Source organism: Neopelma chrysocephalum, unplaced genomic scaffold (genome assembly GCF_003984885.1).
Source record: "Neopelma chrysocephalum unplaced genomic scaffold, ASM398488v2 Primary Assembly neopelma1_26b, whole genome shotgun sequence".
Lineage (NCBI taxonomy): Eukaryota > Metazoa > Chordata > Aves > Passeriformes > Pipridae > Neopelma > Neopelma chrysocephalum.
The window spans coordinates 2,734,889-2,879,067 of record NW_020897696.1 but is presented as its reverse complement, the minus strand read 5'-3'; the positions used below and the strand labels follow the sequence as shown (position 1 = coordinate 2,879,067).

Below are 144,179 nucleotides of genomic sequence, written 5' to 3'. Positions count from 1 at the left end.
ACCTCACCGGGTTGGCACCTCCTCTACTGCCCCTGCAGTTTTCCAGATCGCTGCTATTAAGTGTATAAGCATGAAGCATGCCCTTTGTGCCATTTGGGGTTGCTCTAAGCTGTCAAAAGTGTGTTTTATAGAGGCTGATTTTAATTTTGCCACCCAGGAGAGTAATAGTCCCAAGGAAATGAAGCGTCCTTCTGCTATTGTTATATATCTGAAAGAAAAATCCTAGCACATAATTGGCTAAAAAATAGTAGTGTGATGAGTCAATAAATTTCTATTGTGTAGCTTTCTCTGAGTGAACAATGCTATGTTCTAGGGTAGTGTTAAACAATTAGTTCACATATCATGCAAATAAGCACATCCTAGATGGATACATGTGGGGGTAGTAGAAAATATTCATCTTTGGCCAATCAGACAGCAGTTTTTATTTATTTCAGTGTTTAACAGAATACCTCTCTGAGCTCTGGGAGACCTTGCTAGCAATTGAAAATACAATAACTTTACAAGGAGAGCCAGCAGTTTTTCCTCGCTCTCGATCCAGAATAATAATATATGACAAAATACCCCATTCCCACAACGATTAGCCTTTCTCTCCCAATGTGTGTAAATAGATAGCTGTGCAGGGTTGACAAATGTCTTCACAGTGTATGTCCTGCCATTGGAGCTCCCTACTCTCTTTCTCTAGTGGAAGAATTTTTGGCATTAAAATTTCTACCGGTGCAAGGCAGAAAGAGACATGAGTCTGTCCAGGGGTCCATCAGAAATTAGTAATAAGGACAGAACCTTAGCTTGTGTAAATGCAGCTGGCTGGATTGAAGAAAGTAGGATGGAGCAGAATGAAAACTGGCCATGTTGTTTCTTCTGAATTTCAACCTTCAGTTCCCTCCATAGTTCTATTTAAAGGCATAATATTGTATCTTTGACTATATGCAGTGAAAACATTTACAGGGAATGCACCTTCATCTTTGAATGGTACTTACCATTTCGCTTGAGTTGTTTGGAGTTCTGTGTAAATTCCTGCAGTTGTTTTTATTGTTTAGTGTTACAATAGTGCCTAGAAATCTGAACTGTGTTTGCTAGATGCTGTTCAAATATGTACTAAAGGACAATCCCTTCCCAGAAGGTTAGCAAGCTAGCTCTCTACCCTGAGAATAGAATTTAATTCCTGGATTTCATTTCTTGGTACATTTGAGTTCTTGCATCTCAAGAAAATTTTTCTCTGGTCTCATTTAATCCCAGTTACTGACTAATTAGAAGTTAATGTTTTTTTGAAGGGGGACTACCAAGAGAGTTTTCAAGAAATGTGAAGCATGTAGGATTCTGAACTAAGTCTCTACAGATGGTGCATGCCTGCAGACTCCACTAGATCTCTCTAAGGCATTAAGGAAAAGTTTAATATTTTTCATTTTGTGCAGGGAGATTAGTGGTTCCCAGCTGTGCCTCAGACCATCCATTCTGCACAGCTGGTCATTCTTATTAATCCTCAGGAAATAGCCTATGTTCTAATTTGTTGATTTTTTAAAATACAAACTAAGCAAAAATAATTTACACATAATACTGTAAAAATTGAAATCATACTTTTTGGTGGATCACATTCATGAAGAAGTAACTTTTGTGGGGGGAAAGAAGTAATACCCTAGGTTCATTTCTCTGTAATGGGAGAACATAAGCATCCCAGGCACACTTCTTAATGAACCTAAGTGCATTTTTAGTCCGCCTGTTGTATTTTCATTTTACATGGGGAGAGAGATGTCACCATAGAAAAGCACCAAGCATTATGACAACTGGGATTAACAGGCCTGTTAATGTTAATGATACCATAAACCAGGAAACTGATGTTTTCTTTTCACTGATATTCAAAACTTTAAAGTGGATTGCTCTAGCTGTGTTTCTTGAAAATGTGAAGTTTCCTAGGACCATCAACCCTGACAGTAAATGGTCGGCAGATATCTATAGAGAGAGCTCATTATGGGTTTTCTGTGCTTTCAGTCAGGTAAGTCTGACTAAAACCCAGTTCTAGCTCCCCTGTTGCTCAAGTGCATATGCTCCAATTGTTGGGACTGTGCCTGGCTGTTTGCATTGCGATGGAGGTCCTCTTAGTTTGCCTGTCTGAGGCCTTAAAGCAGATACTAAATTTCACTTAGTCCATTGCCAGACAGTGCTTGGTTTTTCCAGACTTCTAATTACTTGAGCACTCTAATTTATCATCCTGCTGGTCAAGAACGAATCACAGTTAAAGTAGAAAATGCATGCTTTGCAAAAGAATTTGCTAAAAGTGTAGGCTTTTCTCATAAGCCACGTAAAACAGTTAAACCGAGTGACTTCCAGCGAAATATTGTCTCCCAGCCCTCACCTTACACCTTCAGAGGCTTCTGAGGGCTTTGGTCACTATATGCTCGAAGAAAATATGCAGAGCTGTTCTTGCTCCTGCTTCTCCAGATGCAGCATTTCTTTCCAGCCTCAGGCCAGCTCTCATTCTTAGGTTACATCTGTACTTAAAGGTGTTCATTTGTGAATACAATGCCTATTCTGGCTTTCCACTGCGGAGTTTTTACTGTACCAGCTCTTCTTTAGGGATAGCTAGGCAGAGAGTTGGGTTCTAGCTGTGTTGAATCCCTGTCTTCCACTGTGGCAGAGCCATTCTCCTGGCACTTGCCAACAATGGCTCAGTTTTACTTTGACAGTGTTAGCTGTCAATGGAATGCTTTAACACACAGTGAAGGGTTTTTGTCCAAGAATCAAAAAATGAAAGAATTAATCTCTGAACAGTGCGGAACTAATTTCTTCTTCTTCTTTTTTCTTCCACTCCCAAAGCAATTGAAATTTGGATTTTTCAGTATTAAAAAAACCCTCTCTGATCTCTCCATTACTGAAGATGCTAAAGTTGTGCACTAGAAAATAAAATGGCCTGAGTGAGGTGGAGTTTTTTTACATCTCTACTCTCTCCTTGCCCTCCCTAAAATGTGATTACACAAATGAGTAACTGAACATGATTTGCATCTATTTAAGGCAAAAATTTCTCAATCCTCTATGTTTTCCAACATCTGGATGAAAACAGGCATGTGAAAAGCTTAGGTTGTGAAATATTCAACATAGGTCCACTTATATATTAAAATTAAAATTGAGGCTAGGTGAAACATTTTTAAATGCCATACTGTGTTTCTTTGGTGTTTGCTGTAAAATGCACTTTTTATTGGTTTTGACTGGTAAGTTTTATTTTTGTTCTCTTTAAAGATGCAGAGCATCATGTTAATCAGAAAATTCAGTATCTGAGCCTCACCCATTGTAAAACAGCGTGGCTTCCTTCATTTTCTCCCACAAAGAGTCTAACCTGGAAATTATTTTAATTATAGTGATTGGGGAACTATATGTCTTCTGAGAGTGTTCATTGTCCTTGCATGGAGGCATACCTTATATGGCATGGCAGAAAACTAGTGATTTGTTCTGTTTCATGCTAGGATGTCTGTGAGGGTGAAACATAGGCTGCATCTCAAATAGCAAATTACTTTGGAGCAGGGGTGTATTTCTGAAACCCAGGTCTTGAATGTCCTCTCTTCCTGTGCTTACTCTCATGTCTACAAATTACAAGGTTGCTTCCACATGACATTGAACTGGAAGATGCACTATGAAAGTTATGCATAAGGACTACATAGTTAAATATGCATAATATCTACACCTTGGAGTATCAAATGTTGATTATTAGCCTTGTAAATATGATGAATAAAAATTGAGGAATTAATTTTTATATGGTGAATTTTCAATAAACTTTAGTAAATACAAATTAAATGAGTGGAACTCACTTGGTGTTTCAGGACTGTAGAAGTCTAAATCCAATTTTCCTTGTTATTTTTGAGAGAAAACAACTGTTTTATTGGAGTGGAGGATCAAAACACCCAACCTAGCATTATAGTTCTAAATTTGGAGATGGCCAGCCTTTTGTGAACTGGTATTCTCCAGTGAAGTTCATTTTGCTAAATTTAGTGACTCAAATGAAAAAGCAAATGAAAACTTGAATCTATCTTTACTTTGGTTTATACTGAAAGATAATGTAGCCAACTGTATAATGGCTTATCACCTGGTAACTGCAGCTACAAATGCCCTGCTGGTTGCAACCTGCTGGGATCTTAGCTTTTCTAGGATTTTCATTTGAATTAAATCATATATGTGGCAGTATAGTGCCTAGCAAGGAACACACTTGTGATGTAGGTCCTAGAATCACAGAATATGCTGAGTTGGAATGGACCTATTAGGATCAAGTCCAACTCCTGGCCCTGCACAGGACACCCCAAGGGTCACAACATGTGCCTGAGAATGTTGTCCAAACACTTCTCAAACTCTGTCAGGCTTGGTGCCATGACCATTTCCCTGGGGAGCCTGTTCCAGTGTCCAATTCCCCTCTGTGTGAAAAACTTTTTCCTGATATCCAACCTAAACCTCCCCTGATTCAGCTTAATGCCGTTTCCTTGAATCCTGTCACTGGTCATGAGAGTGAAGAGACCAGCGCTTGCCCCTCTCCTTCCCCCCACGAGGAAGTTGTAGACTGCAATGAGGTCTCCTCTCAGTCTCCTCTTCTTCAGACTGAACAGACCAAGTGACCTCAGCCACTCTTCATATGGCTTCCCCTCAAGGTTCTTCCCCATCCTCGTTGCTCTCCTTTGGACACTCTCTAACAGCTTAATATCTTTCTTATATTGTGATGCCCAAAACTGCCGCAATATTCAAGGTGAGGCTGCCCCAGGGCAGAGCAGAGTGGGACAATCCCCCCCCCCCCCCATTGATCGGATGATGATGCTTTGCCTGATGCCCCGCAGGACACGGTTGACCCTCCTGGCTGCCAGGGCACTGCTCACTCATATTCAGCTTGCTGTTGACCAGGACCCCCAGGTCCCTTTCCACAGTGCTTCTCTCCAGCCTCTCGTTCCCCAGTCTGTCTGTACATCCAGGGTCACCCCATCCCAGGTGCAGAATCCAACACTTGCCCTTGTTAAATTTCATATGGTTGGTGATTGCCCATGTCTCTAATTTTTTGAGGTCTCTCTGCAGGGCCTTTCTGCTCTTGAGGGAGTTGACAGCTCCTCCCAATTTAGTGTGTAGGCAAACTCAGTATTCCTTCAAGTCCTGTGTCCAAGTTGCTAACGAAGATGTTAAAGAGACCTGAGGTGAGGATGGAGCCCAGCAGAACTCCACCTGTGACTGGATGCCAGCCTGATATCACCCTATTCACTATAACTCTTTGTGCCCAACTTGTGAGGCAGTTGCTCACCCATCATGTAACATGGTTATTCAGCCGTATGCTGGACGTTTTGTCCAGAAGGATACAATGAAAGACAATATAAAAAACTTTGCTGAAGTCCAAAAAGATTACATCTACTGGCTTTCCTGGGTCAACTAGGTGGGTCATCCACCATGTCATCCTACTTCTCTAAGACACCAGCCTTTGGATTTGTCATTTCATGAGTGTCAGAGGAGAAAGTGTGGAGCTTCAGGAAGAATAGCTACCCTCACAGCCCTGAAATTGTTCTGTTCCTTCAGTTCAAGAAAAATATGCTGGGCCAAATATCTATAGAAAATATCTCCATTTACCTCCATAGAGTAATAGAGTCTACGAATTTAGCTGTAGTCTTCTGCTCTCGTGTCTCATGGTTTCTGTAGTGTCATTCACAATATCTTTTTTGTTTCCTGCAAAGATAGCTAACCCCAAAACCTTGAAAAACACAGACATTCCTGTCATTCAGAATGACATCATATTATCTGAGAAAAAATATGTGTTCCTGATGTTACCAGTTGCTTGTGAAAAGATAATTCACAAGATTGTTTGTTTATGTTTTGTTCTATGAGGAACTCTTTCTTGGGTTTTGGAGTGCCTAAGCTGATGGCATCCTTACACAGTCTGACATCAACAAATGCAAAATTGCTCCACTTGCACTTTGAACTGGTCAACATGACCTTTTGGCTCAGGCAGTACTGTTGTCTGTATGCCTTTGGGAGAGCTGGTGGCATTCTTGGAGTGAGGTAGAGAAAGCCTTTAACTGTTTGCAGTGTCTAAATGAGCATTGCCCGAGATACCTTACAGAAGTATAACACAAGAAGTACTGACTACCTAATCATAGAAGAGTCAAAATCTTTCTAGAATACCTCAACTTGAACATTCTGTAACCAAAACACTGGGAATGGCAAGTAGTTTTTGAAAACTTCATCCTGATATTCACTCACTTCTTTTCCCTCAGTTTCTAAGCTATTGTTTATTCTATCTTACAGAACTTATGACATGATAACAATGCTAATACGTTAGTACATATTACACAGTCAAAAGGAAAAGAGGAAAACACTGGTATTGCATGTTCTACAAATTTATGAAATTTGTTGTAACAAACCTTAAAAAAAAAAAGGAAAAGGTGGGAAAAAAAGAGAGACTTGTGTGTGATTTACAGCTTTGTTTTCTTGGGGCATATATGTGAATTATATATAGGACACAAAAGATCTAAAGTGAGCAAATGTATTAAACTTTTCATTCTGTGTATCCATCCTTAAAATGCAGGGCACATGGCAGTTATATGCCTGCTGTCTCCCTCTATATTTTGTTATATGCACAGCCTTGAGAAATGCATACCATCCTCCCTTGTCCAAAATGCTCAGATTCCATCACTTGCCTAACCTCCCTTTGGGCGCCTCTTCATCTTGGCATTAGTCATTGCAAGGCTTGCTTTGGCTCTATGCTTGTTCTCTTTTCAATGTCTTTGTGGAATCTGGAATCTCTTCAGGGCATAATCAGTCAGGGTGCAAGAAAAGACCACAGGAGAGATTAACAAAAAAATCACTCCAATGCTGATAACTTGCTGATAGGCAAGAATCTCCACCATCAGCAGAGAAAGCATCTCATTTCATTTAATTGTTGTGTTTGCTTTTTGTGAAGTAATGTCTTAATCACAGTGAGTGCATGCTATACCTCTGAGTCTTGTCACAGTGGTGATGGTTGAAGCACTGAGACAGTTGGCGACTTCTCTGCCTTTCATGGAGCTGTGGTTTTTCCATGGATGTTCCAGAGTGACTATCATTTCTACTCACTACTTCCTTAGCAGGAACTTCTGGCAGTGAAACTGTGTAATTCAGGTGTTCCATATGGTGGACACAGACCCTTTGGGTCTTAGAGAGCCTGTCCTGTGGGTTTATACAGGATGCAAACTGGGAGTTAAAAGTTTTGCCAGTACACTCCTGGCTCCACAGACATCCTGGAGAGGTTGAGTTTCATAGTTCTTCCAACTCTCTCATTGTTGTTGGTCTGAAGCAGGGAGAAAATTCCTTCTTTCATGCCACTCTTGAGTGGGAATTTGTTCTTTAAAATCCATTTCTGGAGTCCTGCACATGCATATATCCATGAACAAATAATTTGGGCCTGCCTCTGTGTCCTCGGACATTACCCACAGTTTTTGGATGGGTGTGATAAAAACAGCTTTATGCCAGTAAACTGTGAATTCTATGGTGTTAAATGTAGATCTGAACTCTCAAAAACAGAGGTGAGGAGTACACCACAAAGAACTGCCTTTGCCTCTCATTCACAAAGTATGTCGTCTCGGATGACCGCTAAGTTTGTTGGCCAAAACACTTTAGACCTCCTTTGGTACTTTACATTGTTCTTCCCAGTTCAGACAACTGGGTTTAATTTTCAACACATAATTATTCTACACTTCTTTGTGCATTCCCTGTTCATCTCCCCAAAGTAAATGCATTTTGACAGTTACCAGCAAGAAACAAAAAATGTTATATTCCATGGTTCATTGGATGCAGTACTGGAAAGCGAATCATTCCTTTCCTGCGTATGTCTATATATGTCCTGCTGTATATGTGTGTGTGTATATATATATATATATATGTATATATATATATATATATAAACCTGTGTGTTTTGCCTAATCCTGTATGTGCCTAGGAATCTTAAAAAGTTTAAAGACCCTGGCTAGGACATGCATTTGAACGTTATTAGGTCTGGTCCACAGTGAGTGCCTTTATAGCCCTAGAGTCTACTTAGATATAGTAATTTAAAAAACCTGTTTAACTGCAACCCTGTTATGTGGCTTATGGTCACAGATTTCCTCCTCTTGAGCAGTAGTTCTTGAAGACTCTTTCAGTCAGAATATGCATTATTTATTCTTTTTTTTCCCCCCTATTTTATCCCCTTTTTTAGATTTCTACACCCCATATTTTCTTTACCTCATTCCTACTGTAAACTTGAATAAAAAGTTAATTTTATATCAACATCTCTTTGCCATTCGGAGGTGAAAAAAGTCTCGGTTATCTTTTAATCTGTTTTCAATTTGGAATGCAGGTAAGTGTTTAGGTTTATACAGCTGTTGCTGACTCTAGCAACATGTTAATGAAGTGCTCCTTTTTAATGTCTTACAAAAAGAAGTTTCATGAGAGATTTGCATATGCATTTATTAATCTGACACAGAACTGGGAAGAACTCATATGCTGAGATATTTTTCTCTTCTATTGAGTATGTTTTTGAACTCTATTTTGACCATCTCAGGGATAAAGAATCAGCATAGCTTGTTTACATATGTTTTTCCACTTTCAATATAAGGGCCTTTTCCTATGCTCAGGGGAATACATCCTTGCTTTTCAGAACGTGCCCAAGGAAAGTTCAGAAGATAATGCCAATGTGTGAATTTATTCTTAACATATTGGCAGGCAAACCAGCTCATTAGAAGTCAACAAACTGTGTTTCCAGGAGAATTCCTGTCCTGGAGCAGAACATCCCTTATTGTTCATTATGGGGCGACATGACTTTGCATCGCTCATGGTGCTTGAAAGCAAAATCTCTTTCATCTTCTCTTCTTGATGTCATACATACAGTGGCAATGCTTCGACCTCAGTCTATGCTTGTTCTTTAAATTTATTTTAACAGATTGAATCAGTTGTTTCTATCCTTGTTTGCAACCCAGCTTTAGATGGCCCCATAAGATAATAGCACTTTTCAGCAGGCATTCATTCTTTGTGGGTTCTTTCAGCTTTCCTTTATGCATTCATATCTAGAAAGGGTGCTTTTTTCCTCAAGGGAAGACAAAATACTCTCTTCTCTCACTGCAATACTTTACCATAGGGGAAGTAGCTGAGCAATAGGGATCCCAGCAAAGAGGAAGAACACCATTTATCTGTGAACGAAGTTTGGATGGGTTTAACATTCCCTGGAGATATATAGGCTTTTCCATCCGTCATCCATCCATGCATTGTTGAGATCATGTATTCTGACCTGTCTGCTTGCAAAGCAGTGGGTCAGATGTCCTGTTGGTATACCTTGGTCCACCTCTGTATTAGAAGAGATATACTGATTGCTGCCAGAGCAGGGCCTTGCACAAAACTTTTGTTAGCCCCATGGCTAGAGCTGTTTGCTCAGGATGAAGGCAGCGGTGTTAATTTAAAAGTTTAGGAGTGGTGATTCATGATTCCTGTAGCAGGTGCTGAGGTATGTGCATATCCAACAAAAAAGTCCCACAGGAAGTAGCGAACATCTGGCAAATCCACATTAGGGAAGAAGCTAGTCTCCTCATTGCTGCCTTGGGTTTAAGAGCACTAAAATAAGGACTAGAAAGACGAACTATTGGGCTATGAAAGAGAGGAATTAAGGCTGCCTGTACAGCTTTCTCCTCTACCCTCTTGTATATCCGTTAGTGCTTAGAACTTGCTTCATTACTTCTCACTAGTTCTCCAACAAGCTATTTAAAAAAAAATCTAAGACAAACATGTAGTATACTGCAGTCTTAAGGAAATAGATGTTATTGAGCATGTAGTGCTGTTAGTGTTCTGCTCAGAATATCCTATGACTTTTCCCTGCAGTCTTGAGATATATCATACTTTTGTAAGGATCTTTCAATTTCCATGGTGGTGAAAACAGTCATTAATGTAAGTAAGAATCGAGTACTTTGTCTTCTCTTGCTTATATTTCGTACAGCTGACAGAGGGAGCTGTATTAGAACTGTCACTTCCCATTTAAATATCTCTAATTTATGAGTTAGATTTCCAGACAGTTTGGATTAGTGTAATCTCAATGATATGTCAAAGAAACTACTCCAGTCTACTGGCCCTATATCTTGAAACACGACTTATTTATATGGCTCAAAGCCCTGATGAATTTTATACTTCGACTAATATCTAAATTAAACTAAAGCACTTGAAAGCAAGATATATGATTAGCATACACTTGAGAACATGTTTCTAGCTATTATGCTTTTGCCTATGTTTGAACAGTTCTATCAAAAGCTATAATTCATTATGAAATGCTGTAGTCTGAGCTAAGATCAGTTTCACAAGTGAAGTAGCTGCTATTAATCCCTTCTGCATAGAGGCAAATAACTGGGGAAAGTGCTTAGCAGGGCTCAGTTGCAAATGATGGACAGGGACCATGCTGAGGCTTTGACAGCCATGGATCAGAAAGCATGGGAGTATCAACCTGGTGTCACTCAGGGTTAAGGCTGCTCCACTGAGACACAGCTGCTGCTCTTACATGGCTTGGGTAATGTATTTGCAGATTTTTAAAATTGGGACAGTTTGACTCATTATGAATTAAACATTATGTTTTATTATAGACAATAGATATTATTGCATTTTTTCTATTAATTTGTTTTGAAAATAATGCCTTCCTAGCTCTGTGCTGCAGACAATGAATAAGTTGAAAAAAAGTGATGATTGCCTAAGATTTATATGCAGTATTTTCTAATCCAAATCTGTTCCTTTAAATGTTCATACTTTTTTTTTTCTCCCCCAAATTCTGAATTTTGCAATCAGGGCACATAAATATCCAAGTAAAAGCAAACAGTGTCCTTTCAGCCTACTCAAAACAGTTCTGGGACAAACTCTGAGGGGAAAAAAATGTTATTAGTACTTAAAGCTGCACTGACCCCAAAATGAAATCTTCCCAGGTTTGCTGCTGCAATCTCACTTTTCTGCAGTGTTTCATAGGAGATAATTTCTGTGCTGGTTATGATTTGAAAGGCCTGGCCTGCAAGCCAACCTCAATCAAATTGGAACAACATGTCACCAAAGGTCCTGGTCCCATGGTATGTGCTTGGAAATACAACTCCCTAGTGTGGAGAGATTTCTGGCAAGTCAGTGAAACTAAACTCAATTTTCATGGTTAGAAATTGCTGCAGGAGCATTTAATTGTGCTGCAGTTGCCATGCTCTGTATGTTTGTGTGTGTGTGAAAACGGGGGGTGCAGGCTTGCATATGTGTGTGTGTGTCACTGGTTTACTGCAAACAGTTAGGGCAACTCTAAAAGCTGGATCTGTGGACAGAAATGACAAATTTCTGTTAAGTTATTGACACAGAAGGAAAAATACTTTTCTCCTTTGAAGTTAACTAAAACCAAATGGGATTGTTTCCTCAAGGGAAAAGTGGGAGTTTAGTTATGATGCATCCCCTCCCAGAAATCTTTCAAATTATACATACTGTACCCTCTGTTTATATAAATATGAATTACATGATTGTGTGTACAGGGTCACTTGTAGTTCAAATGGAAATGCAATGCTGCTAAGCAGAGGCTGTGGTGAGATCGAGGGGATTTTAGGATCTGCCATTTAACCCTTTTCAAATGTGATATGTTAAGTGGCTTTGAGTAGATCTTCAAGAAAGTTTTGGCCTGGTGTTAAAAGGAGACATCCTGGTTTTGCTGATAAATCCAGATTTCTATGCAGCTTTAAATGGAGAGAAGCCGATAGTCTCTCATTTTTGTGGGGTGCTCTGATTGTACGTTGCTGTGAATGGTGACAACCAACAGTTTATGCTCTGCATTAAATTTGCTTATGTGTTCTCATCCAGCTGTGAGGTTTACATTTTGCAAGGGATGTTTTCCCATATGCAGGAAAACAAATTTGTCAGATTGATCTAAGGGTTGTTCTTTTCCAATTTGCCAGTGATTTCTTTTTCATTTAAGCTAACTTAATAATAGCTGGTTTAAATGTCATTAAGCTGTAAATAAATTGTCTTCTGAAACCTTTTTTTTTTCCTCTGTCATGCAATCGTGTTTCTATGTGTCAGTGGAAAGACATATTTCTGGCTAGGTGTCTTCCTGTCTTTTAAGCTTTTTATCAAATTTATTTTCACCACAGGACATTCAGTCATGTTTTGCTCTTTTTATTTACATCCTTGGACTTCACTTTCTACTGCCTTATGTCTTCTTGCAAATACTTTGAGGAAACTTAGACAAAACTGATAGACTTCCCTAATTTAGAAGCTCTGGGCAGTCCAAATATGACGCTTATAAAATAGGAATATCATGACTATTGCCTAATGGACAAAAAGTTTTGTTCCCAATCTGTGTCATGTCATCTGTGTCATGCCGTGTGTGTCGTGTCTGTCTACTCCCCCTCCCCAAATTTCATATGTTTTCCCGAAGGCCCTACAAGCTTTGGGTAGCCTGTGGCTTATTTCATCTTTAAGAATACTTCCTCTGCACAAAATTTCCCACTTAGATGAACTTTTCCACTGCAAATGTGAAGTAATTACCATTGGCTATGTATGGTGTTGCCTAAAGATTGTAAGGATGAGGCTAATGTATATGTTTTGTCTTCCTGAGACCAAGACTTAGACTGAAGCCCAGAAAACTGGTTGACATTGATCTGGAGATACTTCTTAGCATGGGCATGCAGCTAGAGCTCCTGAGCCATTTCTTCAGATGACCTTTTGTTTTTGCAGTGTTGATGGCAAGCAGGGTACAAGGCAGTGGAAGGACTTCTGTTTTAACAAAGAGGCTTGGGAAAAACTAGCCTGTTACTGACAGGGAATGTTGGGCAAGTGAGTTTTACACTGCTTCTAACCTCTTCACTGGCACATGTCCCATTATTGTTTTCTGTTCTCTATAAATCATTTTAGACAGTATCAAGGGACATGTCTACATTTCCATTAGCAGCAAATTCGCCAGAGGCACATTCATAATGGCCTGTTAATAAAAAGCAATGCAGGTAGATACAGTTTCAGAAAGCAAACAGTTGAATTAGATACACAGGTATCAGTATTGGATTCGCAGGTATCAGTATCTATTGACCCAACACTGTATCTCTTCTGGTCTCACCTCAGGTAATGTTAGAGCCAGCAAGGTCAGTAGGCTTTTCCAGTTGAAATGGAAACAGGGCAGATATATGAAATTAGTAGCAGCTTCTCTTATTTGGAGATCAGTTCTGGTTTTTGACAGACAAAGCTATGTAACTAATACAAAGGAGTGGCTTTCATGCTATCCCAAGAATTCTAGCCTCAACATATTTCCACTGAGCAAAGTATCTGGGCTGTTCAAAGGTGTGCAAGGATCATTGCAAACAGCATCACACTTCTGTTTCTTCCCTCTTTTGACAAATGCAGTAAGAACTCTGCTACAGGCTTCTAAACCATTTTGAGGTTGCTTAACACAAGGTATAGACTAAGAGCTCTACATGATTTTTAAAGTATTGGTCTGGTCTGTTGAGAAGATGAGTTGCATTTCGTGACTCTTCACTCTTCATCTGCAGAGTCTGCAGCATCAAATAAGAAACAGGAGCATAAATTGGGCATTAATAACTTTAGGCTGGAAATAAGAAGGTTCCCAGTATCAGAGCTCTGGGCTTCTAGAACAGCTTTCCAATAGGAGTAATAGGGGCAAGAACAAACTAACTAAATACTTGGAAAATGAATCAAGATGTTCTAATGAGCAGACAGTACGAAATGAGTATGGCAGAAGTGTCAAACTCAGTGGACTGGCCATGGGACACAGTGACATGAGTTATTTCCCTACTAAGTGATCAGTGATGCTTGGTGCTCAGCATTGTCCATTTATGTCTAGTTATTGCAGAGATATTACAATGTGAAAATGGAGCACAACAGGAGAAATCAAGCCAAGCTGTTAAATGAGATTATATTCTATTAGTTACTGCTGTCTTTCCTTATTGTAGCAACACAGTTATAGGGCTGTGATATCTAGCCAAAACCATAATGCAGAAAAGAACTTGATTATGTGAACGCAGTCAGTGCTATGCAGCAGTTTTAGATTGCCACCCTATTCTAGCCTTCCTATTTTCTATAATGGCATTGAGCTCCCTCTGCAGCCTAATATTCGGCCCCCTCTAACACTCTCAGCTCAAGCCCATACTATTCACATATTCTTGCACTCTGAGCTCAGCTAGACTAGACATGGTGGTGTTCAGCTCAAGTCCTCTGAAATCCATTGCTCCTCCTACCCTTTGTTATCTCCCTATAACACTTTGTCGCCTGCCTGGTTCCTTCCAGCTCCAGACAGGCAAAAATGACAAGATTCTTTTCATCGGTAAGGAGATATTAGGAAGAACTAAAGTAGGTTGTAAATAGGGAGAAAGATCCAGCCTTTTAAAAGTACAATCTGAGCATTTTACTAGCACTTTCACATTTGCGCAGTAGCTCGCTGAACCTTAACTCTCTCATCTCTGTCATTATTTAACTCTACAGCTTTAATGGAACAGCTTCTTAATGAGCCACAATAGAAGAAGTAATTAAGTTTGGCTGGGTATTTCTCAATGGTAATTTAAATGTTGTTTTGTCTTTTGTCAGATTTCTGCATTAATTCAAAGACCAGTTTGGTTCTGAAGAGTAAATCAATGGAAAAGATAGCAAGAAAAGCTTCATGTTCATGGGATTTCTTGCTCCTTTACTTTGCTTTTACAAGTAAAAAGATCAGGGTTTTTCTAGCTTCTAGGTCATAATATCTTAACCTAATCTGCTACATGACAACCAGTAACATTGTCCAAATTGCAGTTTGGGCAGCTGAATTGTCCAAAGAGAGACTTTCAGTTTGTGACGCTTTGATCTTAGGGATACCACAGAGGGCTTTTAAGCCTCTGTGAAAAATAGCTAAGAAAAGTGTGTTTGACAGTGGGCTTAAATTTACTTTCTGCACTTCTACTGGTCAAAAAACACAACAATCAACTCTATCAACCTGGAAATTAAAATAAAATAAAAAAGAAAATAATTTATCTAAAGTTTATCCAACAGTCACATGGATATTAACAGCCAAAAGGCTAATAGAACATACACAGCTGTCACTAGGGAGAGGTGTGGGGTTGTGCAGTTGAACAGAGGATGTATTTGGGCTTGCAGATGTATTTAGCCAGTGTAGAGAAGCTTTTGTTTTGGAGATTAGAATTACATGTGTTAACTCTTGCTTAACCGTAAGTAAAATCCTTGTCATTGAGTGGATTACCTTTTCTCTCATATAGGTCTGATTAAATGGGAGTTGCTGTCGTTCAGTTTTATTGCACTGATAGGTGTTTGGGATGTATCACACTACAGCAGACTCCAATAAGCTAAACAAACTGTACAAATAAAAATAGAAACTGGTCAAAGCAAATCCATGATCAGTATGCACATTAGCTGCAAATAGAATTTCTGCAAAGCACAAGTTTGAGAGTACTCCAGGCCAGGCACAGATCTGTGGTCTTGGATGAAATCTTTGCATCCTCTACTCTATTTATCCACTCAAGTGTGTTTCTGTAGAATTAAATTCTTATATACTATGCCAAAACAGTATGTATGTATCTTTCTCTCCCTCTCTCTCTCTCTCTCTCTCTGTCTCTCTCTTTATATCTAAGGGTGGTTTTTTTTAACATTTCAATGGCATTCTTCATCATGAAAATTTTCCTAAGCATGGGGCTGCTGAAAGAGGCAGGTATGCAATGCCTCTGGACCGAAAGTATCTCTTCTAGCTGACCAACATGTTTGGGAGAAAAGAGCCATTTGGAGTCCTCTGTGTCAGCTCAGTGCACTTTTGAGAAAGTGTCTGTAGAAAAGGCAAATGCTAAATATCTGAAAATGCTGTTAGGTTCTTCACAGTCTCTTCTATGTACATATGCACATGCACAGATTTTACATAGGCAAAACCTCTGTCTTGCTGCAAATTGCATTCTTAAAACTACAGGTGTGTAGTTTACATGTAGTTCAAGTTTGCAAGCTTAAGTTTGGAAAATCATTTGAGAATAAGACCTAAACCCTCATGATTTGCCACCCTTACTTTTTCTTTTGTCAGCTTTTTTAATTGTCATCTTCTTAAGCTAGGCTTGAAAAATAAGACAGCTTAAAATGACTTCTGTTACTATAGTGATAAGTGCAAAGAGGCTGAATTTGAATGGACCTTGAATATATGCAAGGGGCTTTGTTAATATATAGTAATCCAAAGTGGCTGTAAATTATAATCAGTCAGAGTTATCAGCGGGGAAAGAAAGAGATATTTTACAAATGCTGTTATGCTGGGTTTGGGACGGGATGTGAGAAAAAACTATCATCAGGTCCTCTCTGCAGTGGACTGAATGGATCCACAATGCTGCTGGAAAGGACAATAAATTAAAAGTGAAAATTGATTATTAGGTCAGTTAAATACTTTAAGCAATTAGTTTGAATATAATAATAAAAGTATCTTTTCAAGTTTGTGGTTTGAACATACCAATTTGCAGTGTCAATGAGTAAAAAGAAACCTTTTTAAAGATAATAAAGTGCTTGTTGCATGGAGACATGCTCATATGTGTGGGATTTCCTGAAGCTCTTAGATTTCCCTATTGCTATTTAAATTGATGGGAATGCCTGATATGATTTTGAAAATTCTTCTAGTGCCTCACAGCACGTTTGGTCCTTAAATACGTTTAAAAATCCAGTCTAAATGACTGAAGTAATATTATTTCACTCACTTTTTTCCTACCTGAGGGGAATAACTGATAACTTTCCTTTTTCTGTTAGGGATAATATTCACAGAGGACGCAGTCACAATACAGTGAGGCTACCAGGACAGTTATCCTGGTGAAGGAACAGTGTTCTCAGGGTGATTTGGCCACGGGATCTAAGGCAGAAGAGTTAGGAGGTGCTGGCTTCCTATATGTGATGAGTGGGGACTTCTGCATCCACTCCTCAGTAGACAGGAAAAAAAAACCAAGCAGCCCAAGACAGAAACAACAGGGCTTTTGGGTGAATGGCAATAGCAGAGGGAACCTGTGGAAGCAATTTTTCAGATCTATTTTGAGACAAGACATGATTTCAGTAGCTGGTTTTGTTGAACCAGCTCTAATACCCCCCCAAGCATCTCTGGTGATACCCACACTCAGTTTTTCCTCCTGCTCCAATCCCTCCAGCTCTTGCATTCATTGTATCTTATTCTTCCCATTCTCTCTACACTGGAAAAGATTCAAAAGCTTTTGAAAAGCAAATAGGTCACTTACAGTGCTACCATAACTTGGGATGTTTCAATCATGCAGTTATTGTTAATTTAAATCTATCAACTATTAATTCGAATTCCTCTAAAGGCATGCCTAGCAATTGTAGCTACAACTAACAGATATTCTGCAACTAAAACCTTGTCAAGGTTTTTTTCAACAAAAATAGTTTGTGCACAGACAATGAAAATGGAAATTAAAAATGTTGAATATGTTTAATTAAGGGTAAGGCACAAAGGACTATGATAGCTTATTCACAACTGAACCCAAAAGTAACTTGCCATTTTAATAAACAAATGAAGCAAATGCCTAGTCCAGTATTTTCCTTATCGCACCCTTGAAGGACAGAGATATCTAGGAAATCTTGTGGAAGAAGAGCGTGTGAAAGCATATTATTGATGTATTTTCTTTTGTTGTCCTTGTGGGAAATATGTTATGGAAGGGGTGGAGTTTTAAGGTTATGGAGTCTCAGGTAGGATTTACAAAAACAAAGGTAATTTGGGGAACAGGGTGCTGGGAAGAGGTAAGGTTCAGGGAAGAGGTCAGAAAGTCTCAGTCCTGCAGACTTGTGGGGCAATACTCAGTTCTGTTTGCTCTGGTATTTTGAGCAGTAAAGCCCATGTCATTCTTGGAAGGAATTTGGAATGAGAAATGAGTAGCTGGACAACAACTGCTGGAAATTACTTGGGAGCTGGGAAGTGTTGGGTCTCTGTCTTTTAATTTCCTGATTCTTTTCTTTGGAGAGTGGCATTTCCATGGCTTATTGCCTGTTCTTGGGTTTCCCACTGGATCACACATCCAGAGCTCACACTGCCTCCCATGGAAGCATGCTCACCAACAAATGGACAGCACTGTCATTGTCAGAGGAGCTAATAGCTTCTAACTAAACATGTATTTATTTGTTCCTCATTTACCAGAAAACTTTATAGAGTCCGCCACTTTGAGTTGCTGTAAGAAAAAAAATTCCTTGAGAGCAAGAAGGGGATAACTGTAAGCTGTCTCTTATGGAAATCCCCCTGACATTTGGGAAGTCCTTTTGTGGGAGATAAAGGGAAGTTTTGGTTAGCTGCTGTTACCGCTATTTGCTTAGTGTATCTTAGCTGAATTTTTTTAAAATCACATATGATTTGAACCAAAAACCCCACCTTTGTGAAGAGTTGTGTTGTTGTAACTGTACTTCACAGCACAGAGTTGTACTCTCTGCCTTAAAAAAGCCAAAGATTTTATTGATGGCACTGTAGTATAGTAAGCATACGGGCATCTATGAAAGTAAATAGTTGATCAAGGAGATATCTAATTATTCATTTGTTGGCAGCCTAGTTTGTTCCAATACCTTCTTGGATCTGACTCAGGGTCAGATATTAAAGACGATGACGACTGTAGGATGCCTGGGAATACAAAGCACTTTCACCACACTGGCTTCAATATGTTGTCATGCTATAATGATTACAGTTTATTCATTGTCACTAACCTGTTTAAATATTTGAGAACAAAGTGGTGTGGTTATATAAAACTTTGTGCAAGAAAACGCAACTCTCAAGATCTCTTTTAAGCACTGCTGTTGTCATCTGCATTACCCTTTGATCCCAACCACATATCCACATAGTAGCTCTGAGGATCTGTGAACCATTTCTCCCTTTCTCCCTGTTTTGGGTTGCAGCTGCTCATTAGAACACTTCAGAACATCTCTTTGAAGAAACATGGTGGTGACAGTGGCTGATCAAACCCCAAATGCTCAAAAACCTTGGGGTGGGGGAAAGAAATCCATATGTCAGAATCCTGTCACATCTTGAATCTGTTATTGGAGGAAAAACAAGCTAATGTTTAGGGGGCTGTTTGGGAATCAGAAAAACAGGATTCAGCTCTTAGTTTCCAATCTAACCATGGGAGGACTGTTTCATTCTCCTTGTTCCTTAGTCCTCCAGGTGAAAATAGGTCTCTTCTTTCCTGCAAAACCTTGTAAGAATTCCTTCATTAAGTGCTGGGACAGCTGGATGCTCTGACGATGGCAGGAGCTCAGATGGGTGCAACTGGACACGTGAGATGGGGTTATCCTCTGATGTAGGAGTGATTTAACCCCAAATGATATATGTTGGTAGGACAGAGATGTGTGTTTTAAGCTGTATGCTTGCTGCTTCTAACTCCTGAGAACTTTGATGTCAGAGCAAAGAGCACAGTAATTTAGCAAGCCATGGAGTTGCCACATGGAAGTCTACATTTACCCTTTGAAGTTATTCTCAACAGCATCTCATCTCAGTGTGTAATTCTCATATAACTCTAATCTGGAGAGTTTTTATGGAAAAGCTGGTCCTATTCCATGGATTGTAGAGATTTACAGCAAGTCTCTGTGTTTTACTTCTGACAGTTTTGTAGAGCCAACAAGGTAGAGAGGATGTGAGCTGGAAACTCCTAATCTGCAGCGTTGGTCTCATGTTTTACTAATTTACAGCTTTGGTAAAATTATGTTGATGGCATCAAGTCTGCAAAATTACGTTTCAGGGCATAATATGGACCAATGATAAATTTTTAGTAATGAAAGACTGTGAAGGAAAGGGCACTGTCTGAGTCTAGAAGTCCAGGCTGAGCTCACACGACAAACAAATTACATGGAAATGAGTGTGAGATATCACCGGTGGGAGGAAAACACAGACATTAACACTGTCCTTTTCAGAGTTGTTTCTATAACATGAACCTGCAATTGACATTATACCTTTTGCCTCTTCAGTGTAAAACTGAAAGGCCAATACTAAAAAAGCTTTATAATGATAGTGCTTAATTGTGCAGAGTATTCCTGGCAACTTTGCAACAAACACGGGTAGAGCCTTTCCCAAATCTTCGTTTGCGAAGCCTAGCCATGATTCCTGGCAATAATCTAATTCAAAGTCTGTAATACATGTACGCTTTTCTTTTTGGAAAGGGTTCCTCTGATTTCCAGTGGCACTGTCTGACTGCCCAAATGAAGTGATCCCCCAGGAGCTTTAGATTTCAGGCAGCCAACCTGGAGTCATCACCTTGCCAAGTAGTGCTCCTCACAGCCAAGCTTACTGCTGAATGACCTGCACAGGGAAATAAATGGGTTTCATGTGACTATTTTGATGATGCCACCTTTAAGGATGCTCTATGAATACCAGGCTATGCAAAAATATTGATATACATGATAAAAAAACTTGTCATTTCTATTTTTAGGAAAGGGTGTGCTGGTTTTGGCTGTCATAGAGTAATTTTTTTTCACAGTAATTTGTATGGGGCTGTATTTTGAATTTGTGCTGGAAACAGTGTTGATAATATAGAGGGTTTCATTATTGTTGAGCAGTGCTTGTAGAGAGTCAAGACCTTTCTTGCTTCTCAACCCCACCCTGCCAAGAAGTAGGCTGTGGGTGCACAAGAAGTTGTGAAGGGACACAGCTGGGAAAACTGACCCCATATGACCAAAGGGATGTCTCAGACCACAGGGTATTGTGCTCAGTATATAAAATCTCAGGGAAGGAAGAGGAAGGGGAAGGGGGCTGGAAATATTTGGAGTTATGATATTTGTCTTCCTGAGTAACTGCTACACATGATGGAGTCCTGCTTTTCAGGAGATGGTCAAACACTTGCCAGAAAATGAGAAGCAGCAAATTAATTCCTTGTTTTGCTTTGCTTAATAAATCGTGTTTATCTCAATCTATGAGTTTTCTCACTTTTACCCTTCTGATTCTCTTCCCCATCCGACAAGGGGAGGGTGAGCGAGTGACTGTGTGGGGCTTGGTTGCAGGCTGGGGTTAAACCATGTCAAAGGGATTGCATACTTGTTTGCAGAGTTCATCCTTGTGGGGCCCTGAATCCTAAACTGAGGCCTCTTGGCCCTTTTGTGATGCAAACAGTAATTTAAAATATACATCTGGCACAGTGCAAAGAGAGAACATCCAACATCTGTCACATTCCATTATATTGCCTTGCTGCCATTAGGCTATTATTAGTCTTTAAACTAAATATATCTTCCCACAGGCTGCTAACCATAATACCTCATTCAAGTACCCATTCCTTTTATTGCCACAAACTGTTCTGAACATCACATAAATGAAACTGGAACATCACTTGATGGACTGTTATCATATTTTTCTGCTTTATTTTATTTTAAATGAGAGGAAACAAAACTTGCCAAGTCTTGTTGTACGGTTTGAAGAAAATTAAATGGATTTCCCTATCGTTTTGGTGAGGGAAATGAAGAGAGGCTTCTCTAATGGAGATCAGCTGCAGGCATTTGGTTCCACAGTAGCAAGGGCCCATATGCTCTTGCTGGTGTATCAGTTTTGTCTTGGGTCTGTAAGACTCTAGAATGACTGGTTATTTTTTTTTTTAACTGTCTTTTATTATTAATTATCTGACTCCTCTATCTTTTCAAAGCCGAGTGAAATAAAGACATCGTAAGAGAATAGAATTACTCTGAGCAAGAAGTTAGCTTGGAAGTGTTTCCTTCCAAAGTTGAATGCTCTGTTTCTACTGGGAGCTCTGCTCAGCAGTTTGGAAAAAACTGCCCAAAACCTCAGGTAGAATTTTGAAATGAGTTGTGTTTTTAATTCACATCAGCACAAATCACAGCTGCTTGCACAGGGACAAGAACAGTGCCCTTCCCTAGGCTGCTAGGAAGGATGCTCAGGAAGCTTCCAGCCTGCATCAGAGTTTGGCAGCACTTACACTACATCTGTTCCCATATATCAAGCAGTGCCCACTTACGTTGCTAGGTCCTGGAACAGGATCATCCACATGGTTAAACACAGTGGTCTCGGCATTATTTCAGCCTGGGCCAGGTAATGCCATCTCAAATGGTTCCTGAGGTGGGTGGATGATAGTGCATGCCAGCAACAGACCTGGGGAGTAAGGGAGCAGTGTTGTGGACATGAGCCTCCCCTGTCTGGGGTCTCAGTCCTAGAGAGCACTCCTGACAACATTTAATTTCAAAGCAGGGAAAGTGAGAGTCCTGCAGGCATGGGTGCGTCCCCACCCCTTCTCAGTGAGCTAGCGGGTGGCCACAATGCTCCATCTAGAAAGTCTGAGCAGAGTATCATGCCAGTGCAACTGTGCAGCTTCTGGTGTCTGACCTGGAGCATTCCAAGTTACATTAAATATCTGAACATGCCTGGAAATGACTTTTTAATTGCTTGTTTCTGAGGATGTTGAGTTTTTGCTAGAAGAATTCACTGGCACAGAGTAGAACAAGCTATTTGAAGTTGGCCATGTGTCAGTCTGACTGCAAAGGGTGAGTAAGGTGCAGACCTTGTTCTGAACATGACCATCTGCATGGTGCAAAACAGGGGATTTGGCTGCAGAGGTTCCATAGCAGCTTTCCCCTCTCTCCAAAACTCCTCTGAGCTGAGCTGCCTTCTCAGTGCAGGCAAGGTACTCCTACACACTGGAGGCACTTGGTTTAAGCTAATCCTATCTTCTAGTTAACATTATTTATTTATTGTTTTACATTATTTATTATAGGACTTTACTTGTTAAATATGAAAACAGTAACAGTCCATTAGGGGTTACTCTTTCCACCCCATGCAAGTCATCCTTTTACATAGAAGTGAAGACCCACACGGACCCTGAGCAGATCAGCTGCCCAAGTCCCTTCTGAATAGCTTGTAGGGGCTGGGACTGGCAAGGAAAGGTTTTATCTGCTTTTCAGTGCCATGACTGCAAGCCTGCACCCACAGTCGTGCTGACCTGTGTGGATGTGCTAGCCCAAAGGAGCAGTCCTGCTGTGTTACAGCCCAATGACACCAAGTTGCCATGTCCCAATTGGCCTTCCCACCTTGAGCTGTGGCAGCCATGGCTTCTCAGCCTGCACCACCTGGGGGCTAAGCAAGGTCTGGGCTGCTGACACACTGCAGGAGGGATAGAGGCTTCAGAGCTTGTGCAAATTGGCTGAGACAGAAAATTTGAGCTCTTCTTTGGGCCAACAGTGCAGCAAAGACAAGCCTTGCATTACAGGCATGCTGTTGCTCTGGAAACTTGAAGCCTCCCATAAGCAATGCAATTACTAGCTGCTTATCACTTTTTCTTCACCAAAGAGGAGATTTTATTAATTCAGAGAACACTAAGAGCACAGAAAATATGGGTTTTTTTACAAGGTTTCCTCCTAACAGACTTTAAAGAAACCATATTTCTTTCTCTGTGGTTTCCACCTAACTTCAGAAGGCGAATGTATAAAATCTCTTCTATCAGCCTGTAAACATTTCTTGTAGAAATAAAAAAGATGACTCTCTTTTCTGAGTTACCTCATCTTGAGCTGACATGGAAGTTTGTTCAATGCACGGTAGCTGCTGCATCTCTTCAGCCAAAGTAGATATACGGCTGCCGCTTACCTCAGCTCTTCTCTTGACTTGTTAACAAAATGATTATTGCAATGTGCACATCTTAAATCTAAATGTTAAATGGCAGCTCATGTCCTCTTTCATTCTAGCTGAATTAGTTCCCTTAAGGAAATAATCTGTAAGGCTATTAGCTGTCACAGTAAGTACAGGTATTGAAAAATATTCTCTTTAGGGGATGAGGCAGTGTTTGAAAGAAAAGTGTATGAAAGAAAAGGCTCGGCTATAAGAGAACAGGGTTTTACAAGTTTTTTAAGCCACTACAGTTCTTGATGTCTAAAAATGCCTTTGTAGACTTGCTGCCCTGTGCAGTGTCTTCTGGGACCCTGCTTTTTCCTAAAATACTGTGTTTGGGTTGGCACTGTATGAGGTACTTTTTAAAGCAAAAGTGAATGAAAGCGAGTGGTGTCTACTGAGTGCTCGTAAGTGGCCAAGAACTGTAGGAAATGTGTTTTATTCCTCATAGCCTGAGGAGGCCACAAGGCAGAAAACCCCTTGGTGGGAGCCCTGCTGTAAGAAGGGGTAATGGTGGCAGTGGGGAAGCCTCAGAGATGGCTGAGAATGGGATGCCTGCCACACTTCCTGCAGCTGCCCTACCCAGGAAGGAGATGTCTGCTGGATTCGGGGTGGGATGGGTACAAGGTCGCTTGGCTTTCTGGTACAAACCAGCAACTGAGCCTAACGCAGCAGGGAACTGTCTCCGACATTTGTTTTTGGAGGGTGTTTAGGACCCATTGTCTTTGAAAACTTGCCTCTGTGTGCAAACAGGTAAGGGAAAGGCAGTTTGAGTACAGTGGCCTCTATAATGGGATGCTGCTGGGAACAGCATTTATATTTTCAAACTTTAATAATCTGGCAGTCCCCACTGCGGCCTTTTGCTATTTGGGTCTATCCCAATTTTATTGAAAAGTGTTGTTGAAAAGACATATTTTGCATGCTAGTAAGAGCAGACCTCATCAGAGTTACTTTAAATAAGATTTCAGAACCTTTTTTTCCTCCCCAGGATATTTTACAGTCCCATTCTGCAATATTTTGAGCAACCTTAACAACTATTCTTTCCTTAATCGGTATCATTGGTCTTGCTTCTTTTTTTCTTTTTTCTTTTCTTTTCTATTCTTTTTTCCCTTGATTTTTTCTTTTTTTCTTTTTTCTTTTTTTTTTTTTTTAATATTCCAAAGCACAAGGTGATGCCCAGACCTTCGTATTTCAAACGTACAGTTTCTTTTGTCTGTGTAGAAACCTGCACCTCTGCAGGTGAGTGAATCTGGGTGTTCAGCCCTGGGAAGTGGTTCTGTGTGGTGCTCTTTAGCACACCAGTCACAAAGAGGTGTATGTACTCACAGCTCACGGCAGGATGAGGCTGAAGAGGAAGAGAATTGTTTCAGCAAAGTATGCTACTCAATCCTCCTCTTCTGTTGACAGGGAGCTGGATAGTCAGCAGGCTGAACAGTGAATACCCCAGGCAGCATGGCATGGGAGATACACCTGAATCCCCTCCTTACCACCTTGAGATAGACATTATGCACTAATTCAGTGTAACTGGCTAATACAGAGTGCTGCAGAGTGCTACCTGCTAAAACCAGAGTCTTCCAGTTAATCCTCACATTATGAGCTACCATAAGCAGTGTTCATTTTTTCTACTCAGTACACCAGACAATGCACATGGAAGGACACTGGCTGATGGCTCACCAGCTAACATCAGCAGAGGATGGAATGAGGACTTCTCCTCCTTCTGTCATCTCTTTTTGCAGCATTCACACACTCACAGTCAGGTACCTCTCTACTTTTCATTGTTCAGAAGAAATTCTCTGACACCCCACTGAAGGACACAAACTCCAGCATGGACCCATGTCCACAGTGAAGCCACCTACACAGGCTGGACATGGTGCTGTGTCTTTTGTATGGGTGTAATTGTTACATAACAGATGAGGCCATATCTGCAGAGTGGCAGAAGGTCTGATGACAACACAGGTACGCCTGCAACCCATCTTATATGGATTACAAGTCACAACTTGGCTACTGTTGTTACCTATGACAGCAATAATAACAGACACCTATTCTTACTCAAATCATATCTTCACTGCATGCAGGTGAAAGGTAGACTCTTACCTTGTGCTGGCCAATGTATTTCTACATTTACTGACCTTCCACTTACATCTCAATTCTGCACATGAAAAGTAACCACCTTTCTAGTTTACTAAATCTAATTTTCAGCCTGCCCAGAGCAGATTTTGCTCTTTCTCTTTTATAGTCAATGGTTTACTTTCCTAATTTTAAACAGAAAAAGATTTACTAACAAAAAATAAAATGAAAAGCAAATACCATGAAAATACTCAGAGAAATTATATCAGCAATACAATATATTAAAATTTATTTAATTGCTGCCATTTCAGGTCAGTTTCCCTTAATACTGGATATTGTTGACTTCAAATAAACTTTAAGCTATAATTGTTCACACATAAATACATCCTTGATAGGGTGGAGATGGTGGCCAGGGTTGGAACAGAGTTGGAATTGTTTGTGAACTGCATACTGGGACTTACTTCACTTTTAACTGTTTGCTTTTGCAAGGATAGCAGTCCAGTTGTGTTACTGAATTAATATTTATAACCATTTTTTAAAGTGTGCTGATCTGGGAAATCATCATTGCATATTTTTAGATCAGATTTCTGAGTAAAGAAAGTAGTGGTTTGCTATGTGCAAATAAGATGATGTTACTATTTTTCAACTGCCCCTACTTGCAGTGGAGAAAGTTCGTTCAGCAAGCAAAAGGAAAAATTTGAGCTTTCATAGCAAATGCTGTTTTTAGCCTGCTTCGATCTTTAAACTAAGATTATACTCAACCACTCTTTCTCATTGCACAAGCAGACCTTGGAAACCCGTACACTAAAATTAGGAGGCATGTTTGCATTTTCAACCTCTCCAAGCGCAGCACTGCAAATAGTTCCTTCCAGCTATGTCATTATTGTACAACATAGGGTTTGGGTTTTTTTAGAAAGCAAATGTCATTACTTACATCTCTTCCACATTGCTTAAAAAAAGTACCTGCTTTGTTTGGCAAAACGAGGGTGAGGACTAAAGCTGCCCTTACTGCAGTATCCTTGCTGACCCCGTAAGCATTGGAGTCTGGATTTGTTGCAGGCACTTTGGCAGCCAATGGTTCATCTCAAGGGAAGGTGTGAATGCAAAGTTGTGACTTTTCTGTTTTCAGGAGATGGAGAAGGGGTCACTAGAATAGTAAGTTCTGTGCTCTATTCAACAGTATATTATTAGTCCAGAAAAAAAATGAAATTCAAGGTTTATCGTTCTCTAGAGTCATGTAATCCTGGTACCTGGGAAGCTGTACACCTAAGAGAAATGATGAAGATTTTGTGTAGACCTCCTCATGAGCACAGATGAGATGGTGTATTTTAAGGCATAATGATAGAAATTCTGGATTTTTTTAAAATTATTTTGTTGTTTGGTTCTTTTCATTCTGAAAGCTTCTAACTAAAGTTAATTACCTATCTACCATTTCAGTGCTTCATATGTCTGGAATTGCTCCTCTCAACTTTTGCACATAACAACCAAGAAACCAAATTTGCTTACATAAGAGCAAGGAATGATTTGATAAATGCAGACAACTGAAACCCCAGATGTTACAGTCCAAAATTTGGATACCAACAGAAAAGGAACTGCTAGGATTAAACAGGAAACCTTGGGCCACAGGGGCTGGGGAAAGACCCACCATCTAAAGGACCAGACAAGATCCACTGACATTCATTTCGTGTGGATTGTCCCGATCTCCCCCAGCAGGATGTGGAGAGACTTTGCATGATGCTATCGGTCCCTGCAGATACCCCTTTGTTTTCTCCTCTCCCTGTGTAATCCTTACTTCAGGAAAAGCTGACCACCCTTCCCCAGTGTAATCTTGCACACTGGAAATATCAAATCCTTTTTCCCCCCACATGTAAATACTGGATCTGAGAAATGTAAATTCCTTTTTTCCCTTATGTCACCCCTCCTACTGGAAATGCTAATAGATTGTGGAATCCCCTATTTGGCATAACCCTGCCTCCTTATTAGCATGTTAAGCCCCCAAGACTCATAAATAAGCACTTAGCGTGTTCAATAAAGATTCCAGTTTTTACTCCCACATCTGGGATCATGTTAGCTTTATTGGACCCTTACACCCAGCGAATCCTTCTTGACTGGAATTAGGTAGTCCAGCCTTTAATTGCATACAACCTAAACACTGTCACTGCTGAAAAACTTAACTGCTGCAGTTAATCCTTGCTAGCACTACACCACACCTGGAATGGGTGTCCTGTGGGGTACAGGCTCTGTTTAGGGTCACGTGTATACAAGACATTCTTCACAAAGCACTTAGCAGGTGCGGCGTTTTGAATACAGACTAAAGGTTGGCTTAGGAGCAGAAAATTAAATAAGGATTGTTCCGGGTGAGGTAGGAGACCTGTTTGCATTATATAGGGGGGTTTTTGTTTATTTTTGGTTTGGGGTGGAGGTTTTTGTTTGTTTGTTTTCTTTTTAAATTGTTTGTTTGTTTGTTTTGAGAGAGAGAGAGAGAAAGAAAAAAAATGTCTTATTGCTAACTTGCCAATGAGGGAAACTTCTAGGAACAGACCCCAGTTTCTCCACTTTGCCACCAGATGTCCGTCATGAGCAGGGAAAACTGATGACCTGAGCGATATCCAGAAGCCTGTATTCGCAGCATTTTTGAAGATATGACAGTGAAAGAAAGTTCGAGGGAAATTACATGTTACCACTGAGTTTTGGATGGCAGATACGCTATGGAGGCTTCTTGACAAGCAAAAAATCCTACCAGTAGCGCTATAATATGTGTGTAACTAACTCTTAAAACGTGTCTCAGCCTGCAGCAGTTGTCAAATACACATCCTTTTTTGCTCTCCTCCAGAGAATTAGGCATCCAGCTCTCATCCAAAGTCTTAAAATCCTTTGGAGAAACTTGTCCTTTCAGATGGCAGGAATATCCAAAAGCTGTTACTGCAGGTGATCTCTGTAAAAAGACTTAGTTCTTTTCACCCTCAGTGAGCTGCTGAGTTGATGCTATAACTTTCCTAGGTCTGATAGCACTAGCTGAATCCCACAGTGAAGCATTCACATCTACAGGCAAGAGGCATTTCCAAGCATAAGTAAGGTACAACTCTGTGAAGCACTGCTAAAAAAAATAAATGTGAAAGACTTAAATTAAACTTAACAAAAGGTGCAATGACTTCACAAGGAGGGTATTAGCTTCCTAATTACACAAGGGAACTTACCTCAAGAATAAGGTAACTTAACAGGGAAGTACTGGAAGGTTTGCTGTGTGTCCCTGTATGCAGACAGCATCAAAATTAGGTGCCCGAATGCTGCCAACTGTTATCACAGCTGCTGTTTATTGCAGTAATCCCTATGCAAGTGGCAATATTTCAAATATTTTTCTTTCAGATTAAAAATGTAAGGGTGATACACACTTGAGCATCAGAGAAGCAGGAACACCCAAGAGCTGCCCTGGAGTTTAACACTGTCTATTGCTAGATGTGCATCATCTCTTCCTGACTTCAAGAGGGACACTTCAGATGGAAGGCTTCAATCCTCAGCGATAACTGTACAATGGGGCACTTCCCTCTCTTGTTGTCCAAACAGAAAGTGGAGGCTACAAAGCTCTTCTAGAGACAGCAACGTGAACTACAGCCTAACAGGCTCAGAGACTAGGAAGTGAATGACTGTGGGAAGTGGCTGCTCTCCTCCCTCACCACCTGCAGGGTAATTACCTGCCTGGGAAATAACCCTCACTGTCAGGGCTCCTGCACTTCCTCCCAGCCTCCAAATGTCCCTCCTAAGGGGCTACAAACTGTCCTTCATCCCTCTCAGCCCACCAAGGGGACAGCTTGTGCACCAGGCTCTCCTCCTGGGAGCCCGGGTTTTCCCAGCAGGATCCCACACTGTCTTGCAGAAGGAGAGGTGTGTTGCTCACCTCCTCTCCGGGAGTGAGCCCTCATCTCCTCATTTAATAAAACCAACCCCATTGCCTTATGCTGAGCAAAGTGGATAAATGAATCACCAGTGAGAAGGTTTCCCTAGACATTGCCTTCCTGAGTCCCCGGTGGGTGACACAGACCTCTTTCACGAAGGTAATAGGATCCACTATAGTAAAAGGATCATGTTGAGTCTGTGCTGTCACATACACCCGCATTTTCAAATTCTGAGTGTCTTCACAAACTGAAAAAAAAAGAACAGTTGCAAAAGTAACTTCCATACTCTTTCCTCCCACTCCATCCCCTTTAAGATGCCTTTTTCCCTTCCAAAACAAGCTTTAAAATACCCAGTATTACAGTGTTCCTTGACTGGTGCAGTTAAAACAAACATCTGTAACCTTGCTTTCACAGAACTGAACACTCAGTGTAACCTCCACTTCTGAAAATAACATATTCTGTCTTGAATATTCTCAGCTGTGTCTCTGGGAAGCTGAATATGAGCTTATTGCCAGATTCTGATTCTAATAAATTTAATGGAAATTTTGCCAGTGACTTCAAATGGTCCAGATATTATTCTCAGGGCCAACTCCTCTGAAATTATCTCAGTTCAAACCTAGAGCAATTGCACTGATTTCAGCGAGACTAGCCTGGATTTAGTCATCCAACCTGAGCGAGATCCATGAAGTCAGAGATCAGGATATGGAAGAGCTGCTTCTTGCTCAACAAACTGCTCTTATTATAGTGTTGGGTGGCAGGTTTGTTCCCCACCCCCCACCCCTTTGATTAAAGTGATGATATCACAGTTGCAACCTTACTGTGGGAACGGGTATGTTCTTTTATGGCAGTATAACCTGCCCCACAGTATGCAGACAGGTACTCCATCGATAAGGGCTGTCAGGGGGTACCCGTACCTAGCCATTTACCAATATTCCGTGATCAGTTCTGCAAGATAGTCCAGAAAAAGCTGTGTGGGATGCTGTAACCTGTTAAAGAGAACCGTAACGCTTCTTCAGATTTAAAACAGGTAGCACTCCACCTATTTTCAGGACAAATAGCCAACACCCGCTATATACATATAGCCAACACCCTGGGGCCAGGAGGGATGGCCGAAATCCTCCCTTTAACAAGAAACAAGTCGCCAGAGTAGCACGGCAGAGGCGGCTGGTGCCGCTGTTCGGCGGAGCGCCGCTCCAGCCCAGCAAACCGATGACAACCGACGGCGCCGGCACTTCTGAACCTGCTCCGCCGCCACCCGCCCCGCCCGGCCGCCCCCGCGGGGCCGCGCTACCTGCGGCCGCCCCCCGCCCCGGAGGAGCGGCCGCCCGCCCCGCCGAGAGGCGGGCGCGCTGGTGATTTGCTTTCGCCGCCAGCAGCCGCGCTCCGGCCAGCCCGCGGGGACCGGGGCTGCAGCCGCAGGAGCCGCTCGCTCGCTCTGCTCCCTGGCAGCGGGAAAAGTTTGCAGCTCTTCACCCTGCTCCTTCTCCCCCTACACGCAGCGCCCGCGGCCCGGCGCGGATCCCCCGGGCAGGGGCATGGCGAACTGAGCGCCCGGACCGGGCCGGGGGCGGCCCCGCCGCACCTGAGCGGCGGCGGCAGCGGCGGCGGGGGGGTCCGCACCGCGGTGCCCCGCGGGCGGCCATGCACGGCGGGGGCGAGCGCTGAGCCCCCTTGGCCTGGCCGCCCCCCGCCGGCCCGGGCGATCCCCGCTGCCGCGGGGGGGCAGGGCTGGAGGGCGCTGGGCAGCCCCCGGGGAGAGCGGGGAGCGGGGACCTTGGCTGCCTGCGCCCGGCCGAGCGCCATGCCGCGGCGGCTGGCCTGGCTGTGCTGCTGCTGGGCGCTGCTGAGCGGCGCCTGCCGCCCCGCCGAACCCGCGCTGCCTGCGGAGGGCGGGGAGCCACCGCCGCCCGCCGCCGCCTCGGGCTTCCTCTACCGGCGGCTGAAGTCGCATGAGAAGCGGGAGATGCAGCGGGAGATCCTCTCGGTGCTGGGGCTGCCCCACCGCCCCCGGCCGCTGCCGCGGGAGCCGCCGGCCCCGCCGCCGGGACGGCTGACGGCGGCACCGCGCTTCATGCTGGACCTCTACCACTCCTTGGCCGAGGGCGCGGAGGGCAGCGCGGGCACCGAGCGGGGCGGCCGTCCGCCGCCCCCCGCCCCGCCGTCGCTGCCCAGCCCGCAGGACAGCGCCTTCCTCAACGACGCCGACATGGTCATGAGCTTCGTCAACCTGGGTGAGTGAGTGAGTAAGTGCCGGGCTGCGTGGAGCCCACCCAGCCAGCCACCCGCCCGACCGCCCGTCCCGCGGACACCCCTGTCCCGGCGAGAGGGGGCAGGCGGCTGTTCCCTGGTGGGGCGCGGCGGGGTCGGGGATTTGCTGGTCAGGCAAACCCCACCTTATGCTGCACGGGTTTCGGCCAGGAGGGCAGCTCATTCGGGGAAGGGCAAAACCTCTCGCAAACAGTTAAAAAAAAAAAAAAAGCCCCAGCATACAAAACCTTGAAGGGAGGGGGAGAGGAAGAGAAAATAATAATTATTTTTTTAATAGTCTCTTTGACCCTGTTCTGATGGTAGTGGTCAGAGTCCATCGTTCAGAATTAAACTCACCTTGCTCTGGTTCCTGGGCAGCAGAGCTGGGGTCATGCCAGAGCGCAGGTTGGGCTCGCTCTGCGCAAAGTCCAGTAGCGCAGAGATGCCTTTGTGGCTTGAACAATGTACATGTACCTTACTCCACGGTGTCCTCATCTTCTCTTTTTTGTTTTCTTTTTAAGAGGTTTAGAGCTAGTGTGGTGATGAATATGTGACTCGGTGTAGGTTATTCTGGTGAGTGAGCCCAGGAACATGATAAAATTTGTATCATGTGGAAATCTTGAAATAAGTTCTGTTAGACGTCACCCTGCTCTTCAAAACATCCTGTCAGCGAGATACTGATGTGAAGAGCTCCAGGGTGGGCATTTCAGTATGAGAGCCATTAAGCTTTTTACTTAAAGGGGCCCTTAATACTATGCAATTGTAAGGAAACAGTGTAATTAGATTCAGCCTAATGTGGAGAATGAAAATATTTCAGTTGGCAAATTGCAGTTCTTTTTTTTAGGGAATTCCTGTGAAGCTCAAATGTCTTAGCTGGTCAGCTGAAAACTGCCTTTTCACCAGTGCTGGCACAGCTGTGTGCCAGAATGACACCACCTGTGAACAGCTTGTCTCGTTTTAAAAAAAAATACAATTTGTTGTGTGTTTACTCATTTTGAGCAGGGATATGGTACTGTAGCAGGAAATTTCTTTGAGCTCCCAGCATGGGTACATGTGTTCAATAACTTTGTGAGTGCTATATGTATCTAGAACGAGCTGGTTGATTTTTTTACCTGATGGAAAGTAGGTCAGAAGTGCTACAAATAGTTATTGAGGGATTTGTCTACATTGAAACCGAGGTGACTGCAACTCGTGTGGGCACAGCTGAACTGTCTTAGGTGCTCAGCCCTTACAGGAGTGCAAAGCCCTGCTGGCACCACATAATGTGGGTGTGTACCTGTCACGGTCTCAGTTGCCTTGTTTAAAGTTAGCTTGGGTATGTTTAGGTGGTGCTGACATCTCAGAGCTCTGGTGCTTTTGAAAGAGACATCCTGAAATCATCCATCAATGAAACCAGCGTGGTCTGTGTCTAGCTCAGAACCTGAGAATATTGTACAGGTTTTGAGTCCAAAGGACACCTGCCTCTATTCTTCTCCTCTCCCAACCTCACCAAACCTCTCTGTCCTTTGAATACACAGAGCTGTTGCTGCTGTCTCTGTTCTTTGCCTTGGGGACTTTTAGTACCTATACTTGGAGCTGTGAATTTAAGAAGTGTGGTGCTGGCTGTAGCTGTCTGTAAGCAAACCCCACAGCATGTTTTATTTGAGGGATGTGAAACAAGGTGCTTGCAAGGGGCTAGGCAGTTCCCAGAAGAGCTGATTTCAGGGAGAAGTGTGAGCACGTGGTGTTTCACAAGGTATTTAGCTGTCTATAAAGTGCCAGGAGAGTAGTATTAGATAGTAGACCTGAAAGTATGTGTTTCTTTTGAAAATACAACCCCTCATAGATTCAAATCAGTTCTGATAATTTGGATCTAGACGCTTAAGTAACAACAAGGAAAATTTTTCATGTAATGTAGTAAAATAGTGTAATTGAAATGCTAGTTATGAGTCTCAGGAAGCATGAATCAACTGCAGAAATTTCTCATCAACTTCCAAATTCCAAGTCATAAACCATAATGTCATTTAGGGTGATTGTTTGTTATCAGTGTGTTGGCAAATCGATGGGCTGAGACTGAACAGCTGTTTGGCTGTTTTCTGTAGCTTCTCTGACATGTCAGGGATTTTTTGGGGTCTTTCACTTGTGTATTGACATTTACTCTTCTATTAAACAATAATTCACATCAGAAAACTAGAGGAAGCCTAAGGTTGTATTCCAATATAGAAACCGAAGATGTGACAGGAGAAAGCCAGCCTGCGATCTGTTGAAGTAGCTTATTTGATGAAGTCAGAAATGCAGCAAAAGATGGTGGGATCACAGCAGACAGGGAAGACTTCCTATCTTGAGCACACTGACTATTCCAATGAAGTATAGGTCAAGCAACCCTGAAAACCCACAGCTGGGGTTTGCTTATAAGCAGACACTGGCAGAATTAGTTTAGTTAGGGTTTTCTGCATGTGGCCATTCCTATAGTTGCTTCTGTTCATTTCAAACTGACTTCTGAAGAACTTTGTGTTCAACCGTGAAGACTTCTGTTTCCATTACTGAAGGGCTCTTGCTGTTCTCTCAGGATGAGGAGTGTGTGGTATTACCTGTGTATATCAGGTGCAGGTGTATGAGGCTGTGTAGGTGTGAATCAGTGTGGGCGACCTGGCCTTCAGGTACTGATACTGCTTCTTCTGCAGCACAGAATCAGACAAAAGTTTGATCCATCTCGTTGTGCTGGAAAGCCATCATCTAGGTCAGCTGTGCAGAGAAGTCCTACTTAGTCATGAAAGTTTGCAGGTATTGATGTTCTTTAAGTTTTCCAGCCCTATAGCCCAAAAGGAGTCACTAGCTTGTAGTCACAGCTGATCTTAAATGCACAGTGCTCCAGCCCTTCCTGACCAACATACATCCTTCAGTCTGGGGGTGCAGCAGATGTGTTTTCTGCCTGGGGAAGGCTATATTTCGTTATATGCTCAAGGTACGAGTCCTGTTTGTCAAGGTCTTGCAAAGCTGAGGGACTTTAGTGAGGTCTTGGATTATTCAGGCTGTGCAGGCTTGTCTCGGTCTCAAAGGTGGTGATGTCCTTGGGGAGAAAATATAATCTTTCCTTGGTAACCTGGTCCCTATTTTGGGAAGATGATCCTAGAAGTGTCTGTTTTGGGTATTTTCACTAGGATGAGGCACTTAAGAAGTGCCTGTTCCTTTTCATTTCTCACATAGGAAGTCTGGATAGCTAGCACAGATGGAAACATCTGCGTATTAGATCTCTTTAGTTGATATTCATCGACCAAACAGGGTACTAAGCTTCTGTGTCATGGGAATGGCTTTATGGCAGGGTTGTGGGGCTGAGGGCAGGAGGCAGGGGAGTGCATTGTGGGCCAGTAGATGTTTTTGTGAAACTCTTCAGCTCTCCTTGTAGGAACAGCCTTGGTATAAATGTGTGGCATGTCTTGACACAGTACTATTAGTTTTTCCTGTTTGGATAAGGTACCTTCCTCATGGCACCAGACAGGGTTATCTCCTCTTGGTGAAACAACCCAGGGTTGGTATAGAGATCCCTCTTGAGGCGGTAATGCTGGATTGGCAGCTGGATTGTCAAGCGTCCCTATATTTTACTACCATTTTAGTGAGAGACGTATCAAATTCCTCACAACAATCACCTTCTTCCTCTTTCCAGGGAGATGAGGAGTCACCGCTTAAACCCAACTGCAGACTAGGGTCAGGGGCTGTGGCAGATCTAAAGTCTCCCTGGTCTTCTTAGGCACATCAGTGCTGATATGAAGGGGATCTGCTCTTCATCCTCTATTTTGCTGGGTGATGTCTTCAGAGTAGTGCGTGCCATGGGTAGCAGCAGAAAATAAGACTCTCTAAGACTTTGCTACTTTAACTGTATCCAGAATTATTCTTGTATAGTTAAAGGTGCTGTTGAACAATTGTGCGTCAAAATGGCGAAGAACCTGTTCTGGTCCTCACCCATGCCTTCCTCTCCTGGCATCCACTCTGAGGGGGGAAAAAAAGCCATGTGCTTCCCACAATCAAAAATGAGGAATTCAATGGCAGTCTTTGTGGGTTTCTGCCATGACTGAAATCTGGGGCTGTTGGCAGCTGGATAGCTGTGCAGGAAAAGTCTGAACCCATCAAACCCTACAGAGATAAGGATTGTAAAAAGTGTGCTTTTGGGGTGTGGTGCTTGGTTATTCAACCAAGTACCTTTTTGCAGGAGACTAATAGCATGGATTCACTGTATCTCTGTACTTTTGGAGAGAGAGTTTTCCTTTTTATCATAAGAACCATAGGTCTCTTGGGAGGACTTCATGCAAAAGGTTGAGGGGAAGTTCACCTGTTTGCCAGACAGTCCTGTAGTGAGCCCTGAAGCTTTTCCACAAGATTTGAGTTGGACCATGGTGAAAAGCCTCTTTTATTTTTGAATTCCCAAACTTCAGGCAATCCCTGTCTTCCCTGCAAGACTTCAAGTGTCTGCTGGGGCATGGGTGCTCCCTTTCAGTGCAAGGAAGCTGCTTGGAGGTAAATGTAGGACTTGCTGTACAAATACTCTCTCTCCCTTTGCCTATAAAGGAGCACCTCATGGATATGATGTCTTTCAAACAGGCTTTTCATCTTTTTGGCAGCTGTCACCTACCAGATTTTCCTCTAGGAATGATCTTGCACAAATCCACAGCACCTTAGGCGCAAGCAATATGCCTTTGTTCTGCATGGCTTTTCACAGCAGGGAAGAAGCGCTTCAGGATCCTGACATGCATTTCTAAAGCAGGTGAATTTTTTCACTTGAAGGATTTGATTGGCCACCTGTCTTTTTCTGGGTGCCATGCTTGCTGTTGGAGGATATGAAATTAGGTGACCAAGATGTATCAGGGATGTTGCGTGATTAGATTGATGGGACCGTACCATTCATACTGTCATCCCATCTGTTTATACTCTTGGCCACGTGTTGTAAAGGTCAAGACATCTACTCACAGGGAATAACCAGAGTGTGTGATGCTGCAGATCTGGCTGTGCTGCCAGCTGGCTGTGTACAGCCTCGCTTGCTCGGCATGTGAGCAGCATCCTCTGCATGTGTCCAGAGCAGGCCAATATTAGAAATCATGAAGCTGATGATGGGAATGAGTTTTACTGACTTCTGCAAAACCTTGTAGAGTAGGCTTCAATGCCAAGACGGATTCCCAAGTGTCAAAGAGCAGCCTTACATTTGCTGTTCAGCTGATGCAGCTTGAGGTCCTTGTTTATGTCATCTCCTTGAAGTAGTTGTTGCTTGTGAGCTGCCTGATGACACGATTTAAAAAAAGGGCAAATGGTCTTTTGGAAATCCTCAGCTCCTCTGGACTTGGAATTTGGGGTACTATAGTCATCCTTCTGCCTTTGGCCAGCAGCCCTGGAAGATTTGTGGCTCCTGGAGAAGCTGCTCTTCAAAACCTATACTGTTGAGATGAGTGGAGGGTCATGTTTGTGTAAGCAATGTATCCAGGTCTGACTGTCATCTGGACTAAGCTACTGGAACCAGGCTGTATGGCATTAGTAGAAGTATTCTCTGCCTTGTGAAAGCTTTTCTGAGCTTGAAAATTTACAGTCTTAAATTTGTGTGAAATGTTCAAGTCTTTCTTACAGCAACAGCAACAAAAATTTATTGTAATTGTAAAAAGCTAGTATTGCCAAACCAGTCTTGATTAATTCAAGCCAATTTTTTTATTTGTAAATAACTGAAAAGTTGCATTTTGAATTCGAAACCCAGGCGTGGTTTTTTTTTTTTTTTTAAATATGAGCAGAACTTCCTAGTTCTTTTCCTCAAACAAAATTGAAATTAAGTCACTTCTTTTAAAAAGGTTTTCTTTTGGCAATTTCCTTCCAGCTCAACACAGCTTTAGCAGAAAATCCCTTGGGCAGCTGTCATGGATGTCTTGTGCTGAGCTCCTGCTGGGACTGCTTGCTGCAGGTTTGTACCTCTGCCAAGGAGCTGCGGATCCTTGCTGGGTCTAGCCTGGTGCATTGCAGTGATGACACTCTCTCTCATAGTTTTAAATATAAACTTTTAAGTGGTGTTTGTGATTTAGGAGGAAGGAAGGTGGTGTTTAGACTTTCCATGCCCCAGAGGCATGATTCTTTTTAGGTCATCTTGCCTCATTGCTAACTTGTGGTGGGTTAAAGGAAGGTATGAGTTACTTGGGATGTAAACAGTCCCATTGTGTGTTTCTGCTGTATCCCAGCAGATGCTCAGTTATGCAGTGAAATACTGTCCCCCTACTAATCCTTTAGCATTTACGTTTGACCATGCATATAGCAGTGTGAAACAGAGAGATACACTATTGCCCCAATGAAAAAATGGCTCATGGTTGAGAGATTCCCATTTGTTTTAGCAAGGATCAGACCTCAGAGCCTGGGAGATGGAGGGCTGGAAAGTTGTCTTCTGTGCACCTGATTCTTGGAGGCTGGTGTTGGGTCACAACTGTTTGATGGGGCAACAGTTTTAAACTGAACGAGGGTAGGTTTAGATTGGATATAAGGAAGAAATTTTTTACAACAGGAGTGGTGGGACACTGGAACATGTTGCCCAGATGAGCTGTGGATGCCCCATTTCTTGGAGGTGTTCAAAGTCAGGTTGGATGGGGCTTTGAGTAACCTGGTCTACAGCCCATGGCAGGGTTTCAACTGTATGATTTTTGAAGGTCCCTTTCAGCCCAACCCACCTGTGATTCTAAGTGTCAGTAGGGCACTTGGGACAGGAATTCTGTAGCCATGATATGCTGAGAGTGAGGAGATGTGCCTGAAAACCCTTTGTTTCTTTTCACCTTTTTTCCAGTCATGGTTGGCAGAGGATGAGGAGTGTTGCCTTCTGTGGGGCTGCAGAACATGCAGAAGGGGTGGCTGGCAGCAGCACCTCCAAGAGGTGCCTGTGGCCCCGTGCTTTGCACCTGGAGAAGGCTCCCAAGGCAGTGGCTTTGGGAAGGGCATGGGGCTGCAGCTGCCACAGGGCTGTTTGAGGAGAAAAAAAACTTAATTAAAGAAACTGAGTCCCTGTGGGATTGCAGGGGTGTTTAATACCTCGTAATGCGCCTTGATTCCTAAAACCTGCTATGGATTGGGGCTGGTATTTCCTGAACTTTCAGTTACTTAAGAAACAGTCTTGTAGTATTGGGTAGAGTTTTGGAGTGGATTTTCTTGTTTGTTTGTTTTTTGGGTTGGTTGGGGTTTTTTTTGGTGATGTAATGAGATTTTTTTGTTTTGTTGTTAAGGGCACAAAGATTTTGACAGTGCTGCCTTCAGCTCTTTTTATTTTATGTTGCAGTGTTCATCATAGTACAATGACAGAATTGAATCAGTGCTAGCAACAGTGGGAACTTTTGGCAAAAAAAGGATAATGCAGACAGAGCCGAAGTGTTCTGCTAACTAAAATAGTAGCTGTATTTTCAGAGACCTAGACATGACTGTTTTGATCCAATGTGGTGTTAATCACAAGAATACATAACTGCTTTCCTGTGAACTTTCCCCTTAAAAATATCCAATGATATCACCTGATGTTTTGCACGAATGCTCAGTATAACCAGAATTTAGAACAGCTGGCTCCATATAAACTTGGAACATTCATAGGTCAAATATTAGTGTGTAAATAAAAACATTTTGAAAATGAAAACAGAAGCACAGTATTTGAAATATACTCAATGTGCAGATGTACTTCATGGCTTGAATAGCTTTAGAAATTAATCGAGACTGTGTTAACACTTGTTCTGAAGAGTCGAATTTCCTGATAGTAAATGAGTCTTTTTCAAACAGTATTCCAAAGATGTGTTATTCTGTGTATTTTAATGGTTGTGTGCAGTATGAGAAATGTATGAATCGGCTATTTGAAGCCCTCTTTTAAAGAATATATATATATGTATCTATATATTTGATCAACCCAAAATCTTGTCAAATAGAGAGCCACAATTTCCTTTATCAAGTGCAGGCTGTAAAATATGCCATGTTGAAAGCATTCACACAGATGTTCATGTTGAGGTACTACTGTATGCAGTGTTCTTATCTTGTTGCTTACTGCGTTGTGTTCATGTGGTGTATGTGGTCAAGGTATTAGACACTCTGTTTGTACAAGGGCTAAAGGGTGACATAATGTCTATTGAAGCACAAGTGTTTAGCTCCACACTAGGCAACAAAGAGCACTTAAAAAAATGAGAACTGTTTAGAGCGTGTGGGCAGGTTGTGATAGTTGGACCCATAAGCCAAGAGGTGTTGGAGAGAGGAAAGAGTCGGCAGCTTTGGTGTGAAACAGATGTGTCTTCTTGCATCCTTGAGTCTCCTGGTCTTTCCAAACCATTTGAGAGAGAAAGCTTGAAGAGTAAAGCTGTTAGCAGTCAATTCCAGTCCTTTTACAAGGAATAAAATTCTCCAAATAATGTTGAACTGTAACAAGCACGTACAAGATGCAAAATATTTGTTTGCCTCTGTCTTTGTAAGCTCTGTAATAATACAAAGTTGTTCAGACATGAACACTTGCTGCAGCCTAACTTCCATATTTTTCAAACTGTGTTAAAAGTGTCTGGATTAGGGTTCTGTATCAGGGAGTAGAGAAGTGGTCAGAGCTTTAACTCCTTGTGTCACAGAGGTGCAACCTCCCTCTGGCCAAGTCCAGATGACCAGAGGTCGAATCACCAGCTGCTCTGCAAGAAAAAAGGAGAAAGCGTTTGTTCTGTCACTTACTACCATTTCTTTGCATCTTATGCCCACGCTGGTGGTGTGGTCCAGATCAGCTGTGATAAACACACTTTTTGGTGCAGGAAGGGGCCTTTAAGTTTTTAATGTACCTGAATCTTCATCATGATGCCTGGCCTGGTTCCTCAAAACATTTGCCTGCAAGCAGTGAGAGGCTTCTCTGTGAGCCTTGACTTGTGTGCACAATTTTGATGCAAAAATAGTAGGAGCATAGTTCTAAAATTTAAGCCTGGTTTGAAGTTCATATTTTAATATCTGCACAAATATTTGACCCACAAGTACAGACTCCAGGTGCTCATCTTAAATGATGAATCTTGGCAAAAAAACCCCTTCATTTTAGAAAAACAGCAGCCTCTCTTGCCCACAAACTGTCATCCTGAGACAGTATTTCAAGCATGCAGACCCTTTTGCTTAATTATTGTAACATCAAACATCTTTGACATGAAAGGGACCAAGCAGTGGCTATGCAAGATAATGACTTGTTTATAAGAATAATTTAAACAGCATATGAAAAGGATAAACATGCATGTCCTGCCAAAATTCACTGTATGTTCTGCAGGCTTTGGTGATTGTGAATCTCTTGGCTTGCTCTTTCTTTTTTTTTTTTTTTTTTGTAATCCACAAAGGAGAAAAGGCAGAGGGGGAAGGGATTGAAGAGAAAAGAAAAGAGACTTTAAAAAAAAAGTTCTCTTATTTAAGATAAGTTCCAACTTAGTATACTATGGAAGATAGCTGGAGAGAAAATACATTTGTTTAACACACTACAATAGATTTTCGCTTTGCAATGTCTGTGTCTTGTCTCTTGCATGTGATAGTTTTTACACTTTAATGATTGTAGCAGCTGTCCTGTCCAAAAATGTTCCATTCTGGAGGATATGTAATGCTCATTATTTGCTAGACTACATAAAGATACTACCCCGTCTCTTATTCAGAACCTCAGAACACTTCATAAGCGTTGAAGTCTCCCAGTGTGCTCTGACGAACGTAAAACACTATTATACTCATTTTCCAAATAACTAAGCTGAGGCTCGGAGGGCATGACTGGACCAGAGCTGTCTCTGAAATTCTTGCTTCCAGTCCTGCAATCTAACCATGAAACTGTGTGCTTTCTTACTGACCTGGCAGGTCCTCCAGTAGTTTGTGGAGTTGGTGAAACAGGAGGGTCTTATTGGTTGAAACCTGTCTGTTTTCAGGTTGTGGTGTGAATCAGCTGGAGACTATAGGTTCTCACCTTCTGCGACCATGCTCCATTAGGGATTTGGCTCTTCAGACATGCTTGTGAGCAGCTGAACATCAGTAACGCCTCTATCTCCATGGGTGCTGTCTGAACACGAATAACCACCAGACGTCCATTTCTATATGATGTCCACTGCATCCTCTTAAGTTATGGCTTTTGCAGCTCTTCTTTTTGAGTCTCTCACTGAATGGCACAAGAGACACCCAGGTGCAGTGGGTGGTAGTATGAGCATGTGCACAGGCTCTGGTTTTAATATGTGTGTTGAAGCGTGCCTGTGAGCTGGCATCTGTGAGGACCTGAATAGGAAAAATTAAAGTGGTCACAGGCTAGCACATTTCACTTGAAACTGTGGGACAGCCTAGTAAAGGTTTGGTTGACTTTTGGTAATGTCTGTGCTGCAGGAAAGCTAATAGTAGATGTTCTTTTGAGTTAACTGATAGTTTTGTTGAGAAGCCTCCAATAAAAATGCAGTGTAATGGCTTAAGTTGGTATAATGACTCCTTTATGTTTCATGAACTATTGGGATTGGGTCTGCCTGATACTTTTGCTATCTCTAGTCTCAGTAAAAACAATTTTATGGGGTCCCAAAACAGTCTGTTGCTTCTGGCAGCCAGAGAACTGGCAGCTTCGATGCACTGAGGCTTGAAGAGATAGTTCATTAATTCATGGCACTTTCCAGAATAAACATGGCAAACTTCCTCTGAAATAACAAATGGTAAATCCTCCTTGTCACTCAAGACTGCACATTTGTCTTCAGAAAGGGGTCATGAAAGAAGCTGTCCGTCTCCTAATGAATGAGAAAATAAATAGAAGAAGAATTATGCATTGTGTCATACTTGACATGGCAAAGCTTTGGGGTGGAATAGCAACAAATTATTCCTCCCATCTCAGTCCTGTAAATTGTGGACCTAAACCAAGCAATGCCCACCGGGCAGACTATCAGATGCTGTAAAGTATCATACCTCTTTGTCGGGGATCCCTGGTGGGAATGACAGCCTCCTTTACTCCTTCTTTGACTCTTTTTGGGAACATAAATGTTAACACCTCTCAGCTTCAGATCCTCAGGGGCAGGAGGACCCTCTGGTTTCTCTGTACTGTGAGGCTTGTGAAGGTTGCTGCAAGCTGGGGTTGCTCAGAGCGCACAGATGTTTTGTGCAGCTTGTTATTTTCTATGTTGGAGGTTATGAGTCAGATTACTGTTACCAAAATGTTTATGTGAAATCATTTCTGAGTCATATATTTGCATCATATACAACCTGTCTGACAATCAAAACATTCAGCGCTTGGCTAATGATTATACTAAGTTTTCCAACACTCTGCTCCAGCATAACATAATTACATGGCAAAGTGCAATATATTACTTTGACAGGGTTCTTCATGCATCTTGTGATGTCAGAATATCATCATCACTATTATTTTAAATTATCAGAGTTCATTGCTCAAAACAAAGTTAAAAGTAGTGAGAGGCAGTCCCTCGGAACCAAAATGCCCTGCGGATGTTCCCAGGCTTTATCAATCCCCAAGAAAACATGTATTTTAAGAAGTTCCATAGTACTTTTAATTTTATTTTCTCTAGAGAGGTACTTGATCAGAGCTTATTGGTTTAATTGACAGAATAATTGTGATATTTGCCTGAAGAGATTGTTTGGTGCCCAGGAGACTGTTTGGTAGCTTTTCTATAATACTTTTTTTAAGATAGAACTAGCGTCTTTTTAGCAGTGGGGAAGACATAAGCAGTCTCTAAACTACAACTTAATGCATCCTGTGGTTATCTCTTGTGTGAGTTCTAGCATAGATAGGGGTCGCTTACAAAAGTATTCTGAATAACTAGGGCAAACATTTAAAATTATGCTTACCTTCAGGTGTGTGAGAACTCGGGCAGGAGTGTTTGCTGCCATGTCCCAGTGAATTCAGTAACTTCTCTTTAATTGTTTATTCTAGAGCAAACCAAAGAATGCCCCAATGCTGTGCTAAGGAAACGGTCAAGGAGATGAAAAGTACATAGGGGCATAGGGCTGCTCTTTTGTTGGTTTTAAATACCTGCCTATGAAAAAGCATATGAATGTTGAAATGGAAAATGATGTTAGGGCTGACTTGCCTGAATTTGGTTTACAGTCTTTTGGAATTGGCTTTGGGAGCTTGATTACAAGTGTGAAGGGCACTGGCAGGTCCCTTAAATATAAAATATCGTTGCATTTCATCACTCTTACTGAACTGGCAGGCTGCAAAGTGCGGGATGGATTATGATGACATTCCTTATGTTCCTAGTGAAAAAAGTATGGACAATACAGTAGTGGACTTTCCTGGCTACAAGCGTCTGAACTGTGCTTAGTAATTAGGGAGCCTGCGTTTGGAGCAATAAAAAAGTATCCCTGTGCAGTATTAGTGAGTGCCATCTTTGCTTAGGCATTCTCCTTGGTCAGCGTCAGTGGCAAATACATAAGTGGTCTATGAGGACCAATATATTGTCAAGTGTAGTGAAAAATGCCAAAATAAAATTTCAGTTGGATGAAGTCCATTTGTCCTGTGCTAATTTCTAGCCCTGTAAACAAACACAGCTGCTGAACATAGAATCAGTGCTCAGAGTGGTTAAAAACAGTGATGCATTGCTGGTGAGATCACGGCAAAAAAAAATATGTAACATATGAGGCTGCAGTAAGGATCAAGTCTATCCTCAGCTCTGATTAATTGTTTCTGTTTATATATTTTCATCTATTTATGATGTCGTAGGGTAACTAGAATGTAAAGATTGCTTTTTGATTGCCAGACCGTTCAGCTGAGACAGAGTATTAATGAGCCAGTTGTCATGAACTTTTGCAAAAAGGTCTGAATCAGTGACCAAAGGCTTGATGAATATATATGTATTGCATATATTTTATATTTCTCTTTTTCATACCAGTGTGTCATTGATTTGGTCATATGGGTTTTGTTGTTATGCCTTTATATATATATATCTAAGGGATCCATGCAGGTAGGTTTGCCTGTTGCTTCATCTTAATTAAAATGTCTTTAGAAGTACTGCAATACTGAACAAGGAACGTGAGACTGCAAACATTAGAAATCTTGGGGCCAAGCCTGTTAGGTCATTGGCAAAGTAGCAGCACTTATGCTGTAATTTGTCTTGTGGCCCGGTTATGTGTTTTGACATCCCTGAGCTGACTAATTGCTCTGGGGAAAAAAAGAAGTAAAGAACGATCTTGGTTACTGTACTAGAAAAGATGGTTTCCAACCTCTTCTGTCCATCACGTCCATTATTTTGTTACTGCTGTGTGGTCATCCCCGGAGCTAGCAGAGTAGGGCTCCTATGGCTTGCCACAACACAGCTGAGTAATGCACTTGACATCGTACTGTGCATCACCTGTCCAAGAGTTAAAGAGATTTCTTTTTCCTCTTTGGCTCTGACAAAAGAGAAGGCTAAAGGAGCTAGATAGTTCAGATGGAAAGTAGTGGAGAATAGATGAGACAGAATATTAATCACCGTGAATGTCTGATTAGAGGAGTTGTTGTTAGGGAACCTTCCAGTGTGACATGCTTGTACGTACGTAGAGCATTGAGGAGAGCTGAGACAGTGGAGTCTACGCGCTCCGTGTGAGGGTTCACTTCTGACAATGCTGTGAAGGCTTTTTGCCAAGCGATTTGCTTGGTCCTTGGCCAGCTTGGTTGCACATGTATTGCTGGGAGGTTGTGACACCAACACAGACAACCTGGCTTCTCTGCAGTTACAAGGCACGTTTCCATGAGCTCCTGGCTCTCTGCCACTCGTCCTGTCCCAGGGGCCTTGACAAGCTGCCTAGAAGCTCTGCGAGGTAATCTACATCTGCTGTGTACTATAAAATTTTTCTATGAGATAGAACCAGTTTTTCTATTAGTCTTTTGAACAGCTTCAGCTTGAAAGTTTTGGATGTTTTGTAGCCATCTGGGGCTTTGAATTGTGGTAGGTGCTTCACTCTGTGCTCTTGGGCAGCTCATGTTGGTGCTGCCCTCTTCAGAAGCCTCTTGGGGCTTGAAAAATGATTGGGTGTTCACGTTACTGCGTACTGGACTAGTGCCATCGTGGATTTTGTCGTGTCTGCAGAGCACAACCAGGGTCCATCAGTGGCCCAGATTTTGGAAACTCTCCTAGTCCCTACCCCAGCTCAACTCTAGCTGGCATGGAGAGTTTAAATCTTAAACTGTCAGTCTGGCATGTTCCATAAACACTAAATTGACTCAGAGTGGCTAGGTCTAGTGCTATAAAACATATCACTCAGGTATTATTGCCAAGAAAAAAAAGTTACCTGTAAATAGCAGACTTACAGCATAGGGGCTTATTTCTGCGCTTATGCTTTTTACATTTCCATTTTTGCACCAGCTTGGCAAGAAGTTAACTTAAATGTCAAAACTATTTTTATGTAAATATATGCATTATTGAATCTCTTACTCATAATGCAAATAGTACTTTAAAACCACACAAAACAGTTGAAGCTATATATATTTTCTCACTACTGAATTTGGCTCTTAATAACGTGTAGTGAACTGTCCAAAATAAAGTTAGGAATCAAGGGCACTTTATTTTCCAGCTAGCAACATATGTATTCTTGGCTTTGGACTGTACCAATTTGAGATGGAAGAAAACCTGGATTTGCACTACAGATCCTCCCAGCAGTTAAGAAGAGAGAGAAATATCATAGTAAAATAAACATATTATTTTAAAATTAACAAACTTTTCTAAAACTCTACAAAGCTACCAAAAAAAAAGAACTGTTAAGAAACTGTGAAGGCTTTGATATCAAACAGTGGCTTTCTAATGTGTTTCTCCTGCTGGAAGTGCCACCTTGTGCCAGATTCAGAGGCAACAGTTATCTAGAGAAAAGGCTGTAGTCTGCAGAGTCCCATAGATTTCACTGATGCTATTTGAGGAGTAAGGACAGCAAAACTTGCCCTTAGCACGTATAAACAAAACCACAGCTGAGTTTAGGGACTGTGTACTGAGCCCAGGTCACAGTGGCCTGGAAGGAGATGCTCAGTCTCTCCTTCCTGGGATTCATGGTTTGTCTCCATGTCACACATTTTCTTGCCCTGCTGCCCTCCTGCCTGTGGGAAGTTACGGGAGGTTGGTATCAATTCCCAAAGATAAGGTGGGAAGAGTCACTTCAGGAAGTCATGGAAACAAGAGCTTGTTGCTGAAGAATACTTTGCCAGTGCTCTGCCACAATCTTCTGATGGGATTCTCCTTATTGCTGTCTTACCACTATCTGCCACGTGCTCAGTGTCGGAGCTGTCATAGCAGAGGTGTCCATTGGTTTTGCCTTGCCCTCTGCTGCAGGCAGGGCTCCTCTGAGCATGTGGGTGTGTTCAGGGTGAGATGCAAAGAAGCAAGATAAAGAGGGGAATCTGCAGCAGAATTGCATGCGTTCTGCCATCCCAGGTTTCAGTTCAAGATTTTAAGTCAATTATCCAGCAACTCAGACCATCTTTGGCTGGGTTGCAGGGTGTTTGCCTGCCACTATATGTAGCATTAAGGGCACACATTGCTACTTCTGCCCTTTCTGCTTGACTAAACCCAAGCTGTACTTGAGGAGTGCTTTCTGAGGCAGCTGGGCTGAGGAAGCTGCCTTGATTATCTGAGGCTGAAGTTCATGTGAAGCACAACTGGGGAAGACCCCTGAAAAAAGCCAACTCTTAAAATGTTGGATACAATCACAAGCAAAATTTGGAAGACCCCACCAGTGCTGTAGCAAATGCAGCAGTTGGTCATGGGTGGGTCACATCCAGCCAATCACTACACACACCTGACTTCATGGGCATGAAGGAGAGGAGAAACACTGGGGAAGGAGGAATGAACTGCACTAGGGAGAGGGTCCTGGCTCTCGCCTGTGCAGGCAAGTGAATTTGAAGGGTGATGACTAAGAGATTCTAGTTTTGTAAAAATAATGCTAACAGCTGACTGAAACCACAGCTCTTGCTGATGCAGCTCTTGATTATTTTACCTCTTATTCCATCTTGCCTAGTTTGCATGATTCAGACTTATGTAAACACTAGTAATGGTGCCTCGTTGCTGTGAGAGTGGAGCTGTGTGGATGTATGTATGCTGTGCTCACACTCCCTTCCCCTCCTGCTCAACACCATCAGCTTTCTATTAGGAAAATCTAAAGTTTGCAGTACAGAAGTGTTGGAGATAGCTTGTGAGAGATGCAAAACACAGGTACTGTGTATTGACTGGAAAGGAAGGATCTGCTTGTGTTGAAATTTGTCTTTGTGGTCTGACTTGTGACCTTTATATTGGTATAAAATATGTGCATTAATGTTTGTTGAAGCAGTGACTCAACGTCATTGTTCAGTGAACGTCCCAGACGTGACTGTTGGTTTAGATAAAGTTTGACTTTATATCCTTGTTATGTATATGATGGAGAACGGACTCAAAGATCTCCAAATCCATGCAAATTATTTCAAGTGGTATGTGGCCCTGTGTAAGTGTAACTGGTGTAATTGGGATATTTTTCAAGAAAATGAGACAGTTTCATGATAGCAGGGAAAAAAACCCTAGAGTTTAATTGAAACAGCATTAACAGATTGTCTCTTGGAATGCAATCAGGAAGCAGTGAGGATTGTTAAATAGATACAAAATTTAAGTGACTCTACTCTTAATAAAGAAACAGCTAAATAAATATTGCAAGAAAACAGTGAATTCAAATTTCAATAAATTTTATTACTTAGTGCACTTTTAAGGCCCAGGACAAGAATATATCTGCATTCAGGAAAGCACTTAAACACATGCTTTCCTGAATAGGGGCAGTCTAAGGCTTATACTTAAGTGCTTTCCTGACTGTGGGCCAAAGCCTACTAAGAGTTTATTTTAAAGACACTCTTCCCTTAATTAAAACACTTGGTTGAATTTAACAATTAGGTGTCAGCTTGCTTACTGTCACACAGCAGCTTTCTGTAACAGCAGGCAGTAGCACTATACAATGACTGAGGTCAGGAAGCGAAGACTACTTCATCAGTTGACACTATGAGAGGAAACTCAATTTTTATGGGCCTCCCAATAGTTCCCTCTGGCGAGTGCCGGTGGTTTACAACAAATTGAAGAGTTCTGCCAAGAAGTGGCCCAAAACTGTTTACAGGGTCTGTGTTAGAACCAGCCTGAGCTTGAGGCTTCTCCTCACTGCAACATTGCTGAACAGCACTGGAGCTCTTGCTGGTATCCATCAGTATGTGTGGCTGGACCACAGCCGTTCTGCCAGATGTTCTGTTCTGTTTATTCAGACATTAAATTTTTATTCGATCATTCCTCATGAGCATCCAGTTGCTCTTTTTTTCACTTTGATGGCTGGGAGCCAGTTGTGCTAATGGCACTATCAGATGTGCTAGAGAAAATGGAGTCATTACAATGCTCCTTCTCCCCTAATCCAGGATCCTGGCTGGTCTCTGTGACTCTGAAATGTGGAGCAGTGGTGGCTCCTCCTGCCCTTCTCTGCATTTAGTGTTTGCTGCTTCCTACCTGGAGGAGCAAGAATTGCCAAAGCAGTTAGGAAGTTGCTTTGCTGCGAGGGAGAGGTAGGACCCGGTCACACTAGTGATGGTGAAAATGAAGTTGTTCTGGAACGTGTTGCCAAAAAGTCCTTGTTGCCTGAGGAGGTGACCTTCAAACATCTCCTGCCATGCCAGGAAACATAGAAAAGAGAGGGATTTATTCCAGCACCATGGAGGCAGACAAGGAACTTTGAAGAGAGGGTTTCTATACAGAGCCCACATGAGGTCCTATGCTTTGGGGATGCCTGTCCAGAAGTCATGTTGGTGAAGTGCTGGAAGTGGTATTTGATTCTTACCTTGTAGCAGCCTCAGCTGTCCTATAGAGGAAGAAATTCACTCTTTGGTTTTCCTGAGGAATTGGACTTTAAACAAGGTGTATGTGGTTTGAAAGCCTGTTGCATTTTCTTTCTCTCCTCTAAGGTTTAGTGTGCCTGACCTTTGCCTCATAATGAAAGCAGTTCAGTGTGTTCCCCACTTCTGCTGCCTGGACTTGGCTCTGTTGTTACTATGGTTGTCGTGTCTCACTGACTTTTATATTCTTTGCTCCATAAATTGTGATCTGTAATTGTAGGATAGCTCACAGCAATCTAAGCCATTGCCTTTTTGTGTGTGGTTCCTCTCAGGGACCCCTGCATAGGATATTCCTCAGGTTTCAATAACCTTGATTTTTAAATTAGCATTTAATTTCTGGAGTCCACAGGTGTTAGCTGTGGACAGGATTTTAAAGGTGAGGTGAGAGCAAGTCCACGCCACATTCAAAACTGCTCCTAAAAGATTTTGCCATACAAAGCCTCGCATATGGTTGTCTACTCCTTGTCATTTTGGATATGGTTTCTACTCGAGCTTGGGAGGACCTAGGGTTGCTCTTGGCTTGTCCTGGCAAGGAGGCAAGGAATGAAGGAGGAGGCATCTTTTTGTGGAAAAAGGTGAAGAAGGATGTAAGGTTTGGTAAGCAACGACTGTAAATTACACCCCTGATAAGTTGAATTTTCCATTTGATGGAGAACGTGCCAAAACACTACAATAAAATACATAATGTGTTTCCTTCGCCTTCCCATTGTAAAACTTGAGAGTCATGGCATATTAACCAAAACCAGATACATCCATTGAGTTTCCATATTCTGAAGCAGTATAGGGTGGGGTAAAGCTAGTATTAATAGGTCTATTCATCACAATAAATGTTCCTGGTAGATGTGGGTGGTTCAGACTCAGTGAAGAAATGGCTCAGAAGTGATCAGTCTCCACCCAGAGAAACAGGAATTTGTAGCAGGGAGTGTCCTACATACCGGTAATAAGAAAAATGATGGCTAACTGAAGAGTCTTTTCTTGAAGGGTTTTATTTTAAGTTCAGGTGAGCTGAGGTTTTGTTAGCACCAAGACTCATTTTGTTTCCCCAGCTGTTTTCTAATGTAACTTGCTAATTATTGGTCTGTGCTCCATAGGTAAATCTGCATTTGGTTAAGAGCTGGCTTTAAGCTGTCATCTTCTCACTTCTGTCCCAGTGCACCATAAAAAGCCCTGTAAAATATGGAGGTTCTCAAGGGAGTTGGTGTCTGTAGTGCTGACTGACACGAAACCAGCATTTTTGTGAATTTGTGTCATTATGTAAGTTGTATATTCTCTTCAGAAATTTATCTGTTTATTCGTGGATTTAATTGCTATTTCTTTTACAGCAGGGCTTGGAGTTCGTAATGAGAACTCTGTGTTGGGCATTGTACCAATACATAACAGAGAAGGCAGCTCTGCCCTTGAATGCTAAGAGGACATGACGGGATGACAGGAATAACAAAAGGGGTGGAGGACAGAGTAACAAAATGCACAGAAAAATATGTGGCTATCCACATTAAATAAGTAATTTAGAATACAGTGTGTTGTGCTTCAATTATGCAGGAATATGCATTTGACAGAATTTCATATCACTTTAGGGATCTATATGGGTTTTTTTCCTCTTTTAGGAAAAGGGTTGGACAAAGTTTATTTGTGTATATACAGAATAGTCTTCTGTACCTAATCTTGCTTCCATGTCCTTGAGAAGCATGTGTACATGGAAATCATTTCTAGGTTGGTGAAACTGAAAAGTAAAATGAGACATTGGTGATGTCTGGGTTTAGAACTTGGATATCTGCTCATGAATGGATGTTTTAAACTCTCTGCTCAGTGGAGAACAGAGGGATAATTTCTGTTGTCAATTGATGGACTGGTACAGATGGTTGATCTCAGCAGAATACACAGCATGACTCCACATTTTGGAGAGCATGGGGGTAGGGGATCCAGTTGGTCAGCTGAAGAGGAGAAGAGCAAGCAAATCTTATTTCAGTGCAAAGCCCAAACATGGACAGAAGGGAACCTTTCCCCTTAAAGTTATTTTTTTGGGAGGATGACAAGAGTTCATGTGGGGTTTGTGACATGGAGTCACTGAGGTGAAGGTAACCTGTCATTTCCTGCCCACACTGTTTACTGTGGCCATCTTCAGAGGCTGTAGGGATGGCTTTGCATTTGGTGGTATATTCTGCAGGGGAGCTTATGGACTCCCTGCAGGTGAAAGGAGCACATTCTTCCCTCATCTGCTAGATGGGCTTTCTGTCCTTCCTCCTATGAATAGTCATTTTGATGTCCATACTGTGAAGTCACTGAGACCAAGTGGGTTGGACAATGGACAAAAGTTGCCTGAGAAGACTGGAAATGAAAATGCATTTCCATTTCTTAGAGTAATGCTGATGTTTGTCTCAGCTCTGGGTTTCTTTGCTGAGGGCTTTCTGCAGCAATTGAAGACAGTCTATGCCTTGGTGGAGAAACATTGTCTGTTCAGCAATGCAAGGGCTTGAATTTTGATCAACTAATTCTGCGATGGTTGCATTTATGTGGATGAGTGTGGGAGGTTGTGTGCCACATCGCATCCTTACTGTCTTGGGTTTTACTATTTAAGCCTCCTGTTTATTGATTACGTAAATGCTGAGGTTTCATTCTGAGGCTTTGTTTCTGGATCCTCCTGTTCTTAACTTTGAAGAAAGCAGTTCATCTCCACCACAGTCCAACCAGTATTCACAATGTGCCTTCTCGGTTGGATTCGTACACACTATGGTTTGCACTGATAAACTGCTAGCCATCATGGGTGAGAGATGGCAGGTGCCAGGGCAAGTGTGGATGCTTGTAGACTCTTCTGAAATATGTGGCAGTGAGAACTCAGATGGTAAATCACATTTATGTTTGGTGGTGATGAGAGTAGACCAGTGGTAAGCCAGGCTGGAGTGGGAAAGGTGGCCAGAGTCTGTGGCCAGGACCCTGGATTTGTCAAGGATGGAGGGAAGAGAAATGTGGAGCTGGTGAAACAGGTGAGTCAGATAACAGTAGGTGGGAACATTTCTGCACAGATGCCTGGGTGGATGGGATGAATTGGGTGCCAGCGTGGTCCCTTCCCAGCACCAGCCTGAGCATCCCTGCCATCGATATAGAATTATTTCAAACCCTGCTGCAGCAGGAGGATGGAGGGCAAGGGCTGGGCTTGACCTTTCCTTGCCTCCTCTTCTCCTGGAAGTGCCGGGAGTCACCAGCTTGGAGTCTCAGTTAGCAGTAGCTACCAGCGGTAAGCAGATGCAATCTGGCTTCAAAGTAACCCTCCTCCTTTTCACTTTTAGAGGTGAGAGGTGTCTTTTTGATTAGTTCTGATAAATAACGATTTTGGTATTGCGTGAGTATGACTTGTCATGAGTTGCATTGCTGAGTTTCAGCATTATTGTTGGTCAGTCTTTTTTAAAAATCAACATTTTAGTTTTTTTAACAAAAGAGCTAAAGTGCTATGATTTGGACTTTTTAAGGACGTTATTCTTCTTTCTATTGAAATAGAAATGAAAAAGGGAAGAGGAAGAAAATTGTCTTTTCCATTAAGAAAGATTCTTTTTTCCATCCTTTTACTGGCATATGTGGTGGATATTTGTAAAAGTTTCTTTCATTTTTTAAGAGCCCCCAGACATTTTTGCTTGAAGAAAATGTTTTAAATATGGAAAATCTCCTTTTTTGTTAACTTCATTTTGGAGGTGTTTTCTTGCTGTGAGATCAGCTTGCCAATTGGAGCTACCTAGATGGTCTCTTGAATCCATTTTTTGTCAGTGGATTTCTGCATAATCATTGCCCTCTTCTTTTTTTGTGAGAGTAGGATTATAATGAGAGAACCAGAGTGGGCATAGATTAAAGTGTTTAGTCCAGACAAATTATGCAGAAAACATGCATCTCATGCACTTTGAATAATACCAGGGGTAAACAATGTCATCTTTTGAAGGTTAGCTTGTAGAGTGCAAAGGAAATAACCAGACTGTAGTACTTCGGAGCAAATTTTTTGCTTCTCTTTAAAAATAATAGAAAAATCAGTTCTTTTCATACAGTTGTGCGTAAATATTTTATGTTGCTGACTTTGCTTTTTCATAACTTTTTCTTGCACAGTTCTTCAAAAAATTCCTTCACTGTCTTTCTCAGATTTTATCTCAGAACATGTTTTTGTCATTAATTTCATTCTTATGCATTCATTGTTTTACCAACTTTTTGTTTGCTTACAGTCTATCTGTGTGTGTCTTATTATCAGTTCCCGTTCTGTTTGTCCTATAAGTGTGATTTCTTTCCCCTCCCTTCCTCCCTGTTTCCCTCCGCAAGACTCCCTTTGTAGTACATCAGTGTTGTTTTATTGAAGCCATTGCCAAATGATTTTGTGGAGGCCAGAGGGATGAATGATTTGAAAGAGGATGGAGGTAAGACATCTGTTGGTAACTGATAAATGCGATGTTCTTCGTTGCCCAGGAAGCTGCTGTGTTTCTGATGGCTGGATGACTGTGTGACAGGGCGGATCCATCCATGTTGTCTCTCGTCTTATGTTTGTCCCTAAACAATTCTTACTGGCCACCCTTGGAGACAAGATACTGGGTTGCCTGAGTCTTTGGTCTGATCTATTAAAGCTGTTTCTGTGGTCTCATGAATCTGACTCTGTCTGGTTAGGGCTCTCCAGTTTGTGGTGCAAGCAGCATGTAGCTGATCAACAATACGATGGTGGAAACCCCTGGGGAAATGCTGCCCATCCCTTGGCTTCATGACAGCAGGGTTCATATGTTTAAAAGCTGAGGAACAGAGGTAACCACAGGTGAAAGGAATGATGGTTTTCAACCTAGAGTAGGCTCTGAGATTACACCTAAAAGGACATCTACTTGTGTCCAGGATGAGCTCCTGAGTGAATTCATCATGCAGACGAGCAAAGGATTTCGGTCTTGTGTCCTATCTCTTTTTATGATGAACCATGTCAGTGATCAACAGAAGTGATTGCTTGTGGCTATACTTTCTCTCCAGAGCACTTTACAGTTCTCTGGAGACCCAGAAGGTCCAAGAGGTGGCTGTTCACTTGGCACAGGCTAAGCTGATGCACGTGAGTAAATAAGCGTGACTTGCTAAGTGCCACATCACAGACTGAAGGATCAGCCTCAGCTCTGCATCAGCCTTTGTTGACTGTGTTTTGATTAAACAAATGAAAAGGCGGCAGATCCTTCAGTTTTTGAGCTTGTCATAGAGCAGTATTGGGAGACTTTACTGGAAATTGTCCCTTTGTTTCCATGTTGCTGGTTTTCTTTTCTGAGAAGCTTTGCTCAAATATTGCCTTAAAGCAGCCTGCTTCCAGGACAGGAATTGTGAGTGGACCATCAGGAACCCACAAACGGTTTTTGTGATTTTTGCCCCCATCAGCCTCTTCCACAGGGAGTGGATTGCCAGCCTTTTTTTTTTTTTGTGTATTTCTAGAACAGAAATGAGCAACAAAGATCAAAGTCCCCAGGTTGTTGTCTTGACTGAAAAGAACAACTGGTTAATATTTTTGTTCTTTGCTTTTGGGTCTTGTTTTTTCTTCTGAGTTTTCCTGTAGAAGCCTTGAAAGATACCTTCATATGTATCATTTCATACCAAGAGGAGTTGCATTCAGTTTAGTGGCTAACTCAAGGATTTGGAATATGTGAAAACAAATATAAGTGTATTATAAGACTCATAAAACTCCTCAATATGAAAATGAGATGAAGTGCAATATTGGTGGTTCAAGGTCATCAGCTGCACTGTGGCTGCAGGAAACCCCTTCCTTTTGGTCTGCTGGACAGATTGTGCACCAGACAAGTTGTATTACTCTGATGAGAAATAGTAGGTACCACTAACTGCTACTTCAGTTGGGCAGATACCCAAGTGGTAAACTACAGACCTATAATAAAAGTAGACCTGTTGTCAATATGGGCTTTAAGTTATGAGAGCACAAACAAGGGGTAACCTTTTGAGGTGAGGTTGTTTGATTTGAACATACCTACAATTGGGGGGGAGGGGAGCGCAAACATCTGTTTCAAGGTTTGGTTTTGTTTTGAATAAAAGTATCCAGTCCTAGTTCAGGGGTTTTTTATGCCAAGTTCTGGTCAAGGCCGGAGGGAGATCTTACAACTGACTTAGAAAGTCCTGAAATGATTCAGAAAGCCACTGCCAGCACAAACTGTAATAATACCCATGGACATCAGTGACCCATGGACACAGGGCAGACAGAGGAGCTGAGCACCTGGCTGCACCACGCAGTCCTGACACCTTTGCAAAGCAGTGGTCCTGCAGTGGGACCGCTTTGACTGACACTGGTCCATGCACTGTACCTTGTATTTTGGGGTGCAGTGCTGTGTTTCTGTGTGCTTTTTAGATCCTGCAAGAATTTACTTGGTTTGTGGGGATTTTTTGTTAGTTTTTTGTTTGTTTGTTTGTTTGTTTTTTACAGTCAAGTGAGTAGACAAATTGGGAATCTACTTACATGAGAGACAGATACTGAAACTGGCATTTCTGGGACCTGGCTTCTAAATATTTGGAAAATCTGAATCATGTTGATGCATGCTATTACTAATAGAAGTGCTTTTTAATTATGTTGACAAATTAAATAGAAGGATGTGGAGTTGGATAAAAGGAAAAAAAGTTTCACAGATACTTGTTCTTACAAAATAAATTTATTTGACTGTATATCTGCCTCCTTCTAAAGTGTTGTCTGCAAACAAGTGAGTACATTGGCAGGATATTGGTGAAAGGGTTAAAACTTGACTGAGTATGGGATAATGAAAGGGAAATTTGAATTAGAAAGTATTTGTATTGGAAAACTGATAGACAAAAACAGGAGAGAGAAACAACCCTATCCGTTAGCCTATAAAATGTCCATGTTGCTGACGCTAAGCCTAAGAGGCACAAGATTTTAGTAGAGTTGTATATGTGAATGAAATTGAGCTGCAGATTTAGTGTCCGTCGAACAAATCAGTGGGATGGCAGTGAACTGCTGCTGTGAACTGCCTGTTTGCAGCTGATAGGCCTTGGAAATTAATTGCAGAAAAGAGTGGAGTCGAATATTCCAACTAGCACATCTGGGGCGTTCACATTGACAACTGAAAAATGGAGTAACATTGGTTGGTTGAATCCTTGAAGGATTACTAACCCTGAGAACCACCAAGCACTTCTTGGGTGAGGGAGTACTTCAGCCTAAATAAAGAGCATTAGTTCAAGAGGTTTTTGTTGTTTTTCTTCCTTTCATAAGTTGAAAATTGGAAAGACACCTTTCATAGCAACTGTCAGGAAAAGAGAGTGTGATATGAATTGCCCTCACTCTCTCTGGTTCACCCTGGAGCTGTCTGCAACATATCATTACTCACTGGGCGGATGGGATTCCAAGGTGGAGGATTTACTTCTTCCATACACACTTCTCTTAGATACTTCTGACAGTTTATCTTGGACTCTGAGTTTTGTTTTGACTGTTTATTACTTCTAGGTGTTCAAAACATAGATGATACAAGTTTGGTTTGCAGTTTATGGGATGTGAAAGGCACTTTGGATAGAGCTCAGCAGAGCCCTCTGCTCTATTCAGGACAGCAGGACTTTGTGTATGGATAACTTCTCTGTCAATCAGGTGTATTAGCTCAAGGAAATACTTGCCAGGAGCAAGGAGGACTTGCCAGTTAGCTGACACTAGATTGTTCTACTTGAAATATCTTGGGCTGCTGAGCTGCTGCTGAATCTAGAATCCAGGCGAAATGTATTGTATGGGGCAGCCCTCCCCTGTGGCAGGATGTGCTGGGATTGTTGGTGTTCCCAGTTCCAGCGCAGGTATTGCTGGAGGATCTTAACCATGAACACCAGCTACAGAAAAAGTACATCCAATTTAGCCCAAAGCCATGCTCAAAAGAAATGAAAATTTCCTGACAACTGGAAATCCTGTTTTTCTGCCAGCTCTGTACCTGGCCCCAGTTTCATCTCCTAATGGAAACAACCTGCAAGATCCTAATTACTGGTTGACAGCTTGGGACAGAAGAGGTAATGGCACTGTTAAATGCAGGAAGGAGATTTCATCGAGGCTTTGTGAACTGTCCTGCCTACTCATTTATGTGAGGCAATGACTCAGCTGTGGATCTGTGGTCTGGCCCCAGGTCCTTGTCTCAGACCGGATCACTCTGCAGTATGGATGTGATCTGGATCAGCTGTGAACAGATGACATGGGACTTAATTCTACCTCGGTGCTTTTATGTTGGCCTTATGTTGCCTGTGGGAGGCACAGACTGACAGATGACTTGGCCGGTTGCCTGCCAGTACGAAGTTGAATAGGTAGCAAGGAGTGGAGCAAGCTTAAACCATCAGAGGAAATTTTTTCTGTATCTTGGTTCTTTATCACATTTTTTTTTATATAGTAGTAGGAGTTTTAAAGCTGGATTCACTGTACTGGAAATCCACAGCATCAGCATTAATACTGATTTTCAACCTTTTTCCTTCTGTTTTATTAGCTAGATCATTTTGCAGATCTGACCTGGAGCTTGGCTTCACAGACACTTCACTCAGCACAATGAGGGGCCAACAACAGTCGCTGAGGATGTGATATCTAGAATGACATACTGGAAGTAGAAAGGCAGACAGCAACTTCTAAATTCTCTTCCGCCAAAGGATATAGGTTGTGAGACTCCCCTGTCAGAGCTAGGATGGCTTCAGAGGTTCTTCTGGTGCTGCCTGTTATTCCCTTCAAAATATGGCTTGTCTTTCCTCTTCTTCTGTTTTTGTTTTTGTTTTTGTGGGTTTTTTGTTTTGTTTTTGTTTGTTTGTTTGTTTTGTTTTGTTTTTTTCCTTTAGGTGCTTAAAAACAGTTTTGTGTGTTTTATTTCTTGGTGGAATTCTTGACAGTTTATCATTAGAGTCACAAATTACTTATTTGGTTTGAAGCCCAGTCTATGGATCCTTTCTTGTTCTAGTGAACTTAAAGTTAACAGAAGCAATTTAGTAGTATGATGTAGAACTTTTAAGTGGTTTTTGTAAATGCTAAAATATGTTCATAAATAGTAGCCCAAAATGTTCTCTGTTAAATCTGTGCCCCAGAAAATGGTAGTAGGGGTTTGCCTTGCCCTTTCCAGAACTCTCCATCCCTGCCTGTATGTACACAGGTATACAGTCTACTGATGTGCCTCGTTTGTGTGGCAGACAAACGGTTACATGATTTCATTCCAGCTCCTGTAAGATGACTGTCTCTCTTGCTTTATGCATTGCCAGAAAACTTTGTTAAGATTAAATGTAGGTAGGCCTAATATAGATATTGCACATGAGAATGCATATGAATGCATGTATATGTAGAAAAAAGAATGAAGTACAACCGTGCAGAAGACAGAGCATTGGGATTTTTTCTGTTGGAAGGACCACTACAGTATTGATACATTAAAAAAAATAAAAAGGGAGAGAAAAAGAAAAAATTCCACAACAACAACAACAAAATCCCAAATCCCCTCAATCTTCTATGCTGTGAAGACCCTCTGGGTTTTGGTCAATTCTCACCTTCAGGTCTGAGTGAGAACTGGCTCACAGATTTGTTGTCTCTTAACTTCTTTTAAGAGGGTTTCCTTTAAAAATCTGTTTATGGTTGGGGAGGACATGCCTGAAAAAATATTTGCACATAAAACAGCTGTTAAGTGAATCTCCACACACTGAGATCAAGAGAACGTGAAGAAATATGTACTTCCACAGACCTCTCTGCCAACTTGGAGCCTCCTTCAGAAAATAAATACAATCTCCCTACGAGTCTCTGGTAACTTAGTTACTGAAAAATAAATTGAGCTACTTAGACCCTTGAACCTTCTTAGTTTTTTTTCTCCCCCTCCTGCTAAGTCTGAAGCAAATGCATAAAATTGTGTTGGAATGATATGTACCAAAGCCAAATAGATTGATTTTAATGTTTCTTTGGTATGTTGTCAGCTAGTCAAGTGCAGGCAGCGAAGGAGTTCATCTGTGTGTGAACTAACCACTTCCAGTAGTGTAGCTGCCAGCCTTCCAGCAGCAGATTAAAACGTTGCAAAGCCCTCTTTAAATCTCCTCTTGATGCCACTTGCTGAAAAGATCATCACCTGCAAGGGGCTGTTGGAGGTGTAGTACAGTGTTATTAAGGACTTTTCCTTATTTATATTTGAACTCCTCTTTCCTTCTTTTGCCTAGCCCTGAAAGCAGAGGGCTCACTGTGGTGGCACAGCTCCGTTTTCCTCTGGTTTTGTTTGTTTGGGGGTGCTGTTTGGTGCTAGTGTGCATCTGCTTGGGCTGCCTAGTCCTACTCCTCCAGTGCAACTTCATGGCCCTTTAAAACCCTCTGCGACTAAAGCCAGAAGCGGTCGGTGGTGCACTACAGATGTTTTTACAGTTCGTTTCCAAACAGCTGCTTTTCCCTTCTTTCGTCTGTTTTTCCTTTATTTATCAAGTCCCTGAGGAAGGCTGCCGGCTCACAACCCTGGCAGGAACTCCCTCGGTAACAGCCATTGCACGGAGCCCTGGGCAGACCCCTGGGCAGCACCTGCTACTGCAGAGGGGGGCTCACTTCAGCAGGTTGCAGCGAGCCTGGGCTCGGGGCCCTGGAGGCTTGGCTATGAGTGGACAAGTCAATGTACCTGCAGCTTCTCCTAAAATGATCTGGGAATAAGATGGAAAAGCACTTGAGACAAGGGTCAGTCATGCTAGGGTCCCTCTGTGGTGGCTGGAGCCATGCTCTGCCTTGAGTGCATGCCATCTGAATAGCTTTTGTCCAATTAGAGGTCCTTAAGTGAGCTCCCCAGATTAAAACATTGAGGCACATACCCTGTCTGCCATCCCAGAGAGGAGCGCACACTTGCTGCTGCCGTCCACCCCTGGTGTTCCCTGGTGTGCCAAGATTTGTCCTCTACTGAAGTAAAACCTTTTGATCGCAGGTAGTGGGAAGAAGGAAGAATGAAAACAAGCCAAAGTGGCCTATTTGGCCAGTTGACAAAAATCCCCAGGCGTTTGCAACCAATCCTTGGCTCAGAAGCCGGACATTTTCCCATTCATATTCCCTTTCAGCAGACAGATTTCTGTGGATTGTTTTGGGGTGGAAAGTCCAAAGATGAATCCTTTCTCCACTTGCTCTCTAACAAAGTTGTTTGTTTCTTAACTTGTTCAGAAAACCATTAATATGTTCCATCTGCTGCTTTGTCTTTTAATTTTTTTTATGGCAGTTCCTTTCTTTGTAGGAGTGCAGGGCAAGCAAATGCTGCCAGGGGGCTCCAGGGTTGTTACAGCCCTGTTCGCTTCAGTTGTGTGAGGCCAGTGAATGCAGGGCTGCCTGTTTTCTGAATGCTGTTTCAAGTTTTATAACAGCAGGTTTCAGATGGCTCCTGGATGAGGGAATGCTTGGGGAGTTGATTGGTTGAGGGTCAGGCCTGGCTTCGTTAACTTGGGGTCCTGTCAGCTCTTTCATCATCATTTTGTCAAGTCTGGGCTGGGTGGATAATTGCTTGTGACAACTTTACAGCTCTGAGAAATAAGGTAAATTTTTTTCAGTGAAGGTTCTCAGAGCAGCAGCTGGAAAGTTGGATGCCAAACCAAAGGGTTTGCTGGATAAAGAGATAAGTGATAAAATGATTTTGCATTTTGTGCGATTCTTTTGTAAAAGGGCTCAACTAGTTGCCCCTAATGCTGAGTTAAATTAACTGTGTGGTCTTGCAAAATAAATGGCCACCGTGCTCTGGCTTCTTGTTGAACATGTGGAGTGGGGGCAACTCTGGCATGGAAGGAAGAAGCACTGAGAAATCAAATTTGAATAGAGTGGATTTTATGCTAGCTCACAGGGAGCTCTGTGTCCGGAAGAGAAGTGACATGGAGCCTGAAGGGTAGTCTTCTGCTTTGGCTTATTTCTGGAAATCCTCAGCAGAGGGTGTGGCAGAGGTTGCCTGTGCCTAGCGGCAGAGGAGCAGCAGGGCCAGAGGGGCCAGCCTGTCTAGGGGCAGGGGAAAAACAAGTGGAGTGGGATGAGTTGGGTTGGGTTGCCATCAAATGTGTGTGTGTACGTGTGCAGCAGGGGAGCCAGAGGATTGCAAGGATCTCTGATAGCAGGGTCGAGGCAGGAATGTGGTGGCACCCACCCTCTGGTCTGGGGTCAGAGTGCCCATGAAAGAGAATGATATATAAGTAGTCGTTGTGGAGACATCCACATCTTTCCTCTGTGCCTCTGCCCAGTTTCCTCACACAGTTGGATCAGAGATGGACACTTCCCTCTCTTTCACTAGTTGAGCGGGCTGCTGCTTTGCAAGTGGTTGGGGGTGATTTCTCATTTGAAATATCTTTCCGCTAAGCTGTCAAAAATGAAAGTCGCTTTTTCTTGGCAGTGGAGATGCATCACTTCTGTTAGGGCTCCCCTTTCGATGTCACTGTCAGTGATCTGCATCTCCCATGCTGTATTAAGTGGGTTCAAGCTGAACATGACAGAATTGCATGGTGTCATGCAAAATGAAATGCCATTACTTTGCCTGCTGAGTCGAGAGGGCCAAGAACAGGGATGGCATTTGCTAGTTAACTCATTTCCATACTTTGGATATTTGGCAGTAGCTTTGAGGTCTTTTCTGTTTCTACTGCAGCAGTTGGTTTGTTTCATAGCTTATCTGCTGTTGAAGTAAACTCTTCAGAGTTAGCATGGTGAGAGGCAGTTTGGCAACAACAAATAAGTTATGCAGCATGTTTTTCCTGTAATTTTTTCACTGTTACAGCATTTGCAGTAATGTGACATGAAAAAACATTATAAGGCTAGAAAGGTGTATTTGGCTTTCACGTTTGTAAAGATGTTCTTTAGGGCAAAACTGCTTTTTAAGGTCTATTAAACACTAAGAGTTGGAATTTTTTTATATCCTAAAGTGAGACACCTTTATTCCTAATAAATAAGAGGTCTGATTTCTTTTTTGAGTTCATGTAGACTTACCAGTCCTGCCCAGATGCTAACTTAGATAGAGAGCTACTCTTTGTCTTGAAAACCTACTTGCTTCTGATTTAGATTTGAATTCCATAAAAACTTAAGCTGATATTTAAACCTACATACTTGGAAAAGACTCGTTGAAATTTGAGTGCAATGTATACAACTTGAAAAACCATGCATGTGAATACCATTTTGGAGGATTGACGCATTCATGGACTGATGAAGCATTTAGGTTCAATGGGATGAGAGCACTGCTCTGTTCTTTTTAGCTTGAGAAGCATAACCATGCATCTTCCTGAGAGCCTCTTTCTACAACCTCTCCTCTTATAGAATTGTTACTGCTGACTTCAGTGAAATATCTGCACTAAGAAACTTTGTCAACCATGATTGTTGTGTTTCAATGACTATTAAAAATACTTTATGGAACTTCACCCTTAGAGAAGATGATGGGAAAGCAATTGTTTTCACTTCTGTTTAGGATTATTTTTGGCCAAGGTTTTTTACCAAAAAGGGCTTAGTTTCAGAATACTAAATGTGAAAATCTGTACTGCATGACTTCGTTGTTAACAACAGAAGAACTGTCCCATATGCTTTACTGGCAGAGAAAACATATTTTTACATAACAGAATTAGAGCAGAAAATATTGTTCCCTCTTGGAAACATTATAGCATATTAAATGTGAACTTGGAAGCTACATTTCCAAACAGTTTGATTCCAAAAGCTTATTAAAGCTTGATGTGTGCTCTAGTATCTTTCATTTATGTTGGTTGTATGCATCCTAATTAGCTAAGAAAATGTCAATTGATGGCTGTAAAATTATGAATGTGTATCTTGCCACTCCTGCGTCATCAAGCAATTCTCAGGGAGTACCTTCGCTTTTATGGGCTTAAAACTGGAAGTGCAGTTTTCCTGGCTAAATATATGAAAAAATTGCATACACAACTGACCTTTTACCCCTTAAGAGCTACTCTAAGCATTGACATTTATGAACATAGTGTTTTGTTTGGTTTATGTGACATCTGGAAGCCTTGATCTGAATTGGTCCTCTCCTGTTGTGCAAGGCACTCTATATAAGGATCAATCCTTGCCTAGGAGAGTTTACCATCTAATTAAAACTAGATACAACAAGTAGCTTTACCTAAAAGTCAAGAGGAAATGGGAAGAAGGAAATGGTAAAGTACGGTGGGTTCTCCAGTTGTCTCTGTATTCACATTAAAAAAAACCCCAAATTCATAGACAAACTGTGAAAGCAGTATTTTAAGCTATGAAACTTGTTGTTTTGCTGCTACACTTTGCATTTTTTCACAGTTGGATTTGTACCACTATGTTCAGGTGAAGGTTACAATGGTAGAAAAATCTCCTGGTGACAGCCTGTACAAGTGCAGAGCTCCTGGAGAGATGTCTGCTGGAGTCTTGGATCTAAATGCTGCAGCCTCAACTGTCAGTGGCTCAGACTGCAAAGAAACGTAGACAGACCACTAATAAAAAAGTTTCTGCATTATTAACACTCCCACTAGGCATCCTTGACCAGACTTAATATATGCTTTGACCTGTTGATGATTCCAGGTTGCTACTGGACCTCCCTCTGCCTTTGATTAAAAGCAAGTTGCAATTTATGTCACTGGCAGGAGTGAGCCCTATAGGAAAAATGAAGGTGTTGCATTGTAATACAGGAGTGTTAAACCACTACCTGGTCCTCTTTAGCAGTCCTGCGAGGCAGATTTGGAATGAGCAGCAGAAATGCACACTTTGCTGTGCTGTTCCTGTCTCCACCTGAGAAGGTGGTGGCTGCATCCCTGTTGTCTACTTAGGAGCCTTTCCACTGGGGCTGGCAAGAAGGACTCCTTCTGAGATGGCTTCCAGTTGTTGATGTTTCTTCCAGAATCTGAACTGGGAACAACCACTTCCCTTCCCATCACTATCCCTCTTGAGAATGAATAAACTCCTGATGAAATGTTTGTAACCATTCAGGGCGTGCTTCAGCACAGCAGTACGAGTAAGGAGAAATCTTTGTGGAAACTGCTGGAAATGCATACCTGCATCATAATGAAGTTACTGTCATTAAGAAAAGGAAGAAAGTTTTTTGCAACTCTGGATGTATGAACTAAATCTTACATTCAGTTTTTATATTTAAAACCTTACTATTTTTAACATAGAGTATTACTGGAGATGGGGAGGAAAGAACTCGTCAGAGAGATGCCTCTAGGCAGTAACGAGAGATCAGAAAAAATATTTAAAGACTGGTGTAAGCACATTTTAACAATGCTAAAAGAAACCAAAGCAAAATTCATGGTGTTTCTTTTGTGACTGCCTTTTTTTGTTGATGTTTTAAGTGAGCTTTTTCTGTCATCCTGCTTGTCTGCTCAGAGAACATTTTATATACACATTCATCAGGCAGAGCAAGTTGAAATATTACTTTTTTTACTCTCTGTGTTGCATTGTGTGTGAAATGTGCATGTGCTTTCATGAACATTGAAGACAGTATCTTGAGTCACAAGTAAAGTAGGATTTGAATTACGATTTCTGACATAGAACATGGACAGGTGAGAACTAATGAGTGCCCTTGTCAACTGAGATTGCAGAGACCTCATTGGAAAGGCTTCAGGTTTTCTTAAAAATCCCACCCATAAATAATCCTGCAAAATACCTCCTCCTTCCACCTGTAACAGAAATCTAGAAAGTGGTGTGGTTTGTCTTGGAGCTATTTCAGTCACAGGCTCTTTGTGACAGCAGCCAGCTTGCAGGCAGGTGGGTGCTCCTTTGCTTTGCTTCACTTACCCAGACTTCAAATGAGAACCTCTGTAGAGTGAGATTTAAGACAACCAGAAACTGAGCCCACGTGGCTTGGCTTGGAGGTGCTGGGTTCCTGTGATCATCCTTGGTGGCAGGGGTCTTGCAAGTGGCGAGGTAGGGAGACACCCCAGGCATGTGTAACTCAGCCCTCGCTAAGGCTGCCATCAGTATCTTTGTCCAGCAAAACTTCTGTTCATTTTCTTGGCCTTTGGGTTATACCCAGTGTTTTGCAGCCTCTACTTAATCATGCCGTCACTGAAGGACAGCATATTTGTTCTTACCAGTCTTCCCATTACCCATGTTTATGGACTGTCAGCAAGTGCCGTAGGCTGTCAGCTGCCTCTCTGTGCCCACGCTGTCTTCATAACCAGATATTTCCACAACAGAAAAGGGGATTAGTCACAGGAGGAAGCAGGTGTGTCACGTATAGGAAAGAGCATGATTAAACAGTGGTATTTTCTGCTTAGGCTTCTCCAGTGAACTGAAGGAGTCATTTTCGGCACAGCATTCCCCGCGGTTCAGGTGCAAGGCTCAGGGAAAGGAACACCACCAGGCTAACACCTGCCTTTTGTGCAGAAACATGCTGCTTTTAACTAATTTGTAGGAAGTTTTCTCATTTCTGCTTATGAGCCTTTGGAGGAGGAGAAAAATAAAAAACTTCTTCAACTCACAGTAAATATACTGTGGTATATTTATGTGTTATATTTATTGGTAGTTCTTTGGTCCTTCTTTAGCTAAAAGTTTTTCATGTCTTTCTCAATGAAACTTTTGGTTTTGCTTTTTTTGCTGAGTTTTGCCACCCCCATGATCTGTGAGGATCTGAACACCCTTGTCTGAAGAAGGTGGTGTGAGGGGAAGAGGAGAACTTTGGATTTGCTGCTGTTGGTACCACCAAGAGCAAGTGGAAAGGTCTGCTGCTCTCCTGTGCCTGCGCTGTTTGTTCCTAACTGTCTGGTTGGGAGAGTAGCCAAATCTGGGGTTCCAGAGAGATGCTGTAGTTAATGGGGTCATTTTTCCTTTGCCTTACCTGTCGTAGGCCCTTTTTTTAGCAGCAGTTTTTCTCATAGGTCAAACTGCCCCCACTTGCAGAAGAAAGGTGTGTACCTTGACTAAGGCTTCACCTTGTCATCCTTCTTACTTTTACCTATATCAAAATGGCCAGATGTTTGTGCTTTTCAAACCTAGGTTGCAGTTGCTATGGAATGTTTTGGTTTTGTTTTCTTACATCCCTAAAAGCTTTGTTTTTGATTGTTATGTTGCTAGACCTAAGTTGAGCTCTTTGTCATTGGTTTTTGAGATGTTGAAACCTGTTAGGGAGAAACCTGTGAGAACTCACACTGTGAAACTGGTTTTTGCCTGGTTGGGTCTGAGTGCTTCTTGAGAAGAAGCAAATCTAGATGAAGGGAAAATTGTTTCCCCTTCACCAACATTTTAGGAGTAAATTTCATCTTCAGACGCACCTGCACAACTACCCCCGTGGCAAAGAGGGACAGAATTTGGGCTTTGATGCTCTAATCTACTATGATTAAATACTGAGACAAGGTACAAATGGATTTTGTCCAGCCACAGGTTGCCTACATATTTATTTTTCTAACATACTTGCTGATAGTTTTAAGAAATGTCTGAAAAGGTCCAGCACAAAGCCAAAATGTAAATTTATTGTTATGCTACTGTTGTTCAGGCGATTTAGAATAAAACATTACATGTATTTTGGAAGAGACAAAATAAATATTAGGACTTCATACCTCACTTCCCTTCCGCAGCTGCTCTGTATATCAACAACAGTAATGAAGGAATAACACAAAGATAGTCACCTCCCTGAAGTGGCTTCTAGCACGCAAACAGACTTTATGGATGTGCATTGTTCAGGAAACTTTTTTTCTCTGTGGCAGATACTGCAACCAAGTTATGAAATGGTGATATGTTGCTGAAAAATAATCCCTATATGTTTTGACAGCAGCTTCCGAAACCCCCTATCTAGTTTGAGGATTATCTTAATCTGGATCGAGAGATACTGATGAGAACTTGCAGGAGACAAAAGCATTTGGGGGGGCTTTATTTGCTTCAGGCAGCTAAAGAGAGGTCATGGACAAATTTTGCTGATAGCCTAATTACAGAGGGTATCCAAACTGAGTAAGTGCAGATGCTGTGTTTGGACAATGAACTGAATCCTCTGACATGCATGGACGTTGCTAATAGGGTCACTCTTCTTTCTGGTGGTCATCCCAGGAGCACTCTGCCATGCACATGGGGAAAGAAAATGGTGATAGAAACAACAGAGAATCACAGAATCATGGAATACGCTGAGTTGGAAGGGATCCACAAGGATCATCGAGACCAACCCTGAGCCCTGCCGCCAATCTCCACTCACAAGATCCGCTCTGTTAACAAGCAGAAGATCAAGGAGGGCATCTTTCCTAGTTGAGTCTCTTAGAACCTGTTCCATAAAGTTGTCATCCAGGTTTTTTAGGAATCTTTTGGCCTGGGAAGCAGCACCTGGGGATGGAATTATGTTGGGAGGTGTCATTCTTGTTTAAAGGAGGTGTGGGAACATGGTGTGTTCAGAGACCTGCAGGTTGCTGCTGTCTCTAACCCCCGTGGTTCAGAGATTGTATCATGAAGATGTGGCCAAAATATTAGGTCATTGGTAAATAAAAGATGATTATGAGGAGCATGGCAAGACACAACAATGTGGGGAGATTCCAATGTGAGTAGCCTTTCAGATGCTAGTACAAACTGGGGGATTTGGTTCATACGCAGGATTTTGTTCACAAAGCATAGTCAGTCAGCAAGTGGGATGGATGACATTCAAGGATGCTCTTGAAGTAGTTTTATATTCTTTCTGTCAGAGGCAGAAGGGAGACCTTCTCTGTCAGTAAAATTTTATTCAAGAAAGAAGAGCCTTGTTCCAGCTGCTGAAAGGGTCAGCATCATCCCTCAAGTAATTGTATCCACCACAAAAGGTTTTCTTGTGTTGAAGAAGCCTAACCTGATTCATCAGGTGGGTGAGGGGCTCCTTTAATTAGTCTGAAATGATGATTTCAGTGATAGACATGGAGAACAATGATGTTAGGCTTGGCTAATTGGAGGCTTTCTGAGCAGCAATTAACATGTCAGAAATGTAGTTATACTTGAAGGAAATGCTGAAACTTTCCTTGCCTCCTATTTAAAAAAAACCCAAAACCATCACAAAACCACAAATGGAAGTCTCCTGTAAACTAATGCAAACAATCTGGTATTGCTTCGGGAACCTGTTTGTCAGTAGTGTGACCCCATGGTTGCTGGTCGGGTGATGACTGTAAAGTGGGGCTGCCAGCAGCTCTAGCTTTTCGTTTGCTGAAAGTGGAGACGATCATGCTGTGTGTATGAGCCTTGTTAATACCCCTGGCTGCTGTAAGAATTGCCAAGTCTATAAAAGCAGCTTATCTCCTGAGGAGGAGAGCCCCCTCACCAACCCCCTCCAAAATTAGACAGATTAACTTCCTAAGACATGGAGAGTTATTCCACCCCGAACCTACGCTGCTCATTCAAACTAATCTCTGGAGAGCTGAAAGGCCTCTTGTCTGTGATTGGAATCATATGATAAAGCTTGCTTGCTCTCTCTTTCATTGTGCCAAAAAGTTTGTCTTGCTTTTGATCTAGCTGAGAGCTGAAGTGGCATTTAGTGTGTTTATGTGTCATGTGGAACATTTAGAGACAAGAATTTTGGGTCTTGTCTCTGGGCTTCTGGCATGGTATCTCCTCATACCCCATGTGGTGCTCTCCTCAGGCATCAGCTGTACCTTCCCCTTCCTAGTAATGGTTAAGAGCACATCCTGGGGGGGTTGCTTTTTCTCTAATGTAGTGGGATCTTTCATACCTGGAGCAGAATACAGACTAAACAGGGGGAAAAGTTGTCTCCATTTGCAGTTTATATTCTGCAGGTTGAGAAGGAGAGAATGCGGCATGACACCATGGTCACACCTCCTCTCCTGTGTTCTGGCCCCATGCTGGGGAATGACACCTGTGTCTTTTGCTGTACTCAGGCATGACCTCTAAAAATACTATTAATAAACACTGAATTGTACTAGCTGCATAGTAATCAAGAGATGTAATGAATAATCTTTGCCCCACTCTTCCCTGTAATCTCCTAATCCTTGACTGATGGACATGGAGTTTACTTCTGAAGAGGTCTAGCTTTGACACAGATGTGTAAAGGCCATAAATGTTGTGGTTTTTTCCCCAAAAAAGACTTAACTTTCCACTTTATTAAATGCTCGAGAGTCTTTTACATCAAAAATCTGTTACAGATTTTTTCCTAAGAACAAGCACTCTTTCCTCCTCCCACACAAAAAGTCCCAAGGAAAAAAAGAAATCTTTCCAATGTTCAATATATCAGGGTTGTAAAAAGGCAACTAGCCCTCAGCATATGGGTCACTTTTATGCTCCCCAGGACTGGGTACTCATTGCTCTGCAGAGCTGTAGCACACAGGCTTTGCTGGGACATGCTAAGATCACATTTCAGAAGGAGGAGGACTTCCTCCACACCGTGTTTTCCATGCTGTGCCAGATGCTGATGTTGAGGTATGCCCTGTACTGCTGTAGCTGTAGGTGTCTGTTACAACCTGTCTTCCCATTTTGGCACGAAGAGCTTAGGTGGTGGGTTTATGGCAGAGCCTGAGTATGCTAATACTAGGCTGGTGCTGGGGGAAGCTTAAGGTCATGATGTGGGCTACAGACTACCCCCATAGCTGGTTACTCTGTGCTTTCCCAGGGTGCAATAGATTGGTACCACTCCTGCTTTGTTTATTGCTGGCTGGGATTGAGGTTTTGGGAAAAACTTGTCCCTGAAGGGAGGAGGAAAAGAGGAATTGTGGGACATGTGGTTAGTTGAGCACTTTTTAAGTTGGGAACATCAAGGCAGACTCCCAAGCTTTCTTCTGATAAGATGAAACACTCTAAACTGTGTCAAAAAAGGAGGATTCCAGAAAAACATCTGAATTTGGATTGTGGCTCAGACCTTGGCTTCCCTTTTGACCTTATGTAAATCATTTAATTTCCCCTAAGAAACATAGGGGACCTTGCCCTTTGAACCTGTGGTTCTTGGCTCATCCCTCTTCTGGCTTTCCTGTTGAACTCCTAGAAGCCATTTCTGTTTGCTGTCAGGTTGGGGAGCTGACTGCTCTGTCTTCTGAGTGTTTCACAGAACAATAGGCAAAGATTCATTAATTCGTTCTTGTTTCTGTCACAACAAAATTTTTGCCTTCCTCCTTTTTTTGGTCTGCCTTGCTGGTTTAAACTCTGAATGACAATTCTAAGCCTGCTTAGCTAATGTCGTGTGAAGCAGGGAACATTTTGGAGTAATGGAGGGAGGATTGGCAGCGTTTTCCCAAACTCTGGGAAAACATGTGATTTTCAGGGCAGGGGAGTCTGCTATCACCCACTGAACATCCTGAAACTCCTCTCTGGATCAGGAGAAGAGCAGAACTGCCTCGCTCGCTTCATTTAAAAGAAACATACAATAGAAACCTTCTCACACACAGACTGTATTATGCCACATGCACCTATTTGTAACACTCAAAAGCATTGTTTTTTAAAAATATTCACTGTTTTCAATTAATTGATCAGAAATCTGTTAACCAGCTTCACTTGCACTGGGTTTTGCTTCCTCCATCACTTCTGTGTAGGCCAGCGTGGACACTATAGTGATTGCATTAGTGAAAGCTGTCACGGAGGGCTTCTTATTTTTTTCTTTTTGTGATTATTATAAAAACTTCGCTTTCTTAAACCATCCATGGCATTTAGTGCCCTATTATTTTCCTGTTTTGCAAGCAGGAAGGGAGAAATGTATATTTTCCTTTACAACAAACCAGCCTTTGTCAGATGCTGACTCACTTGGCCTTAGTTTGCCAGACTGCTACAAATGAGTTCATTGTAAATGTTTCTAACAATGTGTAGTTCATGCCTCATGTTTTTTGGGTTATGGAATCATATACTGATATACAGGTATGAGAAGGGCTCTGGATCAATTCAGCAGATGAGGTAATTATCTATGCAGTAATTAGCTTGAAAAGGAGACTGGGCATAACTGTTTCCCTGTGATAACTTTACATAGTTCAGACATCGAGATGCTAATTTTTTTTGCATTACGCAGGTTCCTTCTCTTCTCATAGCTTATCTCTGTTTTAAATGGTTCAAAATAGATGGCGTTTTAATTGTGCAGATGCATCAGATACTCTGGAATGAAACCAGATCTTTCCCACTGAGGGTCATGCTGAAGTTTTCATGTAATGAGAATGACTATGAATCAATTACTTGAGACTTCATTATGACGAAAGAAAACAAACACGGCATCAACAGCGAGTTTAGCAGTCTTTGTTTCAAAAAGGAATTTGCAGAACCATTTAAGGCAAAATAAAATCCCAGAGAGAATCATCAAAGGGTTCAAATGAGAGCATAAAATACTGTACAATGAAAAATGTCGCAAGAGCTTCAATGCCTAAGATATGTATGTGAAAAATTCCAGGCTGAGCCTTCCCACACTATGGGAGGTCATCAAGTAAAGCAAAGTTAGCTCTGTTTGTCTCCAGTCAAAGCAACACATGACTTCATTTGGGTCTTAGTCTCATTACTGCTGAAGTGTGAAGTGTCAGGTTAAAAAGACTACATGCTTTTCACCCATAGGGATTGCTCTGTTTTAATGGGTCAGGTCAGCGCTATGGCTCAAAACATTGCAAACCATTAATGTTTAATACTTTTTAAATTGAAGTCCTTGAGAATACAAAATTAACCCTGTGGATGTCTGTAACTGGGATTTCTTGATATTCAGCCATTTCAAGGAATACAGTGGGCCATTACTGCTGGTGATGGAGAGCTCAGAAAAAACCCAGAAGAACACATTTTTCTTGAATCCTATTGTTCTTTACAGAGTGGTCCTGGCAGTCTGTGCTCTTGCATCCTGAATTATATTAGACAAACATGTCAGTCTTGGGCTATGAGAGGAGAGCAAGTGTCCACTTTAAGTCAGGCAAGAAAGTGCTGCTACTTTTCCCCCAAGAGCTTCCCATTTCTGACTTTACCTTCTACATTCCTCCTATCCTATACTGAAACTGAAAAAACCCCCATCAAACAAAAGCAAAAAACCCCCAACCCAAACACCCCCCCCCAAAACAACAAAAACCCCCAAACCAAACAAAACCAAACCCCTCAATAGCCCTTACCCAGAAGGATGGAGATTTCTACCCCATATTATTGCAATTTTAGTGGCAGAAATAGCAGACGGAGTGCACCTCTAATGCCCACAGTTTAAAAACTCTTCATGAGCTTCTCAACATACCACACAGCTTCTCTGGTGACTTTTGGCATTGGTGGATGTCTAAAATGTATCACTAAAAGAAATTGGTGTCTTCTTCTATCTTGTCAGCAATGTTACTTTTGTAAGGGTTTATCATGCCTTGTTGACTCTTAATAATTCAGAAAAGACTGGCTAAGGAACTGCTTAATATACTGCCTTTTTTGGAGTGGCATGAGCACAATTTGCCTTAGTCATAATTTTAAAGAAATGCAATAGTCTCTGCAGTATAAAATCTTAAGAGGAACAAATTTTTATGGTGGTAATATTCTTCATTTTTTTAACCTGGAGTACTGGCACATTTATTTCAGAAAGGCATAGATTATGTCAGTGTTGAGTTTGTGGCTGTATAAAACAGTGGGAAGATGAGTTAAATTGGTGTATACTGCTTTGGAGCTTACTTTTTAAATGGTTTAGTAAAAGGAAGCACACTTAATTAAATGTCTTAAAATTTAAGATCAGTGTTGTTCTTCTAGATGTATCGTCTGTCGAGGTCCTGTCACGGCTTTTGTTGTTGAATGTCAAAGGAAGTATTCTGATCAGCAAGGCCTAATGGAGGGATGTTTCTAGAACACGATTATGAATCTTGTAAATCTTTATTTTGGAGATCTTTTCAGTGTCTTGAAGCTTAAACAGTGTGCACAATCTTTTACTCTGAACTCCGTACAACAAATAGCTCAGCTGAGACTCTGGGTTTGAATTTTATTTCTTTGTAAATGAACATTTGTTCTTAGGAAACAGAAAGACTAAGAAAGATGTTGATATTTCCCCCTCACCACCAACACTAGAGTTGTGTATTTTTATTTACTTTTAGAGACAGGGGAAATTGTACAATTGGCTGAACCACAATGATCAGTATCACCCGCTTCTCATTATTTCTGATGCTTCCTTAAACTTCTGAAATTTTGAGACAGTAAAGAAAGCACAGTCTTTTTTTGGTGTTTTTTTTTGAAAACCACATATAATCTGGCAAAAATTCCAGTGCTTTCAAGCAATGACAGGATATACGCTGTCGTCTTTGATCCATACATTGGGAGGGGCTTTGCCCCCTACCCCATCCCTACTCTCCTCTTCTTTGCAGTTTAACTTGGGCTGTCAGAAGTGGTTTCAGTGTATAATTCTTTGCAGATAGAAATAGATCGATGTCCCTAGAAGTGCGAATTTGTCTGTCAGTGCCCCCCAAAAAAGCTGGTGGTCCTGATGTTTGCATCCCTCTTGCTTTGTAGCAGATGACCTGTCCTGAGGAAAAGTGGAAGAGTAGCTTTCAAGTTGGGAAAAGAATATGCAGCATGGATGTTGGTTTTGATTTGTGGTTAGGTGCAGGCAGAAAAGAATGAAAATGTGGTTCAGAAATCAAATGCAGACAACCACTGTTCTCCTTGGTGGGCTTCACAGAAAGCATGTATGTGCAGGAGGCACTGCTGACCACTGACCACAACCCACTCACCACCCATTAGGGATTTTCAGAATCCATAAGCAAGCCAATGGCAAGAGATTTGTATTTTTTTTTTTTTCCCCAAGGAGGAATTTATTGCGAGTATCTCCTTTAAGCTTTTGCAGCTGGCGAGTTGGGTTTATATCTGAACTTGAGGCTTCATCTGAGCTGGGAGGGGGGTGGAAAAGGTTCAATAGACAAAGAATGGGGAGTTTATGCTGGGCATTTGCAAGTTCTTCCTGGGGATTTAAACTATTTGTAGATCTAAACCTGGGATTCAGCTGCCCTATGGAAGGGGATTTGTCTTCTCTATTTTCACTCCACCCCCAGCTGTTTGAGTGCAGTAGCATAAAGCTTTGAAAATACTGCACTGAACAGTCTCAGTCTTAAATGGCTTTATTTCAAAGCATAGTTGACTAAGTCTAGGCAAATGGCTTAACCCGGTTCAACTCCAACACGTCATATGTGACTAAGCTTGCTTAAAACTTGCATTCAGAAGTTAAGGATGCCCCCCTGGGATTTTGGCCGATGCTCCCAGCCCATGTCCTGGCACTCATAGCGCGCTACAGGATTGCACAGAGTTGGCAGAGTGTGAGCACCTCCCAGTCACCCTGAGCTTGTGTGAACTGGTGTGGCTAGTCAAACTTCTGTATCTAGCATCAGTCTTCTCATTAGCCTTGACCAGGTGTAAAAGAGGCCAAAATTCACATTTTCACTCTCACAAGCTTTTCACAGCTCTATTGATTCTGTCTGATGTGCTTTTCAACTGAGTTTGTATATAACATTAAAAAAATTATATAACATAATAAAAATATATATAACATAATAAAAAAACCCCTTTTCTCCTTGTGCTACAGTTCAAAGCTAAATTGAACATGCAGAAGAAGTTCATTTTTCCAAAACTCTCATTCCTTGCCACTGCTCTCCTGGTGATGCAGGTGAATATGCTGGAGATGACTAGGGAACCCAGTGACCCATTTCCCTTTCTGACTTTTCAGGGTGCTAGAGAGAGAGCCACAAATCATCTCCTCTCAGAGACCCGTGGTCTCTGACAATGTAGTATGCAAATGTTCTGGTCCACGTAATTAGAAGGAAGGGAGATTTAACTGTATGTGAATTTATTTTTTTAAAAATTGTCTTGATCTCTTATGTGAGAGGCACGAGATGTGAATGAAGTATGTCTGCCATGGAGATGCTTCTCCCTTCCTGATGGAGTTAGTCTAGCACTGTTTGTGCTGGCTGGATACAAAGCTGTGTCCCTCCCTAGGTAATAGCTGGTGGTATGGAGGACCTGAGAGCTTTATGATGTGAATGCAAGCTCGACATACAAGAAAACAGTGAATTCGAACTTCTGTGTAGACATGCCTACTACCAGTCTCTCATCACCAAAATTAATGTGAGCATTTATGCCCTGTCCTACTACTTTTGCTTTACTGAGTGTGTGTGAGAGAGCAAGGGATCATACACTTGTAAGGAAACAACTCAGTTGGAGGGTGCAAAGCCCACATGCACGTGACATTTTGAGTCATGGCAAAGATGCAGCCAGTAGGCAGGAGGAAGAAACATAAGAGCTGTAGCTCATCTGTGGTTATGCTATTGCATATGCTGATCGAATGAGGGGGAAGGTTTCACTCCTTTATTAATTCACTTACATTGGTACTTGATTATTCCACCTGCTGCAGAGCCCTTTCCTGGTTATAAAATACAGTTACATCTGCAAGAAAAATTAGGAAATGGCCTGAAAACACATTTTTTGCACTGTTACATTTGTAACCTAGATAAAACTTTAGCATCTATACTAAATGAACAGTGGAGAGTTGAAATAGATTTTGAGCTAAGTAGATTATCAGTATTTGATCGTGTATTTTCTAGTCTTTCTGAATGCCTATTGCTGTACCTTGTGAAGTGAATGCTATTTTCTGCAAATGCAAAATTATGTTACAGTTTTCTGCTATCTATAGGAATGCAAAATGAACTCTAAATATATGGAAACTTTCTATTACCTACATAGACCAAAAAGCAGATGTCAGTCGTGAGTTGGTCCAAGTGAACAGCCAAATAAAGTTCAGCCAATGTTATTGGGAAATGGGGAAAATTAAGTAGAATATTTTCCAGCATTAAATTGCCTTGCTTCTCCAGCATGCTACTGGTATTAAAAATATAGATTTGTTACGCATGCCAACAAAATATTTCATCCTGCAGAGAGAAGAGCATTGTGAGGGAAACTGCAAAATAATTTAGATTCTGGCTTCTCAAGGTCTTTCCAAGGTATTTATCGGGGGGGGGAAGGAAAGAAAACTGCAGTTGGTAAAATAACTTGGAGAGAAGTCTCTTTGTGGAAAGGGGCTCTCACAAGACTCTTAACAATGGCTTAAGAATGGAAAGAGGTTCTCATGAGTCTACCTATTGCAGTTTTATGAAACGTGTGGCTATTACATCACTTAAATAACTTGTCCTACAGAGCTTTTAGTTGGGGCACAGTTTTGACTGCAGTACTTCAAATAACTCAAGGGTGTCAGGTACGGCTTTGGTTGAGCCTTCTTGCCCAATCAGAGGCAAAACCTTTTGTGTTTCTGATAGCTGTTTCAACTCAGCTGAGTTCTTTGTGAATTACCTGAAATGGCTTAAGCGTACTTTTGGATTCTACCTGATAAAGCAGAAACCTTTGATGAAACTAGTCGCGTTTCCCTGACCTGTTTCTCTTAGCTTGCTCTGACCTCTGTTATGGGCAGTTTTATGCAACATGATGCAAGAGCTCTGATCCACCCTCTTATCATCCAGGGTTTTGTGAAGCTAGGCTTAAATTGCTGGAAAAACCTACCCGTGTCTCTGGAAAGGACTTCTTTTGGGTGTATCCATAGGAAGAAATACACGTGGTGCTCCATGCATCTCAAAGGTCTAGCCTGTCTTAGTGGGGGTGATTATATTTCTACCTGTTGTGATATCAGTGCCTGGAAAGTACAGTGGTACCACCACACAGCCCAGTGCTGTTAAATTTTTTTGACAAGGGATTGATGCTGTTTTGGAGGAACTGACCTCTACAGATCTCTGCACCTCTGCTGATCTGCTGAGCTGTGGGGGTGGGACTCCCCTAAGGACAACAACCTTAGGGAGCCCCCAGCACTGCAGCTAGTCATAGATGGGATTGGCTGGGCATTTTGGGAAAAAATTTTGTTTTCTGTTGAAAACTACAGTTTTGTTTGAAACAGAAGTATTTCTCAGGAGCAGGCTGATTTAATTAAACAAATAATCCGTTATACAACTTCAGAATAAATGGAAGTTGAAATTAGGGCATTCTTATATTTTCGTCTACTGTCTTCTGTTTTCTTGCAAGCTTGAGTTTTTATCTACTGTTAGCATGAAAGCTTTTGCTTCAACAAAACATAATTTCAGTATTTTTGGTTCACTTTGTGATGGTTTATTTCCAGTCTGATGTTAAACAGCATCTATTTGGAAGTGTTGAGGTTTTGGAAATGGAAGCTCCATTTCTAGCCCTATCATAATCCCAGGATCCCAAGGTCACTAGGTGTATTCCTGTGACCTTCATATTTTAATGCTTCCCTGTAAGGCATCAAAGCTGTGATGATATCCATGAAGTTTGTAAAGTATTTCTAATATGAAGGAAAAACAAACAAACAAAAAACCTGCTTATTCAGTAATATTCCCTATTGAAGCTCTGCTTCTAGTAAGACTGTAACATTCTTAGCAAAGGTGGCTGCACTGGAAAGGAGTTCTGAGGGGCAATTTCTTGCTGTTCCTTAATGCCAGTAGGTTTAGACTTGTATGGTCTATGTCCTTGGACATGAAGGAATGAAAGGTAGGGATAGAAGTAATATTTGCTGTATTCTGAATATAACATATATCTGTCCAAAAGTCTTTTGATTCAGCCCATATTGGTTATTTAAGAGTGTGCAGCCTTTCAGAAACTTTTGGTTTTAAGAAGAAAACTATTCTACGTCAGAAAATGCAACATTAAAGCTGCATGTACAAGAAATACAAGTTTTCGAGGAAGAATATAGTGAAAATACATCCCATAGACTTACCTGAGCCATATAGAAATGCAGCTTTAGCCTCCTCTGCAGGCTTCTGCGTACAGGACACCATGAATATGGAGCACAGAATGTTAACTTGAGAGTTGGCTATTTGTTTATATCAGCAGATAGTAAGTGCAAATATTTAACTCTCACATTAATTTTTCTCAGTTTTTTTATTTTGTATCCCTTTTCATGTTTTGTTTCTGTAGGACTCCTGAGGTCTTGCTGTAATGTGGGTAAAGTTGCTCACACTGAGACATCTATAGATGTATTTTATTTTAAAATAGCAAAACTGCTTTTTATTCAAAGTGAGTCAGCTTGTACTTGATTCCACCCTTAAATATGTATCAGTTGAGAAAGTTTATCAGTGCACATTTTACTGTTAGCAATGTAACCAAAACTAAAGCACCTTAGCAAATCCATCTAAACTTCTATTTATTTATAGATAGACGGGCTCATATTTGTCTTTTCTCCATGCCATCAATTCTGAAAGCAATGTGACTTTTAAAATGGATTTAAGAGGGAGGGGGAGGCAAAATCTCAGAAAGTTTGGAGATCCCTTGCAAACTTAAATGTAAAGCTGCTGTATATAGAATACTAGAAGAGGGAGGTAAAAAGAGACTCTACCTTCACTCTGTTCCTTTGCATCTTATCCAAAAAAGTGTAGGAGTGGGCTTTACAAGGGGCCATGAGACCAGTGACCATAGGCTTTGGCAGACACTGAGACTGGAATAGCATTTGCATAGTCTAGCACTACTGTGGAGTGGAAATGGTGGCAACGACCTGAAGGACAGCTGGGAGCTGGGACTTACTGTAGGGGCTCAGGAGCTTTATATTGAATGAGGAAAGCAAAAAGAAGGTTGTTTAATTTGCAGAGCATTCAAATAACCCGACTGCCCATGGGAAGGTTGTTTCCCTGGAAGGTGCTGAGCAGCAGCAGCCTGTGTGCTGAGATGGTTCCCCTCTTGAAGGCAATCAGAGACAGGGAAGGGGAGCTCTCATGCCAGAAATCACATTTGAATGTCTCTTAAAAGGCTTTCCGTCACACTTTCTTCTGTGTGCAGAGGACAGTTGACTTTTTTAAAGAAGTAAATAATCCTACTGCTTCAGGTACCTGTCTAAAGACCTTGATGTTTACGCTTGGTAATACCACAGTACTTAAACAGGATTGATTTGCGACACACTGAGCCAAATCAACTATATGACTGTAGTAAATCACAGGTGGTAATAACCTTATCTCAAGTCAGTCAAGCTGTCAGTTATGAGACCTCTGCCCATGCCCAGTGGCATTTTGGGTGAAATGCAACTCGGGTAGGTCCTATGACAAGCATTGCATTGGATGCAGGGCAGCTAGCTCCACTGTTGCTCTGCTGAAGAAACTGCAGAAAGGCAATAGCAGAGGAAAGAAACTTTTCATAAAATTAAGCCAGAAATATGAGTTTAAAATATGTACTCAAAAAGGTTTGTATCATTTTTGCTGTTGTTGAGCATCAGCCTTTTTTTTTTGTATATAGAATAAAATCTTGTGTTTGAATATAAGTATTTCTTTCCACTAAAAAAAACCTTATTATTCGGTTTTTGTTTTCCCTAATTGGAAAAAAAAATCAAAAATCCAAAATATTAAGAGCATAAATATGAGAAAAGCATTTCCAATGGAAATACTTATTAGAAAACATTTTTTCTTTACCAGTATTTTTTTAAGGCCTCAGCCTTATCTCAATTCCTACAGTAGAAGCTGAGAGGTCTGTTTCACCCAGACTCTTTCTGGCTCAGCCTAAAGCAGAGTTGCTCAAGCTATTGATTTTTTTCCATATGGTGAAGGCAGAAACTTTTGTCTTCATCCCGTAGACAAAATTTTTTAACACTAGACGGAAAGATCTTCTAACAGTTTGAATGGATGCTATCCCCAGTAAGATAAACCTTCTATCTAAAATATCTTCTAGCTCAGATTTTCCTCTGATGGAAAGATATCAAGCTATTTTTTCCATGCATTTGAATACCAGGGTGAAAAATAATGTTGCTAGAAATTCTTCAGGATCTTGAAATACAAAGGCATTATTATCCAGGTTGGGTTTTTTTTAATGTCTTCAGATGAAAAGTGTAGGGCAGAAAGAGTCTGCAAGGTTATATACATCAACACCTCACCAAGACAACAAGCATGTGGAATTCTACATTGCAGTGATTATGTTCTAAAGAATGCTCGAAAGAATTCTCTTCAGCTACCCAAACAAGTGCACATATATCAGGTAGTCACAGGTCTTCAGAAAACAAACAAAAAAGTCCACAAATAATCCCTTCTTTAGTTGGCCTGTTTCCTGTGATTTTCTAGCTAGTGTAAAGTAGCCAAAATCTGTGGTCTAGACTGGTTTGTTCTGCAGGTTTTTTTTTTCTTGGGGATTTACAAACCACAGAGAGTTGGAGTGGATCAGAATAAATATTTGCTCATGCACCTCCTGATGAGAGCTTTCAAAGTCTTGTTGCAACACACATGAGCATTAACATTCACATAGGTTAGCTAAATACAAAAACCTACATCTCCCCCCCTCAATTTAAGTTTAATGGAGACAACACTTTAAATGTAGTGTGTTTTTCTTTTGGTGTCCTGCAGTGTTTTCTGCCTGGCAATTCTCTAAGAGATTGTTATGTACCAGAGAGCACATTTTTTAGAATCTTTTTTATCCCCCTCCCTTAATATCAAGCATATTATTACTCATCTTGGAGCACTTTGGAGATTTCTCTGAGTATGATAGCAGCTGCAGCTAATAACATCAATTATACAACATCGAAGTTCCTGTTCTCCTATTTTGACTGGAGGAAGTTCTTCACTAGGACGTGCCATGTAATTAATTGCCCTTTTTTTTTTTTGGCATGCAAACGTTAGATAAAACTTTAGTCTTGCTGTGTCTATGAGAGAACAGCAGTAAAAAGATTCACTTGGGCAAGCCACAACCCCACTTGCTAGGGTGGCTTAGTGTGCAAGTATGAAAAAGATTTAGTAAATGTGCATTAAAAGCGTCTGATGCTTGTCAGATCTCCCTACTGTCTACATGTTTGTAAAAAGAGTGTTTTGATGTGCTAACATGATCCAAAGTTTCTTATGGTTGATGGTTTTCGTATGAAAACACAAAAAATGACTAGGTATGGCAGCTGTCTCTGTGGAGTCTTTTCAATAGTGTCAGATCTATAGCATTACCATCTTACAGTAACTTTAAAAAAAAGAAAAATATATTTTAAAAGACTTAAGGAAAAAAAATATTTTTTTTTAACCAATGTGCATAAAGTCATAAACTAAAACATAAACTGAATCATAAACTTAAATCTGTGTCTGGGCAATTTAGTTGTTGACAACATTAAAAACACTTCAGGCACAACAAAAGATAAAAGATGTATTTTAAGATGAAAATTTGGAATTTGTTGTAGGTATTTATTTAAATTGATTTCTCTCTATATATTTATCTATCCTTAGAGTTGTAAGAGGTTTAATGTTTTTCTCCAAGGAGTGCATGTGACCAAGGCAAGAGAGGAGGGCATTACTAAGAGAGAAGGAGCGGAAAAATAAAATCAGTGATGACAAGGCTGGATTGGGTGGGGCAGAGAAATGCTGGGATGGCCAAATGGCCAGAACATGATTGCAAAGAATGAAGATATAGAAGCCAAATGTCTAAAAGTTAATTCGTGGGCAAACGGCTCTGCTGAGAATTTTAACACATTCTCTTTGTTCATTTTAAATTCTGTCTCCAGGAACCTGGTAACTTAAGGAAAAGGGTCAAGATAAACTGAAAGCCAGAAATGCCAATATACCAGGTTGTTTTTTTAAACTAATGAGGTTTATGAATTTCCTATTTGTTAACCTGAGACCTTTTGGAGTCAATTTATATGCTATTACTTTAAGACTGTTTGTATGTAACTTTGATTTTTAAATGCCTATAGCCCAAGGATTGTTTTGGGTATTTGGTGAAAGTGAGGGGGGTTGGGGAAAAAGGGGAAAAAACCAAAAAGTAGTACTTGGCAGAGTCTGTCCCTTATCCTGCTGGATGTTTTTCAGGTGAATTACCCAGCTTTGCTACTGTATTAAAGTCAGGCCAGCTATGTGGAACTAAGGATTATTCCACAAATCCTCCGTTAATAGTTCTTTTAATAGTTCTTTTAATGGTGCTTTTCCTCAAGTCTTACTTTGTTCCCTAAGATTTCCTACCCTGGCTGGGAGTCTCCCATCTTTCCCAAAGCATTGCATCTCCCTGGCTTTCGGCCAGGCTGGGTACTGTGCTCTGCAGCCGGGAAGAGGAGCTGTGTCTCTCGCAGGCCTGGTGCAGGGCTGCAGCTGCAGATGGCTTTATCAGATGGACAGAGACATTCCAAGTATGCTTCTGGTCACTGTGGGATATGAGAATATAAAAAATAATGAAAAAGGAAGGCTTGGAGCAAAGCTGTTAGTCAAACTAGGGCTTTTTGTCAAGGTTTTTTTTTCTTAGTTTAATTTTTTTCTTAAAAGGTGAAATTCTTTACTCCTAAGCAGACTGTTAAAGCTGTGTGATGTCATTTTCTTTCCTTTTTAAAGCTGTGTTTTGTGCAGCTGAAAGGCTGAAAGGTAAAACTATTAATGACCATTTTGTGACCTCTGCTCCAACCGCCCACAGCGGCTGCAAATTTTTAAATGTCTGATGGCTACTTGGCTCTCTGCAGCATTGTTATGTTGGTCAACAGCAGATGAGATTTCAGAGATAAAAATGTCACCTCCCAAATTGCACCCGGCTGCCATGGACAATGGACAGATTAAAGAATGGGATTTCAGTGGTGTGGTAGGGCAGGAGAACTCTGTTTTTATGAGCAAGGCCTACCAGGAACTTCCTCTGGTTGACTCTGTGCATGGTGGAGACAAAACATAATATAGGGCAAGTGTGGGGAGAGTGCTTTGCAAGATGTTACTGCCTCAGAAAGAGGGACACTTACCTTACATTGTTGTAACGGCTGTAAAATATTCTGGGATTTCTGTTTCTTGTTTTTTTCAGTTTTCATGGTTGCTGCTTCTGAGCGCTCCCCAGATGTGTTGGGGTTGCACAGTGAGAGCCCTAAGGGCCTTCGTGGCCCGTCTGCCTTTGCTGGAGAAGGCTGTGGAAGTGGTGAGACTTTTCCTTCTTCCATCCCTCTTCGCTCATCCCTCACTCTCTTTCCCAACTTCCTGGGCCTGAGAGAGTCTTGCCCAAACCATGTCAAGATGGCCAGGACAGAAGGACAGGGAGGAAGGAGAGATAAATAAGAAAAGTGGCAAGAGAAATAGCAGATTTAGCAGGGGTACTCTGATATTTCTGTGTAGCTCAATGTCTTCCAAGGCTCCGTTTTTTTCAGTTGGAACAGAGAGTTGTCCTAATGCTCTGATGATCCTCAACCCCAGAGGTGGCTGAGAGTCCCGCTGACATGTTGGAGCCACTTCCTCCAGATCAGTGTGACAAGCCATCACTTAGTAACTGGATGCAGTGAGGGGGGGTTCACTTCCAAACTGTGCTGCTCCTTGAACAAATATACATGGCCAGGAGTGATAATCTTTAAAACAATTCATGTTTCTTCAAGCACTTCATGCATTTGCTCTTCTCAGTCTTCAGATCTGTGGCATCTTCTCACCTTGACTGTCCCAAAGAGCATTTGCTCTGTAGTCACGTTAAAGGTTGGGAACTTGTGGCATCTCCAGACCATGATTTTACTCGTTTTATCCCTGCTGTCACTTTCTGCCCTTCTTAGGTGCTTCCTCCTTTCTTGTGTCTTCTTTTCTCTGGGTGATACCAAATCTGGTATCTTTCATGCTCTCTCACAGAGCACCTTGCCAGTTCCCCAAAGCCCATGCTCTTTGGTGGTCTTTTGGCTGGACACTGCTTAATGCAGTCATTTGAAATTGGAGCCCTGTGTAAAACACTAAACAATAAGTGAGGCAACAGCATGTCGTGGTGTCTGCTGGAGTCACAAGTCCTGTCAGCAATGGCAATACCATTACAGTGGTCGTGTAGGCTCTGGGACAGCTTGGCAAACTTTGAAGCAGGGCTGATTTCTTCTCTGTATTGGTGTCTTGAGTGTGCTGGATTAAACCTTTTCAATAATTTATAAAACCTTAAGCGCTCTGGGCAGTATTTTTACAGGGAGTGATTGTATTGTGTTCAGGAGATAGCTTTCTCAGCTGGGCTATTAAATGAAAAGCTGAAACCTGCCTGTGATGCCAAGAGATGAGTGCTCAACAAAATGAAAGCATGCAACTTAAATTACAAACATTCTTGTGTTACCTGCTTTCCTACTTGCTGCTGGTTGTTTCACAGTCATACCAATAAACATAAAACCTCATCTGTGAGAAAAGCAGAGGTAAATGCCCATAAATTAAAAAAAAACTTTCCCACTTTGCACAACCTGCATTTTGAAATTTGGCTCAAGCTTGCAAGTGAATTGATTTGTACTGCCTATAATTCCTGCAGAAGGACAGATAATTTTGAGAGATGATAGGAGATATGCTGGGCAACTGATACACCATTTAAAAAATCCTGAAAACATTTCCAGACCGAGTCGGTGCACCCAGGGCAGCTGGGCTTCCAGGGAGCTGCTTGCCAGTGGCCATGCCAGCAGGAAATGCAGCATGACCTGTGGCAAACCTGGAGTGTGAGAAACACTACGAGAAGATTTCCACGGGTGGCTCTAAGTGTCCCAGGCGGTTGCTATGTGAGCAGGACACAGGAGTGAATGTAGAGCCAAGGGAGCAAACAGGAGAGGTAGGAAGATCCTCTTCCCACCATGTGCAGAGATGGCAAAGCACTTCTGATCGTATGTCCCTGCCGATGGATCGACAGCATCGCCTTCTTCCTTGCTAGCTGGCTCTGCATGCGTGAAACCTGGCTGTGAAATGGAAATGCTTTTTTGGAAAGCATAATATTATTTTAATCATAAATTATTTGGAATCACAATACAGAAATAGTTTTAGATCAATTCTTCCAGAAGGGGTGTTTTTGCAGTCAGGGTCTTTATCAGCTTCTCAGTGGGAACTGCATTAATATTGCCACAAAAATGCAAACAGTAGTGCCTTTGATAAAGCAATTTGGCATCTCTTAAGCAGAAAGATGTTTTGTTTTCCTAAGATACAACACTGTTTTCAGTGCAAGGACCTGCCATATGTGCCAGCATATGGAAAGAAAATGCCGGTTTTGTTAACATTTGTGTTCGGAAGCTGTGAGGAAGGAGCAAAGGAGGTGGCTGTGGTAGTGGTTGCAAAGTGATCTCTGTTATTGCTTGGGGGACAGCACAGGAAGCCCAAAAGTCAGTGTCAGTGGCAGAGATGCTGGTGGCCTGCTGTCAGCCTTGCGGGCTTAGCTCCCCCCAGAGTACTCTGCCAAGGGCTCTCCTTCTCCTCAGTTTTGCTTTAACTCTTCCCCTCATGTGCCAGAGCAAGGCTGGTCCCATTGCTGCCTCCTCCCACTGCAGAGTGGAAAAGCTTTACTGGCCATACGGTAGGCATCTTGAAAATGTGAAAATGCCTTCTTAGTACTTTCTGGTGTCCCATGAGTATTATATATTTGATTAGTGCATTATTTTGATTTTTGGACTGCCTTTGGTTCAAGAATCCTGAAAGGAAGCTGTTGTGCAACTGTTTTAATCTGATTTTACAAGCCGATTCAAACTTGATTCCCAGCACAAAGAAACAAAGAAGAGCTCAGTTGTATTTTTTGTCCAAAAGTAAAAGCCCCTCCTCCTTTGAAGATTTTCTGTAGAGTGTTATGTTTAGAGAGTGATTTGCTATTGTTTAAATTTAATCTCTGTAATTACATCGGGATTGGATTAATGATGGGTTATTTTTCTGAGTCATTATTTTCTGGCACTCACAGCTATGGAGCATAAAGCCAGGTCTTCATCGGATGTAAACTGGTATCACTCCACTGAAGTTAGTGGAATAATTCCACTGTAAATTGTGTTGGGCCAGAGATGATATTATAGCTGTTTTGAAGAAAGCACCCTTTTGGACTTTGTCAGCCTCAAATCTTCTAATTATTTTAGAAGGGTCTAGGCATTAACTACCAACTGCATTAGATTTATGGTAGCACAGCCAGTCCTTGTCTCTAGATCACCTCAGCTGGTCCCAGAGGGATCAAGAAAAGGTGCAATGCCAGATTGAACCATAGGTATCTTGACTTTTTTTTGTGGTTAAAAACTGTATGTGGGAAAAGTTCATCACTGAGGTCTGGCGACCTTTTACATGCTCTTACCCATGAGAACAAACTTTGATCTCTTTGTTGGGGGTGCTGTACTCCAAATCCAGGGGATATATCTGGGAAGCAGAGGGGCTACTCCTTTTTTGAAAGTAGTTATTTTTGCTCATTCTGCTTTTCAGAAGTGGGTGAAGAGGGAGGAATCTGGGGAGACCTGGCATGTAGAAGAGCAGCAGCGGGAGCAGTAGGCAATGGACTTGATGTAGGGAATGAATCTGTCACCACAGTTGGGGTGAAAGAAAGAGGCTTTTTGTGGAGAGTCTGAGAGGCTGTGTAGAGTTGCTGTGATCATAGAAGGTAGTTGAAGTTGCTGGGGTGAGAGCCAGATGGGAAGAAAGGATCTCCCCCACTCTTATGCATGTTGGTCAGGGAAGGGTTTGCTTTCACACCTTGTATTTTAATGTGTTATCTGAGTTTCTTCTCTTTTAAAGAATTTCCTTACCCACTACTTGTGAAATGGCTTGTTTATAAAACTTAGTTTTGAGAATGGGAAAGTTTTGCTTTTTTGGGGGGTCTTTACAGTAAGGAGAAAATGGTCGGAGGTGGGACTGTTTGGGAGACTTGGTGTCTTTGTTTAGATTGACCTGATGGATTCAGAAAATACAGAGAAGCCTTCAGGTATATTGTGGGCATCTCTTCAGAGGATGTGCTGCAGACCCCATTCATGTAAATCCATTGTGAAATAGGAGGCAAATTCTAAGACGCAAATGAGGACTGAGTCTTGCACTGAAGTTGGACATCCCTCAGCTTGGACGTACAAACCCTTGCATTCTTAGTGTCTTTTGCTTCTTTTTACAGCAATTTTGACCAAGGTTGAGGAGTTTTTTTTAAGCGTACATAAATTTTGAATTTTGTTCTCTGCAAAGTATTGTCAGCTACTATTGAAGAAATTCTGATGATGTAAGGTCACAGCAATAGATCAGTCATATATGTACATAGTCCATTTATTAGAGGCTACTGCTGGAGCTGCAGTAATGTTTAAAGTATTTGAGGCCTAATCCACTGCTTCATTGCTCCAGATGTGATAAGCACTGTTGATGTAGTCCAGAAATTGGTGACATAATACAGAGAAATTGTCTCTGCGCTGCTTACGTAGCTGTTGTGGTGAATTTCCTGTTAACAATTCTAGTTTTCAGGTGCTTTCTCATTTTATTAGAGAGGGGATCAGGTATGAAGGTGGAGAAGAAATGAGTAGGAATGGCTTACATTTGCGCTCAAACTGAATTCATGAACACTTATGCCAAACTCACTTTGCATAAGCAGGGTATGAATCCTGGTTACTTTTTCTGGAGCATGGTAGCAGTGGTCCTGCAAAACCAAGTCACCATTGAAGATCTTGGCATGCAAAAGATTCTTCAGAAGTTTTATCCATACTGGGGTCAGGATGGATATAGAATGTACCATTCTAAATATTCATATCTCATTTATTTGCGACCCTACTCCTCTGTGCCCTCCAAAGTAGCCAGATTGTCATGGAAATCATAATTATTTATATAGAAGATTTATTTTAAAAAATTACTTCTGGAGCCATAGGTTATGAGCCTATTTTTTTTGGCTTTATTACCTAGACTGCGAGCTAGAGACTTTCTTAAGCCACCGTTTTGACTCTCATGTGAGCACCTGACTTAACACTTTTCTTAACAACGGAGAACTGGAGAAAATCACCAAGTATCATGACACTTGGTGCTGCTGTTCTGAGTGAAAACTGTGTTTCCACAGGAAAGGCTGTTGACCTGTTATTTCTACATACCAATTTACTTTAGATCCTAAAAGAAATGCTGAAAATTCCTATGCAGAAGAAGAGTTTATTTCCATGACTATCATTAGGCTTACATTTCCTTTGGTCCAAGGTGTGTGCAACATAGTCAAATGGAAGTAGAATGGTACAGTTACCAAAATAGATGTGTTAATTTCTTGATTAATTTTTTTTTCTGTGCAGTGTTTTTAAAGTAACAACCATTGTAAGCAGCACGTTATTTTTAAACCAAGGACATTTTGTGCTGAAATTGGCTATTGCAACACTGGGTTAGAATTAGAATACACAAAATTCAAAACCGCGGTAACCCTAATTTTGCCATTCTTGCCTTTTTAACTGCTCAACAATAGTGCTGTGTTTGTATAGTATTTAAAAATATTTGTTAAGGGGAATGTAAAGAGCTACTGGCAGGCTTTTCTGTTAACTGTTTCTGCACATCCATCCGCCTTGCTCAGAAATAAGCTGTAATGAAAACTCAGGGGTGAGTACTCCTGGTGTCCACAGCTCACACCTCCTTTGCATTGCAACCAAAGGAGCAGCCACAGCCCCAGCCAGGACGGGGGCAGAGACCTCCATGGTGGAGTGGACAGTCCCTTTGGCTCAAACCACATACACCCATGATGGGCTAAAATCTGTTTGATATTTCCTTTCTGAACTCCCCCTGATACATGCATACCTGGTTTTGTAGTCTCCAAGGACTTACTCCAGCAAATGAATAGTGATGTTCAGGATAATGTAGTCAAATCATGAACATGAGTTTTATATGGCTATAGTTCATGTCATGACCCTACAAACCCTAGTTTTGCCTGGCTTGGTCCTGATGTTCTGGCCAGCACTGCGGGGAGAGGCTGCTTCCTTCCAACCTGACCCAGCTGTGAGCTGCCTGATTCTCCCTGCAAGAGCTTTGCGCGGTTGGGACACGCATATGTCCACCTTCAGATGGAAATTAGCTTTGGATTTCACATGTCACTGGGCAGATTGACCTGAAAGAATTCATGTGGAAAAAATAATAATTGGAAAGCAGCTTGAGAAATGATTTCTGCTTTTTGCTGTTGCCCTGCATTTTGGTGTATTCTGTCTGTATTTTGAATATGAGGTCATATGATGCATTGTAACGCCATAGCAATACAGACTGGGTAATCCTGGGAACCAGCAGCTTGAGTCTTGCCTTTCCAAATTTTACTGTTCTAAAACTTGACTTCTTTGTTAAAAATGGACAGTTTCCAGGGAGCAAAAGAACTCCCAGAGAAGAACTGTTGGCATTTTATATTTTTAAGCTGTCTTGCTGAATGAAAACAGTTGATTATTAACTTGATGGGGTGACAATGAGTATATAGAACTTAAATATCTCACCACTCCCACAAAGAAAAAAAAACCCACCCTCCATTGTATCATGGGAAGATACATAGCCAGAAAAACTTTCCAACTCGTTAAACTTTTATACTTGCTTCATACATGCTTAATGTAGTCTTTTTTCCATCCTATGATGTTGTTGGGCTGCTGCTGAACGGATCACAGTGGAGGAGGGCACCATCAGTTTAACAGTATTTCTTTCTGAATGTGCCTTTCTTATTACAGAAAAAGCTGAATTGCTTAATCTGAAAGATTAAAAAAAGGTTTCCTTGTTTGTGCATTTCAGGTTGTTTATTCTGCCAAGCCTGATAACAAAATCAGTCAGAATGTTTCCCCTGTAATCAGTTTAGTCAGCTTCTGTGATTGTGTGGCATATTTGGACAAGGGCAGGGATAAAGGAAGAAAGTTTTAAAAAACAGGAAAATACTATTGTAAATATATCAGGCAAGTTATAAACTGGGAAAGGGCAATTGGAGTCAAGCATCATACCTGCTGCTATTTGTCATGCTCTATGGTAGATGTTTTGGTGGGTTTTTCTTCCTCTGTGGCTTGCGTTTGACTTTTTAGACAAGGAGTATGGGAAAATACTGATTTAAAAGACTAGAGTTCGGTTATATCACTTTTAAACTGTGTATTTTGTAGTGGAGATGAGCGGAAATTAGGTCACTGTAGCTGACTTGAGGTGAGAAAGGAACAAAAAACCAGTGATGTTTAGGCTCATTTTGAGCCCTGTGCTGTGTGGGACGGCTCCAGGCTCTCCCTTCTGCACTTGGAGAGGCCACATTGCATCTTGATGTGGGGCAATAGCTGACAGGAAGCATCGACTATTCCTTTGCTGTCTCTGGTGTAATTTTAGTTTTCTGGCACCCGATGGAGTTCTGTTGCTTACCCTGGTTGTGTCCTTCCCTTTGCTCTTCCTGCTTCTCCTTTATCATCCTCATCTGCGAGTCTGGGGAAAAGCTGCCTCGCTGCACCTCGCCTGCAGGTCACCTCATCCCCGTGACAGCATGGGAGGGGACGAGGGTTTCAGCTGGTCATTGCACCCGTAAGCAAGGATGTAGCAAGTTCTAAATTGAGAACTGTTGCTTCATATGTGCGCCTCTGCAAACCCGTGGATTTAGACATTCCCTCACCATTAATTACATCCTCTTGTCTTTTAGCAGCAAGTAAACAGGCCAAGTTGAGCATGTCATTCTGCTGCAAGAAGCCAAACGCAGTTTCTCGTTAGTTGGATGCTTGCAAGTTTCTCAAAGTATGTGGCTACTCTCTTTTGGGAGGTGTACCCTGTGGGACTCTCCTCAGGATGGGGAATAACCTGGCAGCTCAGGCCCCTTCTTGGAGGATGTACATGCAAGTGACGACAACCAGTCTGGCGTTGCCAGAGTTGTTCTCCATTAAAAGCAGGGGCAGGGGCTTCAAAGGGAAGCCCAGATCACCCATAACTGATAGGCAGAGGGATAATTCCTAGGTGGCACTGGAATTGAGTGGTGCCATCATTTGCCTTGGTGCAATCTCTAACGAGATGCTGGGTGTCACCACCTCATTTCTGGAAGCTACGGGGTCTGATCACCTGCATTTGTGAGTTGTTTGGCATCTAAGCTGCTCAGACAGATGCAGTGCAAGACTGACAAAATTGGCAGAGGCATCTGACTCTGGCAGCAGTTTGAGGATTTGCCTGTTTGCCTTGTGGGAGCTGTTAACACACCATCTCCAAGTGTGGTGTCCCACAGAATGCTCGGCAGCAGTCATGCAGAGGTGAAAAGATTTCCAGGCGAGCTTCAAAGAGAAGGATGTGACTAACTGTCTTGCAGGGAGCCAGGATGTGGACCCAGCCAGATGAGGCAGCTCACATGAAAGGGCTGCCAAAAGAAAGGGAGAGGACAGACGAAACTGGGACTGAGGGATGAGGAGGAACAGGCACTTGAGAAAGGTAGAGAGGAAAGTCTCCACAGGCTCTTTTCAGCAGCTGGGAGATGTCTGCTCTCCAGGGAGGTAACCTGTGGGTAAAGTGATGAACCTCAAGCACATTGGCTGTCGTTCCTGGCTCCACTGCAAGCCTCTGCCACCTGCCCTTGGACAAGTCACTCTCCTGGTGACTCAGTATCCCAGCTGTAAAACAGGGATTGCTGCTTACCTCATGGGGACGTTGTGAGGGTAGGCTCATGGATGCCTTTGCAATTTGATGTATTAAGTTGGGGGGAACAACAAAAAGTGACCACAAAGACAAACATGAAAAGGGATTTCTTCTTCCCTTGCTACCTCTGAATGTACTCATGTTCCTATTGATAATATAATGGTGAGTTATTCATCACTGACATATACTCCTTCAATTGCACTGGTGGGAACAGTTTTTTGGATGTAATTTTATATGTTTTTATAATATGTTAATGTTTTAAGCAATTTCTAATAGAAAATTAGAAAAAATAAGAAACAATTAATCAAAGTCAGACTAACCAAGATGTAATCAAGTAATACGAGAGTGGGACTAGAAGCAGAGTTTTTAAAGGGAACCTCAAAAAGAGAAAACACAAATCCTGAGGCTTAAAGAAGGAGTTCTGTTTTGTGTCCATCTTAAATCCTATACCTGAGAATGTACCTGAGGAAGTCTAAGACCAGAAACCAAAAGGGGTCACTCGTTAGCTCTCTCCTTCTCAAGTAAGCTTCTGCAAAAGGAAGGGGAGCTCTGGTTAGCTTTAACCCTTAAAAATAAATGTCATGTTGATCATATTCACCCACAAGGTGGTCCAGTGGCTATTTCTGGCTTTTCAGGGACCCAGAAAACAGCACATTTTAGGGCAGTTAAGGTATTGGTTGACCTGGTGCTATGGCTTAGTCTATGCCTTTATGTGCTAAAACAAAATGGAAGTACTTACCTGCTCTGTTGGAAGAGGGCTGCGAGACTTACGGAAATGCTGTAAAGAATGTGGAGATCTGCAGGTGGAAAATGCTGGGGGCAGTCACAGCTTCAGAGTTTTACACGGGCAAAATTCACAGTCATATTTCACCTGTCAAAGCTGGCTTTTCTCTAAAAAAATAAAAAAACCCAAAGGAATTAACTAGAGAAGAGGAACATTCATCTTCTCTTAGTACTGTATTTTTAAGGCTTTAATTGCATAAGCTTTCCTGGCACTTGCCAAGACTATCTTTGGAGAAAAAAATAAGATTCTTGGTGGCAGCATGTGGAAACCTTTTGTTGTTAAATTTTAGTCATGGTTCCTTTTTTTCCTTTCCTTTTCCCATCTGCAGTTGAGTACGACAAGGAGTTCACACCTCACCAGCGGCACCACAAGGAATTCAAATTTAATTTGTCTCAGATTCCTGAGGGCGAGGCCGTCACAGCCGCTGAATTTCGAATCTACAAGGACTGCGTTTTAGGAAGCTTTAAAAACCAAACCTTCCTTATCAGCATCTACCAAGTGCTGCAGGAACATCAGAACAGGTATGCAGGAGGGCCTTGCTCTGTGCCACCAGCTGCTGTCCTGGAGAAGGCTGAGCTTTGCACTAATGTTGAGAGGACTGAAAATAAATATCAGGTTTGTTCATGTTAACAGGGTTATGTTATTGCATGGTCCTTTCCTTATGGGAAATGGGCATAGTAGAGTGCAAATGGACCCCAGCCAGAGAAAGTCCACAGTATTGTAGCCCAGGGTGTGACTTAGCTGCAACCTTTGTGTTGTCTTTAAATAGAGAAAGAATCTGATGAGAAGCAGTAGATTTTTAAACCAATGCTGGCATTGCACTTGTATACTGAAATACACATTCCCCCTTTCAACTTAATCCTACCAGCATAAAAAGCACAGCCTGTTTGAAAAATACTGGTAATTAGTTCAGACTTGACCTGCTTTCAGCTGGACTTAAAGTAAATAAAGCAGAAGAAAATTCAGCATGCATTTTGTATACGCAGGTACAAAATCACTCCTTGACTTTCAGTGGCATTGAGAGAGGCAAAAGTGAGAGAGGCACAGTAGAAACTGACACAAAAAATCCAAACAAGTGTAAATGGAGTGATTAATTTAAAACCTGTAATGTTTCAGATGGAGGAATCGTGTAAGGCTAAAAGATGGAAATACATGGTCAATTAAATGTCAGATTAATGCGGTGGTACAAAAGGGTTTCATTACTTGTCAGTACTGTAACTGTTCCTCTGCTGCAGGCATAAAAAAAAAAGAAATCAGCAGTGCTAAAAAAAAGTTCCATTTGTTTTCTCTGTGAAGGTTTCATGAGTGTTTTCCTTTCTGCTCCTTCTTTCTCCAGCCTTTCCATTGGTACCATTTGGGGCACCATGAGCCTTTCATGACTGGCAGTTGTGAAGGCAAGATTAAATAGCTTGTGATTGTTCTGTGGGGAGTGTGGCCTCTGGGGAAATGGAAAGAAATACTTGGGTGAATAGATGATGGGGAAGAAGGTGTGAGTTTTAAAAGATCAGTGTTGTGCTTCCCTTTGTGCTTCGAGTTGCAAATTGCTGGAGTGCCTCCAGGGGTAACGTACTTGCTGCTTAGGATGTTAACATCAATGCCCACTTGTTACATCAAGAGCTGATGCAACTCCAGACGGTCATGCAGATTTCATAGATGTTTTGTTCATATAGAGCCACATTGAATAAAAAATGGCAAGTGTTGGTCTGCTTTAGATTCCACAGAGATCCCACCTCTGGAGCTGGAGGAAAACCTCTGCCAAGTGTCTATGGAAACAATTGATACTCTGCTCTGTGACGGTCACCAAAGCAGGGCACAGAGTAGGAGAACTGTCAACTTTTATGTTTATATAACATTTTTTTCAGGGTAAACTGAGCAAGCAGTTTAATAAATAAGACGTTGCAGGAAAGAGAATAAAGTACAGGATACGGCCCCTAATATACCCCATTCCTAACAAGTTTACAAACTCTGTTCTGAAAGTGGCTGTGTGCAGCAGTGATGCTGGAACCTTGTGTCTTTGTTTTACATACCATACCAGAAGCATGCCAAAATCAGATTGCTCTGTGAAGCTGTGATGTGCGTCCTTTGGCATTGGGCACTTTGACATCTGCATGTGCTGGACATCACTGGGTGCTAGAGACTTCCCTATGGACAGAGCAGAGGCAGCAGCTTGGGTGGGGACCACCAGGGTGGTCTCTGTCCAAAGCTGGCAAGTATTTTGGGTCTTTCAATTCCCTTCCATCATGTTCCTTCTGCCGTCGCTGGCGGCCATGCTGAGGGGATCCCACTGTTGGGACTGGGAATCATAAAGTGGCTTCCTCCAGATCCAGACTGCCAGCAATTCACTATCCCTCCTGACATGGGCTAGGCGTGAACCACTGACCCAGGGATGAGTGTCTGTAGTTCATTACTAACCTCTGACTCATCCAGTCCCTCAAGGCTCCCTTTTTGTTTCTTTTTCTTCTTTATTTATTTATTTTTACTGGGGGGAAGGAGGGAGATGTTTGTCTAAAGCAACTTGTGCTTCAGATGAGTCTGTGGGAATTGTCACATCATCCGCACAGAGGTGGGCAAGATATGGCTCAGAGAGTTTTGCAGCTGTAAAAAGGACATGCCCTTTTCTACCCTTTTTTCCTTTCAGCTTAAAGGACTCTTTCATTTACAGGTAAAATATAAAAGCACATATGAAAATGTATGTGCTTCTGTATAAATACATGCATAGGTTTGTATTCTCATATAAATGACTCCTTTTATGTTAAATATATGCAGGTGTTAAAAGACAGTTAAAATAAGATAGTAGAAGCTGCTTATTGCTCAGTGTTATGGTCAGTTGAGGTCTGACTCCATAGGCTACTGCTGCTATAGATTCAAATGTTCACCCTCATTGGTGACCTGCATGGACTTTGGCCTGTAACCATTCTTGAAAACAAATACTAAAAAGTGGTATTTAGCTGTTCACTAATATCTCTGCATGGAGAGGAAAAATGCCTCAGATTCTTCTGGTATGCGTTAAGGAACTATATTCTTTGAGTCGTTTTGGGTTTTGATCATCAATTCACTTACTTGCTTTTACTGGGGGGGAAAAAAGTCCAAAATGTTTCTTTCTCCCTCTTCTGTCTCAGTGGATTAATTTGGAATGCAATGTTTTCTTTTCCTGTTCAGAACGCTGGAAGGTTAAATTATAAGAAAAAGAGTGCACTGGTTTTTGAAGGAACTTGCTAAATATTTGTAAGTCTTCCGTTGAATTTTAGCAGACATCTTATGAGCCAGAAAATAACAGCTGCCTTTGACTTAAAAAAACCCTACTAAAAAAGTTGTGTCATGCTTCCTTTGGACTAATGGTTTTGAATAAGAGCCTGATATTTCCTGACATTTTATGACATTTTATTGCATAAGGAAGAGTCTGTACAGATCTTGAAGTCTAGCTGGTGAATAGCAGGTGAGACAGAGGAGTTGATGTAGCGCCTTTTTTCATCTTTTTCTGCTGACAAATATTCCTTCTGGTCAAGAAAATTCATTTCTGAAGGCTGCAGAAGGTGCCTGTTCAGTTAACATCTGCAGTCTTCAGAGAAAGTTCAAAGACACCATGTTAATCTTGGCTTTTATGAGGTTAACAGTTATCTGAGATGGTTATTGGTAGCTACTAAAGTACTTTTGGGTGCAAATAATTTTTAAGTGGGCAGCTGGCATGTATGGATTTAAACCAGCAGTCTACAGGAGAAAGGCAGCAGGCACCTCTGGGGGAACATATATATAAAGAAAAGGAAACCTGCCTGCTTCTCTTGAAGAAAAAAGTTTGGCAGGGCAGGAGATAAGAGAAAGCTTTAGTAAATACAAATCTTCACCAAAGCTCAGAGCCTGGAAGTATCCCTTGGCTCCAATTAAGTGTAATGAAGTGGCTTAATTCAGTATTACTTGAGCAAAGGGAAAAAAAAAGCTCATCTGGACAGTAAAAGCATGAGCGTGTGACTCTAGCCCAGATGTGCGCTGCTGCACGGAATTGTGAGGCACTGCTGGCTGTTCCCTGATGGCTAAAAACAGAACCAAGCCTGAGGCTAAAATTTCTACCAGTTACTGAATTATCAAACTGATTTTTGCCACTGTAGAAAAAACTAAAAGCAAGGACCATGGACCCATTCGAAACTGTCTCCTAGACAGGAGTGTAAGCAGAGAGACATGAACAATCAGAGATCAATGGTGATTGAAATAGCATAAAACCTCTGGGTTTGACCCTCCCCTCATTCAAAGACATCAGAAATAAGAAAAAAATACTTGTGAGGACTCTAGGCAGTGAAACTCACATTGAGGACAGTGTGGTCTAAGTACATTCTCTCTTTAAAAAAAAAACAACATTTTTAATAGTGACTCACTTGTGTCAGTAATATTTTCATCTCCCCATTCCTTCCATGCTTTTGTAAGGTAAGAAAAATAGTGCCTAGAAACTAGGCTTTTGTTTTCTAACCAAACCGCAGTTAACGGCCACATTTTGTCATAACACAAACTGCTGGAGTTGTCAGTGGGATGATGCGAAGAGATTAATGAAATCCTCAGGATGGGTCAAGCTTGTGGCCAGCCATCAGTGGCGAGCGTTTCGGATTGTGTGGAAAAGAGGCTTCACCAAACAGGGCTGAGGTGACATCTGGTTTGCTCTGAAGGGGATGACACTGGGTTTTGAAACAGACTGTGGGCTGTAGGGGCTGACGCTGGGAGAGGGAACAGGCGATACATCTGCCGGATGTTGCTGCCCTTCAGCTTCTGACCCCCCAGAGTTTTAAGAGGCTAGGCTGTTTGAACACTAGGGTGGGATTTTTTTCTTCTCTCTTCTTTTTCTTTTTTTCCCCCTTCGAAATATGCAGAAAACAGGGACGTTTGCCAAAGCACCAATTTAGGAGGACGAGTGTATCAGCTTCCAGGTGCTTGTCCCACCTTGGCCGTATCTGACAGACTGTTTAGTTTCATCAGGCCAGAGCTACGCAGACAAGAGCCTTATGCGGTACCAATGCACAGCTAAGCCCTGCAGCTTGCCTTGATTCTAAAGTGTAGCACTGATTTTGTGGAAGAACTAGCAAAGCCCTTTGTGATTTCTGATACCACTTGGGAGTGGATTGCCGTGTAAGTGAGACCTTTACAAGGGAAGAGAAGAAATGAGTTTTTCCCTGAAAACAGCTCATTATTTAAACAGTTTTGTTCTTGAAACTTCCATGTTCTCACCCAGAGAGGTGTCAGGTCAGGACTAGGGAAGGCAGTTTATGGTTGATCAAAGATGTTAGTCCTTGGTTTGGATCATCAGTATGTTTTCAAGTGTAAATATCCTGCTAATGCAGACCTCAGAACACTCCCACACTGTCCAAACAACTGATCTATGAAAAACACAGTGGCCTATGTTAGTGATCAAAGGAAGATACGGTACCTTAATGGTCAAAGTTTATTAAACAGTTTCGTTTGCACCCAGAATGAAATATGAGGACATGACGGTCAGAAAGATTCCTCCTACATGATAAGACAAGTGTGGACAAAAGTGAGCCCTGCAGAGGGACTGCCTGGGGACCATGTTCTTCTACTGAACACAATACCTAAAGGGTTAAGGCACTCATTGGCTTTTAGCTGCCAGTTATAGTGGTAATAAAGTCTTCCTCTTTGCAACAGGATATTTATACAAATGTGGTCTGAGCTTCTAACCTAAAGGGCAAATTGATTCAACGGCAGTGTTTATAGCTTAGAAAATAAATAACCGTCCTCAACTGGGTTTTGGAATGGGTTGTGTAATACAAATGACAAAGCTAGCATCAATCTGTTTCAAGTTGGGGTCAGATTTGTATATAGTGTGTATATATTTGTATATGATAGAGCTGTTTCCATGATGCTATAGAGAAGTGTCTGTCCACATCTCAATTCAGCTTCCACTGTGGGTGTGTGATTTGTTGTGGTTTAGGCTAGTTTGTTTAAAGTAGTTTGAAAGTCAAAGTTATTCTGGATGAAATTTACTGGTTCCATAACCAGCTAGCATTTTCTATCAAAACTAAAGAATGCCATATCAGTGCCTTATTTCTTTTCTTTAAAGACAAAGTTAAATACTACCCCTTTGTCCCTCCCCCATCTTCATGCCTTTAAACTCTGCATTTAAACTGCATTTAAACTCTGAAGTACTGTAGCCTTCACTACTGCTAAAATACCCCTTTTTCTTACAGAATTGTAGATAAAAAAAAAGAAATGTATCTCCTATCCCTGTGACTTAGGATGATTTTTTTCTTTTTTTCACTGCTCCTGTTGTTAAAATATTCATTCCTCAGATCTGTGAAGCTCAAGACCTTAAGCTGGAAGTAGGGGGACACCTTTGCATTCAAATATCTATATTGACTTTTCTGGGGATTATCACAGACCTGTAGTTGAACTTCCCATAGTCTTGGTGTAGGGAGACCACATCCTGTAGGTCTAGGCTCTGATTTTCCAGTCTTTGCCACATTCAGCCTTAAAACCCATGTTTCACCCTGCTACTCTTCCAGTGAGTCTGGAAGACTTAACTGCCTGCCCTTGCAGATTTTGCAACCAGGATGAGGCATGCAGTGATACAGGGCAGCCTTTTCAGCCCAGGGCAACTCTTTTCAGAGAGAGCAGTGGAGGTGTGAAGTTGAGCGTATCCATCCCTTCTTTGTGTCCCCATGTCTGGATGCATCCAGGATGGCTTTCCTCTCTCTGTCCTGAATTGCAGACCCCCCTCCAGAGTGTCTCCCAACATCTCCATTCTGTGCTTTTTCCTCTGCTGGCTGTCAATCCTTGCAAATTAGTCTTCTATTCCATCTTGGAAGGAACTTCATTTGTAAGTTGGCATTTCTTTGTATTTCCTTCCTGGTTTCTAAGAAGCTCTTATAGGATGTGCATGTCTCTCCTGGTCCTCTGGCCCACAGATGGCATAACTTCTTCAAGATAGTTAAACTGAGCCTTACTTCTCATGAAACAATAGAGACTGCCTTTGCTTTCCATGGCAGCTCATTCCAGGGGCTGGCATTTCCCTGCCCGCAGGTCTCTGTACAAAGGAGCACTGATTAATTAAATTTTGGGTGGTGCATTTGAATCTTTGGACTGCTGGTCATTTAGATATACGAAGTTGTTAAGGTTTTGTATTGCATCTCTTGGCAGTACCTCATCCTGTGGGAGCTCCACGTGAGATTCATTCTGTAAGTAATACTTTTAAACTCGAAGTAGGAATTACATCTACTGCAAGATGGTGGATGTAGAGGTTTGAAAAGGCTGCAATTTCAAAGTTTTATCTAAGTGGAGTTCTGTTTAACTCTCTAAGACTGAGTCAGTTGCGAGTAGATTTATTTGTCCTTCGATAGTGGATAGTGGAATAATTTTGCTAGCTTGCTACACACAGGATAATTTTTACAGAAAGTTGATGTCAGTGCAAACTAAAGACTCTGATCCTGAGGCGGGCAGAGGAGTATTTAGAAAGCATGTTAATTAAAATGTAGATTCCACACTTCTGTGCAAAATTCCCTTTTGAGAAACTGCTGCTAGGCAGTCTAGACTATTATGTCAACTTGTCTTTGAAGAAAAGTAAACAAAAAGGTTCAGCCGAGGAAAGTTTTAGAGACTTATAGTAATTAATGCTTTGGTAAATGGCTGTTGATGCGTAACAATCCTTTAAACACCTGGGTAATTGCAGGCTTTGAAGTTGGGCCAAAAATGTTGTTCCAAGATATGCAATTAAAATAAGAGACCTTTAACTTGGTCATTTTGAAGGTGAGATTTCTGTTTGTTCTCTCTGTCTCCCTGGTAAAACTTCTGCCTGGTCAGGGAAAGAAGGCCAGGGAGGGTGGGAAACTAAAAAAAAACTAGTTCAACAGATGCTTCTTTAAATTTAGCTTTTTATAGCTTTGGTGTTTTTCCTGTAGCAGAGTTCCATGTTGTAATGTGTATCCAGAACAGAAAAATTATTTTAATGTGAACATTTCACTAAGTATAGTAAGTAAGAGAAACCACTTGACCTGGTTACTAATTTGACTGAATTCTAATCTAATTAGTGTTCAATTAAAGAGAATTAACACCTAGAGACATTTTGTTGAAAGGTTTACACAGAGGTTTCAGTTAACAAAATATTTATCTTAGAGGGGGGAAAAGCACTGAAGTTAAATGCAAGCTTTTTCTCCTATAAATGCCCTGAGTACATGGTTGGGATGCTGGCGTTAAGAATAGTAGCTATATTTGATATTTATATCTGACAAATCGGCTCACTCTCTGAGGACACTGGAGCTAAATCCTGCCTTCTGAATTACACAGGCCATATTTCTCCGGTAAACTGTGTACTCCTTTCTGTTTATTGCAGCCACTTGTGATTGCTTTGTTGACCTTTGCTTTTCCATCCTTCTCCAGAGTCTTCTGAAGGCTATGGAAACACTCCCATTTATTTCTTGGTACTTGAGTCCATACTTTAGGGCCTTAATCCAGAACAAAGAACTCCTGTTTCGAGTTGGGAGTTTCTAATCCACATCTTCATATTTAATATCCTCTGTTGTATCAGGAAAGTTGTTTAAGCTCATGGCCTCAGTTTCTCCCATTCACTTGTTTCCCTTTAATAATCTAAGATTAATACATATTATACCTGCAGCAGCCTTATTATGGAAATCATTAACTGAATTCATCCAGATGGTTAAGCACACTGAAAAGAAAGGTGAGGCTGTTGGGCACGTTAGTGACAATGAAATGGCAGTAACTGTGTAAGAACCCAGAGGCAGGTTTAGGCAGAGAGAGTGTTAAGAAACTGCCTGTTTTGGTGATGAAATTTATTTTCTGTACACTGAATTTTAAAGATGTGTGGAGGTGCTAGAGGTCTTGTGATGTCCCTGACATCTGACATTGCTTGGGCATGCAACCTTTGGACTGACTCTGCTTTATTCAGCCTATGCTCCTTCCTGTCTCCTCAGTGATGCTGGCTCAAACATTTCTTCCAGCCTTTCTTTTTCTAGTTTTTCCTGTTCCTCATGTTCCCTTCCTGTTTTCCTCGGGTTCCATCTTGCCTCTGTTTTTCTCAAATGCTGAAGTTTTCAAATATCCTTCCATTAAGATGACCGTGTACTCAGTTGAATGCTTCCTCTTGGAAGGTCACTGCCTGCCTCACTGCACGGGATCAATGGCATCACTTAATGACTAGAAATTCAATACTTTGTTTTATGTGGCTTACTCAGTACATGATCCGTTTCTCACCTTCTTGTCCACTCTTAGATTTTTCTTTCACTGTGGGCTTGCATCTACTTGTGTTTAGCGCTCTTCAGCACAATGTCTGACTGGTTCCTAAACTATTTCTTTTTTGGACATGGCCATAAGGCCTCATTCTTGTCATGCATATACTGGTGAGGATCAATTTCCTCCAGTAGGTTAGTTGCCACTTTCAGATGTTTATTTTTTCCTTTCTCCAGCACTGCCCTTTGGCTTGCAGAAAACCCCTGCTCATCTGCTGTATCAACTTTTGTAACAGGTTGGGCCATAGGGTGTGGACCTGCTAAGCAAACACTGTTGGCAAAAATGGTCACTGCCAAAATCAGCTAATAATCCAACATCAGGACTGGTAATAAGGCTGTGCAACAGCTTTAGCTCTCATGTTTCCTGTCTTTCTTTTGCAGTCCTATTAGAAGAGGAATGGAATAAATGGGTTTTCTATAGTCTTCGGAAAGCAGAAGTGGGGGAAGAAAAAATGCAGTTGTTTATGTGTGTTTCCCTCTGAACATTGGGGCAAGAGTGGAAGTGGGAGATTCTCATCACTGACATCTGTCAGCATGTTTGTTGGCAGCTGTGTTGCCACAAATGGCAGCAGTAGCCCTCTGGGAGCCATCAGTGCAGGAAGATGCCAGTAGTTTCCCAACTACTTCTAGAAGCAGAGAGATGCTAAGTTGGGAATAATGTGCCTAATTCACAGAGGTGTGGTGGCCATCTTTCTACTCCCTTTTCTCTGCAGAATGTTTCCTTTTATTCAGGGTCTCTTCATCTATTCCTTGCACGTCTGTGTGTCCCTGATGACTACAAAAAATCCTCCACCTTTCCCTATCTAATGAAATATTCTTTCCCTTTGACTAGAGAGAGGGATGAGATATGCTTTCCTTTTGACATCCTTTCCCTTTTCCCTTTGACCAGAGGCTAGCATGGGAGATCTCCCAGTCTCTGTTCCAAGACCAGACACCATACAGCTTTTTTTGCAGAAGTAGCAGGGATATCTCTTCTCAGACATGTGGCTTGTAGGAAAGAGCAGATTCCCCTCAGGTGATTCATGGTATTTGGTTTACCAAGGGGGAAAGAAGGAGAAAGTATGTTCCTTGTATACAAGAAGTCCAGAGAACTTTGTTGCTAAGCTCTGAATCTCTATTGATCCTTTTTGGGCAGGAATTTTCAAGTACTTGCTGCTTGGCCAAATTTGAGGTGACTTTCTTAAAGGGGGAGGGACGTACAAGATTTCTATCCTGGAAAAAATAAAGGGAGTACTTAGAGACTCTCAGTTAAATAGTTGGAATTCTTTCTTATGTGAGTAAATTCTTTCTTTCCTCCCTAATTTTGTCTTTGGAAATAGATGACTGAATATTCTTTTAAAACCTTCATGCCGAAATGAAAACTAGTAAGAAACTATATGCAATTCTGTGCAGCCTGGTGAGGTTTGGTTGACAAATATTAATTAAAAACAGGCTTAAACAGAAAGTATTAATATGTGTTACCTACACATCTACTATGACCTAAAGTACTTGTGGGGTGAACCTTCAGCATTGGCTTCATCCAGTAGAACAATGCAAAAATCAGTTGAAATTTTTTACAGAGAGAGTAATCAGGCATTGGAATGGGCTGCCCAGGGAGCTGATGGAGTTACCATCCGTGGAGGTTTTTAAGATGAGACTGGATGTGGCACTTAGTGCCATGGTCTGGTAACGACGGTGGTAGTGGATCAAGGGTTCAACTTAATGATCTTGGAGGTCTTTTCCAACCCGGTTGATTCTGTGAATAGCAGAGCTGATTGAAAACCAGTCCTGTATGAGACTTTTTGCAAAGAGTTAACTGGACTGGAAAGCCCAGTTGTCCATTTTTCTTCATGTTACAAAGGAATTGAAATCTCTCCAAAGTGAATGTGACAGACTGGAATAAAGTGGATCGTTCTTGTTTGGTACGATTGTACTTTGGTTGGGCAGTTTGCTTATTATATTTGTGGAGGACACTAAAATGGAGGACACCGATAGAAAGGCAAGTCTGTGTTTTAAGTGATCTAATAATGGTGGAGGTCCAGTCTGGGGTGGGGAAGGGGGGGTGGGAAGGGAATGTGATTTGGGAGAAAGGACAATTTCGTTTGGACATGAAAAGTCAGTAATGTAAATACACCCTAGGAAGTGACTGGGTCCTTTGCGGTTCAGCAGCATGAATCTAAGGATTATAGTAGGTCAAAAGGTGAACATGAGTTAACAGTGTGAGTTTTGTGAAGAAGCCAAAATCATATCCTGAGATGTATGAGTAGAGGCACAGTCTGTGAGACACATCAAGATTATCCTTCCACTGTACTCAGCATCAGTGAGATCTTGATCTGAGCTGGGTCGATAAAGAGCAATGAGAATAGTCAAAGTCTGTAAAACATGGCTTGTAAGGAGAGACCAAAGATATTGTTTTAATAAGAAGGGGATATTGTTGTGACATTTAAGTTAGATAATGAAGGGAAAGGAAAAAAAAAAAAAGAAAAAAATAACATGAAATGTTTTAAGTGAAACCCATTCAATTTCCTGGGAAAATGATGGAGCTCCTGAGGCTGGCGACCTACAAGATCAGGTGAGGCAAATGCCTTTTGGGAATGATAGGGATGCAGTTGACCCTGCCTGGAGTTCAGGGGAATGGGCTACATGATGCCATGTGGCCCATTTTGGTTTTACAGCTCCCCACTGTCCAAGTGCCTTCCCAAGGGGCAAGGCAATGGGAATATAAGCTCTCAGCCTCCTCTTCATGTTTTTGTAGACCTGACTACTCCAATGTGTTTGAGCATTCAGGAGCATTTGCTCTTACAGAGCTCCCTGTAGAGAGGAGTTAGAGTAGCTCTGTCACAGAGTTACCCTTTTACAGAGATCAGAAAGCAATTGGTGTGAGGGGGAAGGTCAGAACAGGTGCTAGGAAAACCCCTTTTCAGATATTGTCCATTTCAAGCATTGGAGAGGCCTGATGTGTAAGTCATGTTCAGAGGTGGGAATGATCTAGCAGTTCATTCCTCTCATCAAACTGGAGAGGGAAAGAGTGGTTGCAGCTGCTGCTTGCAGTTGCCTTTGAGCAACACTTCAGTTTATATACTCTGCCTGGGAAAGCCCAAATCTTTCAACCTTAAGGTTTCCAAAACATATAGCAGCTGGCCAGCCTTAGCTGCTTGCTGCTGCTGGAGGTGAAGGTCAGAGTTGAGCTTGAACCCTTGTTCCATTGGAGGAGTGGTGGCAAAGACTCCTGTGGGAAAGGCTGTTGAGTCAACCACAGAGTGTGCAGCTACCAGTGAGGTGGAGGAAAGCCTCCATGCTGTAAAAATAGCTGCACTAGGAGCCCTAATATACTTAAGTGCTTATTTTTCCATGTGTGATCTCATGCAAGCCAAGCTGCTGGGCAGCATGACATTGCAGTTGGCCAAAAATAAAATATAACTCAATCAAAATGGTTTTTTTCTGAAGTTAACCTTTGATGGGTAGGAGGGACAGGTACTCTGTTTTCTCATTTCTGTTGTTCCTGTTAGAAAAAAAGGTGCAGGAGGGAAAGACAGATGAAGATGGGATTGACACCTGGTATCCGTTTTGTGATGATAGCCATAGGTTAAGGATAGGAATTGCAGCTTTCTTGACAGGAAACTTATGCCTGTAATACAGCAAGAAAATGTACATGGAATTTCTCTGCGTGCTTCTGCAGCTGACTTCACTGAACTGAGTTTGGGTGAGTATTTGATGCTGAAAAAAAGGTATAGACCTAAAAGCATTTGAAGCTGAAGTCCATGAAGGAGGTGCAGCACCAGCAACCTTGGAACAAGGCACTCTAATCCTTGTTGATAAGCCTTAGAACAATGTCTTTAGAGCCCTTTAGAGGTTCATTTTCCTTCACTGTTTGATGCTTGGCTGTTAGTAGATTTTTAATTGTTTTTTGGTCAATTTTGGTAGGCCTGCGTGTGGTGGGTGAGTAGGGTTGCTTTCCTCTTAGAAAATGTAATTCTGAATTTCATATGTGAAAGCATGTGCATCTCATGGCAAAACTCTGGATACACACAAGCAGATTTGGGGCATTGTTGTTTTTTTTTTCCTAGCTATTAACATAAGTTATTAACATAACTTATAACTACTTGATGTTTTGTTTCTGTAACAGCAAAAGCCAGGGTAGAAAATCACTGGCACCACAGTCTTCTCATTACGCTTCTCCTCTGCAGGGCCTCTGACCTGTTTCTGCTGGACACGCGGGCGGTGTGGGCATCAGAGGAGGGCTGGCTGGAGTTTGATGTCACTGCAACCAGTAACATGTGGGTGATGAACCCTCAGCACAACATGGGACTGCAGCTGAGCGTGGTGACCCGGGATGGTAGGTTATGGGCCAGGTAACACTAGTCACCTCTTGAGTCCCTTGGATGTTGTCTAGAAGTGGTGCTAACAGAACCCAGTTGGGATGTGGGGGGGTGGGCACTCTAAGCAGCTCTAGGCAACACCATGAGCAGGGCGTCTGAGGGCATAAGTGGTGGGCTGTCAGTTATTGGCTGTCTCATGATGGTCATATCTTTCCACATAAGTGACGTCAGGTATCTCTAGACAGTACCAGGATGAGCTGGTGGAGGTGGGTTGGGGTAATCTCCAACTTTCTTTTCTTTCTGTCACTTCATGCTGGAGTTTGGTACACCTGTGATGTTAAGTGAGAGTAGAGGGGCTGTCTCCTGTTCTCCCTGAGGAAATGTTAGTGCCAGCCTCTACCTCCCCAGTTGGGCTGAGAGCCCATCCCTCTGCTCCTGACAAAAGCACACCATCCCTTTTCCTTCTGCTTTCCCTAGAGGTCTCCTAATCTCACGTCTGCTTCTTGTGTTTCACAGGCAGCAAAACTAATTTCGTGACACACCTGGGCTTTTTGTTTTATATATCTATCTATATAACTCTTTATAACAGAGTAGAGAAAATAGAGAGTTTATTTTTTTAACTTTATAGTTATATAGAGTAAAAAAAGCCTAAACTGGAATAGAGATGCCAAAGGGGTACCAAAGAGCCAGGTGCTGCAGTGAAGTCTCTTGTCCAGGGTGGAGTGCTGTCGAAACAATGCCCACAGGCCGTGGTGGCAGGAAAGGAATGTTTAGTGTTTAAAGAAGGGTATGAGCAAGAAGAAAAGAGACACTGCTTATGGGGATGTTGCAATGCTGAAAGGAGCAATCCACCTGCACTCTTTTTTCTAACATTCACTTTACTGTTTGGTTTGAAGGTTTCAGTGTAAATCCTAGAGAAGCGGGCCTTGTAGGGCGAGATGGCCCTTACGACAAACAGCCTTTCATGGTGGCCTTCTTCAAAGTGAGCGAAGTTCACCTACGGACCACTAGGTCAGCGACAAGCAGGCGCAGGCAGCAGAATCGGAATCGCTCCACCCAGACTCAGGACGTTTCCAGGGTGTCAAGTGTCACAGGTAATCATGTAACACAGGTAATCATGCAGGACAAGCTGGGATGACTTGTAATGTTTTCATTTGCTTTGGAGTTGAAAGAAGCAAGAAGAGGGTTGTAAGGTGGGATGCTTTTCCCTGGGGTAATAGGTTACATCTGCAAGGGGTTGGAAGAGGAAATCTCACGTAATAGACTTTCAGGAGTCCTCTTGAATCCAGGGTGGAGTCCAGACCCCCATGTGAAGTTGCATCCATTTATTTCAAGGGGGTGAGATATTTTAGCCACAACTCTTGTGCTTGTAGGTTGTTTGCTATGCAGTATTTGTCTAGGATTATTCCCTAGAAGTGAAGTGCAATATTTGAAAGACTCAATCTCTGTGTACACTGAGATTTATGGTATTGCACATATGCATTCCCAGCAGAGTCCTCTTTCAGATTTCTTTGGAAAAAATGTGGTAGAACAGCTTGAGATTTTTTTTTTTTTTAACCTTGTGAGAACATCAGTGTATACGTGGTGAAGCATATTTCCAGGCAGGCAAAGAAGTTTTCCTGTTTGCTGTGGAAAGGTTGCATGTTGCAGGTGTTTTACAGCAGCCTTATGAGTGCTGTTGTGGCCTGGTGGGGCAATACAATAACTCTGAAATTTTTATGAAAATTGAGAGAGTCTTCTGTCTTCTAAGTCTTGTCTGTTTTCCAGCCACTCTGCCCTCCATCACAGTGCTACGAGTCCTTCTTCATTGAGTACCTTCTTTCCTTTCAAACGTTTTAGCTCGTTCCAAGTTACTTGATTAATTTGCTTATGCTGCCCCCTTCATTTCCAATAGGATCCCTGCCCTTCCCATCTCTAGAAATGACTATGCCCCAAGGAAGAGAGGCAGCTGTATTTTTTAGTCTATATCCAGACACAGCACAGGGAGATGAGCCAGCACTGCCAAAACGTAGCTGGTGTGAATCTGTAGGCTTTCACTTGCTCCTGAGTGCTTGGGTTGTGGGTGAGCCATGCTGTACCTGAGGTTGCTCCATGTTGCCCATGGTACTGGGAGCCTGCAGGGAGCAGAGCCAGGATGGGAGCCCTTCCAGGGCTGGTGGCCAGGGTTTGTGCATGGCCATGTGTTGACTCAGCCAAATTGCTCCAGCCCATCACGGTGATGGACTATGGGCTCCCATGCCATGCTGTGCAAGGGCCAGTGTGAGTGTGAAATAAGGCTTCATGGATTTTAAGGGCGGGAGAAAAGACTCAGTCCTGCAGCCTGGCCTCCCCAGGGGAGACTGGCCAGTGCCAGCATGGCATTGCTGAAGGAGTTACCATCTAATCTGGCATGAGAGCCCTCTGCCAGTACCTTCTGTGGGTCCAAATTTCTGAGACCTGCTTTGGTCCTGATTTCCTTCAGGTCTTCAAGCTGCAGATTTAAAGCTGGGCATCACGGCTGCTTGCTGAGTTACTTTCTTGCGTGACGAATTTGCTAAAAGAAATGTTCATATTATTAAATCAGGCAAAGTGACTCAAAACTCCAGAGGGAGCAGATACATTGGGCAAAAAGGGACATTTTTACATTGCTGCTTTCTTGACTACACCACACATCAGGTCATAAAATTCTAAAATGACAAAAAAGGGAAAAAATAGCTGGCATTCTTTGGTCTCAAGGGCTTTTTTGGGCTCTTCTAGCTCAAAGCCAGCTTTAATTTAAAACCTGGACTTTGGCATTTCAGTAGTCAACAAGGTATAGTTGAGACTGTTAAGGGCAGCGGAAAGGAGAGGAGTTTAATGTTAAGATGTATATTTGGTCGGTTTCTGTGTTTAGAAAAGAGAGAGTACATCAGCTTGTTTTCCTTTGTAAGTGTATGACTCTCAGACTGTTCTCCTTAAGAAGTGGTTGATTTAACAGCCCAAGAGGCACCAATGACCAATAAAGGTTCTTAGCATTAAAGAGATCACAGGGTTTTTTTTATAATTCTTTTTTAAATGTGAGGGTGTCTACATCCATGGCCCTGGGATTACCATGAAGGCTGCCTAGTTCTTCTGAGGGTGCTCTGATGCATCTGGACCCAAAGCAGGTGCAGAACTGGGTTGCATCTCCTCGCCTGTGCATCTTCCTCTCTTGCTGTATCTTACATCTTGTCAAATTTGTAGCTTCCTCAAGCTAGAATTGCTGCTGCCTACCAGGGCTTGAGAGCAGTTTCTCTCCTTGAGAGCAAGGCGGTTGTTTGGTGTTGATGGTTTTTTTGGTAGATTGAAACTTCCTTTCTCTATGTTAGTGAATGCACAGGGATTTATTTTTTCAGTCCAAAAAGGAACACCTTTTCTTAAAGATCCTGTGAGTTGTTTTGGCGCAGTATGTTTTAAAAAGCCCCATTTACTGTCTAAATATGGCAAGAATTTCAAGTCCTGCAGTTTGGAGTGCCTGAAGTGCGCTGCTGGGCTGGTACTGGATCTGGTGAACCGGGAGTTAGGTGAAAGCGTGCGGCTGTGTGTGGGAAAGGGACCCCACTACGCTCCCTTTGACATGCAGTTGTTGTCCTGCAGTCAGTACCAAGAGCTCAGATACTAAGGCTATGGCCGTGGCATAAGATTCTCAATGATCTGTATTTTTTTGCCAAGAATACTTATTTCCCTGTATTACAAACACGTAATTATGATTGGCTTGTATAAAGCAGAACTGAATAACCCCCCCAGTTATAAACTGCTTTGACATAGAGTCCTGCATCAATACATTCCTGGAGCTAAGCTCAGTTCTTCTGTAGAAGGAGGACAAGCAGGAAGAAAAGGAAGTATTTTCACCTGCTGAGGCAGAAGATCACATGCCAACTCTGGCCCAGGACGTGGAGGAACGAGGTGGGTGGGAGGAGTGTGCAGGTGTTCCTTGCTGTTGTCTGCAAGATCTGGAGCCTCTCACTCATCTGAATCTTGCAGTGGATTGAGCTTGTGCTCTCAGACTCCACACTGACTCTCTGGTTAACTGAAGAGATGGGGACTGTCTTCAGCATAACAGATAGTGACCCTCTGCCATACAGCCACCTCCATGATTTACGGTTTCTGCACAGGCCTATCTCTTTGTCTGATGGCGATAATCCTTCTCTTCTGCAAGTCAGCCTTCAGGCATATCTCTTCCCATCAGCGCTTCCTGATGGAGAGCATTTAAATGCCTGACTTTGGGCTGTGCTTGCTGCTCTGAGTGAAACTCAAGCAAAACTCTTTTTCAGGTCCTTCTCTTTAGCCATCCTAGGGTCCTTGGGACTAGTGTGAGGTGCTCCATGAAAAATGAAGAGGCCCTCCAAGTGGCCTTTCCTTCCAGCAGACATGCATAGCACCAGACAGATTTCCCCACATGTACGGGAACCAAATATCGCAAAGGGCAGTATGCACAAACACTGTAGGCAAATAAAGCCAAATGCTTTTGTGATGGCAAGGATCTTGTTAACAGACTTCATTATCTGGCAGCCAATCTTCCCTTCAGCACAGTACTTGGATGCAGACCGGAGCAATGTGGCCAGCATTTCTGTTTGTGCCTTCACATGAGGGTTCATGTCAGCCCAACATCTCCCTTTCTTCCCACCCAAGCAGATCACTTTCATGTGAAGTGGGCTGTTATTAAGTGTGTGATCAGTTTACACCAGTTTTATCCGGGAAAATCACCAAAGTCAAACACCAAGAAGAAGGGGCTGGCCTTAGAGACCTCTGTCAAAGCTATTTTGAATCACAGAAGCAATTAATTACTGTGTGGAATTTGGTAAACTGGCACCTGGGGAGCAGCAAGTGTTCTCATTCGGATCGACCTCAGTAAATATTTATATGTTCTTTGCCAGCACTTAACGTGGGAGAGGTTATAGGAAATCTAGGGTTGGTGCATAAGTATCTGTAGGAGGAAGACTATTAGGGTCAGGCTATTCTCTCGCCCTTTTCAGCAACACACATGCCAGTGTCCAGCCTTAAGAGAAACATCTGTGCTCGCAGAAAGTCAGACTTGGATCCTGGTGAAGGCAGACAACATTCAGTGCAATCAAGCTGCGGAGACAAGCCACCTTAACTGTGCTGTTTTAACTGTGCTGGGAGTTATTTTTAAGTGCAGAACTAGGGGTTTGGGTTTTTTTAAATCTCTGTTTTAGACAAAATAGTTTGCAGTATGATTAAATGCAGTGCCTTGTAAATGCCAAGCTAGTATTTCTGAATTGGTATGTTCAGAGGAAAAAATAGAGATGATTTTGCTAAACCCACAATGAGCCTATAGGAACTCCCAAAGCAGCTCTCTAAACTCTCAGAGACTTTAAGGGTTTCTGGCAAACAATCCTCACAAATTGTGCTGTGGCAGTATAAGCTGGCCCCATGGAAGTTGTTTGCAGCATCCCCCCTGCTGCAAGCTGCCTGCTCTTGGCCCTCCTGGCTTCTTGCTGCAGGGCTAGTAGGAAGGGACACGAACCCTGTTGTCTCTTGCCAGTTGGATCTTGCACTGCTGAACCACCTCAAATGGCAATTTGGCCTAAAACAGCTGAGCATGCTGGCCTGGGGTAGCTGATGCTGCTTTCCAGGCTTTGGAGAAATTGTGTTGTGGAAGCCAACTTCAGTAGCACAGTGAGCTTTAGCTCACTGCCAAAACCCCTTGACTGCGTGTATTCCTCTTTTTTCAGGCCCATAACTGGATGCACATTCAATGTACGTGGCTCTAGGGCACATGCTGAGCCCCTAACTGTAGGGAGTGGGTCATGACTATGTGCATGTTTTGCTCCATTTTTTTCTCCAATTTAGAAAGCCACTGCTAAGGTTGCTTAAAGGTTTGTAAAACCCCTGAAGTTAGGCTAAAGTAGCTTCCATGAAGTAGACATAGTAGGCAAACACATAACAAGAAAAGAGGGCAGGGGATCTTGGGGTGAGGGTTAAACAGGGAAGAGTGCAAATCCTGGGAGAGGGGATGTTTAGTATGCTGGTGTTTCAGAAAGCAAAGGCTCAGTCTGGGCAAGTGAGAAGATAGAACTGTCTGCATCTGCCTTGGATGGAGAGCAGCCAGCGCTCCATGCAGAGTGTGAATCAGGTGACTCCAACCAGTGAGCTGAGGCGAGTTTTTGGGGGCAATGTGAGAGAGGACATGTTCATAACATGTTCTGCTTCATGTAGCTTGTTAAGCAGCTTTTTTTTTTCTGCCCCTGTGTTTTCTTAAACTTGTGATTGCTTGCAGCCTTCCTTCCTACTCCTGTTTTCTCTGCCTCCCTTGCCTTCTCCCCTTTCCTGTAGCAGATTTGGGTAAATTGTAGCTGGATTTGGAATGTAGCATCATTCTGCCCACTCAGTTGTGAATAGATCAACTCCACTGTAACTCCCAAATACAGATGGTTTTCCTCTAAGCAAACTACATATTTCCCATTGAAGAACAATGAAGTTGTGTTTTCAGGTACTGAAAGGAAAGCCTTTGATCACTAAAAGTATCTTCTGCTCATTTTTTCCCCCTCATTATGACCAGATCATTTCAAAACATCTCATGCTAGAAATTTGCTCCTAGGCTGAGCCAGGGACTGAAAAGCTTCATCTGAAAAAAACCCACCACACCCTGGTTTCTTCTGGGTATGTCTGGTTTGAAAATGGAAAGCTTGAATAGAGACTCTCCTCTGTCCTTGCTCTACTGCGTGCTCCTGAAAGAATGAATGTTTATACTGCAGCAGGCTGTTAACCAGCTCTGCTCACCTGATTAAATCCGTGATTGAAGCGAAGCTATTGAAAGTCTGAAATGCAATCCTTAGAGTTTAAAACCCAAGCTGCTTCTAAAAACAACTCTCTAATCTTTGGTGGTTGGGAGACTGGGTTTGAGGTGTAGGGTTTTTTTCAGCCCTCAGTGTTAACTGTACCCAGCTGTACTGCTGTGCTGCCCTTAATGTCAGTTGGATGTGCTTTTAGTATTATAGTTTTTCTTTTGAATAAATATTTGCATTTGTAGTTCCCAAACTTAGGGAGGGTGCTGGAGGGAAGCAAAAGAAAGGCTTATTCAGAGCCAAGGAAAAAGTTACTAAAAATATTTTTCTATCCCAGCTGCTGCATCTGGGGGAAGCTGCACTGGAAGGGTGACCTTTCAAGCCATGTTAGGGGCACCAGGGGGCTGGTAAGCCAAAAGGTCCAGGGCAATGGGAGGCAGGCACATCAGCCTGTGGCATCTGCCTGCTGACAGAATCGCCTTTAATTGCAAATGAGGTGTGTGAGAGAGGAGGAGGCCCCTGTGGAAAGGCATGGGAGAAAAACATGGACAGGGAAAACATGGGCTCCCATGCTGCTTGGCTGAATTTGCTGCCATCTCTTCCTCTTGTGCTTCCCATCGAGTGCACAGCACGGGTTCAGCAGCTGTAGTTGGTGGCCAAGCTGCTCTGCTGCAAAGGTGGTTTCTGTGGCTGCTCTGCTGAGGTCCAGCAGCCACCTGAGGTGTGACAAAATCAGCAACCACCCGTCAGGGCTGGATTTGTGCAGCCACGTGGAGGTGAAAGGCCCCTCTGTCACAGCTCAGCTCTTCTGTGGTTCCAGGTGTTCACATGTGGAGCCGCCTCTCTTTCCAAATATAAATGGGAAATTCCACTCTCTGTCAAAAGCTGCACTTTGTGGGGTCATCAGGAGCAGCTCCTGCATGGTCGAAACATCCTCATACATTGCATCATGGCAAGGGAGAAGGTCTCTGGTCAGGGCTTTGCATCCTGCCTTCCCACTCTTTGGTGAAGTATTGGCGCTAAGGAGCAAGTGAATGGTGAGAGCATGTCAAGTTCTGTGTCATCTGCAGATAAGCAGCTTATGGAAAGGAGAAACAGGTTTTTCAGAGCATGGTTTGTAAAGGTCCAAGGGCAGAGGTGGTGCATAGGGTGATGTCTGGGGAAGGCTAGGGTAAGACACAGAGAGAGATGGGGACTTCCCTGCGTATGGGACACCTTAGCTGTTTAAGGACTCCTGCTAACTGGTACAGGGACACAAGGTGATGATTAACCTTCCTGGGGCTGTAATTCTCTCAGTAAGTGTGTGCGGTTTGAGCTCACCACCTAGGGCGGCACACATTGGAAACCGGAGCTGAGGAAATGGGGTGAGTCTGAGCACCCAGTGGGGATGTCGCCTATGCCGGGCTGAAGGAGTAGATTTATTTTAAGAAGTCATTTTACTGGAGGTGTTTTACAAACACTTTGAAGGCAGCTGAAGTAATTATAACCGAGTCACTGTTACTCGGGTTCCTCCATTCCCAAAGGCATCTTAAAAGCTTCAGCCCTGCTTTGGATGTCCCTCAACACCCTTATCCTTTTGGCTGCTGAGGGAGCTCATCATTTTTCGCTGCTGAGCCCACAGCACGCACACATTTGGCCAGCTGTGCCCTCCAGCAATGCTCTGCCTGTTTTAGTTTCTAAGTCTTGTTTTTGTTCTTTTTCTTTTAACAGATTACAACAGCAGTGACTTAAAAACAGCGTGCAGAAAGCATGAGCTTTACGTTAGCTTCCAAGACTTGGGATGGCAGGTGTGTGATGTTTCTCCCTGGGTAAACTAGACATTTTGTTATGAAATGTTATCTAAACAGTGTCATGGTAATTCCACTCGAGTCTGCCATTATGCTTTAAAATGTCCCTTGTGCCTCCTCACTAAAACCAGTGACAGGGCAAGGCAAATAAATATTGATAGTTGTGACATTTGATAAGATCCAGAGGAAGCTTGATACTTTTTGAGATTCAAGTATACAGTCATTCTCTGTCACTCATGGGAGTCACAGTATGGGCAAGGGTTTATATCTGTGAACCTCTAATGATAAGAAAAAAAATCTGATGTTAAGCAGTGATTTTAATTAAATTTTTTTGTGTGTAGTGTTCAGCCACTGTTTGAAATTGGCCATTGTTTGAAATCCTCCATCCCTGCCCCACCATTAGCACTGCCTATGGTAGGTAGACTGAAGACTGGGTTTAGTTGCAGCACCATGAGGCCAGAAAGTTGTTTAGAGTAAGTTATTTAGGACCAGGCCACAGCGTAATCAAACATCACATTTCAAAGAATGCCCTCACCTTCTCTTTTTTAAAATGTTTAAATTTTTCTTTCGTTCTTTCATTCAGCACTTTTGTGAGGGGAGATCCCATTTCTGTCAGCTAATGTTTTTACCTGGTTATAATTCAGAATGCCAGGGCTGCCCCTGGTGCTGCCCCTGGACATGGAAGTCCTCTCTCAGGTAATGGGACAGTACTTTTTCTAACTTATGTCAACTCCAGCCCACTAGCTGCAACTGTGGCTGCATGCTGACTCTGTTCTCCATTACTTGTGAGTGGCATTTCTTTTCACTTGTGAACAGTTTTTCCACCTGTTCCTTAGCTTACTTGCCCTGTTTTCAGGCAGGAGGCAGATTCCAGTTGTGAAATTCATGATCTTGAAGGCACTGCTTTCATGTTTCTAGGTGTAGAAAGGTGCAATGCTGCCAAAGGCAGGCTACAGACCAGCAGGGCTCATTGCAAGAGTTGGAATCCAGGTCCTACTTGTTGCAGGCAGATGATCAAGGCAGGGCAGCAGCCCCCTGCAGTTGTTTGGCACTGCCATCTCCTTCAGAACATCCATTAATTTCTTTTAGCAGAACACTTCCCTTATTCTTACAGCCCATTAAACCACAAATTAAATTACACAGTCTCTACTGGCATCTCTAGCAGAAGGGTGATTTTCTTATAAAAAGAGCAAATTATGGGTGAACTAGTACAGTAAAATGAAGGGGAGTTTTTGCGATGCCCAGGTATCCTCATGGGAGCAAACTTGGCTAGCAAAGCTACAGCAACAGTGTCTGGCTGCTCAGGCCTGCTGTAGCAAAATTCAAGCAAACACAGGTAATTGTTGTCAGGTAAAGGGGGAATTGTCTAAGAATTACGTGCACGTGAAGCGTACCAGTATGTTCTCTTATAGAATAACCTGCAGAGCCTGACACCAAAGGAAGCAAAATATCTCCTGTTAATTATTGCTGCTTTTAGTTTTCCTTTGGCTCTTTCATGTCAGCAGCAGAGAAGCTGTAATTTTTTTATGAGCCCTTTGGTGAAAAGTCACCTTCTTCTTCCCTACCATAGGACTCAGAGTGCCATTGGGGCCACCTGTTTGCACATGCAGGTCAGGCTGGCTGTCCTGCCCCTCCTTTAGGAGTCTGGCAGATGTGCTGAAGCTGTTACACAGCTAAGACTTCCCATAGTGGCCTTAGCAGGCTAGTGTCCCCGTATAAGGGTGTATAAGATAGAGTGTCTGTGAGACACCACACCAGTTTTTTATATTCCTGTTGTGGAGCTCCCTCAGGCTTGAATTGTGCCTGTGTGAATGCATGGACGTGATTTTTTTCCATGAGGGGGCACCAGCTGTGGCTATGACTCAACCTAGGAAAGGTAGTTCAGCCAGAGGACCTAACCTGCAGGAAATGTTGGAACATAAAGGCCTCCAAACCACAATCCCCACAAGGCAACCCAGCAAGAGTTTTAGGGATAAAACTCTCTTAGTTCATGGCAATACATATATGTGCACCGTTCTTTGGACATTGAAATCAGTGTGTCCTTGTAAAAGTGATGGCTCAAGTAAAACCAAAAACCAAAACCCCAATCAAAAGCCTAACAGTTTCAGTGAAAACACATTTTCACCCTCAAGAAAAAAGTTAGTGGAAAATTTTCAGCTGCTCTTAATTGCATGCAGTTGTCTGTTGAATCATGTTCTGTTTGTTTCCCTAAAAAGGACTGGATAATCGCTCCAAAGGGCTACGCAGCCAACTACTGTGATGGGGAGTGCTCATTCCCACTAAATGCCCATATGAATGCAACCAATCATGCCATTGTCCAAACTCTGGTAAGTCTCCAACGAGCTGGATGCCAAAGCACTAGGTGAATTTGTAAACAAGATACCATTGTCTCAGTTGTGTTTTCTTTCTTGGCAACAGGTTCATCTTATGAATCCTGATTATGTTCCCAAACCATGCTGTGCACCTACCAAACTAAATGCCATATCTGTTCTTTACTTTGATGATAATTCTAATGTAATCTTGAAGAAATACAGGAATATGGTAGTAAGAGCTTGTGGATGTCACTGACAAACAGTCTTCACGTGGACTCTGTGATGCTACCATGAACTTTCATACAACCTTCCCTGCTTTCAGGAGCTTGGAGAGAAAAGCATGTGATAAACCACCTTTCAGAACACCATGTATGTGCCTTGTGGGAGGACAGGGTGTGGGGGCCACCCCCTGGGGTGTGAACAATCTGCTAGACTTCTTACAGACTGACCCTATGCCACGGTGGCTGCTCAGCTCAGCGGCAGCAGCAATATGCCCACACATGCTTTATTTGGCTGGGATGGTCTTAATCTCACATAGCAGCTTGGCCTTTAGCAGTTGCTTGGACATGTGCTGCAGTTTTACCAGATGGGCTAACAACACCCAAAAAAAGTGAGGTCTTTTTCTTGGGGGTAGGGAGGGAAGACGAGGGGGAGAGGCAGAGAAGCTAAAGAAAGTGTTGGCACTTCAGTCGTAGAGCATACGCCTCATGCAAGATCGTTTTGCCCAGAAGGAACAGCTACTATGCCTAGGCTGTTAGTCTCCTCCTGACAGCTGTCATGACAGTAAGCATCCAAAATTGTGCCAAAGTAAATCTTTCAGTTCTCTTATGCTCCAAGCACTGTTTTACTCTGATCCTGCAAGCATAAGATGGCTTGTCTGCACCACGTGTTAGAAACACTGCCATGAACTCAGACCCTGGCTGGTCTTGCCAGTTCACTCACTGAACAGTGCAACTTTATACACTTGTTCTTATGCAACTTCCTTCCCCTCCCCTCACGAGGTGGCCTCATCTACTACCAGTTGCCCAGGAAGGAAGTCAGGACACTTCTAAAGCTGTAATTCAGATGTAAAAGTTTAGGAGCCATTCATTCTCTAGCTGGACAGTTTGTTTACAGGAAGACAGAATGTCAACAACATTTGCAACCTTTTCCATTCAACTCACACAACTAAAAAACTGGTTTAAAGGATATGCAGTGTAGCCATGGTTTGTCTAGCAGAAGCTAATAGCAAATTGTTTTGATCAATATTAAACTTGTATTAAATGCACTTACCTCTACTTGCATTTAAAAGGCTTCTTGTAAATACAAGCTATAATTTATTGCACTTGTCACTGTATATTCATTGTTCTGTATCATTTATAGAAAGACTGCTTTTTTAAAAAGTTTTTATTTAGAAAAATCTCAGTGTAAACAATTGTACCACTTTAATTTTATACAAGAAACTCATGAGATTGTGCTTCACTAGAAAGTTGTTAAAAATGTAATAAAGGCTTCCTGTAAGGCAGAAGTATACACATTGTTCCAATGCATCTGCCTGTACAACACTTAGCTTTCACTGTGACTTTTTCACCTTCACACATTTTTAGATTGAACAGAATCAAAAGTTCTGGACAGACAATGAAGTGAAGTACCAGGAGAAATTCACTGGTTTAAAAGTTCATGGATGTTTTGCCTTTTTTTTTTTTATAAAAAAGAAAAACAACCCAACTTATTCCATATGATGTACAAAACCCAGTATCTTGACAGATTAGTCAAATTAGCCTGTAGCTATCCTCATTCCATGAGTTTCTGTGCACGTGAGACAGCAGAATTCAGTCCTTGGTTTGCTGTTGCCTTTGTATCATGACAGTCTCTGCAATGTAAATTCTTTGGCTTTCATTAAATCTAACATGGAACCTCTTATGCACCAAAGAATAGATTCATATTATAATCCAAGATACTGCAAAGTGCGTGGCCCTAGCATTCAAACTCATCAATGCTTACTGGTTGGAAAAAGGTTAAGGCTCAAGAAGAGGGGGGGGACTATTTTACGCTACTATAGACCAGCTGAATGGAAAAAAATATTAAACATTGTCCTACTTGTTCTTCTCTAAGTACTCTGAATAAAGAGCAGGCCAGCACAAAGTTTGGATTCAGGCGAGGAAACACATCATCAGCTTGGAAGTCTAACTGATCGTTTACTATTAACGGAGCAGGTATAACAGCACCTATTATTCACTCTGGCTCTATAGAAGTAGAGCATAGTTGCACCTCTGGAGCTGGATGGCAGCAGCCTAGAAAAATCCACCTGACACATGTACACTGTGACATCAGTAATGTTCAGGCACATGTTACAGTACCGTCACTTTCATTATGGCTAGACCTCCCATGCTGAGAGGATTAACAGGAAACAACCAGCTCATGGGGGCCTGGTATCTTCCAAAGGTGTGTGTGTTTTCAACCTTTCAGCAGCTATATTAACACAAATAGGATTTAAGTACAGTTGTAGAGGCAAAAGTGACTCAATGCAGCTGTAGCTTTTGCCTTTCTAGTAATGGTGAGCAGTTTGTAAGGATTACTTTTTAACCAAATCTAACTTGAAGACAGAAATATTGTACTGCTGCCCTTCAGTTGGTTTTCTTAATGTATTTTAGTCTCAAAGGAGACCATTTACATTTCATTGCAGGAATGCAGAAATGCTGAAAATATTCCCAATTTGCACAGTAGCTACTTCTTAGTTTTCCTTCACACACAGGGTAGTATGTCTTTAACACACACACAAGGGGAAGATACCAATGTTTAGTACATTCAATTTCCTAGAAACAAAGAAACAAAAAAAGCCCCAATCCCTACCCCCACCCCCCAAATACACTATTTGAAAATTAGCAAAGATAGAAATCCCTCAGCCACTGTACAAAGACAGCCAGGGGCAGAGCATCTAGACTTTTATTACAGTTCATCCCTTGCCTGACGCAAGACAAAGCTATGCAGTGATTCAAGGTCTCTCGTTCCATTGTGTTCACTGACTTTCTTTCCGCCTCGGAAAAGCAGAAGTGTAGGATAACCACGTACCTTCAAAAGACACATACAAAAAGGAAACTTCTTAATAATGTTCAAACTTGTATCCATCACTCATATCTACCCGACTATGAAAAGCCACTGAAGCCCTCTCAGACAATAGGCCATTTTAATTTAAAAAAACCACAAACCCAAACCCACAGCAGAACTTTCAATGTCAATCTGAAATGTCTGAACATTTTAAGTGAATAGGATGATACATGTTCCTCTAGGCTCTTGGGATAGCAGCTCCAGCTCTGTCTTCAATTGTCTGCCTACCAGCACCGAAAGACTTTTTTTTTTCTAGGAACAGAACTTTCCCTCAGATACCACAAGACTGCCTTGGTGCTTTCACAGAGGGAGGCTTCCTAAAATAGGGACTTCTTTACCTTTATCCAATAACAAGAATGACCAAGTCTGAACAAACAGTCCAGGAGAGAAATGGTGTCAGCAGGTGCTGTTCTGAACTGCCTCTTTTTGGCTAACAAACAGCACGGTCACCAGGCACCTGGACTGCAGCAGCCAGTTTGGCTGCACGCTGGAGCCTCCAACATTTGGTACACCATACTATCCCATTCATTTCAGATCTTCCACACTTACAGAAAATCTGTTGCAGACGTTACGTTCCACAGTGCAGTCTACTTCTGCTATTTTGACATCAGTCAAACCTGGAAATTGCTCTTTGGCAAGATTCTCCCAAGTTGGAGCCAAGTTCTTACAGTGACCACACCTAGAAACAAAAGAGGGAGATTTGTTTAGCAGATATACTTTCCAGTTTATCTCTACTGTTTTACTGCAATTGCTTTAACTAGGTGCGTTTCCTATCTGCTAATGATTTGGCCCTCCAAGTCCTTTGCACTATTATGTCAGTAAATGAGCTAAGAAAACAAGTGATTTTATTTAAGTTAAGCACTGAAATACTTTCTGGCCTTTGTTAGTCTTGCCTAGAATGGTATTCTAGATGTCGGTGCATTAACATTTTACCCCACAAAGAAATATGAAGCCAAATAAAGACAAGCACAGAGAATATTTAACCGGAACAACAAAAAAAAAAGGGATCTCTTGAAAACAAACATGCTTTTAGGAAGGCACAGAATGTCTGTAGTAGAAATTAAGTTTTCAGGTAGCATATGCCAGTTATGCTAAAGCTACATAGCCTGAGTTTAATTATTTAAATGATATTTTAATTTCCCTATTAAATTTCTTCCAGTTTTTAATGGCCTCCTTGACCAATGCATAGTAAAGTATTCATTTTGTTTATATTTTGAACTTGGCTTAGCCAATTTCCTAACGTGAACTTCTTACTGCCTTCAAGAAGAATTCCCAAAGCACTTTAGATTTTAAAGCTGCATTGCTCATTCTGTTCTAACCCAGCTGCACCTTAATTGGATTATTAAAACAGCCCCATAATTGCCTTGAGGCCGGATCAGGGCATTTACAAAAATAATGAAAGATGTCTCAGCAAAAGTTTTCTTAATGCAAGCCCGTGTATATTTAAACCACCTTGTAAATACACAGTGACAGTATGAAAGCATTTCTGACCATGCACAAAAACTACTAGAACAGGGTGATTTTATGCTTACTATGCAAGTTAACATTAATATTTATCCAAAACTAACTGAAAGACAGAACTAGCAAGCAACATAATAGTGTTTGCTGAGCCCTACATAAGTTAATCCACTTGGAAGAGAATAATTTCATTTATACGGAGAGTACTACAACTGTATACATAAGCCTGACTTTCGGAGCTAAAACTAGGATACCAGCTATATAAATATAGGAAGCATTTTGCTAAACAGTAGCTTTCTGAACATTGCAGCCAGGGAGCACACACTGGTTTAAGAACTTGACTCTACATTCTGAACCACCACCGTTTCTTAGCCTGCCATCCAACATTGATCCTAAATGGCAGCATCCCATGAATATCTCATGAGATGCGGAGATGGTATTATTAATAAAAACTAATCAAAAAGGGAGCATTTTTTAATCTCAAAATTTTCCAGAAAAAGTTTCTCAGATAATGAACTCCTAGATATGCCAACAAGCCCTAGGTTCAGAAATCAGACTGGAGTTGCTTTATGCACAGGTGCAAACTGAATTTACCAGCCCGTTCTGCTAGTGGCACAGTAGCAGCAGGCACAGATTCAATCCCAGTCCCTCACTGAGCACAGAAGGGATGAAGGGAGTGAGGAGAGAGCAGTGAACGTGAAGGGGTGTGTGCGCTGTGGGTAGGGTATTTCTTAACCAAGTGGTGGAAAATCCTTGCTCACATCCAAAAGCAGATCTTTCAGATGGAAGAAGGCATAGAAATGGCTCTCAAGCAGCAAACGACACTGCAGTGAAAAGGGTGACAACACTGGAAAAGACTGCATCATTGAGCTTACATAAAATGAAACATTCCTGGGTGCTTCTTGCCTACAGTACTTCTTGCCTACATGCATGCCTACTGTCAGAGTTAATATCTTGATAAGCCTGAGCACATTTAAATATGAGTTGGATTTGCTTCTGTTACCTTGTAATGGGGCCTTTTACCACCCCAAACAAAAGATTTTTTTATATTTTATATACTACATTAATGGGATGGCTAGTGATGAAATCAGAGATGTGTTATCTTCCACACAGTGACATACAGCTTAATTTTAATCTCTTCCCCTACACTAGACTTCCTTCTGTTGGCTAAGAGACCAGGCAATGGATGAGCAAGATGGCATGCCAGTTTCATTAAATTCAATGGAGGCACAAATAAGATGAATTCTATAAACCAGAGAGAGAACTGATTAACTTTCTTTTTCTCTCAGAAAGGGAACAATAAGAAAAAGGCAGAAATATTTGTACTACAAGTTTGTAATACTGAGGTCTTACCCCAGCTGGAGTCCCAGGCTCTGCTGTATATACCAGTAATGGCAGATGTCAGATAGGACATTATTTAATTTCCCCCTCCAGTGCCTTCCATTGGGTGTCTACACCTATGCCATCTGTATTGGACACTTCTACCTTGGGTCACTATAAGAACATACTACATGAACTTACACTCTTAAGAACATCTTAAAATTGTCACATGTGCAAATTAGTTTTTTGGCAGTTATTTGAAGAGTAACAGGCAATTATCCATAGCTCAACAGCCTGTATCAAAACTCAGGTGCTTAAATGAGGCTTCCAAGAGAGGCTGGTTTTGGCAGGAGAGGGCCCAAAAGCCAGCATGCTTTCCTTTCTCAACACTGGAGATACGCTCCCCTCACCTCATCCTAATGAAGGGATAGGAGCATGCTAAGCCTGCAAAGAAAGCTTCACTCTCCTTGTTCCCCAGAACCTTGAAGCTGACACAGTAAAGCATCTCTGTCAGCCTTTCCACAGAGAGGCATCCCAAGAGAGCTAAAACCAGATTGAGCTTTTCTGCTGTAACTCTTGCCAACACACACATTCTTCAGTTAATTCACAGTTTAGATCCAGACAACAAATACCGTACTACACACAACTCTAAGACCTACAGCGACTAATGCCCTCACTGCTTAGACTAACAATAATCCTGAAACAACAACAGGCGCAAACTTCTTACCATGGAGCGTAGAATTTAATAAAGGTGATCCCTCTAGCAATGGTTGCATCAAAGTCTTTTTCAGAGAGAGAGAGCACTGCAGCCTGCTAAAAAAAAAAAAAAAAAAAAAAAAAAGAAGAAAAAGAGGTCAAAACTTCTTATATATACAACATCAGCCAATTTAGCTTTTACCTACCTAAAAGGGAAACTGAAACTGGAAAAGATAATATTATTATTAATATAAACAAGAGTAGCAGCAGTAGACCTCACTTTTACCTCTCAGCTACTTTCCTCCCATAGAGAAATGTAGAGAAAACTGTATTTCACACTGAATCTCATCCATAACTGGAGATACAGAACTTCCCTATTTTCAGGGGATTTGCCTGTATCCAAATTTTCAGTTGTAAAAAATCACCTTCATTTGAATACACTGTGTTTCAGGGAACAGCCCTTAGAGAAGTTGGCTTCAAGCACTTAATGGCCATCTGAGATTTTAATGAGGTATTCAAGGTGCATTAGTGATGTCTCAACAGCTGTTCTCCCTGCATTGCATACACAGTAAAAACTGTTACCAGAAACACAAATTTGCCTGTCAAGAGGATGTCATAATACCACACTTCTATGGATGCCAGGAACAATTTTTTCTCCTGATAACATCAGAAGCAAGGGAATGATGGGAAGACAGCACATTGCTTACATTCTCATATGACAGCACAGAACTGAAACTTCATTTTTTGTGTGAAACCCTTAAGGGTGGGAGGGATTAAAAACAAGTAAATAAATGTCATGCCTATAAAAGTTTCAAGTTCAAATGAAAGGAGAAGAAAAAACAAGATCACATCACCCAGTAAGTTTTATAAAGCCACAATGAAATTTGACATTACAAATTATCCAGCACCTTTAAACATTTCTCTAAATAACTGTTAGTTCATGAAATTATCTCATTAAGTTGAAGTGTTATTATCTCTAAAGAATTATTTAGAAATTAGAAATTATACTTTCTAATTATTTAATAATTACAAATAATTATATGAAGCAAAAAGTGAGCAGTAAATAAACATTCTTCCAGTCTGAATTTCCTAAATGGATATCTAAAACTGATGTTCCAAACTTAATTTACAATATAAGATATGAAATCCAAAAACCCCATAAGTAACATCTTCCCCATGATTCACACAGTAAAACAAATTTTAAAAATCTGTAGATTATTAGCAGAATATTGATGTGAACTATATAACCACAAAAATAAATTTAATATCAGAAAGCTCAATTTTAGCTTGGTTTCTTCAAAGAAGACATCTTATGCAATCACATAATCTGAGTATCTGCTGGTCATACTACCTTAACCCACCTGCATCATTTTTGATTTTAGCAATGTCTGGAAGAGAATTCTCATGGACATAAAAGTACAGCTTCCATAAAACAGCTGGCAAGTACTTGGCCTATGTAAGACATGGAGGAATCTATGCAGGGGCTCAACACTGGGACACAAATTTGGAGTTGGAACTCATTGCTTTTGCTGCCTGTGGTACCAGCTCTGTTCAGCTGATGGCAAATGCAGTCAGTGTTTGCTGGCTACATGGGCTGGCCCCTTGTTTCAAAATTCATGAAAACAAAACCAGTATCAAGGAGTCTGAAAATGAGCGACTAGGCAGCCATGGCATCCAAAGCTGCAATGTGAAGTTGCAAGGACAAGCTGAGTCCTACACTGTGTCTGTCTACTATTATTTGGCAGAAAAATCCCTCCACAATCCTTTCCTGTTTGTGTGTGTGCTGGTGAATGCAAGGCATAAGTGGGAATTTGTGTCATGTCTGGTTTGTGTTATTTCTATAAAAATAGACGACTAATTACTTTCTGCATTGTACTAACACCAGCTTGTTAGGATCTTCCAACTATGAGGTCAACTAAAAAAAACCAACAAAAACTGAAGGGTACGAAAATTACAAATCTATGTGGTCTATAATGTTTGGTAAGCCACTTTATGCAAGATGGGTAATGCTGCTGGAAAAATCAACTGTAAGAAGCTACATATAAATGGTATTTATATTAATATTATTGATGCTTAATTACTTAAGTTCATTCTACATCAGAAGGGAGTGTAAATCCCCGTCCCTTATTTTCTAGGCAGAAAGTAAGAAAGTACGTTTTCCAGACTTAATGAAAAATTACGCTTGAAAATCAGCCTCACCAATTTTTCATTCATCTCACAAAATGGCAGATGAAATGCCAAAGGGATTAGAAAACACAGAAAATTACAAGAAGTACAACTACGCAAAGGTTATTCCTGGCAATGTCTTGGCAACTTTTATAAGCCTGTAGCTCCTACAACCAAGATTAGAATAAGTCTCCAACCTCAAGGACTTTTCTTATCACAGGACACATTACCTTACCATATCTAGACTGGTCTTCATAATCTTTGCTTGTTCGTTGTTTCTGCAGATAGTTGCTAAGTATAGGACCCTGGCTTCTTTTAGGGGCTTAGCAGCATGCACCATCTCCCTGGTTCAAGTGAGAATCTTGCGAGAAATGTTCCTCTCTATAGTGATGAAACATGCTGTCATAGAGACCAGCGGTTCCATGGACCAAAAAGACCACATTTATGCCACTCTATCTAAACAATTTATTGCAACCATGAAAAAGGAGCCAGATCTTTTTTTCCTTCTCCAATTCATCAGTTTAGTAAAAGTATCATTAGGATTTGTGATCTGATTCCACTCATTAACAACTAAAAAAATGACCAAGAAAATATTTGGTACAGTTTACATCCAGAAATCGTCAATCTATCAGAGAGAGAAAAACTCATGGAAGACTTGGACAGGTTGCTAAAACAGTTTGAACACTTAACATCACTGCAAAGTACTGGAGCACTTACCTCAACATGGGTGGGTTCTGGAGGTGGCTGTGGAGCTTCAGCAGGTTTATCTGCTGGTGGCTCCTTACCAGAGCTCTGTAGTTGGGAATCCACATATTCTTTTAAGGAATCGAAGTCCCTCTTCCCTTTGTACTGGTCACCCTACAATTATAAAATAGTTTGTGCAACTGTGTATATGCAATTAATCTAGCAAATAAATAATTACCAGAAAAACATAAGATTGCCAAGTATGAGCATATTAATAATAAATATGATTATCTAGTTTTTAAACCTCTCCATGACGTTCCATTCACTCCATGTCTTTAGGTTTTACCTTAGATTCTTCTGTAGCAAAAGGGAACAATCTAAAATTTCCTTGAAGTGAAAGGTATTTTAGAAATGTAGAAGCAAATTTTTGACACTTTTCCACTCTGACCTTCTTCTCTCACTGTAGTCAGCTTTTTCAAGCTTTTATTTTTTTGAACCTAAAGCTACTGCAATGAACAATAACACATCCATCCCTGTTTGGTGGTGGTCTCTGTTACCACGTGAGCTCTGCCCAGTGCTTTGACAGGGCTGAAAACCTTAACTTGCATGTCACCAGACTGCAGGCACTCCTCTGGCCTACACACTTGTCACCCATCTCCAGAAAACCCAAATAGTAAGGCAGTACACTCTGGGCACCTAAGTTCACCTGGGAGCAAGAGACAACAGGTGCCTGCTGCGGGCAAACATTTCCAACACCACCACTCTCAGGAAAGTTAAGTTTTAACCTGCACATAAAGCAGTCAACCAGCCGGATCTCTGAGAGGCCACAGTTTGCTTTAGATGCTTCCCCATATTTCAGGTACTTTCACAACTCTACAGAACAAGAAATCAGAGCACTTGTGAGCAGCTTCTAGTCTCAAATCCACTGCTGGCCCTCTCCAACCTGGCTCTTGTGTGATTGCCCTCAGGGCTCTCTGTGAAAATTAATACTTATTTCTTTGTTCAAGATCTATCTGTGAGGTACTACATATCCATTTTGGATAGAACTCTTGAGATGTGGTCCCAGGAGGCATGGGTGACAAGATGTATCTCCACTTGCAGATGAGGAAGACTCAAGAAACAACATACAATCTTCCATACACTGGAAGGAAGAACAAACATCTCAACTTTCCTATACCTTTGAAGCTCCTTCTACACATTTTTCTTTCTTTGTCATTGATAATGTTACTTGTAATTATGTAATTCCTTGCACTGGCTCTAAGTGACTAAGAAAATAATATAAGCTGATGCAAGAAGCCTGTACCTACTGGTTTGTATCCATTTCAGCAGGGCAGGGTCAGCGCCCATTGATTCCTCCCAGGGTTTCTGCCCCATCTAACCAAAAGGGATGGTGTCATACCAGACTTCAGTTATGACGAGATGATGGTATCATGGATAACAAGGCTGGATGACTGAAGCAGTTCTCCCCCTTACTGAACAGTATCACAGCAGCCAGAGATTTTCAGGAAGTCCTGGACCAGACTGTTGGAAAGTTGTTGGGGTTGTTTTGTGTTTTTTAAAATGTATTGTATCAGGCCATGGAGGAACATGTGATTGCTGTGGCAGTATGTCACCAGGGAATACCACACTGCCAGTGGAGAAAAGACAGTTCGATGTGAACTGAAATACATTGCTCGGACTAATGGCTAAGCTTCAGCTTTACCAAATACAACAGCGGTGATTTTTTTCTTTCACTGCATTCTTGATTCAAATAACTCTGAGGAACTCAAAAGTCAATTATTAGAAAGGGTCAGAAAATTGATCTGGCTTGTCAAGGAAAAACTAACTTTTCTATATCAAGAGAGTATTGTTCTGGCAAATTATCTTGCCATCTGTAGCTGTCTGAAAAATAAAAATAAAGCAGGTGGGAAACCATTCTGAAAAAAACAGCAGAACACTTTACATTCTTCCAACTCACATCATACAAAGACAAAAGTTTAATTAACTGAAAACCTCTTGCCTTGGACATGCCACCGTGCTTGATTTGAGCACTCCCTCAGCTTCCAGTTCTGCTTCTGACATGTGCCAGGCACTGCTGCTCGAGAGGTAACAAGGCCACATACTTCTTATGTGAATCAGGCTGGGATTCAAAAGTGCAGGTGCTGCTTTATTTAAATTCCCTAAAATGCCTCATCTTGCAGGGATGCTCATAGCAAACCTCACATGCACTGGTATGTACTTGCGGCCAGTTTCTCTTTAGAGTGCCAGAAAACTGCCACAAGCAACAGCCACTAAACTGGATTGAGTAGCAAAACTTACATCTCCAATACTGTAAATGTTCAAAAAGGAATGCAAGATGAATGGGACAAAAAAACAACCCCCCCAACCTAGCAGGTAAGAGCTAGAAATGTTCTGGGTTCTATTGGGGACCTGTTTTTAATATCCATTGAATACATTTAATTAATCTTGAAATTGTGAAATACATTATAAATAACACTACGATTTATATTTAGCTTATTTACTGCTGTTCATGTACATGGTATTTATAAATATTTTATTTCCCCATAACTTCACAATATTGTAAATCTTTCAATTGCTGCAAGGAAAAACGTCAAGTGGGCCCACAGGATTCTCACTCACAGTGTCATATGAAGTGTTCAGATTTATAAGAGGGAAAATTTACATCTCTAGACATCACTCAGCAAATGGGCAACATTTACAGAGGACAACTTTCTGATACACATTGTGAAAATTACATACTTTATTATTATTTCTATTTCAGTTATGTTTATTATGTTCCACAGGAAGTAAAGTATTAGAATAAAGTAAACCCAGAATTCTCTCACATGGTAGCGTAACTGGAGATACTGCTTTCAGATTTATGAACGTTATACCAGTCATTTGCAAAACACAAGGAGCAAAAACCTCCAACTTTTATCTGCAGACAAAGTCTACCTCTTCCAGTACCCAACTGAACCTCCAACATTATTTCTCTCACAAGCAGACTTTTGTATATGCCCACTTGATCTTTTTTTCCAGAATGCAAGCACAGTCCAAGTATTATTCAGAAAAAAATGGTGTGATCTTTTGCTGAACTTGCAGACTCACCTTTTCACCATTCCTAAACCAGAGGAGTGTGGGATAACCACGAACTTGGGTTTCAGAGCAGACTTCATAATGCTGAGTACAGTCGACCTACATTTTGGGAAAAAAACCCCAAAACTATTCAGTGCTTAAAATAAACATACAACAAGCATCACAGCCTCCCTTGTTTAAAATCTCAGAAAAATACAGGAACAAGCAATACATGGCTTGGCAAAACTCAGTACCAAGTACTGTCTTGAGAATGATTATGTCTGCCTTCCAAACAGTGGCTTGGTTATATAATTGAGAGGCTCTGTGTGTGTGTGTTTGATTTATTTTTTTTTTTTAAGGAGGGATGAGGCTAGAAGGAAGTAATAGCAGTTACAAAGAACAACAAAGACATAATTAAAGATTTCAATTTAAAAGTACTTGGTATTCTCAGCTAATAAAATCAGTGCATGGACAATGAGACACAAAACACTAATGTGAGAGAGCTTTAAAGCAAAGACATATTGGCTCATTCATTTTTTGAAAGACTACTCTTTAAAGACTTCAGAAGACATGTCAACTATTAGAAAGTTAACTTTACTCCAAGGGAAGCTCCAAGTGCATAGCAACATTCAGTTCTAATACGTCATAAACCAATCTGTAAAGTTATTAGTGTATAATCTTTTTTGAAGCAGAAAAAAAAGATAACTTAAGCATTGCAGCCTTTGCTCAACACAGCACTTGTATTTTGAATTTTACATTAGAAACACTTTGCTCCAGATCACTGAAGATCAATTCTAAAGATTAAACAGTGTTAAGACACTATTCCTGCAGATTAGATGAAGGTCATGGTTCAACCCTCTTAGAAACAGCCGTGTTTCCTGTTTACTTACAGACTTACAATCTTAGCCAAGACATGTTTCAAATATTTTCACAAGGTATACAGTTACACAAAATTGCCTAGGCATCAAGACAAATCTTGGTGGCTGCATTACATAACAACTCTCCATAATATGAACTGTGAACATGACGGACAACTAAATAAAACAGAAATTTTGAAAATTCTTTGTTTATTTTTCTCCAGGTACCAGAGAATGGTAAATTCAAAAAGATACTTAAGCTGAGCACAGATTTCTTAGGACAGCAAACAAAGGTCTCGAATAAGGGAGAAATAGCTTCTGATACCTTATTCTCTAATTTTATATCCACCAGGTCTCAAAATTATATATATATACATACATATATGTGTATATATATATATAGATGTATGTATGTATGTCTTCTCTGAAGATCAACTGTGCTTACACATATATATCTCCTCTAAAATTAAACTGTGTGGACCTGCTCTGTACATCTACAGCGTACCTGAATTGACAGATTTTCAAAAGTATTAAAAATAAAGAATAAAAAAAAAAGTCAAGCTCATCACCCCTAATACAGCTGAAAGTACTGTGAGGGCAGAGGCAGGGGAGACAGCAGAGGGAAAGTCCCTCTGCAGGACTGACAACACTGCTGTTATGCAGTCTTTCTGATCAGTGGAACAACTGTGAAAGCTTAAGGACATGGAAGTTTAGTACAGTCAGATTTCCACTGTGGGCAGAGGGATTCCCATCATGAGCCACCTGGACTTAGGTATGGGTCAGCAAATAAAGCCAGTAACTATGATTGCCAGACCACCTCCATACCTCAGCACAGAAGTCAGTCCACGTACAAGTAACAAGCTCCCATGGTAAATACACCACAGAACCTGGTTATCAACCCTAAGAGAAATAGTAAAGCAGGACAAGATATCAATTTTTAAGGTGTAGGACCCTCTGAAACCTTTAAAAATTGTATGGGAGTAAGGAGTTAAAAACCCCAAAACCCACAAAGAAATAACTCATCATAAGGAGCCCTGTAGGGCTAAAGCTTGTGAAGGAACCCAGTGCTGTAAAGAACAAATTAAAAGTCACTTTCTCACTCAAAATAAATACTGAAGTCTAGCAAATTCTGACAAAGCAGACACATAATAAAAAGCAAGTCTCAAAATATTATTCCTTGCATCTGAAGTATTAGCCTTATTCCAAGCTCTCTCTGAAATACAGAGAGCAAGCTGTGTTTGTAACAAGTCCTTGCTGAAAATGAGGGAGTCCTGTCAACTGTAGATGTGCAAGAAAAAAACCCCTCAAAATTAAAATAGAAACTATGACTATAAAAGGATTTAAAGGTTGACAAAACAGTTGCTATTTGCAAATTATAGCACAAAAAACATGATCCTAGGCTGAAACATTTATTGACACAAACCACGTTTTCAACTAAGAGCACGTCACCTACCTTGCCAATCTTGACAGTTTCCGAATGCTCAAAGGCTTGAGCCAGCTGTTCCCAGGTAGGGGCCAAAGCCTTGCAGTGACCACACCAAGGGGCAAAGAATTTGATGAAGTGATTACCTTTTAAGTTAAAAAAAAAAATATTTAACTCATTTGGAATGAACTTGGCTGCAATTAAAGACTAGCTACTAATCTCAGCCTGCAAATTTATCATGGTATTTCCTGAGTTAAAGATAGGAAACACTGTGAATCAAAGGCCAGGACAAAATACTTCAGCAATTAGGTTTTCAATACTGTATGCAGTCCCACAGCATTGCCAAATTTCCCGAAAATCCAAACAGCTTCACAATCTCAACCCAACAAATGAGATATTAAAACTGATATTTTTAGCCTAACCATTTACCTCAATGTTTAATTCTACCAAAAGTCAACCTTGCAGGTGTAACTGCTAAGCCTCCTGTTAAATTTAGGCATTGAACTTTTTGTAACTGAAGTGAAGAGAGGACAACATTTATATATTATCATAAACCTCCTCAACCATCAGATATAACCATGAGAATGTCTCCTCTATGAAGGCAAATGGATACATAATAAAAATATTACAATAAAAATATTAAAACATTTATACATACACTGAACTTTACAATCTGAGAAGATATTAAAGTTGATAAATGCTTAGCATCTCCCTGATGGCTTAGAGGAAAACCCATTAAGAATTTTGATTTCATTCATTAAGCCCCACAGGGTGGGAAATTTTAAGTTAGATGCACAAAATGCTCTTTTACACTTGAAAACTTTTCTAATCAGTTCATAGTTACTTTAAGAAGCTCTAGTATCTACCTCACTAGTGGTATCAGATGGGCACAGACATTTAATTTAATCCAGCCTTTGCTTTTTGGATAACAGACAGAGATAGTAAGATCATCTGGTGGTATGCCAGCTCAAAGTTTGTATTGTAACATTTTGCTCATTCTCTAAAAAACACCATGGGGGGGGTTTAAAATTTCCCATATTAGGTATCCCTCCTCGAATTAATTTTAAGGCTTCCAGACAAAATATTTTTTGAAATGGCAAACAGGTAAAGTGTTTTGCCCACATTAAATTCTGGAGAAAGGAAGCTAAACAATATCAAATAAAGGGCCAGACTGGAGTGGGATGGGGGCTGTAAGGAGGAAGTGGGTGGATTATACTTATCCAGAATAACAGCCTGGGAGGAAGAAAAGCCAGCTCCTAGGGAAGGAGGAAATGGGACTTGCAAAAACACAAAGTAAGTGGCAAGGCTGTGATTGAATAAGGGAAAAGAGACAGTTTTGTTGAGCAAGCCCCACTAGCTTCTTCCCTGTGATTAGGACCATTTTACTGCCTTCTGAGTGCCATACTTAAAACTTTCTCATGGTCTGCAATATGTAATTAAACTACTGCATTTTTATACAGTTTGTAGTTTCATCCTCTTTCACTTGGTATTATGGGAAAACAATGGTGTGAAGGAGGTCCCCTGAAAACTAACATTCCTGGTGCAGACTTCTCACTACTAATGTCTCTGTAAGCAAGTTTCTCTTATAAAAAAACCCCAGTTACCTTCTGCTATGTGCATCTTGAAATTGTCTGCTGAGAGTTCATACATTCCCTGCTTAGGTTCAGGGGCTTTTGGTGGTTCCACATCAGATTCTGGATCCTATTCATGAAAAAAATTAACTTTTATTTCTCTTGTACAGTAAAAACACAATATTTGATTACTCTATCACACTGTCCTGTGACAGTCGTGTAGACTCTGTACCCTGAAATTTTAAATTCCTAAAGCAATGTTCTTATTTAGCTTGATTTAGGTATCTAATGTTTCCTAGCAAACAACTATTTGAAAGCAAAATGTGAAAAAGATCGCCACACAGAAAAGAGCTATCACAGTCAGTGGAATAACAGTCTTTCACTGTGCTGTAGTACATTCACAGAGCACAGTAATTGCTATGGCAGTCATCACATCACCATATATCAATACACTTAAATTACGTAACAGTCCCTCCATAGCATCTCACATCAGCCACATCTGCCATCACACCAGTTTCAGCGGTCTTTGGGTTATTTAAAAATAGCTAGTGCAAAAGCTATTTTCTGCTCCCCTAACACCAGAAGGAATGCTGTCTACCTAATGGCTCCATGAAGACAGCAACAATGGGAATAGAGCAAACATTTCATATGTATAACTTACAGCAAACTCATTGGCACTTCAGCAATATCAAGTGAATACTTTGTAGACACTAGGGTTAGAGCTGGAAAGAATTTTTTAAGAACCTCAAAGTACATTTCTTAAAATAGTTTAGCATTTAATGTTTAATTATTAAAAACACAATGTTTGTTTAAATATAATCACATTCTAACTGTGGGTCAGCAATCCATAAAGCTTTATCTTGATTAGAAACAGCAATCACAAATTTCATTTTAGGCAAGGCTTGGCTACTACATGTGAATGCTACCCCTAAACTCAAGGGTTTTCCTAGTGGTGGTATTAGCTTATCTTACTTAACCAATTATTTTAAACCTTTTCTTTAGGCCACAACATTAACAGGTAGTAACTGAGCTGAAGAGGGCATCCATGTTTGAAGAGGTAAGTAAGCCCAACACAAATGCAATTTATAATGTGTTACAGGTAAATTGCTATGGTCTACAGGTGTCAACTGAATTGACACCAAGAACTGTATCTTAAAATGTTAAAATTATAAACATTAAACTGCATTATGTACTGCAGTTTTAAATACAGGAAACAGAGGTCAGGTCACAGGATGACAGTTTTAATTACTACTCTGACTATTGTGTAAGCTGTTTCATATTGTGACCTGACTTTTATTCTCAGGAGCAATTTCCTCCTGGAAAATGAAACCTAACTTTAAGAAGTGATAGAAAAGTAAGTCTGCAGAAAAGAGTATTTCCATTTCTTATTTCCTTTTCACTTACAGATGGTTCCTCATTTAGTTTCTCCAACATCCAGTTTTCCAGTGCTTGGAAGTCCCTAGGGCCTTGGTATTTCAGAGGTTCTTGTCCTGGTTTAAGCAGCTTTAGGCTAAAGGATCAAAATGTGAGAAAAGAGTGAGGCAAAAATTTTCACACAGGAAACATTCTCAGAAAGCCAATGTGCTTTGCTAATCCATAGCAATGCAGCTCAGGCTGCAGTAACAGATCTCCTGACTATTAACATCAGCATCAGGCATCTCCCTCAGCTTAAAGGGTCATGGGTAGAATTTTTTCATTCCCATGTAAAGGAGATTTTTAAAACAGCAAAAAAGAAATACCATGTTAAAAACCAACATAGCTCAATATTACTTTGATCATAAGCAAGAGCACATTAAAAATTGCAGCATTTAGTTCTGTGAATCCTATTTCAGTTGGCAAAAAGCATCCTTTTTGTTTTGTTCACCTCTCTTCATCACTAAAGGAAAAATATCTAGCACTTATTTTCCCACAAATTTCTTTCTCACCTTTTGTTCCCCAACTGCTCTTGGAATGCAGAACTTTTCATGTGGTATTAAACTGATTAAAAACACACTGAAGCAAGTCAATAGGACAAGGAGATAAGTGACTGCCTGTAGGGATTCAGACTTCATGATTATAACATTTCATAATTGCTATCAAAACTTTTCCATAAACTATGTAAAGCTTCTACTATTAAATATTTAAATTAAAATTTGAACTATATTTGATAAAGGGGTAATATTGAATTCTGACCTAGCCTTATTTTTTATAGAAAATCAGAATTTCAATTACTAGCCCTCAGTTCCCCTTGCCAAGCTGTCATTTTGTACAGCTTCTTTTGTTTATTAAAATGTTTTTCTCTCTCTTCTTGTTCCACAGTCAGAAAAAATGAACATATGAAAGTGTTGAAAAACCACATAATGCAAATATATTCAAAAGAGATAGGAACTCCCACTGTCATTTCTATTTAAGGTATTCTTGAATGTTCCTTGTGATGACAGAAAGTCAAAATAATAAGCAAACAACAAAAATTAAACAAAAGAACATCTAAAGCACACCTCATGGAAATACTGCTCAAAATTAACAAAAAAAAAAGGTGACAGCATAAAAAACTATCTGCACCTTTATTTTCTTCAAACAAGGTTAAGTTTTCTCTGGTTCAGTTGACAGTATTTATTTTGCAGCACGAAATAATCCTGAAACAACTGTACTAACAAGTGCAGGGACCCGCTCAGCCACTTTGATTCTCAGGGGATGAAAAGGGGATGCAGCCTTTCCTTTAGCAGGTGTTTGGAAAAGCAGTGTAGGGATCAGCACATCCTGGACTTGAGACAATACCTCTGCGCCTGAGGAAGCTGTGAAATTTCCCTTGCTGGACAGTTTTAAAAACAGACTAGTTTAAAACTGACTCAGACAGGAAGAGAATTGATATAATGAATTCCCCTTTATCTCTGTTTCTATGACTAGCAGATGACTGCCTTGTTATTTATATTTTTCAAGTAGGTGAAAGCAAGCACTAACTATTCATAAATATTCAATGACCTTAAAAAGAGGGAGAGGAAAAAAAATGCAGCAATTACACATCCATTGATTTTTTCCTTATTAAAAATCTCTGCCACTCTTTCTGTTTTACAAGGAGCACCACAATCTAATCTATTCAAATATGCCAAGACAACCAATGCTAACTTTTGGAGATATTAAAATAGAGCTGTAATATGCACTACTTCTTGGTGAAAAGTTATTTCTAGTGGAACTCAGCCACACACTGCCCTTAAGGACAATTCCTATCTCAACAAGGACTATGCTATTAATAACTCTAAACTTCTACTCAGTCATACTCATCTGCATCCAAGTGGGTGCAGCCAGGAGCGCATGAAAAGTTCAGGCTGTAGCTGGAGTCGGCAAAAACACTGGACAAAGTGAGCAAAGGGAAGGAAACTGAAAAATACAGGCTGTGCAAGGGCTAGAAATTATTACATTCTCCACTTATCCCCACTAAGATGAGTACTTAATAAAGCAGTTGAAAGGATCCCATCCATTTTTGCAAGAAGCTTTAAAGAAGACACAAGTGAAAAAAAAATATTTTTTTGCTCCTTCTTGGCAGTTAAAAAAGTAACACACGTGTCTAACCCCAAAGCACCAACCTCTCATAGATAGTCTAGATCATGTTCTGCCAAAGTTGAGGTAGTAAGGCACACATCCCTTATAACAGGATAAGCATAACAACCTTAAAATACAAATTAATTTCTTCTAGACCAAGGTAAGAAAACTTACCTAGAAAAAAGTCTGTACAACATCACCCCTGCTATGCTAAGTAATACTATTTATCATTTTATGAGTACTAAGTTCACTAAGAATCTAACAGAACACCTGTAATTATGAATGTTGCAGAGTCCTGACAAACTGGTGACAAGTTATTTTTAAAAGTATCGTTACCAGAAACCAGCTCTATCATGCATATCACAGATGTATAATGTACTGCTGCCTGAGAAAGAGGTACTCCCAGAGAAAACAAAAGGACAATTCTGGACTTCATTTAAACATAGACATTGTCCAAGACATAAAAGAGTTTCTTGAAAAAAATGAAAGAGTAACAGTAGTATGTATCACATGATACTTGGCAACATGGTAAAAAGGCTTAAAATGAACATATCAGATCCAAGGGGCTACAAAGAAATCCACCATAAATACAGCTTAGAAGTTAGCTTCAAGAAATTGGCAGAGGATCATGGAAAACTAAAAAAGAAAAATAGGAGCAGACATCCTTTTATACTTACGTAGGGTACCCTCGTACGCCAAATTCAGAGCACAGTGGAATATCTACAGTACAATCCACTTTAACAACGTAGACTTGTGGTTTTTCCATGTTGTTGTATTTATCTCCCAAATCATTCCAAGTTGGCTGGAGACGCTGACAGTGTCCACACCTGTGACAGAAGGAATGAGATACTGTTTAATAGCTGCTCACGTTTGAAGCAAAATGAATCTATGGAAAAGTCATACACAGAACAGTAATTTTGATAAATTTAAAAATAAATTTTTAAATCAGAAGTTAAATCAGTTAAATCAGAAGTCTTCCATTCTCAAGCCCTGTTACGCTAAGCAACAGCAAATACTATTAAGAACTTTAGCATGCTGCAAACGCATCTCAAGTGAAAATCAGCAAGATCCGGTAACTTCTTGCTACTACCCTTTTACACTACAAATCCTATGAATACCCCCTGAACTTAGTGAGGCTATTAATAAAAGCACTGTCATTCTCCCAGCTTTCTAGAAAAATCCTGTGAGGCTGTCCAGTTTTGGTGTTTTTTTTTTAAGTTGCTCCCACTTGAAACAGTTTCACTTATACAAATGGTTTTGGATACACTTGTAGAAAAGTTGCATGTACTCACACCCTTTCCAGGTATTCTGATACCATTAAGAGAAAAAAAAATAAAATCCTGAGATTTACTTTAAGATAAAGAATGTTAGTCAGGCACAGTGGGTCACACATGCTCCCACTATGTGGAGGAATACGACCTCCCATGGCATCTTATTCTGAATTGTTATCATGAAGGAATACAATGTATTATTACTAAAATCAAATATTTCTTAAACATTTAACTTCTGAATAAAGTCCCTCCCTAGTCAATTCTTTCATGGAGCTTGAATTAAGAGGAGGATTTTAGATTCCTTGGTTCCTTCCCTGAGCAGATGCAGTGATTCTATACACCAAATGAATACTGGCTGGTGTTACAGAACAGAGCATGGAAAACTAGGTAAGGCAATCTCAAGTAATTAACCCGCTGTGTTTTAAGTGCAACAGAGCTGCCTTGTCCATACATAGAACTGTGATCTCTGATATACACACTCCTTTCCTTTCCTTTCCTTCTTTGGATTAGAAATTAGAAATAAAGCAGGAAAAATGTTCATATCTGAATCAGTAATTGACTAGTTAGTCATTCCTAGTTTGAAGAAAAAAAAATAAAATCAATATTACATAGAAGGAAATACAAGACATTTCCCCAAAATACTTTTTTTGAAATTTGTAAGCTGAAAAATATAAAAACCCAAGGACATCAAAATGAAAGAGAGCAAGACCATGCAACATTACATGCCTGTGTGATGGATGCAGCCCCAAGTACCTACACAGTCTTTCACTGCTACTACTCTACATTACATCAGTGGGGTTGGAGGAGCTGCCAGTTCCACATCTGGGGCTGGTCCCCACAATGGGGACGATGGAGAGCTCGGCATCAATGATGAGTCCTGTTCTTCCCTCCCTGCATGGGCTAGAAAGTTGCAAACATTCATAATCTCTGTTTACAAACACAAATGAAGATCCAAAAGAGACTAACAAGGCCATAGGAAAGACCCACCAAAAAAAAGAAAAAAAAAAAGAACCAAAAAACTAACCCCAAACCCTGCTTCTTGTACACCACTAAGGTCAAGAGGTATGGGTGGAAGAACATTTTTTGTAAGAGTTTCCAGGACAGGTCGCCCATTTTAATTCTGAGCAACTGTGTGCCACAAGCGCTCGTGCTCAGAGATTATTCTGCTGTGGCAGCATCTACAGAGTACCAGGCTGTTCTGCCTCATACAGGTCAGCATTTCTCCCACAGTGTCAGCATTTCTCATCTGCAACACTGGATGACAGAGTTCCTGGGCCAGGACAAGAAGGGATGTACAGGTACACAAGGAGAATATGTATCAAACCTGCAGATACTGATAAGCCCTCTGCAGTCAGTGGGGAGGACAGACATTTTTGGAAGCCACCAGTAGAGCTTCAGCTCTGCACTCAACAAGGGCAGCTCCACAGCAAGATATAGCACAAATCCTTATCCAATTAAAAATGTAGACATGTATAATGGTATAAAAAGCACAGGACCAGTCTTGCTCTGGACAAAAGAATCCAGCTAAGGTAAAATCCAGTCAACAGAGTTCAATTCAACAGCAACAAACTCTGGTGATTACGTCTGCTGCAGCTCAGCAGACTTCCAGAGGTTTACCAAGAAAGAATGTATGTTGAAATGATCTGTAAGAGTCAAAATAACGTAGTGACACTACTCATTTCAGATTCCTTCCAGCTAAGGAACCAGGAACCTTCTTGCTCCTCTGTAGAGACGCAACTGGCATGGTGAAAAACTCAGTATCTTGTGCCACCAAGACAGTAACCTGCTCATTGTTCTGTCTTCAAGGGTAGCTACCAAGTGGGACAGCCTTATGAATAAAACCTTATGACATCTGATAGCAAATGACTCTGAATGCTCTCTTCTTGGAGTATCCTGCAATATTTGACACAAATGTAGGACCACATGTGTACTGCCACCATTTGGGAGCAAGGTCCTCAGGAACATTTCTTCCAAGAATCTGAAAGAGAAGGGTTACATTAGCTCCAACCCAACTCTTACTGGAAGCATTGATGATGCAACATTAGCAGCATCCATATAAATCTGAAAGACAATCCTAGCTGAACAGTGGGCCCCTTACTGGGCTTCTCCCTTGTAACTACAGAGGGCAGTCTTTGAGAAGCATTAGGAGATTCGCACATCACCCTGGGGCAAGAGCTCCAGGACTGTCAGGCTGCCCCCTGATGGCACTGACAATAAAACTACTGGTGTGTATAAGCACCTCTCTCAGGCACTTGAATGTTCCCTTTGTTCTTCTCTTCCCCTTGGACTTGAAACCTGGCCCTGTTGCTGCCTGTCAGCAGCCAGGAGTCTAGACCAAGGGCCCTGAAGCCAAGACGCAGAGAGCTGGAGGACATTTGCTAAGGATGAAAAGAACATCCAGAGAAGGCTCAACAAGTCTGGGAAACAACACAGGTCCCTCACACTTAAGTTGGGCAGAGATCCTCAGCCCTCCCAAAGGCACAGCATGATCCAAGTCTGCAAGGACAGCACTCCCTTTGATTCATACCAAGGATGTGCAGCATACACTGGACTCTGCAACAGCCCTTTTGGCACAGGGTCTCTTACAGTGCGGCAGGATAAAAAAAACCTCATCTGGTTTTAGGGGTGCCCGTGAAACACCCAAAGTGTGGACAACCACAGATACCATCACCTGAAAGCAGAAGAGAACAGAAGCACTCCTGCTCTGCATGGGCATTTCTCAGGCCTTACAGCACTCTCAGGCACTACACCAGCAAGTCAGGCATCCTTCCACTTTTGTGATTTTCAGAGCACAAAGGCTCTTTGAAGCTTTCACTTAACATTTTCACATGGCGTAAATAAGTCAATGTTAATAACAACAACAAAAATAGTTCCTCAGTTTTGAAAGGAAATGCTTTTCTGCTGTTGATTTCAAAAGACTCTCATATGCCTAAATAGCATTGTATAGCAACAGATAACTTTGGATCAAAACATAACTTTTGCACATTTTTCTCTTATTTTAGCTAAATTACAGAAAACTTGGGAGAAAAAAAAATAAACCAACAAAAATACCCAACTAAACAACCCTAACAACAAAACTCTCCATAACCTCTACTGGACATCAGTAAGTCGGGTAAAAAAGGTGGGGGAAGAGGTAAAGAAAAGAGACTCTGAACAATCATTAGAAAGACCCAGAGATGAGAAGTACTGTCCTCTTGACCAGGAATATCCAGCAAAGCCTTGTTCCCTCATTCCTCTCAACCATTCTTGTGCCAAATGTACCAGTCCAGGACAGAAGATCAGCAGGTCTCTTGCAAACCTGAGAACTGTCCAGCTCTGCTTCGGATACCTGCGGCCTTGGGGACACAGCACTATAGTTACAGCTCTCACTTGCAAACTCGCCTTTAAATTTCATGACTGCACAGAGAACATGAAGTCTGCAATGAAAGCATCTGGGGGGCACAGGCTAAGTAAGTGACGGTCGCCAAACTGCAGCTGCTCTTGGTCTCTTTGAGGAACGGCGTGAAACAGAGCCCGGGGAGGGACCGGGGCTGACCCAGCCTCACCGATCGGCGCAGCGGCTCCCATCGCGGGCCCCATGCGGGGGGCACTGCCGGCTGCCACGGAGCGGCTCCGGGCGCCGATCGGTTGCGCTCGATGACCTCAGAGATCTTTTCCAACCCAACTGACTCTGTGACTCTGTGCAGGGGGCGGCCAGCGCGGCCGCGGAGGCCCGGGCCGGGCACACGCGAGGCTCCAGCTCCCCGTCCCCAGCCCGCCCCGCAGCCTCCGGCTGCCATTCCCCGCCTGTTTCCCCACCGCCCCCGGCCGCGGGGCTCGGGGCGGCGCGACCCCGCCGCCTCCCCCGCCGCCGCCCGGCCAGCCCCGCCACCTCCCGCCGCCACGTCAACGGGGAAGAGGCGGGCGGGAGAGCGCCGCGCCGGCCGGGCCGCGCCGGGCTCCGCCGCCCCGGGTACCCACCACGGGGCGAAGAACATGACGAAGTGTGGGGCGGCGGCGGCGCCGTGCCGCAGCATCTCCGCGCTGTAGAGGTGCCGCCCGTGCGGGTCCGCCGCCGCCGGCGGGCCTGGCTCCGGCTCTGCCCTCCCCGGGCGGCCGCAGAGCACGGGGCCGATCACGGCCAGGGAGAGGACGCGCCACCACGCCGGGCCGGAGCGGAGCGAAGCCATGGCAGTGCCGTGAGAGCGAGCGGGCCGATCCGCGGGCGGCCGCCACCGCCTCCCGCCCCGCCCCGCCCGCGGCCCCTGCCCCGCCCCGCCCGCCCCCCTCCCTCCAGCCGGACCCCCTGCACACGCACCCGCACCCGCACCCGCACCCCTCCTCCCTGGAAATAAAGAATATTATGAAAGCCTTAAGATGTTGTTTACATAACACGTGATATCTATTTTTATATTACATATGTATTAGACTGATGTATGAATTTATATAAAAATTTTAAATGGTAACAAATTTTTTGCATACACACGCATACACTCCTTTCTGGAAATAAAGAATTTTATAAAGGCTTTAAAATATTGTTTTATTTATATAACATACCTAATTTTATATGATTTATTAATTGGATTGATCTATAAATTTATATTGAATTTCTAAATCATAACAAATTTTATATTTTTTAATGTACATACTCGTTTCTGGGAAAAATAATTGTATAAAGGCCTTAAGATATTATTTATATAACATATCTATTTTTAGATCATTTATTAATTAGTTTGATCTATAAATTTATATTAAATTTTGTAACAAATATAACAAATGTAACAAATATAAATCATAACAAATTTTATATTTTTGTATACATACACACCCCTTTGTGGAAATAAATAATTTTATAAAGGCCTTAAAATATTATTTATATAACATATCATATCTATTTTATATAATATATTTATTAGGTTGATCGATAGGTTTATATTAAAGCTTAAGATAATTTTTTTTAAAAAATTGTTTTATATACACATGCACATATACTGTGATGAAGCTTTTTTACAATAAACCAGTGATAAAAAGGCAGGCATGACGTCACCGGCCCCATCAGTAGTCGTGCTGTGCCTCTGGGAGAAAGCCTGGCCAACGAGGTCCTCAGTCCCAGCTCCATGCCCAGCTGGGAAGAGATCTCCATCCCTTGTTTCTCCTGCCCTGCACTTCTTGCCTGCTTCTGGGGGAAGGGTGCTTACACTGCTGAGGGTGTTCAAGGCGTAACAGTTTAACAATAATCAGCAAATAATAATAATAATAATAGTAGTAGCAAATAATACTTAAAGATAATTGATATGAGATAGCTGCAAGCTGATATAACACAGGAGAGGGGGTTGTATTTCATAGAATCACAAAATGGTTTGGCTTTGAAGGGACCCTGAAGAACATCTGATTGCAACCCCATTGCCATGGGCAGGGACACCTTCCACAAGACCAGGTTGCTCCAAGCTGACCTTGGGCACTTCCAGGGGTGGGACATCCAACTTATCTTTTGAGCAAACAGACCTTGTCCTCTGCTGTGTTCAGGTCCCAGCCAGAAGGTTTTGCCTTAACTCAAAGCATGACAAGCTCAAGCTGAACCTGAAATGTAGGAGTAGCATATGTTGAAATGAGTGATGTCACATTGTCGAGGACCAAGAATCGGAATGGGAACGGTTCCAGAAATGGAAAAATATGTACAGCAATTGAACGGACTCTATGATGCAGACTTTATAGTTATTATGTATATACACATTGTATGTTTCCCCAGAATTTGTATCTTCCGGGCATGTCCAGACAAGCTCAAGCTGAACCTGAAATGTAGGAGTAGCACATGTTGAAATGAGTGATGTCACATAGGGAGAATTGAAGGCACTAAAAGAAGAGCCACTCTGTGAGGTGGGTTATTGCCAAGCTTGTGTGCCTGTGGTTCTGGACAGCTGGGATATGGTGCAGAATGGAAGGCAGCCCCATCCAATCTGGCCTTGAACACTTTCAGGGACAGAGCATCTACAGTTTCTCTGGGCAACCTGTTCCAGTGCTTCACCAACCTGACAGTAAATAATTTCTTTCCAATATCTAATTTAAACCTACCCTCCTTCACTGTAAAGCCATTACCCCTTATCACTCCATGCCCCTGTAAAAAGTCCCTCTCCAGCTTTCTTGTGGGCACCCTCTAGGTACTGGAAGGTTGCTTCAAGGTCTCCCTGGAGTCTCCTCCAGGCTCAACAACCCCAGCTCTCCCAGCCTGTCTTCATAGGAGAGGTGCTCCAGAGGTGCTCCAGATCATCTTTGTGGCCCTACTCTGGGCTTGTTCCAACAGGTCCATTACTTTCTTGTGTTGGAGGTCCCAGAACACAACTATAATTTCTTCAACTTTAGTTATTTTCAGTTTAGATTTTAACTTCAAGTCCTTGAGTTTGGGGGTAGTAAAGTGGATAATAATCAGAGACTCGCC

The 144,179-nt window shown here is 41.7% G+C and overlaps 2 protein-coding genes across 2 annotated transcripts; one reads left to right on the top strand and one right to left on the bottom strand.

Moving 5' to 3' along the window:
• The first annotated feature begins 30,883 nt into the window (after positions 1-30,883).
• BMP6 (bone morphogenetic protein 6) lies at positions 30,884-118,174 on the top strand. Its single transcript, XM_027676220.1, has 7 exons — positions 30,884-31,736; positions 92,608-92,800; positions 105,682-105,830; positions 106,710-106,907; positions 114,270-114,346; positions 116,563-116,673; positions 116,765-118,174. Exons 1-7 carry the CDS (start codon positions 31,307-31,309, stop codon positions 116,912-116,914), a joined length of 1,308 nt encoding a protein of 435 aa, XP_027532021.1. The 5' UTR covers positions 30,884-31,306; the 3' UTR covers positions 116,915-118,174.
• Positions 118,036-141,971, bottom strand: TXNDC5 (thioredoxin domain containing 5). Its single transcript, XM_027676221.1, has 10 exons — positions 141,725-141,971; positions 137,171-137,320; positions 134,379-134,484; positions 133,008-133,104; positions 131,434-131,549; positions 129,157-129,243; positions 126,103-126,243; positions 123,251-123,333; positions 120,295-120,424; positions 118,036-119,709 (listed from the first exon to the last, which is right to left on the bottom strand). The coding sequence occupies exons 1-10, from the start codon at positions 141,931-141,933 to the stop codon at positions 119,587-119,589; spliced, it is 1,242 nt and encodes a 413-aa protein (XP_027532022.1). The 5' UTR covers positions 141,934-141,971; the 3' UTR covers positions 118,036-119,586.
• Between the last annotated feature and the right edge of the window lie 2,208 nt (positions 141,972-144,179).

What these genes read in the sequence shown, in the direction of transcription:
- BMP6 (XM_027676220.1), top strand. Translation starts at nt 31,307, where the DNA reads ATGCCGCGGCGGCTGGCCTGGCTGTGCTGCTGCTGGGCGCTGCTGAGC. An exon ending in GAGCGTGGTGACCCGGGATG is followed by an intron (nt 105,831 to 106,709) that starts GTAGGTTATGGG and finishes TTTGGTTTGAAG; the next exon opens with GTTTCAGTGTAAATCCTAGA. An exon ending in CAGGGTGTCAAGTGTCACAG is followed by an intron (nt 106,908 to 114,269) that starts GTAATCATGTAA and finishes TTCTTTTAACAG; the next exon opens with ATTACAACAGCAGTGACTTA.
- TXNDC5 (XM_027676221.1), bottom strand. Translation starts at nt 141,933, where the DNA reads ATGGCTTCGCTCCGCTCCGGCCCGGCGTGGTGGCGCGTCCTCTCCCTG. An exon ending in AACTAAATGAGGAACCATCT is followed by an intron (nt 133,105 to 134,378) that starts GTAAGTGAAAAG and finishes TTTCATGAATAG; the next exon opens with GATCCAGAATCTGATGTGGA. An exon ending in ACGTCTGCAACAGATTTTCT is followed by an intron (nt 119,710 to 120,294) that starts GTAAGTGTGGAA and finishes TGTCTTTTGAAG; the next exon opens with GTACGTGGTTATCCTACACT.